Below are 115,981 nucleotides of genomic sequence, written 5' to 3'. Positions count from 1 at the left end.
TTAAAAACTACAGCGTGTAAACGTAATACGGGCGATAAATTAAACCAGGTACAGAATTCATTAGTATTATCATTCATTGAGTGGAGTTTTTGTTTTACCTACTCTTAATTTACACCACATAATTAATTAAAATATAAATTAAAAAAAATAATTAATTAAAATGTAAACGTGGTTGCGATGACAGTCAATGACATTGACAACTGTCACCGAGCGTTTAATGCGAAGTGTGTTTGTATTACATTGCGGGCCGAATTATTTTGTATGGATTAAAATTATTATTATTAGCCGTATTAGCTTTAGACTCTGACTAGTTAGTGTATATTGATGGAAATAAGGTGGAAATTGACAACAATAGACATGCAATGCAACCTCTGTTTTCACTGAGCATTATAAAACGTAAGTATATACATAGAAGTTATTGTTAATACGGATAAGACAGTGGTCTTCACGCAGGATAATAAGAAATATAAAAACTTGTTAAGATCTATATCGTAAATCGTAACCGAAGATTTCTATGGAAATTCGTGAGCTTGCCCGAACAAAAAAGAAACTATACTGAGGAAAATGAATAGTACTAAAAAGCAAGGAAAAGAAGCATAACAATTGTATGATCTATAAGGAAAAAGTCATACAATATGTACGAGTATACAGGTAATTTATTTTATGATAGAATTTACTCGTATCGTGGGCAATACTTTCCACAAAAACAATTATAAAAGCAACATGTAAACACAAAAATTAGAAAATAATACAAGAGAATTTCCAAAAACACGTCTGACGTTGACAGCGTCTTTTTTTAAAGTAATTTTATTATAATCTGGATGTGTCATGGAATCGTCACTTTTACCTTTTGTTTTAATAAATCATCCAATTACAAGGTAAAAGTCAGCAATTGTTAATATACCTAGATGTCTAAAGAGCTCTCAAAAATGACCCCACGAATATTGTGCCACGGAGCTATTCAGTGCGCTAATGGCGGCCAGTCGGAATTAGTCGTAGTACGGAGTATTTAGAATATATGTTAACAAAAAGAATATGCCATACTGTTCCGAAAAAAGTATCCAAGAGTGTCCAAAGTACCTCAATTTTTTTTAAATAAATATGGGGACACTTTACACAGATCAATTTTATTTAGCCCCACAAACCAAACAGGATCGAGTATTATAGAGAGTTCTGTTACTGTCAAAGTAAAAAGTGTAATCACAGTGCATAGACTGCCATTTCTCGACACAAGCTTAAAACTTTTGAACCTCAGTTTTGACAATTTGGGCCATTATGTTAGCTTGACATGTGTTAAAATGTCAAATATTAATATTAGCGCCATCTAGCTGAGCGTACCCCAAAGGTGTAATGCCATCTAGCCCACCGTACCTTTTTCTGTATGGTACTGAGGTACGTTTTTTTCTTAGACCTTATCCGTCTATACGGAGTTACAATATCGTCACTACTTTAAAAAAATCTCGTATCTCACGCTGTTCCTCAAAGTTAAAACGCAGTAAGTCTATATGCATTCCATAGATACTTACTAGAATTTTCTTTTCATTGACAGACGAAGATACAAGTTTTTTTTAAAGTAGTGACGATATGTCTTTGCCCAAACTAAGCAAAGCTTGTACTAATATGGGTGCTAAGCGACGATATACATAATTAATTAGATAAATACATACTTATATGCATAGAAAACATCCATGACTCAGGACAAAATATCTGTGCTCATCACACAAATAAATTCCCTTACCGGGATTCGAACCCGGGACCGCGGCTTAACAGGCAGGGTCACTACCGACTGAGCCAGACCAGTCGTAAACTTGTAATGGTATGTTAATACGCACACGTCTTCTAGCACGGTGTAAATGGGCCCTTAATAAGGTACAGTCACAGAAAATAAACAAAAGAGGGCTTCAAATGACATAATCTTCTTTCTAGTACCATAAGTGTGTCAGATATTTATGATGCATTATTTTTAAGCATTATGCATGTTCTGTACATATTGAATTATTGAATTTTTAATACATCCGAATTTGGAACGAGGATTCGAGACATAAACCGGGGATCTTTCATTACAGTTCCTTAGTTTTTCATGGGGGAAGAAGCGCTGGTAGCCTAGCGGTAAGTACGTGCGACTTTCGTTCCGGAGGTCGCGGGTTCGAACCCCGGCTCGCACCAATGAGTTTTTCGGAATTTGTGTGCGAAATATCATTTGATATTTGCCAGTCGCTTTTCGGTGAAGGAAAACATCGTGAGGAAACCAGACTAATTCAAATAAGGCCTAGTTACCCTTTGGTTTGGAAGGTCAGATGGCAGTCGCTTTCGTAAAACTAGTGCCTACGCTAAATCTTGGGATTAGTTGTCATTGTCACAGCGGACCCCAGGCTCCCATGAGCCGTGGCAAATACCGGGATAACGCAAGGAGGATGATGTTCTTGCCGGTGACTGTAATAGTGGTACAAAATTATAAATCAGAATTGGCTTTAATTTATTTGTATTATTGCCAAGTATTTATAGTAGTTGACGTGATGCTGAACTAGTTTGGCGATGAATTTGACGATGTGGTGACACATCAATTGACGTATTTTTGCCATTATTATTTACTTATTCACGTAGTACCGGATATTGGTTCGTATAATTAAATATCTACGATTTTATTTTATGTGACATTTATTTACCATTAACATTATTTATTTAGAAATTCAATATTAATTACTGTTTTTTTGCTGTGACTTGATCCGCCCAGGGAACGTAGCCAAATGCACAAACGCTCACGATGATATCTGTTTTGTAGCTAGCTATCTTTTCTTGCGTATTTTCTGTCGTCCGGCGTCGACGATTACCATTCGGTTACAGCGGCATCGGCAGACGCATCAATTGGCGTTTTACGTCAAATATCTTTTTTTTTTATTTTTATTATTCATTTATTATTAGGGACTTAAATCATTGACATGATTATGCCAGCCCCATTGTACCTTATTCTAGTGTTTACAAATTGTACTTATTAAAGTAATCAATAGCAAAACTAAATATTTGCTTAGCCTCCTCTGAGGTGGGTACTGCTAAAATGCTCTGAAGCATACCTACCTACATCCAATCTGAGTCATCATTGAGTCTGCTAAGCAACGATTTTCTCTCGCTTTCATTCCGTGCACATTCCGTCAAGATATTTTGCACATCTTCAACAAAACCACAAACTACGCAATTAGGGGATGGTTCTTTTTTCATTATGTAAGCGAATTTTTTTGACGGGATGTGCCCGGCAAAACGACAAGGCCTGGTGGCCGAACCGGGAATCGAACCCGGGTCTTCAGCTAACGCGGTGTCCTGATAATTTGACTTGTTCCCTAGTTATCCCCTAACCACGGGACAACACGCAAGCCAGCCAGCCTATGCTGCCGGTCTTTAATACCGCGGTACCGAGCTTGTCCCGCTCAAACGGTATCTCCGAGCCAAGCGCGGATCCAGCTTCGTGCCCAGGGGGGTCACGTGGTAAAGGCCCAGGCCCCAGAGGGGGGTCACGTGGTCTATTTGTATAGCTAACCTAGGCTCCAGAGGGGGGGGGGTCATGACCCCCATGACCCCCCCCCCCTGGATCCGCGCATGCTCCCAGCTCGGGATCGTAGGACTGAAACATGACCGGCAGTGGTAGGTCTGCGACTGGCACTTACCCCCCCACTCGTGCCATCCACGACAAGGATGGCCGACCACCGCAACCTTACGGGAGCGCGATCCCACACAGCCACAGCCATAGACCCCCAAAATTAGACACCATAATCAATAGTGATTAGGATTAGGAAGCCATATCACTTACCAGAAAGGCGTCGGAAAGCTTTGAGTTCATTGACATTTTCCTATTACCATATAATCGATTACTATCAATCAATAGATAAATATTACGCGCATTTTTAATAATATGACTTAAGCTGATAGTTGTATGTTTTTAAAGCTGCATTACACCTTACACCATTCCGATGACAGTGCGAAAGTGTTAAGAAGCTGACACCACCACCATAATTATGACATATATTATGTATATATATTTGCAACTGACTTTTTCTGTCAGTGATAATATCATCAAGAAATATGTAAAACATATTATTTGTATCAATTATAATATCCAAAATTTTCAATACCTATCACAACTTTTTCCAAAATTTTCTAAGATTTTAATTTTATTTTAATCCTACCTAAATAACTCCGCTTTTGGGTAGGTAGTAAACATTATAATTCGAGACTATTCCTAAAAGAAATAATAAACACAAGTTTATTGGTAGGTATTATCAGAAAGCAAACACCGGCACCGCTTGTGGTTATAATATCATCAACCCTGCCGCTGCGGAGTCGAACCGACTTATTATCAATTGGTGTTAATCTTTGTTAAATAATTAGATTTATTAAACACAATGATTAACCAATTTATATCATGATAAGTTAAATGTTTTTAATGCAAATATGTAACTATGAAATTGACACTATCGCAAAAGTAAAAAAAATGTACAGCAACAAAAACAATCATTGTTTCCTTATTTTATGAAAGGATTTGACTTGCCATTGTAAATTATTAAAATAAAATTATATCCTAGACTTAATGATTAATTCCTTTGATTAACAAATTGGACGGTTAAAAAAGTATTTTCAAAGGAAATTAAAATACCTATAAAATATAGTTTAACAATATACAAAATAGGTACAACATTTCATTAGCTTTTTCCGCAAGTATGGCGATATCACAGCGCTGTTCTTTTTTCTGTCCAAACCTTTATCTAAATTTACTGTAAGTAAATGTTTGGATGAACATATTAATAAAATATACGTAACAGACAAAATTGTTTGAGAGAACTGGAAAATATAACATGTTACTAACACTTTTTCTTGGCAATAAATTGGTAATCATCTCGCACATCTCCGTAACATTTAATTTAAGTTCCTAAATTATTTATCGATTGGATTCAACTTTATCAATTTTGTGTTTTAGGTGTTAAGTTGATCCTCATACTAGAAGCAATATTTAAAAAAGTGTTTTATTGAAAAATTATACCAACATTTACAAATAAACTTTGTAATGTAAAAAAGATAGACGAAGAAATTTTTTTTTTAAGTCTTTTTCTGACATTACAGAATTTTATACAGTGATGCTTGAATTTGGTTTTGTGCAATATTTAGTAGCTGAAGCAAATAATTAAAATACATTTAAAATTAGATATAAGGATATGATATAAATTAATAATAAAAACAATTAAAATGTGTCACAATAACAATATTTACATAAGGGTTTAAAGGCTTGATACACCAGCATTCCACCTCAATTCAGTCTTTGTTCAAAAAACGAGATAAATGTAGCAATACATACTAACGACGTCAATATCGTCAGTTGCTGAAATTAAAACTCAAAATATAAATTAAAAAAAATAACTAAATATCTGGCACAAAATTCATCAGCGAAAAATCTGCATTGTCAATATAGCAGCAAACGAAGTGTTAACAACACACGTCCGGCTATTTATACAAATACGACCCACTCACCGCGTCGCATGCATTCATTTGTTTACCGCCGCGGTGCTCGATCAATCGTACGTTCTATTTTCAAATTGATTTACCAATTGAAATTGATTATCAATTGAAATTGTCAATTGGTTTTAATTAGCGCGGTTAAGGGTTAAGTTTGATAGGATATCTTGGGATTAACATTATGTTAGGTGTGAGTGTTGTGTACTGACAGTTTGTGTTGCAAGTGTGTGAATATTATTGGTGAGTATTTTTTTAATACATAGTACTTGTAATTTTAATTGTTTTACATAAATTAATACTATTTTAAGAAAATTATAGACTTAATATAGCACGGGAAGTTACTTATTTCTTAAGAAAACGTTTTATAGTGCGTGTTGTTCAACCGTGTTTCACGCGTTGATGTTTTTATGCATATTTAAGATTAGATAATAAGGGCACATGTAGTGTACTTGCTTAATTTAGTTGTTTTATACCATTTCATTCTACGTAAATGATATTTTTAAAGCTGTCATATTTATTATTTAGAGGTAATTACATACATAAAAATAATAAACGTTTTCAATTTATTTAATAAGCGTTTACATTTTAAATATCGCGAACTTTCATTGTTTATTTTATCTTAATACAAAAGTGCTTTATTTACAGTACCAGGCACTTTTATCTTCTTTGTGAGTGTTATCTCTGTTTTCTTTAATCTTAATCGAATCAAGTCTTAAGAAAATGAGAAATATTTTTAAATTCTGTTTATGATTTTATGACAAGATTGCATTGTTTTGATAGATTAATATAATCGCACGGTGACTTGGTAATTGATCATTGATCTAAATTATAAAAAAGGTTTGAAAGTGATATATTTCAATACCGGTTAACCTCAAATAAAAAACATATTGAGCCACATGTGTCCCACTGCTGGGCACAGGTCTCCTCTTATGTCTCCATGTTAGCCCACTATGTACCTATTTAGGACTTCACATTCAACTTTATATTTCTTGTGCTATGTAGTGCGAAAAATCTTAAAAAAAAAATCGAACCCGGGGTCGCGGAAAGCCTCGACGGCGTTGGCGAGATGACCTTGACGCTTTTGATGAGAACTGGTGGGAAACGGGTCAGGACCGGGATACGTGGAAAGGGAAGAGGGAGGCCTTTGCCCAGCAGTGGGACACTCTAGGCTCATATAAATAAAAAATAAAATAAATGTAGTGCGAAAAGATTTGCCTTCGTATTGTTACGGAAACGTACGAACGTGTCATGCTATTTCAGTCAGTCTCAGTGCAAGACGCATTGACACTGTTTGAACTAGCATGACAAATACGAACGTTTCCGGAAAAATACGAAGAAAAGCTTTTCGAACTACATGTTTGCCTTCGGCTAGTCTGTGGCCAAGAGTAAGCCCATTTATAATAATAATAATAAAGGAAATAACATCTCGACCAACATCTTAAGAGACTCGCTAGGTGGCTGGATCAAGGGCCAGATGCAGAAGGCGGTGATCTTGGACACAGCGCGGATAGTCCGACGGTTCCTCTCTCTGCAGCCCTAACCACCGGCAGCTTGGGCCCTGCCCCGCTGCTGGCGGCACCCTAGGTTAGGTTTTTTATAATGTGTTTATATATTTTGTATTGTTTTGTATGTGGTTTTGTAATTTACTTTTATAATCATATTATAAAAATACCTAGCCTAAGAAAGAAAATAAATACTGAGTATAATAATGTTTAGGTATATTTATAGGCTTTTTTACAAAGTTTGTATACCTAGTAGTTGATATATTATAATCAAACTTGGTAACATGGCAACAGGTGGGTAACAGTAAAATGATACAAATTCTCATTCTTATCATTTTCTCGTCAAAATATTTGTTAATGGTTCATTTACAGTACGACAGTTAATTTCTTAGTGATAACAATGTATGTTCTGTACTAACACAAGTGCTTTTCACTCAAAAGATTACGATAGTGTTTACGGTCACCCTAGACAAAGTGGCAATCGTTATCGCTGCGTGGCGATCGAAGCAGTCTGGCTCTATGGCGCCACTACAGAAGAGCGATAGAGAGAGCTTACTAAGATTCGCTTAAGAAGTGCACACGATTGTGACACTGGCTAGGCACCAGCTCTCTTTGTAAACAATTTTGAATTTTAACGTTATGAAACTATAGTCAAATTTTGCAGCAGAATTTATTATTTAACACGATAATCTAGAACGGGTCAAGGTTTCGTTATCAGGGTATTATGTATATAATTTCTTTGAATTATACTTTATTTATATTGCAATTAGTAATTAGCCAAAGACAATCTTTGACAAGTTAAGACTTAAAGTCAGACGAATTTATGGTCCAAAAAAGTATCTTTTATTTATACGAGGGGCGTTCAATAAGTAATGATAATGAGTATTATAACATAAGAATGTGAGTATCCTTATATTTTTATAATTAAAAGTAACTCTTTTGTGATTTATTTACATATTTAATTTTTTCAATTATTATTTGTTTGCCCCTTTAAAAATTAAAATCTTAACGATAGTCTAAATACCATGTCAGTAAGCACTTCACTTCATTAAACTTCAGAGTAGCGATTATTTTACAATTTTATTTAAAGGTCGGGTATAAAATATTAATGATCCTTATATTACCTTCAATATTAGGTATGTCACTTGTAGCTTTAAATACACTAACTTGAGCAGCACCCTCGGCAATTTGAGGGTTCGGCCCTGTCGACTGTCATTTTGAAGGCCAAAAATATTATTCTTTGTTTGTTCAAAATGTTTTTATTGTAACTAATCATTTTTTTAATATTAAAATGATTGAATGTTCTTCTTTAATACTAACGTAATTTTGTTTCCAATCTATATTCTCAATTTTCGTGATAATCGGAACATGACCCAAAACAGCACCTAGAGTTTTTTTGGATACCATACCGTTTGAAAATGTATCTATACGAACTTTTTTTATTGATGTTACTAACAAAGGATAAACCCAGCTTTCATTTAAAGTATGATTATTTTTGATATTCATGTCAGAAATGAACTCACGACATGTCAAATATCCATGAAAACATGCTCTTATTTTACTGAAAATGTTCATCCCCCACCTTGTGTCAATTATTTACATATCAAAGAAAAACAAATGAAAGTAGTAAAAATTTGAATTATGCAATTTCACTTTAACGAGTACTGCTACATGGACAAGTTAAGAAAAATTAAATCAAGATACAGGAACATATCCATTCTCATTACTTTTTGGACGTCCCTCGTAGGTTTAATTTTATTCATAGGTTTAGTTTAGTTTTCATGTTATTGTTTTAGGTCTTATTAGTTTATATGGTTTTGTGTTTAATTAGTAATAATAAAGGGAGTATTATCCATAACCATATTTTTTTAATTGTTTATTGTTTATTTTATGTGACATGTGTCTCTTTTAAAACATCTTTAGGAATACTTTTCTTACTTATTGTTAGCCGCCAATACCAAAATCGGAATAACCATAACCCAACCACAAAATTAAAATTTTGAAAAAACCCCCGACCGCGACCTAGTGGACCGATTTTCATGAAACATGGCTAAGAACACTCCCGACTAACACAGCTTTCAAATAAAAAAACTAAATCGAAATCGGTTCATCCGTTCGGGAGCTACAATGCCACAGACAGACACACACACAGACAGACAAACAGACAGACAGACAGACAGACAGACAGACAGACGGACAGACGGACAGACAGACAGACAGACAGACACGTCAAACTTATAACACCCCTTCGTTTTTGCGTCGGGGGTTAAAAAGAATGTATTAATTAGTAATTATAACATGGGGCGAAAGATTATTGCTAAAGAGTGATTTAAAGACTCGAGTTTTCAATATTAATACGCCTCGTGTTACACACAAAGTTTTTCTTCACACGCATCATAAAAAATATGTAAAATATACAAATAAGGGTACCTTTTGTACCTTTTTGCTACGGAATCCGAAAAGTAATACCTGCATGACTGCATGTGTTTTAATACATACTGATAATTATACATAAAAGAATAATGTAAAACATAAAAAATACCGTATTTCTCTTATGTTTTCAGTACTTGAAATTTCTAGTACCGTAACTCTCTAGGGAAAATTTGTTTATATCTTATGATTTGCATGAAGCATAGCAATGTTAGGATAAGATAATATAATATTATGAAACTAACACTCATAAAATTATTATGACATCGAAGTTAGGTCGTAAAACAATGTAGGAAATGATCTGAATATCTTTATCTCAGAAAGTTGACCAATAAAACATACTTCATGGATGTGGCCTCAATTTATTAAGTCGTATCTCTGGCGTTTATTTCTCAAATTCCCGGAATTTCCTCAAAGGAATTTCCGGGGTTGAATGATCCATTACTTTAATATTATAAATGGGAAAGAGTGTGTTGGTTATCCGTCTTTCACAGCAAAACGGAGCGACCAATTGACGTGTATTTTTTAAGTGGAGATAGTTGAAGGGATGGAGAGTGACATAGGCTACTTATCATCATCATCCAACCCCCCACTTCCTTAAAATGGTGGGTGGAAGTTTGTGTGGAGCATTTCGCAATTTTAGAATTTAACACCTCTGGTGTTTCGGGTGTCCATGGGCGGCGGTGATCGCTTACCATCAGGCGACCTGTCTGCTCGTTTGCCTCCTATCCCATAAAAAAAAAAAAAAACTTGAGCCGCGGACAAACGATAGTATTTAATATTTTATAGGACATATTAATATTATAGGACATTCTTACACAGATTGACTGAGGCCCACGGTAAGCTCAAGAAGGCTTGTGTTGTGGGTACTCAGACATCGATATATATAATATATAAATACTTATATACATAGAAAACATCCATGACTCCGGAACAAATATCTCATCACACAAATAAATGCCCTTACCGGGATTCCAACCCGGGACCGCGGCGCAGGAGGCAGGGTCACTACTGACTGCGCCAGACCGGTCGTCAAAATATAATTATACTTTATTCAGTATTTATAATTATACTTTATTTTTACTTGAACTTGACTTTGAAATTTTGGCGTAAATATTTAATCTTCTCAATGATGTGGTATTAAAACTGTTATCCAGTGTAAGTAGTACTTAGACCAAAATGCCTGTACTACTTACCGTAAACGATATTGATTGTATGGAGAAAGCAGATAACGCCCCTAAACGGTTACTGACAGTAACAAAGATTACGTACATTGATCACCATTGGTCCATTGTTTTTATTGTAAAAATGCTGAAATATACTATTTATGAACATCGGTATCAATCAACGTCCGAGTTGCATAGCACTCAGTAAGGGTAGCAAAATAAATAAATACGGGTGATTCCATAAAAATCGGTTAACTTTTGGACAGATTTTGTCAGAGGTGTTTTTTTAATGCTAACGCAAAAGTTGATCACCCATTGGGTAAGTATGACACCACGTACGATACATCCAAAAGGGCCAGCCGATTTTTTTAGTATTTAAGGAGATATTTACAATTTTCTGATATTAGCTTTCTAGGGACTGACAGCCGAGGATAGGAACTGACGCTACGAAGTATGATTTTGAATAAAACCATATATTTGCTGTTTTAAATGACTTTTATTCTTACATTTTAACAGCTACAACAGTCCTGTAAATAGTTCAGTGTAAAAATTCAGTCAAACGTACATTAATTATATTTTAGCCTTATCTTCTTTCGATGTTGAATTTTTCTTTTTTGGTGCCATGTTCTAAAATTAATGTTATATAAATTAGATTTTTTAAATGATTTTGCGTAAATCATAATTATGTCTACCTATTAGAAATATAGTTTAGCCTAAATGCGAAATAAATTGCGTTTTGTTTCCATTTTTATCATACTATCGTCAATCCCTAGCCATAACGTCAGTCCCTAGCCAGTGACATAACCAGGGCCTGACGGTCCGGGGACTGACAAATGCAAACATAATCGCACATAGCTTATTCTCGGATATAAATGCGGAAACCTAAAGCTCACTCTCACAGCAATGCACACATCAGAATAACATACAATTAGGTAACGGGTAAAATAACTTATTTATTTTATAGCAAATAACTTACCTAGGGACTGAAAAATCGACTGGCACAGCACGTGTTTACGCTCCAAGGACGCGAATCGCACCGACGATAAGATGGCCGACGCGGAACGCGTTGTATTTGCGGCTAACTTCATGTTGATACTTTCGAATGATCTAGTGTAAGAGAACGGGTTTCGCTCGAGTGCCGCGTATTTTTAAAATTTCTAAGTGGCTAGGTACTGACGCTAATTACGTATAACAATAACAATATTATAGAATAAAAATGATTATCATACTGCCGTCCTATCACTAGAACCCCTCTAAGCTGCATATTACCAGTTTTCATTTGGATAAATATTCTTAAATAGGAAGGAATTCCCCATCGACTGGTCTTGGAATCATATTTTTATCATTTTTAGTTACCGAGATACAGAGTCGACATACCTCGCTAAGTGCACTATTTTATAACCCTTTTCAATAGTATAAAACCGCAAACCCACATTTGTCTTCTATAACTTATATTAAAGCGCTTAGCAGTTGTTTATCTTCATAGTTTTATCACACGATACATAACTATAACAACGTTACTTGACATAAGCTTCATAAATTCCCATTAAAGCCGTTTAATTGCGTTATTACATTTTATAACATTCACTTTTTTAAATAAAATACTACGCTTAAACACGGCTAAAGTCCTTTAACCGTGTATTTAAAGACTTTCATTGTAATTTCGGTTACAAATACAAATACATCACTAAAACCTAGTTACTGCGCTTTACGGTGAATTTATTACTAAAAAATATAATGCCACACTGAAACAGGACAAACCAGCAAAGCTACGCTAAAACCCCGCTAGTTGTAAAAGTATACCTTCCAAAGTTATTGCGCCAGTCCGACAGTCGGCCGAGCGGCTCGCGCGCAGAAGGTTGTGCGAAGGCTGTAGTGACCGGTGAATGAACATTTTCTCCTTAAAATGTTAAGAAACCGAAGACCAGGTAAGTGTTGAATATCTTTTTTTTAAGGTTTTTTTCAAGCACAACTTGCGTTTTGCTAACGTATTATCACACGTTTGCCGCGACAAGTAAATACCTAACTCATAAGTTATTCGATCAAGAGCCCAGTTAAAACTATTGTGTACAAATAAAGCGTAAACAAAAAAGTCAAGAAATTACATTGTACCATCCTATTGCTATGTAGGCATTGCCATAGCCACTTACATTTTGTAAGCATTGATTTACCTTACAATGTTTAGTACCTATGTAGGTATGGATTACTTGCGCAACATTATATTACCGTCAAGTTGATTTAATAATGCAGTCAAAAATTAAATTAATTAATGTTATTTCTTTTAGGCTTGTTACGAACTTCAGGATACAAACTATAACAGAGATCTGCGAATAAAATGAATACCGAAAAACCGACCACAAGTCATCACACCAGCAGTAAGTTTAATAAATGTAGAACAGAAGGGGATTGCTCAACTCGATCTTTACCAAGGAACATTCTATCGTTGTGTATTGTTTCAAGAATTTTTGAGATTGATACCTCAGAATTCTTTGCCTAACTTAGCCACGTCGAACGTTTCTGCTTTAATTTTCAATGCTGACGAAAATACATCAATTTTAAAACTCCCTTTTACTGGTCCAAGCTAAAACCGTTGCTGACGATCATCGAATTTGGGTTTATCCTTCGTTGTAACAAAATCGAACAACGTTTACTTCTTTAATCATTCGTAAAATGCTTCTCATCTTGATATAAGGAAAGAAGGTTTTTGACTATTCCGTCGCAGACGCATTGAAACTACAAGTGATGACTCGAAAGAAGAAGAACTCTATACCTAGCATGTAAAAATTGTAAAATGACAACATATGTATCATCCAAAATGAAGCTTTATCTTGATTTATCCGCTCCAATTCATACAAACAACAGAGAAACAGACTTAAATTTAACCTAGTTAATACAATTTTAAGCAATGATGCACCTGATTTTACCAGAAATTGTTAACAAAGATCTCTATATTGATTCTAGTTTAAAGAAAAAAAAGATGTATGATATATAAGTATTCTGCTGTACCAATTCATTCAGACCCTTCAAATCCAGAAGTTTTACATACAGAAAAGGAGGACTGACCTGCACATAAGTACATATAACCATTTATCGATGTAGAACCACCGTCGATATAGAGCACTACACTCGTAATATTAATATTAATAATACAACTGTCGAAAACCAAACGCACAAAAAAAGAAAAATAAATTTTAAGAAGAACGGAATCAAGCGGAAAGAGAGAAAATTATTATGTCAAACAATCCTAAATGTATTTTGAATTTTTGAAGTATAAAATAAATAAAGATTGCTATTTTCACTTGCTTGGCGAATAATAAATGAAATCCGTGTTTCTTTTTGTAAGAACTGCCAATGTCAACCGTTTTTAACCTTATATAACTCGGTAACAAAAACATTATTTTAATAGTGTATTATAGTAATAATACGAATAACTTTGAATATCCAAGAGCGACACCTTTCGCCGTGTCGGTATAGCAAATTGATTTGTTGCAATGTAAAAAGCGAATTTTATTGTTTCATATTAATGTTATGTTAGTTTTCACTAATGTTAGAATATTATATTAAGTTTAAATATGTTAATTTGTAACATAACTTATAACGAGGTTTTTTATGCATGCAAATAAATGGTTACAATATCATACAGTTGTCTTTTATTCATTTAACAATTTGAATTGCTCTTGAAACTTAGTGCAGGTACTGCGGGTAAACGGGACATTGCTAAAATGATAAACTCCTTTTAAAAAGAATGACAATGCTAAAACCTAGTAATCGTCGCTGGTTTGTCATATAGCGGGCTTTTAGATTAGGAATGCATACAAATTATTTCGATGTTAGTAGTCATTGCATAGCTTAAAAACGGGTACAGCATTTTTTTAGAGCATATACGATAGTATAAAATTGTTTAGTGTCTTTGCGGTTATTAAGCTATGTTTTTAGATTATTATGCAATGCTCAGTTACGATTACTATAAACACGTAAATTTACTTTGCCGTTATTTAGCCATGTTTTATGTATTATTCAATCCTAAAAAACGGCTAAAGTATACTTAACCGTGTTTTAACAGTAAAATCATACATATTTTAGGAATTATTTGCATAACTTAAACACAAAATGGCGAATTTCTAATAAATTAAACAATATTTAATTAAATTGATTTTAAATAATGTTAGCGTGAATTTAGTTTTAATTTAAGAATAAAAGAAATCTGGACTAAATCGACACATTTCCTAGAGATATGGGTTTTTATGTTTTTTGCCCATATCTCAAAACTATCATTTGTGGGTTAGATGGGTTTTAGTGATAGGACGGCAGCATAAACGTAATTTTCTTCCATAAAACTGTTACGGTGTTTTGCATTGTGTAATATTACATTGGTTTAAACACAAAAAATCTATTGATATCATTAAAACTCATGAATACTGAAGAAACTTAATCTGAAATTTGGAAATGTGACATGGCTAGGGACTGAGTTTTAAGACATTTGATAATTAATTTCTATAATAAATAATGCAGTGATCAACACCAAATTGGATGACCTAATCAAACGGCGTTTATATTAAACTCCTACATTATAAGATACCTAATTTATTTATTATAAATCTATTAAATTGCCCTAAACACAAAGTTAACCGAATTTTATGGAATCACCCATACATTCAAATATTTTAATAATAACGCTTCTTTTCTTTTTACACTCAGAGTCTACAGCGTCGAACTGTACATATACTAAGAGAGGTTTGTACTCTATATATTTTATTCATAAACGTACTAAAGTTATCAAGCCAGTAAAGTTCGTTTGTCCCTTTCCGACGTATTGGTGTGATAGAAAGGGACAAATGAACTTTATCAGCTTGATAACTTTAGTGAACGTTTATGAATAAGAGGGTAAATAAGTCATTAAACCATAATACTGATCTCACATTTAAATAATACATCCTAAATAAAATTTTACAACTAATGTCAATTTTAACTGTCATGCTAAATAATCTGTAAAGTTGAATATCGTTTTTTTATTATTATAAATGGGGTTACTCTTGGCCACAGACTAGCCAAAGGCAAAGACGTGGCCTACGATGGAGTGAGCTCGCCCAGAAGATGAGATCACTCAACTCTGACTCACTCAACGCTATATCCAGATTTTAAAGTCAGGATGAAGGTGTATGCTATACTATTTGCAATATAAACAGTAAGAAGAAAAAGTACAATTGATTAACATAATATAAAATCTAAATTACATCAAGTCAGACTACGAGATTCATCCTGCAACTTGATGGATAATATATAACACAAGACAATACAATGATAATAAGATATTTTAGTCATATAAAATGGATATGAGGTAAATTGTGGCATAAGCGAGAGCCTGGCAACCTGTCACTGCAATACTCTACCTACCTACCCCTTTATGGGATACAGGCGTGATTGTATGTAATATACTATGTATGTCTATGTATGTATAAAATGGATATACGAGTATTTTTGCAGACGCCAAAGATCGACAGCAAAATCTATGGAACAAATTTTAGTTATCTATTCTAACCTTTATAACATTTCTAGAGTCCTTTTTATATATACAAAATAAAAATTAAAAATATTATGTGTATTTGTTTGTCGGTTTTTCTGCCGACCATACATTGCCATGGAATTCGAACGTTGATACAGACGTTTAAATGTATTACACGGGGATTAGTCACTCTTGACTAAACTATCGGTTATTATATAATTACGAGTATGTTAGTATCACGTTAGTTTCCAGTAAAAATACATGCAGTTATATTTATAGCTTTATTTATTAATACATTACTTACATCAGCCGTTTAACCTGTTTTATATAATAAGATTAATTCCATTTCAACCGAATCGCATCAACAGGAAAACTACCGAAATCCATTAACATGCATATTGATATAAACAAACAAAGTAATGGCAAGGCCAAGGCTTTCGCGCCGGTAACGTTGACGTTTGGATTTACTTTACCACACTTTACTGTCGCTGCATTGCTGCGAATTTAGTTTTTAATTAGTTTTATGTTTTAATTTAGTTATGACAAATAGAGGGACTATTTGGCATAACTTTAATTGTCCGAAACGATTTTCGCATAACAGACTTCGCATATATAATCGATTTTCGCCGAATGTTGATTTGGCAGAAAACGTATTTATGTCATAATCTAAAATAATATGAATATTACTTTGTCAGAAAATAAATTCGCATAACTCTTGTTTGATTACGCCGATTGTTTTTATGAATAAAATTAATTCGCATAATTGTATTTGGCACATTTTTTAAAATCAGAATATCCACCCATACTAAATGCCGTCAAGAGAGTCAAGAGAGAGAGAGAGATTTTTACTTAATAAAATTATAAACAAAAACGAGGGATGGAACATGAGAGAGTGTCGGTTATAGATGCAGAATCCCGATGCGGCTGCAGATGACATTCAAACGCATTTTATCCACTAGTGGATAAAGTAATTTGACCTTGAATAGAGGCAAATTTTCTGCTTTAAAATTGATAAAAGTGGGTTAATCTAGTGATGAAGATTTTTTACCACCTGTGGCACTCTGCAAGCAGTGATAAACGCGTTTTTGCGTTGTACTTTCCTCGCTATAGTGAGGGGAAAAGTGTTGTCTTACACACGAGTGCAAATGTAAAACTTGCAAGTTCAGGATTCTATTTTCGAATCACTCGCTTCGCTCGTGGTTTAACTATAGACTCCTGAACATGCGAGTTTTTCAACACACGAGAAGTAAAATACATTTGCACTCTTGCATGCATAACAAATAACTATTACACGATTTCATAATGGACTGTTTGCATTTAAAGACTGGTACGACAAATCTGGCTGCATATATTATGAGTGTACTTAATGTCGTAATTTTTTGTTTCTTCATTTATGTAAATTGTGCATAACTTGTCCTAGTCACGTTTCGACTCACGTTTAGATAGTAACCGATTGGAGGTCGACTTGTAAAGAGTCGTAAATAGTGAATGAACTTATAAACAACATTCGTACGTTCAATTGGATCCATTCACAAATTGAGGCGGTTAAGCTGTGGACACACTAGCGGGTAATAAAGTGAAGCGTTTATTTTTATTCCCATATGAAAATATTTCTATAATACTTCTCGGATATTAATGGAGTCAGTCGTTGCTGTCATAGAGGAATAAGTAAGGGAAGAGTGTTCGTGCGAACAATAAAAACTCCAAACTTTTAACAAGAAGGATTTATTACGTTTGAGGTTAAACACGATAATATGAAAATTTACAAAATATTGCCCCGAGCGGCGTGTGCGCGCTTCCGAGGTGACTCGCTGACTGATCGGCCGCGGGCTCCCGCGGCCGTGAACTGCCCGGTGTCGCTGCGTCCCGCGCTCCTCGCCCCGTGCGTATGCACAGACTTGAACAAGAGTTGTAAACTTCATACATCAGTAAATGCAGGTTATTTGTATAGTCATAGTTAAGTGACATCATCATCATCATCCTCCTTGCGTTATCCCTGCATTTTCCACGGCTCATGGGAACCTGGGGATCGCTTTGACAACTAATCCCAGGATTTGGCGTAGGCACTAGTTTTACGAAAGCGACTGCCATCTGACCTTCCAACTCGAAGGGTAACTAGACCTTATTGGAATTAGTCCGGTTTCCTTCACCTTCATCTAAAAGCGACTGGCAAATATCAAATGACATTTCGCACATAAGTGAAAAACTCATTGGTGCGAGCCGGGGTTCGAACCCGCGACCTCCAGAACGAAAGTCGCACGCAAGGCTACCAGCGCTACAGACATAGTTAAGTGACATCTAGCCACAATCACGCGTCAATCACGCGTCAAATGGCGTGAATTATCAGTACCACTACCAATACTAGGTGGCAACAGTGTCAAGTATATTACAATCAGAAGGAATTGAAAACAGAATACTGATTTATACTATTGTAATATTAGCTAAAAATTAGTGATCATTATACTCTTCGGTCGTCGCGACATCTATTGACAAGTAGCAGTACATACGCAACATTACGCAGCAGCATTTACGCTAGTTGACACGTGATTGACGCGTGATTGTCGCTAGGTGTCACTTAACTATTCCTCTATGTTGCTATGCAGAAATCCATGATAATCAAAATCAAAAGGATTACTTTGCTAATCCGTGTATAGATATGCAAATAAATCAGTGTTTGTTGCATTAATTTCATTTTAAAATACGCAAGTAATTATAATGCTTCAGCACTGATTGACTAAGACGTTATTTATGTAGAGGTATATTCGCGGACTAGCAAAGTAATCTTCTTGATTTTATATTAAATAGCATGTTAAATATAAATGTATTCATATATATGTATTCATAGTGTTGTGTTCCTGTCGGTGAGTAAGGCTGCCAGAGCTCAACGAGGGTGCGGTGTTCTGATGACGGGAGGACTTACGGAACTAACTTGTTCCGTTTATTGTCCTTTGAGTCGTCGGCAACCCGAACCCTCCTTAGAACTTGTACACTCCTTTTTGCTGTGTACTTAACACAGCAAAAGGGAATGTACAAGTTTCTAATGGGGTGGCAACGCGCATGTGACACTGTTTGAGTTGCAGGCGTCCATAGGTTACGGTGACCGCTTTACATCAGGCGGGCCGTATGCTTGTTTGCCACCGACGTAGTATAAAAAAAAATATTAGCGTATTCAATCGAGTAAAAATATAGAATAACCAGAAATAAGTCTTGAAAGGAAACGAAATTAATAGTTATTTGTTATACAAGGGGGCAAAGTTGTATTTTAACGCCGAGTGTGGAATTGAAAAACGAGCAAGTGAGCAAGTGAAAGGATTCTATAGTTGAACCACGAGCGAAGCGAGTGGTTCGAGAATAGAATCCTGAACTTGCGAGTTTTTCAACATACGAGAAGTAAAATACATTTGCACCCGAGTGTAACACAAAACTTTTCCCCTCACTATAGCGAGGAAACTACAACGCAAAATATGCGTTTATCACTGCTTCCAGTAAGTTCCGCAGGTGGTAAATCATCTTTATTACTAGATTCACCTACTTTTAGCAATTTTAAAGCAGTTAATTTGACTTTATTCAAGGTCAAATTACTTTACCCACTAGTGGATAAAATGCGTTTTTACCCGCTGGTATTAAAGGACAAAACTCGTGTTTTCGAGCTAGTGAGGGGAAAAAGTTATTTAGGCATAGCTACACCTCAATGCGTCCGAATAAAGGGCGACTAAATAAATGAACTGAGATAATTCAATTGTACAAATACCGACGGCTATTTAATAATTTTGTATGTAATAAATTACATAGAAATATTTTTCAAAAATAAATAATAAGCGTGGGAGCTTTATTGGATCTAAAATAAATTTCTTTCTACACCATCCGTAGAAATCCTTGTAGATCAAGAGCCCAGGCCCGCCAGACCTTCCTCAAATTCTCAAGGATGAAACTTTGGGACAATGTAGAGTTCACATCGGCGTTTAATGTGTGCATATTTTCTAGTTCGGCCCATCGGCCAATTTTTTGCTATCAAGTGATGAAGGTAAAAAAAAAAGTGCTTACTTTCCTTAAATTCTCAAGGCTGATTTTTATATATGTGTTAGAGCACGTTGTTAGAAATTGGTTATCATCAATGCCAGACCGTTTCCGCCGGCCATAACTTTTACCAGACGCGACAAAGTTGGCAAAAAACGACTCTAACTTACCTCATTTTCTCAAGCCTGATTTTGATATATGATACGCAGGGACCTATAACTAGACCGTTTGTAAGCAGCCAGACCAATCGGATGGACCCAACCATCCGCCAGACCGACTTAAAGTTCCGATATGAGCATTAGTAGAATTGAAATATTCCGGGTCTATAAAAGCTAAAAACTTGAATTTTCTACATTAAGCTACGTGTATATTGTAGGTATACTTGACGTAATAAGCGACTTTCAAAAATTTTACTTCTAAGGAAATAAAAAAATGAAAGTTTATATGTGGTGCAAGATTAATTTTAAGCTATGAATTTTATTTACACTGCGTAAGTACATGTGTATTTTATTATAAATATAACTTTTACCAGACGCGACAAAGTTGGCAAAAAACGACTCTAACTTACCTCATTTTCTCAAGCCTGATTTTGATATATGATACGCAGGGACCTGTAACTAGACCATTTGTAAGCAGCCAGACCAATCGGATGGACCCAACCATCCGCCAGACCGACTTAAAGTTTCGATATGAGCATTAGTAGAATTGAAATATTCCGGGTCTATAAAAGCTAAAAACTTGAATAACGAATTGATTTTTATATTACAAATAACGTAAACAAGGAAAAAACAAATTGGTACAGTGCATTATAAATTAAATATTCAATTCAAAGAAGTAAACAATCAATGTTACAACGGTATATAACTAAACGAATTTCCTTTCTCCTACAAAACATGGTAACATACCTAAGTGACGAACTTTAGAATTACAAGTTTAGGAAGTTTAAACATTTGTACTCAATACGAACATCATCAACCCCGTTATAACCCATGTCGGAGATGCTGAATTTTCAGACACGAATACATTTTTGGCATTCTTCAAATACATGTATGCCGTTATAAAAAGTTTAGAATACTTTACGTGTGTACACAACATATACACTTATACTTTCCACCTCATTTTAACTGAAGTTATATAAATGCTTAAATAACTTTTGTAGTATGCGAAGGATTTGACATTATATGCAACAGACACATAGTGCCTTTATACATAGTGTGAGGTCCCTCGCCCACAAATTAAAAAGGATCGATCTTAAAACTAATTTTAAACCACCTTGTTCGACGACCGAAAAAAAAGTTTAATTTACTTTTCTTCTTTAAATTTATAATAAAATACACATGTACTTACGCAGTGTAAATAAAATTCATAGCTTAAAATTAATCTTGCACCACACCAACCAAACCAAACCAAACTTTCATTTTTTTATTTCCTTAGAAGTAAAATTTTTGAAAGTCGCTTATTACGTCAAGTATACCTACAATATACACGTAGCTTAATGTAGAAAATTCAAGTTTTTAGCTTTTATAGACCCAGAATATTTCAATTCTACTAATGCTCATATTGAAACTTTAAGTCGGTCTGGCGGATGGTTGGGTCCATCCGATTGGTCTGGCTGCTTACAAACGGTCTGGTTACAGGTCCCTGCGTATCATATACCAAAATCAGGCTTGAGAAAATGAGGTAAGTTAGAGTCGTTTTTTGCCAACTTTGTCGCGTCTGGTAAAAGTTATATTTATAATAAAATACACATGTACTTACGCAGTGTAAATAAAATTCATAGCTTAAAATTAATCTTGCACCACATATAAACTTTCATTTTTTTATTTCCTTAGAAGTAAAATTTTTGAAAGTCGCTTATTACGTCAAGTATACAATATACACGTAGCTTAATGTAGAAAATTCAAGTTTTTAGCTTTTATAGACCCGGAATATTTCAACTCTACTAATGCTCATATCGAAACTTTAAGTCGGTCTGGCGGATGGTTGGGTCCATCCGATTGGTCTGGCTGCTTACAAACGGCCTAGTTACAGGTCCCTGCGTATCATATATCAAAATCAGGCTTGAGAAAATGAGGTAAGTTAGAGTCGTTTTTTGCCAACTTTGTCGCGTCTGGTAAAAGTTATGGCCGGCGGAAACGGTCTGGCATTGATGATAACCAATTTCTAACAACGTGCTCTAACACATATATAAAAATCAGCCTTGAGAATTTAAGGAAAGTAAGCACTTTTTTTTTTCACCTTCATCACTTGATAGCAAAAAATTGGCCGATGGGCCGAACTAGAAAATATGTACACATTAACCGCCGATATGAACTCTATATTGTCCCAAAGTTTCATCCTTGAGAATTTGAGGAAGGTCTGGCGGGCCTGGGCTCTGGGTCTATTGGAAATCATTCAAAATAATATGTTATTTTATATTTATATGAGCCTAGAGTGTCCCACTGCTGGGCAAAGGCCTCCCTCTTCGCTTTCCACGTATCCCGGTCCTGACCCGTTTCCCACCAGTTCTCATCAAAAGCGTCAAGGTCATCTCGCCAACGTCGTCGAGGCTTTCCGCGACCCCGGGTTCGATTTGGTGGGACCCAATTGGTTGTCGCTTTAGCCCACATGTCATCCGGCATACGACAAACGTGCCCTGCCCAGTCCCACTTAACCCTTAATTTGGCAGAGACTCTGGTGACATAAATTTTCCGATTTTACTTAATATATTGAATAACAGGTGTTTTTAAAGCGTCCGAAAAATATTTAAAAAAATCTAGATTTATTAGTTTTGAAAAAAAAATATGTCCGCCACAGCGGACTCTGCCGAATATTGGGATAAATTAATATGTCCGCTGAGGCGGACACTGCCAAACATACGGTCATTTAAAATAAACAAGTATTTCTTAACATATATTTATTTTAAAAATTAACAAATATAATAATTTTGTATGAAAATCAAACTGACACATATTTATAGTCAAATATCATTATTTTAACTTTTTTCCGACTTTTTGGCCAGGTTGCACAGGCCGTGATCACGACAGACTGATGTGACAGTGATGTCCCAGCAAAATGTCGTCGAAGATGTAAACAACACAAAACTACCCGAAATTAATTATATCAATGTTCGGGGCAGACAAAGAAATTATAAATTTTGATCTACCCGGTTTTCTTTAATGTTTATTGCCCCTCGCGCGACATGTAACATTCACAATATCCGCGCACTACGTATACCTAAAAGTGCCAAAATTTTAACTGCTTGGTCCAGCACCACACGCTGTTGGATTAAATAAAAAATCTAAGCATAAAAGCAGGCCACCAAAACAAGAAAATCAAAATAATAAACAAAACAATATAATAATTTGTTACAACACGTGTCACCGCAACATTGGCATAGTCCGCCACGGCGGACAAATCGTATTTAGTATATATTTGGCACTGTCCGGTGCGGCGGACAACTTGTTTAGATGATGATTATGAGTATTAGAAATTGAGAAATAAATTGAAAACATAACCACTTGCAACTATTATGTAATATATTTTATTATTTATACAACAGAAATACCCTGTTCTTACAAAAACCAAAAGAAAAACGCATAAATATTTTGCTAAAAACAGTTGACTTCTGTTGCGGTGCCATCTTGACGAGTAACTGTCAAACGAGTGTTGACAGTGGTCAAATAGTATTTTTATACAAAGCATGTATCATAAAAGAGTCTCTTTCCATATGTTAAATTAAATAAAATTCTACCTAAAAAGCGAAATATTTTTTTTTATCACCTGTCCGTCCCACCGGACTTTGCCAAATTAAGGGTTAAGCTTGGCGGCTGTTTCAGCTACGTCAGTTATCCGTGTTTTGGAGCGTAGTACAGTGTTTCTGATGCGATCGGTCAACTTCACGCACAAAATAATATGTTACTTCATTATAAAACCTGTCAAAAATTCTGAAGAGTCTGTCTATATATCTCTTACAATTGCAACCGAGGGTTAATCCCGTATAACTAAGTTTGTAAACTAACCTCCAACGTTTCAAAGAAGTTAATTAAAAAAATGTTGTACACGATTAAGCCATTTGCATTTATAAATAGGTAATATAGGTACAAATGGTTAACATTTAAATCAATATACATATTTTTTCTTAACCAACATAAAAATCTCACAAAAAAAATCATTCATAAAACATTTTCGACAATGTGTACGCAATTTTAACTATAAAACTCCCGTGAGACTCATACATATTTAAAAATATTTTAAGCGGGTTACTCACGTATTAAGTCGATATAGCGTTCGACATGTTTCGGTTCAATTTCGAGAACCTTTCTCAAGAGTAGCGACCCCGCCTTTACATGTCGAGAGCGCGACGCATACTGCGGGCGCTTGCTCGGTGCGCGCGGCTGCTGAGGACGGGCGCAGGGGGGGTCGGCGGCGCGGGCGACGTCACCGTGGCGAGATCGGAGCTACCCACTATGTTACTTTTGTCAAAAGCAGGATTGCACACAACACTTATTACGTCACTTGTTAAGGGTGCGTTTACACTGGGGACCGACGTAGTGCCTAGAACTGTTTTCCAACTAGGTGGCACCGACCAACCACTGTCACGATTGAAATTGGGATGACGACTAATTTCTATAGCTTCCCGTATTTTCCGCTGAACGAAGAACTTTTCTCGCGCCAGTACGGTTACCCTATCAAATCTTACATAGTGCGTCGTGTCCGAATCCAATACGTGTTCTGTCACCGCAGAGCTGTGGCTGTCCCGGCCCTTCATACTACGTATGTGTTCAGAAAGCCTTGTCGAGATGTTCCGGCCGCTCTCTCCAATGTATGACTTCCCACAGGAACACGGGATCCTGTACACCCCGGGAACGTTTAAGGGCTCCTTGTCTTTTGGCGAACGCATCCATTTCCTGAGCTGCGTGTGAGGACGGAAAATCGTCTTGATGCTATATCTTCGGCGTAACAAGTGTCCGATCTTATCCGTCACTCCCTTGATGTACGGCAAGTATAAGGGCAGCCTTTCCACCGCCGGTGGTCGTGGTCGCGCGGATGCATTCGCAATTCGATTACTATGCCTCCAGTTGTAACCGTTACTTTCCAAAACACCCCTAACATGACTCAATTCCCGGTTTACGTGCTGAGGATCACACAAACTCAAGGCGCGGTTGATCAATGTATATATATGTATATAATATTTTTAAAAATGTGTACGCAGCTTAAAGGAAGGGTACCTTACAAGATAGGCAAGTTACCTTGGCTATATTACCTCTATATGCTCATTAGTCGCTAAGGCCCACTTGCACTAAACATTTAACCCGGGGATAGTGGGCTGTCATCTGTCAAATTCCACATAAAATGGTAGGTTAACCCTCCATTTTCATTGGTGCAAGTGGCCCTAAGACATGTAGAAAACGACAGCGAAGGTTGGTCTGTGTTACTAACCTAAATTTGGAGCATTATTTTGTTTACCTAAAAAATTGTTTTTCGTTCTCAATTTTATCATGATTTTTGTTATTATTTTTGTAAGATCCCTGACTTATAGAAAGATAAAAAAATTGTGTCTTGAAAACATACAAGTACTTTGTTTTAAATACATCGTTCCATAACTTAATCGTTAATGACCCTGTTTAGTTGTTTGTTGTACATATTTATATAGAAGAAACGTCATTTGGATCACAAATTGCCAATTGCACCTTAACTCAAGGTTAGTCTGTCAAATTCCATATAAAATGGTTGGTTACCCCCCATTTTCGGTGGTGCATGTGACCCTAAGTGTAAGGTACGAGCGCACGCTCATATTCGGCGTGCAGCGTGACGGAGCGTGATGATGTCGCCGCGAGATAGACTACCCATATTTATGTCATTTATAAGTATAACTATAAAAACCGGCCAAGAGCGTGTCGGGCCACGCTCAGTGTAGGGTTCCGTAGTTTTCCGTATTTTTCTCAAAAACTACTAAACCTATCAAGTTCAAAACAATTTTCCTAGAAAGTCTTTATAAAGTTCTACTTTTGTGATTTTTTTCATATTTTTTAAACATATGGTTCAAAAGTTAGAGGGGGGGGGGGACGCACTTTGCTTTCCTTTAGGAGCGATTATTTCCAAAAATATTAATATTATCAAAAAACGATCTTAGTAAACCCTTATTCATTTTTAAATACCTATCCAACAATATATCACACGTTGGGGTTGGAATGGAAAAAAAAATCCGCCCCCACTTTACATGTAGGGGGGGGTACCCTAATAAAACATTTTTTTCCATTTTTTATTTTTGCACTTTGTTGGCGTGATTGATATACATATTGGTACCAAATTTCAGCTTTCTGGTGCTTACGGTTACTGAGATTATCCGCGGACGGACGGATGGACGGACGGGCGGACGGACGGACGGACGGACGGACGGACGGACGGACGGACGGACGGACGGACGGACGGACGGACGGACGGACGGACGGACGGACGGACGGACGGACGGACAGACGGACGGACGGACGGACGGACAGACAGACATGGCGAAACTATAAGGGTTCCTAGTTGACTACGGAACCCTAAAAATGTTCATTTATGTTGCGTCGAGACACTGTATCGTCACGTCAATTAGTCTATCATATGCTAGCCCTGCAGACTACACGTTCTAACATTATACCCTCGTATCAACCTTTGCTACCAAAAGGTCGTCTATTTTCGCACTGTCAACAAACACATTTCAATCCTAGCAGGGGTTCAATTGGTCTTATCATGTCAACTGATAACGGTAATAGACTCTCATAATTATATACATTGAGATACAATGTTGCAGGATACATATAGATGTATGTAGTAGGGATTGACGGTTCTAACTTCATTATACAGACAGTTCGATCTCGAATTTTTGCATTTTCAACACCTAAATACTAAATAGCCCCTAAAATTATTTGAAAATAATTGATAGTATTCCATCTTACTTAGATCAATAATAATTCACCATAGTTATTAAAAACAAAACAATAAATAAGTACTAATTTTGTACCGTAAAATCTTGCTTCAAAGATATTCATTTGTACTTTTTTAAATCCATAGGTCTAGTGTTGGTAAAATTTAATCGCAAGCTTCATAGCAAATACTACATAAACTATAAATTGTAGTGAGTAGGTATTATTTATTTAAATATCCAAGATAGCAGCTTGAGGGATGATAGCTTGAGGTCAAGTTATCAATTAAGAGGTATTATGACTATTATATACTTTGTGCTAAATTAAAGATTCTGTTGCTGATATCTTGCCAGTGACCAAGTCAGGATAGATAACGCATAACGTAATGTTATTCAATACTGTCGCTGCATAAACACATTATGTATAGAATACGTATATTTATATACAGTCAAGTGTCATTTAAGTCTTTTTACGTATTAAATTTAACCTTAAAAAAAGTGCAAAAATATGTATCGAAAAGATCGTCTCATAAATATGGTAAGTACTACGCTCTTATTACAGACTCATATTTTTACACTTGACTGTAGATATTTTTATATTTTTCTATCGATTGCTATTTAACTTTTTTACCACTGTCACAGTATAATAAATAGTACTATCGTACTGTACGGCCACTCCCGCTCCACACTGAAAGTGCCGCCCACCGCCTCTCGGTTACCTCACAGTTACCGCCCGTCAAAACGCAAACAGTTGACCGGTCATATTTCACTCATACAAGCATAGCGCGCGTTCACCTACACGAGCTTAGACTGTGTGCTAGGAACGCGCCTCTTTCGTATATTTGGTTGCCAGTGTCCGAGGTGTGCCACTGTTATTGTATGCACCTATTTTGATGTTTTCTGTTAACAGTTTTACCTAAACTGTTAACAAATCTATATAAAACACAATGAGCTACAGTATCAAATGGAAAAAGATTTGAAAAAAACTTCTGTATACGAAACTTATAACTATTCGAAAACTTTCTTTCGGAACAAGAATTTTTGGTTGAACACGAAAATAACTCGACAAAAATAAATTTATAATATTTTACGTCGTTCGGTTTACCATTCATAATTATAATTTTAACAGTTCCTGTTTTAGTCCCTGAGAGAATAAGACATAGTCTTCCGAGATTATCGAGTACAGAAATGATTATTTTATATTAATTTAAGCAATATGTGGACATACCAATCCAACCAGCTGGGTTGACAGTGTTAAAAAACTAGCACAATATAGAAAAAACAATATAGTCTGCATGATTATGATGACATTGATGTGCATTGTCAATAGAATAGCATCAAATATAATAAACATTCAACACAGGCAAGACAGAATAACATATCTATTCTAACACAACAGAAAGGAATAAAGCGCCAGGAAATGGCCTCATTTCAGCGTGTTACTGATGACTTCCAGAGCTGATCTTCCGATGAGACCATCAAGTAAGAAAAATTCAGAGTAACAGACAGAAAACATCAAAATAGGTGCATACAATAACAGTGGCACACCTCGGACACTGGCAACCAAATATTAGGGTAGTTTTTGATTTTATTATGATTCTAAAATTATTCTAATTATCGTTGGAACAGCAGCAGTTGATTATGTCGGAATAATATTTCTAGTAGCGTCATTACTTCCTAATTGCTAAATGATAAACACGAATTTATAAATAGAACAGCTAATTTATTTTAATTACGTAACGGTGGTGACTAATATTAGAATTGCGAAGTTAAATACTTACTTACTAATATTACAAATGGGAAAGTGTGTGTGTTTGTTTGTTTGTCCGTCTTTCACGGCAAAACGGAGCGACGAATTGACGTGATTTTTTAAGTGGAGATAGTTGAAGGGATGGAGAGTGACATAGGCTACTTTTTGACTCTTTCTAACGCGATCGAAGCGGGAAAAAGCTAGTATAGTATATTACAATATTTTATTTAAAAAATGCAACATTATAAGTCAGCAACAGTAGAAGAAGACAAACACGAGTATATAAACACAACATTGGAAAAACCATTCAAGTGCATGAATATTTCATGAAAAACTTTTCCAGCCCATCAAGCCAAAGTTTCCAAAACTTCCCGACGGAAAACTTCGAATACGAATCTTCGCAAAAGTCACGTCTTAATATGGAAGTCACAGATAAAATATATTACGAACAAAATGTTTTCTGGGAAACAGGTTACTTTTAGAACTTTAGCAATCATTACCAGGGATTCAGAAGACATGACGCACAAACTAACACGTGTATTCACAAAAGGGGTAAGCAGAGCACACATGGAAAGTTTTAAGTGCCACTCTTTTAAGGGGTTGTTTAATGGCACAAAAGTTAAGGGGCGAAAGGAAACGAAATTGTGATATGGGATCATCCATAAATTACGTCACACGTTAAGGGGGAGGGAGGGGGTCGGCGAAGTGTGACAATGTGTGACATGGGGGTGGGAGGGGTCCTAAAGTTCGTGACGTCACATTTCAAAATCTATCATAATGTAAGGGTTTAACACGAACTTTAAACTGTTACTTTATGAAAACCTCATAAGCATATACCTATACAAAATTACAAATACAGGAAGTTTGTTAACCGGATGAAAAGCCGAAAGTAGGCGATAGTCTAGGCCATTTAGAACATTCTTTAGCTATAAATGTCTTGGACAAAATTTTATTCGTCGTTTTTTTTTAACTTTTCGGTGAATACTCCAAAATTTCAGACTAAATCGATAAGCGTACTCTTGTTACTGTATTAAGTTGTTTTGGTTTTATTTCGTATTGTATAATGTTTTATCGTATACCATAAAATAAATTTGAAATATATGTCTAAAGAAAAACAAACTACAGTGATTTAAAAATTGAATAACATAAAAAAAATGATTGGAGTGATTACTTGGGTCGATAAATAAACTAAAATTTGTCTAAGCTACCATATAGCTTAAAAAATGATCTAAATGGACTAGACTATCACCTATTTTCAGCTTCGCATCCTGTTATAAAAGATACCAATTGTTTTGCAGGGGTTTCAAAGCACACAGGTTATATAAATTTGTCACACACACACAAACACACCAACAGGTGGAAAATATTAACTGCAAAACATCAAACAATTTAGCTTGATTCATTTTTTTAACATCTAAAGAGTTAAACGTTTATTCTACTAGCCATACCCGTGGACATCAAGTTAAAATGACTACGAAATTACTTTGCACTCTTGTAGACAAAATGAAACTTTGTCATTCGTTTTTTGAAGTATCAAGAGAGCCTTTACCTGTTGGTGTGGTAAAGAATAATTTAAGCACACAAATGGAAATAAGATTGATTTTTAACCGCTGTTTTTATTCAATAATTGCTACGTGTAAATATGTGACGTCACACTAGGGAGGGGGGAGTCTAACAAATGTGACCAGCTGTGACAAGGAGGGGGGGAGGGGTCAAAAATCATGATTTTTAGTGTGACGTAATTTATGGATGATCCTAATATTCCGATGAAATTGCTAGCCAGAAGCACCATCAGCATTAGTACTGAAAAATATTTTTCCCCTCACTAGCTCGGAAACACGTGTTTTGTCCTTTAATACCAGCGGGTAAAAACGCATTTTATCCACTAGTGGGTAAAGTAATTTGACCTTGAATAAAGTCAAATTAACTGCTTTTAAATTGATATGAGTAGGTGAATCTAGTAATAAAGATGATTTACCACCTGTGGAACTACTGGAAGCAGTGATAAACGCATTTTTTGCGTTGTAGCTTCCTCGCTATAGTGATCTGTTTTTGACTTTGCTCTGGCATACGGCCTAACACAACTGGTTACTACGCCTACGCGAATCCCAGATGTGGAAGGACAGGAACCTTCCCTGTTGGACCTTCTGCTGACTTCTCATCCGACAGATTACGGTGTATCCGTTGAAGCCCCGCTGGGGTCATCGGATCACTGCTTGATTCGGAGCACGGTTCCGCTCGCGTGCACGCCGCGTCGGCGAGTTGCATGTACACGCCGTGTGTGGCACTATAGGTCAGCAGACTGGGATGGGATGCGGTCCTTCTTTGCATCCTACCCCTGGAGGCAAGTTTGCTTCTCGCCGGATGTTCCCGATGTCGTCGCTGATTCTGTTGCTGACGTGGTGCTGCAGGGAATGGAGCTTTTCATTCCATCTTCTGTAGTCCCTGTTGGTGGTAAATCGCAACCCTGGTTCAGTCGTCTCTGTAAAGAGGCCTCGCGTTGGAAAAACGAGTGCTACCGAGCCTGGGTTAATGCGGCGGCAGTACGGGATGAAAATACCAGCGCACTAAAAAAGGAGTTTAACTTCGCCTCCAGGTCCTTCAAAAGAGTTATCGCCAGAGCAAAGTCGCTGCACATCGGTAGAATTGGCGAGAAATTGGAGCACCTCCTTCGGGCACTCGTGCGTTCTGGTCTCTCGCCAAAGCTATCCAGGGAATTTCTGCACGCCATCTTTTCCACCCCTGCACATGGGAAGTGATTCATGGGCCCACGACGCAAAAGATAAAGCCGACCTTCTGGGCAAACTCTTTGCGTCCAACTCTACTTTGGATGACGGGGGAAACGCGCCGCCGACTATACCGTGGTGCGAGAGCTATATGCCGGATGTCCGGTTCAACCAAAGCTCAGTGCGTAAAGCACTTCGTTCCCTCGACACTCATAGGTCGAGTGGGCCCGATGGAATCCCTGCCATTGTGCTAAAAACTTGTGCTCCTGAGTTGGCTCCGATCTTAACGCGTCTCTTTCGGCTCTCTTACTCTTCCGGCGTAGTCCCGGCTTCTTGGAAGTCAGCTTTGGTGCACCCGATCCCTAAAAAAGGCGACCGCTCAAATCCGTCCAACTATAGGCCAATAGCTATAACTTCCCTCTTCTCGAAGATAATGGAATCCATCATCAACTGCCAGCTCTTACGGTACCTAGAGGATCACCAGCTGTTTAGTGACCAACAATATGGTTTCCGTAGAGGCCGCTCGGCTGGTGATCTTCTAGTTAACCTGACACATCGTTGGGCACAGGAAATCGAGATGAAGGGTGAGGCATTGGCCGTTAGTTTGGACATCGCGAAAGCGTTTGATCGCGTTTGGCATAAAGCACTTCTTTCGAAGTTACCATCCTACGGGCTTCCCGAGAGATTATGTGTTTGGGTGGGTAGCTTCCTGGCAGACAGAAGCATAAAGGTCTTAGTTGACGGTAAATGCTCTGACTCCATGCCTGTGAATGCTGGTGTTCCCCAAGGCTGTGTGCTATCACCTACGCTATTCCTCTTGCATATCAATGACATGCTGCAAACCAGCGGCATTCATTGTTATGCGGATGATAGTACGGTTGATGCTACTTACACCGGCCGCACCAATATCTCTCGGGAAAACGTCATCGAGAGCCGGAACAAACTTGTGTCTGAAATTGAGACTTCCTTGAAAGAAGTCTCTGAATGGGGTCGACTTAACTTAGTCCGATTTAACCCTACCAAGACACAGGTTTGCGCGTTTACCGCAAAAAAGTTAGAGTTTGTCGCATCACCCTTTTTTGAGAGCACTCCCCTCACTGCCACAGCCAGTATAGGAATTCTAGGCGTTGACATTTCGAGTGCAGTCCAGTTTCGCGGTCATTTAGAAGGTAAGGCCAAACTGGCCTCAAAAAAGCTGGGTGTGCTCAATAGATCGAGACAGTATTTCACTCCAGCCCACCGCCTTCAGCTCTATAAGGCGCAGGTTCGCCCACACATGGAGTACTGTTCTCATCTATGGGCAGGGGCACCTCAGTACCAGCTTCTCCCTCTGGACCGCATCCAACGACGAGCGACTCGAATTGTCAACTGCCAGCATATCTCCGATCGGCTTGACCCCTTGGCGCTGCGTAGAGATGTGGCCTCGCTCTGCATTTTCTATCGCATGTATAACGGGGAGTGCTCCGAGGAATTGTTTGGATTAATCCCTACCGCTTCTTTCCGCCATCGCCCTACGCGACAACATTTCCATCGTCATCATCTAGATGGCTGGCAGTCCTCAACTGTGCGTTTCTCCAGAAACTTCCTGCCCCGCACAGCTAAACTGTGGAATGAATTGTCGCCTGCGGTATTTCCGGACCGATACGACCTTCAAATCTTCAAGAAAAGAGCGTACACCCATCTTAAAGGCCGGCAACGCACCTCCAACACCTCTGGTGTTTCGGGTGTCCATGGGCGGCGGTGATCGCTTACCATCAGGCGACCTGTCTGCTCGTTTGCCTCCTATCCCATAAAAAAAAAAAAAAAAAGTTTTGTGTTACACTCGGGTGCAAATGTATTTTACTTCTCGTGTGTTAAAAAACTCGCAAGTTCAGGATTCTATTCTCGAACCACTCGCTTCGCTCGTGGTTCAACTGTAGATTCCTTTCACTAGCTCGTTTTTCAATTCCACACTCGGCGTTAAAATACAACTTTGCCCCCTTGTATTACAAATAACTATTTAACCCCCGACGCAAAAACGACAGGGTGTTATAACTCTAAGAACAAATTAAATTACTTTCATAGAAAATAAAATAATGGCAGCGCCATCTCTCTTCGCTAGCTTGTAATCACCTGAGTTGATTCGGCTAGGAGGTCGAACCATACTTTTCTACCTCAGGGATGGCCAGAGGGCGCCACGAGCCTTCGGAAATGTCATATACTTAGAAATTTCGACCCTTGCTTTCGTGGACCGATAGCCGAGTGGTTCTGGCATTCGCCCGGTAAGCGGAGTACGCTGGTTCGATTCCAGCTCGGAGCACTGGAGGCTTTGGTCACTTTTTCTTTGTATATGACATTTATTTTTTTTTTTTTTTTTTTTTTTTTATTTATTTAACAAATAAGTACATTATATTTTTCACATTTATGTTTCTCGCCAAACTGTCTTGCAGTTTGTTGGCGAGATAGCGCTCATTTTTAACATTTATATATATATATATAGTATACTTAGGTACTTACATATTTATTAGGCACTAATTAACTTAAAACTATTTACATGCAATGCGCAAGCTTATGTTATCATTATTACATGCTAATGCTTCCTGGACTACTCAATTACACTTATACTGTGTAAGAATGTCCTATAATATCTATTTATTTATTTATTTATTTATTTATACTTTAGGTAGGTAGATAAATATCTTAGGGCAATTTCTCCAATAGCGTTTCTTTTAACTTTTTCTTTAATTCTGCTATAGTACATCTATTTTCTTCCCTTAGCAAGCTAATTTCATTATATAACTTTGGTACCAAAAACATATTAGTCCTTTTGCCATAGTAGTTTTTAGCATTCCTTTGAACAACTTTTTTAGCCTTATACTCTTTGTTGTATATTTACTCTGTTTTTTTATTATATATTTATTATTATCATAATAGTTTTCTACTGCTAGTATATATTGCACTTTTTGATGTATAGGCAGTATTTTACATATCTTGTACAATTTGTCATATTCCCCTTTAAGTTTATTCTTAAATTTTTTACTTACCAAATATTTCATAGATCTTAACTGTATTTTTTAATTTCTTCTAAATAAGTATGAAAAGTTCTACCATAAACACTAAGACCATAACTAATAATTGAGTCAACTAACGCGTAATACACAACTAGCATTGTTCTTTTACTAACTAAACTATTTAAATGATATAACTTACTTAGGACTGAACGGAGTTTGGAACAAACTGCAGTAACATGGTTTTTCCAGTTGAAATTGTTATCTACATGCATACCTAGATATTTATAAGTACTAACATATTCTAAAGGTTCACAACTACAACTATGGATATTACCTATTCCATTGTGCAGACATTCGTAACTATGACCTACTATAGCATACTCATTATAATTAACAGTTTTTGCCTTTCGATTGTATGGGGAATATATGTGCATACATTTTGTTTTTGACAAATTTATGATTATGCCGTTATCGTGAGCCCATTTCACTACTCTGTCAAAGTCTCCTTGAATGTTATTATGGGCTACCGAAATATCGATGTCTGAGGCAAGTATGCACATATCGTCCGCATACATAAACACTTTACAGTCGGTCAGGACATTTACCACACTGTTGACAAGCATTACAAAGCCGACAGGGCCGTACACCGAGCCGGTGGGCACCCCGAGCGTGACGTCACACTCCGCGCCCGTGGCGCCGGCGACGCTCGTGCGTATGGTCCTGCCCGCCAGGTAGCTGCGGAACCAGTCGTGGACGGGGCCGGCGATGCCACACTCACTCATGGCTTGAAGTAGCACCTCGTGGTCTAAAGTATCGAATGCCTTTTTATAATCTATAAAAAGTGCCAGAACTTGCTTACCTTCATTCAAACAGCTGTTTATTTCATCTGAGAAGTGTGACAGCGCCGTCGCCGTACTCCGACCTCGCCGGAACCCGTGCTGTGCGTCCGTAAGTACATTGTGTTTCTCCAGAAAACCTGATATTTGTCCAACGATCACTTTTTCCATTATTTTGTTAATAACCGACAGTATTGCTATGGGTCTGTAATTCGTATATTCTAAATGACTTCCATTCTTATATATAGGTCTTATGTAGGATTTTTTCAGGTTTTCTGGATAAACACCTTTAGTCACACACATGTTAACAAATTTAGCCAAAATGGGGCATAATTGTTTTTTAATATATTTAATGTCCTTTATTCTAATTTGGTCTAATCCTGGCGCTTTATTTGCACTTAAATTATTTACAATTTTTTCAATGTCATTCGCGCACACTTTTTGAAACCTAAATGACAAGTCTATTTTATTAACATATGAATTACGATCTAAAAACTTTACATTACAATTGTGCTTTATATTTAATATCTCTTGGGTAAACGTTTCAGAGAATTTACTACATATGTTATAAATATTATCAACTTTTCCCAGATAACGCAAAACTACTTCGTCTACATTTAGTTTGAGACGCCCCAACCAACCGTTAATCGTATTCCAAATTTTTTTATAATCATTTTGACAATTTTTAATTTCCTGTCTTCGATACATATTCTTAGCATTATTTATTTGTTTATTTACAATATTTCTGTATTTGGTGTATTCTAGTCTTTTGCACATATTATTTGGGGACGCCTTCCACACTCTAAACAACTCGTCCCGTTTAGAAATCATAGCAAATAACCTTCTATTTATCCATGGTTGTGTAATCCTTCTTACCTGTCGTTTTTTTTCAATCTTACTCTCACTATAAATTGACTCAAAAACTGTACTTAGTTTATTATATAGCAGCAAGGGACAAGTTATCATAAGTAATTGTGACCATTCATAATTATCTAATTTGCTATTAACGAGCTTATCGTCTAAAACAAGTTGTGTATTTTTTTGCAATGCACTTTTATTAAAATGCTCACGTTCAAGGTCCAAACTTAAGCCGATCATATGGTGATCCGATATACCGCACTCTATCACACTCACGGCCGCAGGCGCTTGTTGCCGTCTCGCTCGCACCCACACATGGTCTATACACGACTCGTCCAGCCGCCCGTCCACGATACCGACCCGCGTTATCTCCGAACTAGGTATGCAGCACTGCAGGCCATATCCACACAAGGTGTTTTTGTAGTTACTAATCGACGAATTCATATTTTCTCTAGATAAGTCCATATTTATGTCTCCAATAATTATCAAATCCTCGCAGCTTGGTACGCGCTGAACACATAATTCCAGTTGTTGTATAAATACATTTTTGTTCGTTTGGGGAGGTCTGTAGATAGCCAGTAAGTTAATTTTTCTTTTATCTAGTTGCACAATTCCATATATTAATTCCATACTTAGGTAATTTACCTCTACTACCGAAAAATTAATTTTATTTTTAACATATATTAATATGCCCCCTCCGCGGCCCGTTTGTCTAGTTTTTGAATAGATGCAATATCCATTTATCCCATAACATGAAATTTCATCTTCCCTTATGTTGACTTCAGATAATATAATAATATCTGGTTGGTTTTGACACTGATCAATTAAAACTAATAATTCATTAAAGTGCTTACGCAGCGACCTTATGTTTAGATGTAATGTGATAATTTGTTTTTTCTTATTGTAAGCTGTACTCCATGTTTGGATGTTCTTGTGGCGTGAAAAGTCCACTTCACCTTCAATATCTAGAAGACTATCTATTTTGTCACGAATGGGAAATCATGTAGTGTGTACACACAGCTATTTGCTTAGTGACTAGGCTGTAATGTTTACGATGTCTTTTTCACACCTTATTTTATATATTTTTGCGTCGTTTTCTTTCCGAGCTAGTATGTTGGAATTCTGAATCCATATGAATCTGCAAATATCTCGAAGTTGCGTTTTTGCCGACCAGAACAACTGACGTTTAAATTTTGGGAGGTCTTCATTGATGTATATGGGTTTTTGACTTCCGTTTGCATAGATGTGGCTGTTAAAGAGTGGGGTCTTTCTAGCTTGTAGCCACTTCTCCCGTGTGGTTCTGCACTTCAGCTTGACGACAACGGGCTGCGGCTTGCCTTCGCCCGCCTTTTCTCGGCCGACCCTCGATGCATATTTTATGTCGTCAGGATTTAAATTAAGTTTTTTCGCTACTTCTTTCACTATTTCGGTTGTATTCTCCCCTGTGTTTTTTTCTAAGCCTATTATTTCCACGTTTTTCTCCTTTTTTTGCTGTTCCAGTTCCATAATCCGCTCTTCTAAAGCTTTATTGCATTTTTCAAGGTAGGTATTCTTTTGTTCGAGAGCTTTCATCTTTTTATCTGTTACTTCTTTATGTTCTATCAGCGTCTGGTATTTTTCAGAGTAAAAGTCCACTGTATCCTTTAGCTCGTCTAACTTTTTTTCGACGTTATAAATCGCATCCAACTTGCTATTTACTTCCTTAATCACCGCTTCCAGTGAGGTTTCTCCTGGTTTGTATTCAATTTTTTCCTTACTTCCGTCCTGCCTGGGTCCTGAAGGACTGCCAGACTCCTTCCGGAAACAATCCTCACATCTGTCCTTCCTCGCGCACCTTTTATGAAAGATACCATCACAAGATTTGCACTTCACTGTATCATCTTTTGTAGAAGACACGAATTGTTTGCACTTTTTGCACTGCACCATTGTTTTTATTCAATATTTCGTAAACGTAAACACACAAGCTACACACGTCCACTCGCTGAGCGCGCGCGCGGGGAATTTAATGTTTAGGGTGTTATAAGTTTGACGTGTCTGTCTGTGTGTGTGTCTGTCTATGGCATCGTAGCTCCCGAAACGATGAACCGATTTAGATTTAGTATTTAATTGTGTGAAAGCTGAGTTAGTCGGGAGTGTTCTTAGCCATGTTTCATGAAAATCGGTCCACTGTCATATGTCGGGGGTTTTTCCAAAATTTCAATTTTGTGGTTAGGTTATTTAAAAATATTTCTCAGTACAGATGGTGCTTTTTTACGAACTAGTGCGAGAAGTGGGTCATTTTTAGGGTTCCGTAGTCAACTAGGAACCCTTATAGTTTCGCCATGTCTGTCTGTCCGTCCGTCCGTCCGTCCGTCCGTCCGTCCGTCCGTCCGTCCGTCCGTCCGTCCGTCCGTCCGTCCGTCCGTCCGTCCGTCCGTCCGTCCGTCCGTCCGTCCGTCCGTCCGTCCGCGGATAATCTCAGTAACCGTAAGCACTAGAAAGCTGAAATTTGGTACCAATATGTATATCAATCACGCCAACAAAGTGAAAAACTAAAAAATGGAAAAAATGTTTTATTAGGGTACCCCCTACATGTAAAGTGGGGGCTGATATTTTTTTCATTCCAACCCCAACGTGTGATATATTGTTGGATAGGTATTTAAAAATTAATAAGGGTTTACTAAGATGGTTTTTTGATAATATTAATATTTTCGGAAATAATCGCTCCTAAAGGAAAAAAAAGTGCGTCCCCCCCCTCTAACTTTTGAACCATATGTTTAAAAAATATGAAAAAAATCACAAAAGTAGAACTTTATAAAGACTTTCTAGGAAAATTGTTTTGAACTTGATAGGTTCAGTAGTTTTTGATAAAAATACGAAAAACTACGGAACCCTACACTGAGCGTGGCCCGACACGCTCTTGGCCGGTTTTTATCAGGTCAAAACTTCGGAGGGCCATCTGTACTGAAACAACGTCGTACGATAGGTACACGTGCAAATAGGAAATTCGTAACTCGTGACGATTTAAAAAACTCCCTTCGGTCGTGTTTCAATTTATCGCCATCGCCACTCGTTTCGAACTGAGCGCCACTTGTATCGTAATGTACTATTTCAAAAATATTTTACGAACTTAAATTGTAGTACTTACCTATGCGTAATTGTAATACTTATGCCTGATTCGGAAATTTTCAAGTGTCACAGTCCTCATCCTAGTTGAAAAATACTACCTATAGCAATTTAATGTTTGAGATAAGTACCCATAACATTACGTATATTTGTGACCATCAGCGTTCCTCTTTCTTTCACGCGCGTTGCCAATACAGATTTTTACTCTTTAACTAAACTTGTTAAGTCACAAATAAATAGGTTACTAAAAAAATATTGCGCCTGTTTTGATAATAATCTTACGAATTTGTATTATAAAATAAACTAGGGTTATCGATTTAGATGAAGTGAGTTCAGTTTTTTTCCTCTGGCAAGTTTTACGCATAACCAGATAGGAAGTGTTTAAAGATAAAATCGCTTTACATTTAGGCAATTAGGTAGGTAACGCTCATGCACAGTCTCAATGCAGATAACTTTTAGTTGCCTGTGTTTATTACGTATTAAATATTTCGGTGTTTTTTTTTTATTGTGGTAAGCCTTTTTTTTCTACAATACTTTTCTAAGGCTATAAACAAATAAGCATGGTGTAGTCTACATTGCAGATGGCAAGAGCGCTTGGGTCGATTGTTTTATAATGACTATATCATCTATGAAATGCCATAATTTGCTTGTTCCCCTTGATCTGAAAAAATCTGAACGCTGATGCTGGGAGGCAAAAAATTTCCTCGGGGAGCTGGGGCATCCCCTGCAGGAGAGGTCTCAACCCCGCTCCGGGTCGTTCTTGGCGCAGAGGTTGTCCATCGCAGTTCAGTTCAGCCAGCTGATCCTATGACTATTTTAAAAAACTTTAATTTAATAATCATGTAGTTAGTGATTAAGATCTTCGACACTTGACTGTGATAATGTTTTAAATAACTAAGTGTTTTTCACGTACGCTAATCATATCGCGAAGGTTTACAGTTCACAGAACTGCTCATCAATTCATGATCGTCATATTGGCCTTAATTCCATTAATTTGGGGTCAGCCCTCGTCCTTTTCTTCCTTCCTGCACGATTTAGTGCAAGATCGGTGTCTGTATTGTAATCTTCCGGCGACTGATGCTTCCAATTTTATGTGGATAAAGCATCCGTCACGCTTCGGCAAGTATATGAGTGTGAGAGTGACAGATGTCTTATCCACGTGGATAAGAGATTACGCAGGGTATCGTTGAACAGTCGACAGCTAGGTGATAGGACATGCTCTTGTCCTGACTTCCTCGGTGTCATTCACAGAACTACAAGTAATAATATTGTTTTTTTTTTTTTCAGGTAAACCATGGAGTTCTCATTCGCCAACGAGACATTGGCGGAGTCGGCGATGGTGAGCCACCTCAAAGGGGTGGGGAGGATGTTCTACCTCATCACGCCACAGGAACACATGTTTGAGAGGAAGGAGGATGTGCCTAACTTCTTTAAACAGGTATGTTTTAGCCAAAGACATATATATGTAACTCCGTATAGACAGCTACAGTCTATGAATAAAACACCTCGTGAACCATAATTATTGGAAAAGGTACGGTGGCCTAGATGGCGTTACACCTTTGGGGGACGCCCGGCTAGATGGCGCTAATATTAATATTTGACATTTTAACACATATCCAGCTAAGAATACGGGCCAAATTGTCAAACCTGAGATTTAAAAGTTTTAAGCCTGTGTCGAGAGATGGCAGTCTATGCCCTGTGATTACATAATTATTTTACTTTGACAGTAACTCTTTATAATACTTGATACTCTTTGGTTTTAGCTAAAGGCATATTTACCTTTATAATACAAATATTATTTTCATCACTCACACTAAATGTGCACGCAGGCGGAGCGGCAGTTATAGAAAAATCGTTCTTCCAAAGAAGTTCAGAAATTTCTAGTTCCGTACTTTAACTTTTTTATACCTAATTATATAGTTTTTCATTGCAAATGTGATTAAAAATAAATGTAGCTTTTTATAGACTAAACACTATAAAATTAATATACCTACCGCATTTTAGCTTTCATGCACCAGCAATATCTTTTAATAATCCAGTGGGCAACATTCCCTAACCCCGAACTCGTGTTTATGAATTTGGCCGGCCAAAATGCCACATGAAACCTGTACCAACTACTTTTATTAAACCATTAGATTGTAAACCTTAGTTAATATTTGACAGGGTCCATTGTTGAACAAACATTTCGATGTAGTTATGGCTCTTTAGGGTTAATATGGGGGAATCTGCAGACCAATATCGTCCAGTAATATTGCATGCTTCATAAAAGTATGATGAGGAAAAGGCTTAGGCTTTTTAAGAGGAAAGAAGCTGAATTTTAAGTTAAAACTATCTAAGTTTGAATACTTATGCAAGACTTGTAAGGAATTTATAGTGTCTTACCCCGAGTAAAAGAGACTACAGATGTAGTAAAAGGGTTTCATTCGTATTTTTCCGGAAACGTTCGTATTTGTCATGCTAGTTCAGTCAATGTCAGTACATCTTGCACTGAGACTGACTGAAACAGCATGACACGTTCGTACGTTTCCGTAACAATACGAAGGCAAAACTTTTCGCAATACATCTGTATCAGGGTGGCTAGCCGAATGGCACAATCGCTCACGAAACGCTCACGAAACGAAGCGCTAGTAGATATCTATCTCTATCGCGCTTGCGTATTGGCGCGACAGAGCCAGCGGCGTATCGCTTTCGTTTGGCGTCGGAGAAATGCCATTCGGCTACGGGGCCAGCTAACTTAACCTTATGTATAATCGCAACCATGTTTAAACTTCATTGCTGCTGAAAAAAACTTACATTCCTACTTACATTAATTCCTGGGTTCGAACCCCGGCTCGTACCACTGAGTTTTTCGGAACTTATGTGCGAAATGTTATTTGATATTTGCCAGTCGCTTTTCGGTGAAGGAAAACATCGTGAGGAAATCGGAATAATATGAACGAAAGTAGCTATTAAATAGAATTTAATTTAATTTTATAGTAGCTATTTAGTAGAATAGGAGTTTAATTAAAATATTTATTACAAGTTGTTAAGTATGTTGCAATACGTCAGCGAACTAGGCTTATTTTGCACACAAGCGAATTTTCTATTTAGGTCACACCGCACTTTCAATGTTGCTCAACACGTCAGTTTCTTGATTGATCGCTCTGAGCCTTCAAAGTTTGAAAAAATAATTGGTTTAGATGGTTTACACTTTGCCATGCTGTTGAAATGCAGAATCCATACTTCATATTATAAATGGGAAAGTGTGTAGGTATGTCTGTTTGTTTGTCCGTCTTTCACGGTAAAACGGAATGACGTGATAGTTGAACGGATGGAAAGTGACATAGGCTACTTTTTGTCTCTTTCTAACGCGAGCGAAGCCGCGGGCAAAAGGTAGTAATATTATAAATGGGAGAGTGTCTAAACTCTAAGTATGTACCTATCTTTGTTTGTCTGTCTTTCACGCCAGAACGGAATGATAAATTGACGTGATTTTAGGTTACTTTTGTTCATTTGTAGCCCACCACTTCCCTAAAATGGGGGTCGGGAGTTTGAAGCATTACGCAATTTAACGCGAGCGAAGCCGAGGGTAAAAGCTAGTATATATATCTTATTTTTACAAATTCCGATCGGACGTAGTGTATGTAAACCGCTCTAACGTATCCAATACGTCAAAAACTCTTAACACTTTCGCTACCAAGAACCCGACTGTCGGGCACACCGCTCGTAGAAGCGTAGCCGATTACATGGGTTTCCCCGTATGTAGCGAAAATGTCGTAGCGCCGCGTAGAGCCCGGTTTCGAAAGTGTTAAGTAGTATGTACAGATGTTAGTGCGAAAAGATTTGCTTTCGTATTGTTACGGAAACGTACGAACGTGTCATGCTATTTCAGTCAGTCTCAGTACAAGATGTACTGACATTGACTAAACTAGCATGACAAGTACGAACGTTACCGAAAAAATACGAAGCACCCTTCTCGCACTACACCTGCAGGTAGATAAGAGACTCACGCGGTGTCTTACGTGGGCGACGGTCGCGCGACCGTCGCGCGACGCGGCTCATCGCATCGTCTACTTCCATATCGATAAGGTTTGATTTCGTACGCGTCACATCGCCGTCGCGCGAACATCGCTCGACCGTCGCCCACGCAAGCCACGGCGTCAGGATTAGAGCAATAATAATTCTGATTATGCTACGTTCTCCAGTAAACCTCATTTGTGAGACGTGTATGTCATACGGAGACTTTCGTGACCTTTTAAGTTCAAAGTTCAACGCCCTAAACTACTTGTTACATCTAACACGTCCCGTATAGATCTTCAACTATCACTAGATAGATAGTGTGTCTTTCGTTATTTTTTCCATTCCCGTAGTGTTATTCATCATTTACAGTGTCGTGCATAGATCTTTAAAACCCTACATAAAAGATGCCCGCCCCCGCCCGGCGCCCCGCGCACCCACGCATACGATATAGCTCTTAAAGCTAGGAACATACTACGCGGACGTCCGTCGTAAAACGACCGCGACCGCGACCTATCAGTGTGCACGGAAAAAACATCCAGAGAGCCAGATTTCGATCGGACGTCCGTGCGCTCAAGGCCACGTCCACGTCCGTCGACCGATAGTTTGCACGGTTATGTGTATTTCCATTATCCAGATTCCCGTCCGCGGTCGATTCACGACGGACGTCCGCGTAGTGTGTTCCTAGCTTTAAGCATTGTTAGGAAGCCTTTAAGGGATATAGCGTGGGTGCGCGGGGCGCCGGGGGCTGGAGGCGGCGCGGGGGAGCGCGGGCGGCAGGGTGAGTGCAGGAACAGAGGGGAGGCCGACAAGTCAAAATACAGGAACAGTGCGAATTTCACGAAAGTTATTTTAGAAAACTATGAAATACTAATTGAATGGTCGTAGAAAAAGTATTATATAAAAATACTCGTGGCGTTTTTGTTAACAATTTTCGGCTTCGCCTCAAATTGTTACTCGCGCCACTCGTCTTTTTAGACCTCACTTAAACGCCAGTTGCATAAAATACTATTCTGAACGCGCGATTTAAACTGCGGTTTATTTGCGTCCTTAAAACACTACTTACTATTTTTCGATAAAAAGGAGAATGGGCACTTTGTCCCATGGATGTACACTGATGAGATATGGCTCGTTTGAAAGGGTTAGCTTAGCTGGGTTATTTTATTTTATGACATGTTGCTATTTTATTTAAGTAGATATAAGTAGGTAATCTTAATTTCGTATGTTTCAACAATTAAGTATTAGGTTAAGTTGATACTAGGTGATTTCGTTATACACATTATAACATATTTTATAGATATTTAAAACTCAGAACTATTTTTTTTTAAGATAAACATAACAGTATAAAATAACTTACTGATTGATTAGTCAGTAATACTAAATATTTTTAAACAATAATTTATGCATTGTACGTATTCTCCCCTTTGCTTGCGAATGATATATAAAGTACCTATTTAATATCATTGTTTATAATATGCCGTGTCAGTATAAAATATTGCAAAGTGTTTATAAATTCGGCTTGCGTCATAGCGTATTATTTTAGAAGCAACAGTGACTTTGTGACTAAAGATGGCTTGATATAATTTACACTATCTAGCGATATGGAATGATCTTCAGTTAAATACATCTTTCATAATATTGTTACATATATGTATATGTTTCATCATCCTCCTTGAGTTATCCCGGCATTTGCCACTGCTCATGGGAGTCTGGGATCTGCTTTGAGAACTAATCCCAAGATTTAGCGTAGGCACTAGTTTTTACAAAAACGATTGTTACATATACTTATGTATATCGCTAGCGAATCTCAAGCCACGCGAAAATGTACTGTTTTAAATAGCCTAAGGAAATGAACGCAACGCTATAACTAGGTCATTTTTAAGAAGATTTGTTAGTGTAGATAGCTGTAATGTTCATACTTACTTACTTACTTACTTACTGCGATGGCTCAGCGACCCGAAGTGGATCTTGGCCTCCGACACTAGATTCCGCCATTCGCTCCTATCCTGTGCAATCTGATGCCACTCAGTCACTTGAAGGTCACGCAGGTCTTTCTGGACCTCGTCGATCCATCGGTACCTGGGCCTTCCGACCGGCCGTTTTTCAGTAGATCGCCACAAGTGAGCTCTTTTGGCCGCACGATCCTCTCCCATCCTCTCCACATGGCCGAGCCATCGCAGACGAGAAGCTTTACTCTCGCCGATGACGTTGGGCTCGCCCACTAGCTCTTCCACCTCCAAGTTCTTCCTGACTCTCCAAGAGCCATCCTCTCGTCTCGTAGGGCCTAAAATCTTTCTGAAGATCGTCGTATTATGAAAGATCGTCGTTTCGTAATAGGGGGAATGTACCTAATGTGTTTTATTTAAATTTAATTTAATATGTATTTCATTGATGAACTATTTCACGTCACTGTATTGTATATTGTATGTTAGATCCTAAGAAATACAAAACTAATTAGCACGTAGGTTTAACTGTAAGTGTTAATTTGATGCAATAAATTGAAATTGAAAAAAAAATCTGTGGATACAAAGTGTTTCGGCACTTTGTATTCACAGCTCTGTGTTGTTGACTGTGCGGTCAACCAATTTGTATCATAAGGCCACTCTAGAACCCTGTCTTATTGCCACCGTACATTATCGGCCATAGAAGTATCTTTTGACACAGTATAATAAAGAGTACTATCGTACAGTATGGCCACTCCCGCTCCCCGCTGAAAGTGCCGCCCACCCCCTCTCAGTTACCTGACAGTTACCGCCTGTCAAAAACGCGAACAATCGACCTGTCATATCTCACTCATACAAGCATGGTACGCGTTCACCTACACGAGCTTAGAATGTGTGCTAGGAACGCGCCTCTTTCATATATTTGATCGCCAGTGTCCGAGGTGTGCTTTTGACGTTGACTGTGAAAAGGTTCTACAGTGGCCTAGGATGGTTGACTGTACGTATTGGTATGTATTTAGATATAGAAGCACTTGTATGGTGATCGTGTTACCGCGGTTTCTCAATGCTGTCGCAATGTGTAATGCTATCCGTTGACACTTAGCACTATTATCAGGGTTGACACGGCAGGCGTGAAATAGAAGCTACATAACATAATATTGTCTAAGAATATACTTTGCAATGTGCTTCTTAGGGTGCTTTTCCACCAGAGATGCGCTAAGTGGATGTATTTAATATCCACCAAGGATTATTTATATAGGATTTACATACTTCATACTAAGTGTTTCGTTTCACATTATCCGATCCGATATCGGATATCGGACCGACATCCTACATCCGATAAACACTTCCGATAGTGTCGGACATAGGTCCGATAAAACGCATTGTTCCAAATCAATGAAGTACGATTTTGTACCAAAAATATTTAAAAAATGTTTTATATTTAATAATTATAAGCACTATATTCCAAATATTATATTTTAAAATTAAAATAACGAGCATAAAAAATACTCAGAGTATCAGGCAAAATAAATAATAATTTTTACATTTAACTATACTACTAAAATATGAAAAAAACTAGTATCCGCAATTCGGACCGATGCATTACAACCTTTTTTTTTTTTCAATGGAAATTGCTGTTTAATAGACGCCATTTTTGTCACGCACACTACTACAAACGTATACCTACATTAAGTATATACGCAGACAAACAAATATTATCGGCCGACAGCTGGGGTCCGGCACGGCATGCCAAAAATGGCCGGAAGCGTCCTGCCGATATCGACAGTTCGATGGTGCCTCGGACAAAAACTGTTGTAGGAGAGTGCTATCGGCATTAAATCCGCAATTTTTGCGTTTTATATCGTTTTTTAGTATTAATGATCTATTAAATACATAAATGAAGACCTGGAAGCGCATACAATTTTACATATTACATCCTTCCTACATCCGATATCGGATCGTATAATGTGAAAACGGCCGAAGAATCGTACCTCGATTTTTTAGCGCCACCTTTTTAAAAACTATCATAACTACACTGATGACGTGTTTAATTATTACTAATTACACTAAGTAATTTCGATAATACAATTCTATTATCCCAAATACCGCCCCAATTAGTGTAATGCCACAGTCATTTAATATTCATCGTTGTATACTAAAATTGTGTCCACCAAAAGAATTCACAAGTAATTTGGAATTATAAAAATGCTTAAGAGGACAGAAACGACCGATTCTGTCCTCTTAATTTTTTATGTTAAATTATTACGGACAAAAGATATTCTCAATTTTTCTCTTTAGATTTTAACAATATTTTTAGAAAAAATAGTTTAGACAATTCACACTGTATGATTCTTTTAAATATATTAGTTACTCTTTTAGTTTCAAGTAAGAACGATTTAAGGTCAGTGTGGGCAAGACCGTCTACCCAGAAAGACCGTCTACTGAATATAACTTTTGTATTTATATATCTATCACACCTCCGAAGGTATACCAGTTTTTCATCCTTAATGCATTGGTCTTCAATAGATATCCCTAGGATGAACACTAGTTAACAAAAAACTTGATTCTTGTTTGAACTCGACCATCGAGTTCAACAAGGTTACGCAAGAAATTAAAATAAAATAGAAGCAGTTGGAATATTTGTGCATTATGTATGTAACGTAGTAATTTAATAATCGTTCTTCCTGTCTAGTACAATTAATGCTCTTAAAACGCGTTCAATTTATTGTTTTATGTCCTGAAATATGTAACTTCGAAATTTTGCCTAGTCGGAAAGACCGACATATAAGAGTAAGGCACCTTTTTTAGGCTTTATGGGAAATAAGTCGAGTTAAGACGGGTGTTGTAGGTTAATTTTAATTATTAGTTTCAGCTTTGCTTTTGTCCGGACCTGAAAAAAGAAGGTTATCAACCTCATTTACGGGACATATGACGGTCTTGCCTTATAAATAGAAAAATGCTGATATGTTGAAAATATCAACGTTGTTTGTTTTAATATCCATCACATTACTCCTTGTTATTACAGAATATAACAATGAACATGATTTTAATAATTATTTCCATATGAAATTACGCGATAACGAGCACTAGACGGTCTTTTCGTACTCAGCGCGTGGGGACGGTCAACCATATATATTTACTTTAATTCACCAAGGTATATAAAACCTGTGTAGAATATAAAATTTGCTAGCCCATAGGACCATGCGGATCATGTCCACTCAAACTTTATTTCAAATAAAGTATGCCGGTCTTGCCCGCACTGACCTTAACACTTTCGAAACCGGGCTCTACGCGGCGCTACGACATTTTCGCTACATACGGGGAAACCCATGTAATCGGCTACGCTTCTACGAGCGGTGTACCCGACAGTCGGGTTCTTGGTAGCGAAAGTGTTAATACTGGACTGACAAAGTCCGTACAAAAAAGCGCCCTGAAATGTACCTTTGACCCTTTAGGCTTTAGGCCTTTCTGTGACCTTTTAGGCTTGAAACTAGATGGCGTTGTTCGCAGCCTGAAGTGGCCAAAATCATAATTTCCCCAAATATTTTTGCGTGTTTTTATTTTTTATAAGAACAATTGACATATTTTTTTATTTTAAAATCATGATATATTATCACGTCAACAGACATTTTGAAAAAAAAAAAAAATATAGGCAATCATCAAAATCATCGGCCAAAAAATCGAAGTACGATTCTTAGTAGGAACTATGTACATCCCATATAAATAATCCTTGGTTTCAATTATATAAAATGTGTGTAAAATGTGTAAATTTTAGTTTAAGTTTGTATTATGATGTAGGTAATTATATAAAAAAAAAAACTTGTACCTACTGATAGACTACTTAAATATGATTATTTATCTTTTATCAAACATAAATTCTGAGCACTATAAACGATGGCGAATGTTGTGGTTGCTATTTCGAGTATACATTAAGATTGTCGGACAATATGTTTCTGATTATACAGTCCCTTTTCGGTGAAGGAAAACATCGTGAGGAAACCGGACTAATTCCAATAAGGCCTAGTTAGTAGTTACCCTTCGGGTTGGAAGGTCGGATGGCAGTCGCTTTCGTAAAAACTAGTGCCTATGCCAAATCTTGGCATTAGTTGTCAAAGCGGACCCCAGGCTCCCGTGAGCCGTGGCAAATGCCGGGATAACGCAAGGAGGATGATGATGTTTCAGATTATACGATGATTCTATTTCAAAGGGGAAAATAGGTCCTACATGTGTACGGAATATCAGTTTTTAGGTCTACTTTTGTCTTAATATTCAGTACGCATTTACAAATTAATTAAAAAGTCTTAAACGTTGAGTTCAGACGGGGCGATGACCCTAATTTTAAAGTGTGTTCATTACTAAGGTTTCGTTCTATCGATTAGGAAAGAGCTGGTCAATAGACCTTGGCTTGTATTTTATATTAGACAATAGAAATGCTTACCGACGACCGGTCTGGCTCAGTCGGTATTGACCCTGCATGCTAAGCCGCGGTCCTGGGTGCGAATACCGGTAAGGGCATTTATTTGTGTGATGAGCACAGATATTTTGTTCCTGAGTCATGGATGTTTTCTATGTATATTAGTATGTATTTATCCATTTAAGTATTTATATCGTCGCTTAGCACCCATAATACAAGCTTTGCTTAGTTTGGGGCTAAGTTGATCTGTGTAAGGTGTCCCCAATATTTATTTATTTATGTATATTTTGTTGTGTCAGCAAACCTAAGAGGATATAATTATCATGCCGATAATGCGCCAAAAAGTATAGTATTTTTTTTGCTAACAGATTCTTATGAAAAGGTGTTTTTGTAATACCGCATTTCGATTACTTAACATAATTAAATATTATTAAAATGAATATGACATGTTTCGGAGTCACATTTTTCATGGGTGTTGTAGAAGTCGACTGTGGGAATTATGGTGTATAGCCGAGAGGCTGGCAACCTGTCACTGCAATAGCATAATTTCGTTTCTTTAAATACATTAATGCCAAGAGTGGCACTGAAACTTGAGTAGTTTCATGTGCTCTGCCTGCCCCTTTATGGGATACGGACGTGATTGTATGTATTTATGTATGTAACTCCTTAGTAAACCATTTTTCTTTTTTTTACAGTCATGGCCGTATTTTCTGATATTCATGGTGCTGGAGCACATAGTGTTAAGACTGGAAGGCAAGCCTGGGATCAGACTGAACGACGGGATCACCAGCATCTCGCACGGATTGCTGCAGGAATGTGGCAGGTATCTCCTCTATTAATTTCTAACCCTACCCCGTCGAACGGCTAGCCGTACCACGTGCGTACCTGTGCCGGATACGGGACTACCAGCTCTAGCTCTAGTAGTAGTTTTATTTCTAGGAAGTATCCGTTTTGTGGGCGCTGAATTTTTTCACATTTTTTCAATCAGTGAATCCAAAATGATTCGGCAGAAATTCGCCAGTCTATCGGTATTAAAGGTTGCACTTCGCAGAGTATGTTGAAGAGCTGCATGAGCTTATTCCACCGTCCCCATTCCACCATCAGACTTTTTGGGTCCATTTAGACGGTACGAGAACTCGCATACGAGTTTTATTACATTGCGGTACTTGATGGCTGTGCAAAATTGTCAAGAGCCCGCAATGTAACCGAGTTCGCACGCCGTCTAAATCGCCTTAGACGCACGGCCGGTTTCCAGCTCGCTCTTCACATCGGCTAGTCTGTGCCCACGACTGCCGTGTCATACCTATGTACTGTAACTTGAGTTACAGGATATACGCATAACAAGTTTAAGTCTTTACCTACCGAGTAAAAAAAAATCCTCGTACGAGCTTTTTGCTTTTTGCTTTAACTCAGTTTTTGCCATATGTAGCGAGTTGTGGCTATCTACCGTAACTACAGTTACAGTAGATAGCCACGACACGCCTTTTACGCATCGAGCTATTTCCGACGAGTAGGCCCATTTACAGTTAAAAAAAAATATTTTTTTGTGTCGAGTAATATAATTGTAAAACATCACAAGCTCATGATAGGGGTGCTGTTTAGTATTCAAGGTCAGGCATTTCGTTGTACACTTAAGTTCAGTGATTGATGCGATTCTTTCAGTTCATTGGTCTAGCGTTCTGCACTCAAGTGGTAATAAATCAGAATTAAAGAGAATTATCGCAGTGATAAATTTAAAATTTAGTATGAAAAGATTTTTTTAAGATTATTCATTTTCACCATTGATGAGGGGTTTACTAACGAATAATGACGGTCAAGTATTTACATAACGTATGTTCTATACATCTTCCTCTTTGCCGGTATGTAAAATTTTGCAAAATTAAGTATCTAATAGTTAACATAATAATAGTTAAAATAATCTACCTACTCTAAGTCATAGTCATAAGTCATAAGTCATTTATTTGCGAAAGATAGGGTATGCATAGGTGTTTGTTTACAATAAAGTGAGCCAATCTACCTTGTCACACAGTGACATGCAAATCTCAGATTGTACCTAGGTCTAGTACTATGCATGCACATAAATAATACCTATCTAAAGCTAGATTATATCTACATAGAAATATTAATATACAAAACAATACAAATTATCGAATATAAATAAATTAATTAATTGAGATGTCACAGATTTAGCGGTTTAGTAGTCTAAATATTCCTTTACAGAGTAGAAAGTCTGTTCATTTAGCCATTCAAATAATCTTCTTTTAAACAAATGTAAAGTAAGGCCTTTGATAGTGTCTGGGAGCTTATTATACAAAAGTATACTCATAGGATAGCAACTTTTCTTATATAAACTTGTGTGTGTTCTCGGACATATGAGTCTGTTAGGGTACCTCGTATTAAAGTTACAGAATTCATAATTTTTTGTATATAAAGTTTGGTTGCATTTTACAAATACACACATTTCAAATATATATAAACAAGGTACTGTAAGCAGATTTAGTTTTTTAAACAATGGTCTGCATGAAGTTAATACGGACACACCACAAATCGCACGTATACATTGTTTTTGAGCTATAAACAATCCAAGGATATTTGAGCCGTTCCCCCATACCGTTATACCATACCTCAGACTAGATGCCACGTAGCCATGATACGCTTGGACGGCTGTTTTTTGGCTTGAAATCTTAGTTAAGCGCCAAAGGGCATACGCAAAACTATTTAATTTCTTACACACACCTTCAATATGATGGTTCCAGTGACACATATCATCAACCACTATTCCAAGAAATTTGACATGATCTGACTCAGTAATTTGTTGATCATCATATGTAACAGTCATTGGTTGTTTTTCTCCATACCCATTCCAAAATTGAGTATATGTGGTTTTGCTAAAATTTACTTGCAAACTGTTTATATTTAGCCAGTCTATTATATTAGAAAGTGCTGTATTAACATCGTTTGTGTGATTGCTTTTGTGTTCACTGGATATGACAACAGACACATCATCAGCAAAAAGAATGCAATGATGATTCGTGCTTAATGGTAGGTCATTGATATATACCAGGAAGAGTAACGGCCCTAAAATACTCCCCTGAGGGACACCAACTGTATGAGTCTTGAAGTCAGATCTATGGCTTACATATTCATTATCTTCATTTATGTTCGAGATCTCCACATATTGTTGTCTGTTTGTGAGATAGCTTTGTAACCAATCCAGTACTTTACCACGTAATCCGTAGGTTTCACATTTGACCAAAAGCAGTTCATGTTGTACTAAATCGAACGCCTTGCTCATGTCGAAAAATATAGCAGTCGTTGAGGCTCGCTTATCTAAAGCCTTTGTAATTTCCATTACCATTTGAAAGGCAGCAAGGCTGGTAGATTTCCCTTTTTGGAACCCATTTTGCTGCTTGGAGAGCACTGTATATTTGCTAAAAAATTTAGATATTCTCTCATACATAGCTTTTTCAACAATCTTTGATAATATTGGTATGAGAGCTATCGGTCTGTAATTATCCAAAGTACCTCTATTGCCTTTCTTATAGATTGGTTTTATCAATGTTGTTTTTAGTTTTTGAGGAAACACTCCCTGAACAAATGACAAATTTATAAGATGGCTGAGAACTGGTGCAATAAAGCAAGAACAGTGTTTAAATATTTGTGTGGATAAATCATCATAACCTACGGAGGCAGTATTTCGAAGTTTATGAATTAATTTATAAACCTCTTGACTATCCGTGGGGAAAAGAAACATACTAGCATCAACACGAGTCATCTTAGCGGGATATCTAACATTTTTTTGCTTTTGGTGAGTTTTTGAGCCTATAAAGTGGTTAATAAATGCGTCTGCGATAAGTTTAGGATCATTGATCGACACATTATTACATGTTATTTTGTCAATGATTTTTCGACCAAGCGAATTATTTGATGTATTTTCTTTAATTACACTCCATGTTGCTTTACACACATTCCTTTCATTCATTATATATTTATTGTTACTTAATTTCTGCGCTGTTTTCAGACATTTTTTGAATGTTTTTTGATAATCGCAGTACTGTTTTTTATACAATTGATTTTTTGTGGTATAATATTTAAAACGAAGTTTACGTTTCGTTTTTGATGCTATTTTTATTCCCTTAGAGAGCCAGGTTATTTTAGAAGATTTCCTTTTTATTTTGATTTTTATTATAGGAAAACATAAATTGTAAAATAAAGTTAAATACTCATGGAATATGTCAAATGCTATGTCAATATCTGATTCATTGTATATTTCATTCCATGTCAATGAGTTCAAACAATTGCAAAATTTATCTATATTTCCATTGCTGAAATCTCGCTTTTTAATAAACCAAAATGAATTACGGTTGATCTCTGGGACATCTGGTATTATTAATAATTGACCAGTATTATGATCCGATATTTCTAGCGAATGAAGCTCACCAATAGCATTAAAATCATTACTTATTATGTGATCAAGACAAGCATTTAGTCTGGTAGGTTGATTAATATGTGACATGTAGTTATAGTTTTGAATTAGTCTATTATATTCTAAGGTTACCTTATTTTGCTTCATTATATCAATATTAAAATCACCTGTTATTATAATTCTTTTTTTTGTTTTACATCTCAATCTTTCCAGTAGTAATTCAAGTTTATTTAGAAATATGAAAGGTGTGGGATTTGGAGTTCTGTAGATGCAAATTATTATCGAGTTATACTTTGGAATTTCTATGCCACAACATTCAAAATGGAGTTCTGTTCGCATTTCTTTTAAGTAATTTATAGGTTGATAATCTAGGTAATCTTTACACATTATACAAACTCCTCCACGTTTTTGTTTTTGCCGCGAATAGAAATCTGCTAAATGATAACCTTTAAGATGTATGTTGGATTCTTCCCCGGATTTTATGAATGTTTCGCTCATACATATCACTTCCACTTCTCTATTTATCTCATATAGATCATATAGAGCTAATTCTAAAGTATCCTTTTTACTTAATAGCCCGGCAACATTTTGGTGCAGTATGATAAATTTACCCTTAATTGGTGATACGAAAAAACTTATTCGTTCCTGGTGCGTTGCTGTCAGCGTTGGATTTCGGCAATACGACGGAGAAGTAATCCAGTATGGTAGTTTTCTTTTTATCCATTGGTGCGCTCGGTGGTGAGTTCGGTGGTGTATTTAATGCGACTCTACCTTTCTTCATACGATGGAAAAAATAAGGTATAGTACCTTTTTTATATATATTTGTGTCAGATTCTATTATTTTAGTATGATTATGTTTAATACTAGCCTTAAATGTCAAAAACTTTTTATCATAATATTGTGAGTCAATTTCCATATTAATTTTACAGGATAAATTATAAAGGTAGTGCTTTGGTAACATATATGTCTGCGAGATATTAATAAACTTACAGTTCTTATGATTTTCACAAATCAGTTTTAGCATGTTATTAAGTGCTTTTTCATTTAAGTGGTCGTTTTGCATAACATTTATTATATAAATATCTAAATAACTGTAAGTTCTAACAAAACAACTTAAGTCCATTAAAAGCTTAGTAGGATTACAGTCTGTTTCCCCGACACAGAGAACTAATTTGTCATCGCACGTGATGTTATTCAGGACCGAAGGAGTGTTCAGTATTTCTTCACATGATGCGCCTGGTTTCAGGAAGGAGTACACCTCGTATTTTTCATATTGTGTATTCAATCTTGATTTTATTATTTCTGAAGATAGATTTTTACATTGATGTCCTCCCAAAATATAGATCCTTTTTGATTTTTTTTTCATTATACGAAGATCGAGATACTTGTATTTCATCCTGTACTGAAACTTGAGATGCTCTTGTTTTTAATATTTCAACCTCTGAGACTGAAGAAGTTTCGATAGAGTGATCAATTTCCGGCTCCATGTACTTGCTACGCAAGCTTGTTTGTGTCGATCGCTCTATTTTATTTTGAGTCTTTACAGGTTTAATGATTTTAGGCGTAGTTTTACATATATCCTTTAGTTGTTGTATTTGTCTTGTGGATTCCGATAGCTGTTTCTTAAGATTTTCATTTTCAATTAAAAGTTTAGTGCTATAATTGTCGGAGAGCTGAAGTCTCTCTTGTAACTGTTCTATTTTACTCTTCAATAACTCAACCTCATCTTTATAATTTACGCTCATATCTGGACAGCTCCTGTTTAAGGTATCATTACGAAGTATAGAGATATCGGTCCCTTCGTCAGATAAAGAGTCAAATGAATTTTGTATAGGAACGTTGTACTTCCTTTTTGTAACGTTATCAACCGAGTAATTTTTATTTCTACTTTTAATACACTAGGTATACCCACTAGAGCAAAGAGACCTAATACCCACTGTAGTAATTAGTGCGCACACTGCGCACCCCCAACCTTTCTAGAGTTTCCGGAGTCCATTAGGTGATGATCGCTTACCAGGCGACCTGTCTACTCGTTTGCATCTTATTTATCTCATTAAAAATATAAAATCATCATCATCTTTCTTACGTTATTCCGGCATTTGCCATGGCTCATGGGAGCCTGGGGTCCGCTTTGACGAATAATCCCAAGATTCGGCGGCACTAGTTTTACGAAAGCGACTGCCATCTGACCTTCCAACCCGAAGAGTAACTAGGCCTTATCGGAATTAGTCCGGTTTACTCACGATGTTTTCTTTCACCGAAAAATGACCTGCAAACATCAAATGACATTTCACTCATAAGTTCAGAAAAACTTATTAGTACGAGCCGGGGTACGAACCCGTGACCTCCGGATCGAAAGTCGCATGCTCTTACTGCTAGGCCACCAGCGCTTTTTTATTAAAAATATAAAATATCTTATAGTTATATTTTATTCTTTTTGTTACCAGAATATTATGGCGAGGCGCAGAATCGTACCTCTACACATGGATATACACCAACTTCAGAATAGTGGAGCTACCCTGGGACAACGTTTGGACCTGGTATGCAGCAGCACTAGGAGTCGACTTCTGTTACTACTGGATGCACAGAGCATGCCACGGTAATTTAATTTTTATAAAACAAACGCATGGATGCTGCTGCACTTTTAATCACTATTATAATAATATTTTATTGAAGTGAAACTTCTAATGCGACTTCCAACTGACAGCGCGTAACACTCAGTCATTGTTACTTTGCGTGGAATGCCGCTCACTCGTTGCGTAACATTTTGTCACAACGCGACTCACTCATTCCATTCGTTCACTTATTCACTCAGCCAGTGACAGAACCACAGAATTATAGTTAAACCTGAATGAGTAGTTAGGTCTAAAAGTGTGTCCACATGAGAGGGCATTGTTTGGGCTGGTGTCCCTCTCGCACTTACTGACAATGTCAACATTATTCAGTGACGTCATCACTCTCAAAAATTGGGGATACCAGTCAATTTTCAAAGTTACTACCAAATCTACTAATACCCAATTGAAGGTATTCTTTAATTATACAAATCTTTGATTTAATGGCATCAAAATAATTACATTATAATTATTTGCCAATTCTTTAAAATATATCGAAACCCTAGTTTGAATATAACACTAAAATAATATATGAAGTTATAAAGTCAGGTAATATACAGATAAAAATACTACTACTATGGCAACCTCATTAACACTGGCCACACGTGCGAGAGGGACACACCAGCCCAAACAATGCCCTCTCATGTGGATCGTTTTCGCTAGTCTGATACGATCACCTTTCTGTCTCAGTGATAAGGTTCAATTTAGTATGGCAAAAAATGTGATTGCGCTGTCCCCTGTAAAGGTCTTTGGACAGAACAGAATGCCAAGAATGGTTTTGAATGGTGGAATGGTTAGTTGAAATGTTTGTGTTTTATATTTAGATCGAGTGCAAAATGAGTTTATGTTTGTTTTTCAATATTGAGCAAATAGTAATGTAAAATATTTAAAACAGTAAAAATATGGACGTAACTAAACGCAAAAACGTGATGGTAAATTAACAAAATGTTTTTGAGGTTATGTTAGAAAGTTTCACTACTTCCGCGCGCACTGTTTTTAGGGTTCCGTAGTCAACTAGGAACCCTTATAGTTTCGCCATGTCTGTCTGTCCGTCCGTCCGTCCGTCCGTCCGTCCGCGGATAATCTCAGTAACCGTTAGCACTAGAAAGCTGAAATTTGGTACCAATATGTATATCAATCACGCCAACAAAGTGCAAAAATAAAAAATGGAAAAAAATGTTTTATTAGGGTACCCCCCCTACATGTAAAGTGGGGGCTGATTTTTTTTTTAATTCCATCCCCAACGTGTGATATATTGTTGGATAGGTATTTAAAAATGAATAAGGGTTTACTAAGATCGCTTTTTGATAATATTAATATTTTCGGAAATAATCGCTCCTAAAGGAAAAAAAAGTGCGTCCCCCCCCTCTTACTTTTGAACCATATGTTTAAAAAATATGAAAAAAATCACAAAAGTAGAACTTTATAAAGTCTTTCTAGGAAAATTGTTTTGAACTTGATAGGTTTAGTAGTTTTTGAGAAAAATACGAGAAACTACGGAACCCTACACTGAGCGTGGCCCGACACGCTCTTGGCCGGTTTTCTTTTATTGCATATTCAGAAATTTTCTTGACGGTAATACTCAAATTATAATCCTTCAAAGTGTAGTAAAAAGAAAAGACCGATGAAATACCAAGAATTTTCCAAGTTTCTATCCTTTGATTTGCCGATTCCCCTGAGTTTCTATCGTCCTTGTAGAAATCCTTTTCCTTACTTAAAAATATTCGTAAGCTGTAAAACTCAGTATAACTAGCGAATATCGACATTATTTTGTGATGCCTATCAAATCGGTTTATCGCATTTTCTCGCAAGACAAAAAATTCCAGATTCAGAGTATTTTCCAATGGTATATTTCCATTACTGCTAATAATGCATGTGAGTGCCGTATTGTTTATAAAAAGACATCAACATGAGTTCCTGATATTTTCCCTGTCTAAAAATAGACTGTATTGCGATTTTAATCAAAAGCGCCTCCCAATAATACTTCCCGAGTCTTTGAAAGTTCCCGCATTCTGATGAATCGAGCCTTTGACAATACAGCACCGAAAATAACATAGGTATTTGTATCCTTAAACGTCGTGTCGCCTCGTGCCGAAAAAAAGAGTGTATTACTTGTTTTTTCTATGTATTATGTTTGAAAGAAATCTTTATTCTCGAAAGACCGATATCCCATACAGGCACCATCTTGAATTTTTTCATTGAAATCGTTCCGACATCCGATATCGGATCGGATAGTGAAAAAACGGAGTTACAATCTTGACAGTATATCTTTTTTTTCAGAGGTCCACATATTATGGGCTCAGCATCAGGTGCACCACACATCTGAAGACTTCAACATGGGAGTCGGCATCAGGCAATCCATACTTCAGGGATGGTGTGGATTTGTAAGTATTGCCTATACACCGTGTCACACGAGGAAACTGAATGTCATATAAACTTTTCTGGATTTCGCTTACTTTCAGAATTATAATCATTTAAAATAAGTGCGAGTTGGACTCGCCCACCGAGGGTTCCGTACAAACTTTCAAACTCCCCAGTTAAAATAATCTCATGTTTTCACATAACTCTAACGACTTGACTAGAAGACAAAAGTATAGGTACTAATGAGCATTATTGTGTATAGCGCCATCTCTCGGTGAATTCGCTAACTAATTTGCGCGACCATAGTATGTTGGTTTTTCAGGGATTATTCTTTATAATGTTAACCGATTTAAACAATTTTTACTTTATTGGAAATAAGATGATTTACGTAACATCTCGTATTAATTTGAAGTACTATATACATCCGCAAAGGTGGGTAAATTAAAAGTAAAAATGTGAAAAGTTTTTTGTGAATTAAAAAAAAAGTTTTCAAGATACAAACAAGATTATATTTTTCCTGTAATATATAGCATAAAACTAATGTTTCCTAAAATTTTCATAATTTTTCGTTGGTAAACTTCGGAGATAAGGGGGGGGGAACGGTATTTTTTTTTTACATTTTCCTTCAAAATTCTTTTTTTTTCCACAACAAAAAAATTATAAAAAATAGTTTATTTACGTTCAGTTTAAGTTCTTTCTAACGATACCCCACTTGACCTAGTAACTTGAAATTTACAGTTTGCCCCCCTTTCATTTTGGCCATTTTCTACAATTAAAATTAATAAATTAAAAAAAATTATACCTTCTATTTGGAGAGGTTCACAATGTTCACAACTATTCCAAATTTCAAGTTGATAGCATTAGTAGTTCTCGAGATATTTAGGAATGTGACAGACTGACAGACAGACGGACAGAGTCGCACCATAAGGGTTCCTGTTGTACCTTTTTGGTACGGAACCCTAAAAATAACAATATTTTTCGGAAGAAAACGCTGTTTTGATGGCGATGATGCCGTTATCGGACAAAATCTAACTATCCTCGTTGATATAATTATATCAAAAAGTATGTAGTGACTCATTGCAAAAAAAAATTTTAGAAAGAAAATGTAAATTTTTATTTTAAGTGTCAATTTTAGGAATAACATTTACTTTTTATGTGAAAATAAATCCATAAAAAGTAATAAAAATTACACAAAAAAATTTTTTCGCAATATTTGCTTGACGTCATATTTTAACATTTTATTTTTATTTTGTCTTCAGAAATGCGTAGTTAAAATCTTTCGGTTTCCTCATGTTACAATTTTACACGAATCAATTTATATGCAATCACACAATATGGATGAAGTCCCATCTACCAGCATCGAGCCGCATTTTAAATAAAATAAAATAAAATAAAAAATAAAATATCATTTATTTCAAACCTTGAGCGCATATTAAAATACAACAAATAACACACGTTATTTGTTGTTTGTGTATGAGAAATCGCTGGTTAGTATGAAGTTATGAACATGCATTACGCATGCTTTCAGTTTCCGATGCGTAGGTAAGCATCTTCATTTCATACCATTTAATTATCAAGAACCACCTTGTATATCACTTTTAGTTAAATTCTCAAAATATTTTTTTTATCATTTTCATACATAATAAATGAATTTATTGGTGTGAGAGACCCTTAAGAATAACATTCAAGTTAGTGTCAAGTGATTGACGGCACATGTCGAAACAAATATCATTAGAAATTGTTAAAGGCAGTCACACACAGTCATGTTCCGTAATTGTATTTATTTTTTTAATAACTCGATAACCGTAGTAACAGTTAGACGCAAGTTTCTTAGAAAAATTAATTGTATTTGATCTAAAGAATCTTCCCTTAAAGTTAACGGAATTCAATAAAAACAGGTTGTATATAAAATGCAGCTAGATACGTCACCTCTATACAGCTGTAGGTATACAGTCATCTGGCGAAACGGACATCCATCTCAGAGCATAATTATAATTATATACACTGTGTTCTCTTTCCTTTCTCACAAACTCATGCCTTGAGTTTAATTATCTCAAGTCTCTCAACAAAGCATACAATTAGTTGTCAAAGTACTCATTACAAACGTAAATTGCCTAATCTATCACACAAACTTGAAGTGAAATTGGAACGCACAATCAAATTTGAGCCATTTTTTAACATAAGGTGTACTCGGGTAATTCCGAACGTCGAAAACCGTCGGAAAATTCCGAAATTCAAATGATAATCATCCGTGATTCCATAGTAATAAGGGTCCCTTTTCGGAATTTGCCGACGGTTTTCGACGTTTGGAATTACCCGAGTACACCTTAACAAAATCCAAGTTTAAACTAAGTTTCTAATGCAATTTATTGTATATGTGAGTTTGTTTAGTAAAACGTCCAACTTTGTCGGTTACCATTAAGGCCAGTTGCATCAACCACAGCTAACAGATAGACCAACGTCACACAAATCGATCAGTGGCCTAGGCTTGTGTCGTTCACGAACTATGAACTGTTAGGAATAAAATCCCATCAATGACCGAAATGAACTGAATCATTCCGTGGTCTGAGAATCGGTCTTTGCTCATTTAGTTCAGTATAGGATCGGCGAGCGCGAGCGGTTTGGATCGAGAACGAATGTGTGACTGCGCCGACCGAGAGCGAGAGCTACTTAGCAGAGCAACAAAAAAAGTAATGTTTTCATATTAAACTTCGGTTACTTACAAGTTGTAAGTAACCGAAGTTTAAGTTACAACCTTTCCGCCTGGAATGTTACTATCTGTGGACTATTCGTATCATTTTGACACTATTCGATCCCATTCGTTCTGATCTTTCAGAGCGCAGTGGTCGCTGGTCTGGCTGAACTAAATGAGCAAAAGACCTAAAAGAGCGAACTAGTTCATGGGAGCGATTGAACGAGATCGGAGCGCTCCGATCAACGAACAAAACGGCACAAGCCTACAGTGGCCTATTTTCACCACCAGTGACATTGACACTGACAATTCTATGTTTAATTCTGATTTGATAAGTAATTTACTCAGCTTCAATAATTTATTTCCTTGTTAAACAGTCAATGAATGGCAAAGTGTCACTGTCGGGTGACAATAGGCTACTAGACTCATATCTAATTTGGCACAATAAATGATTGTCTTCTGTAATATTTGACATAAGAAACCAATATTTAATGATTTTGGGTATTAAATGTGTACGATGACTACGTATTTTTAATTCAAAAATGTGAGTTTTTATTTTGGCCACTGAAAACGCTGTCGGCCGTGTAGTGACGTCATAGAATTCATGTCAAATCAATCACTGACATAATGACCTTTATGCCTCGTACTTAAAGTGTCAGAAAGTGTTGTTTTTGCACTGAATGACTTCATTCACAGAAAAACTATAGATGACATGGCTGATGTTGTTTTTGCCTGGTTACGTTAAAGTATTCTTTAAAAATATTTATTGCGGTTTATAAGTCATAATAAAATATAGTGATATTTTTTTTGGTTAATTGGACAGTAAGTAATAATGTAAGATAAACTTTAAAAACCGGCCAAGAGCGTGTCGGGCCACGCTCAGTGTAGGGTTCCGTAGTTTTCCGTAATTTACTAAAAAACTACTGAACCTATCAAGTTCAAAACAAATTTCCTAGAAAGTCTTTATAAAGTTCTACTTTTGTGATTTTTTTCATATTTTTTAAATATATGGTTCAAAAGTTAGAGGGGGGGGGACGCACTTTTTTTTCCTTTAGGAGCGATTATTTCCGAAAATATTAATATTATTAAAAAACGATCTTAGTAAACCCTTATTCATTTTTAAATACCTATCCAACAATATATCACATGTTGGGGTTGGAATGAGAAAAAAAATCAGCCCACATGTAGGGGGGGTACCCTAATAAAACATTTTTTTCCATTTTTTATTTTTGCACTTTGTTGGCGTGATTGATATACATATCGGTACCAAATTTCAGCTTTCTAGTGCTTACGGTTACTGAGATTATCCGCGGACGGACGGACGGACGGACGGACGGACAGACAGACATGGCGAAACTATAAGGGTTCCTAGTTGACTACGGAACCCTAAAAAAGGGTCAAGTAGCCTATTGTCACTGTGGTGAAGCAGGCCACTGAGATTTATGAGCTTCTCATATGTAGGTATAATAAAGTTTCAAATGAGACTTAATCTCCTAATTCTCGAAATCGTAGGTATTTGCTTAGTAATCTTAAAATATAAAAAAACCGGCCAAGTGCGAGTCGGACTCGCGCACCGAGGGTTCCGTACAAACCTGCAAGGTTTACAAAGTTCGTTCATTACGACAATCGAGTCATAATATATATTTTGTAATGTAACTAAAAATTTAAGGTTTTCGGAATTTTTCCTTTATGTGTGCTATAAAACGTTGCTTCATGCCAAATTTCAAGATTCTAGGTCGACTGGAAGTACCCTTTAGGTTTTGATTCCCTTGCGAGTACTTGCGAGTTTCAAAATATGCAGCTTAAATTGCTGTTTCTTTTGATTGCGTTGACATAGAAGTTTGATTTTGTTACAGCTTAAAGGTATTATAGACCTGAGTATTTGGTATGAATTTCAATTTAATACCTCTACGCGTTTATGAGGAAATGGGTAGTAAGGTTAAAATTATTTAAAAAAAAAATATTATGTGATGTAACTAAAAATTTATGGTTTTCGTAATTTTTCCTTTATCTATGCTATAAGACGTTGCTTCGTACCAAATTTCAAGATTCTGAGTTCACGGGAAGCACCCTGTAGGTTTTGATTCCCTTGCAAGTGTCGAAAATTTGCGGCATAAACGGCGTTATCTTTTGATTGCGTTGGCTTAGAAGTTCACAGCTTCAAGGGACAGTAGACCTGAGTAATTGATATAAATTTCAGCTTCATACCTCCACGCGTTCCTGAGAAAAAGGGTCTTGACAGACGGACGGACGGACAGACGGACAACAAAGTGATCCTATAAGGGTTCCGTTTTTTCCTTTTGAGGTACGGAACCCTAAAAATCATTCTTTATTTCGATATTGACTTTAATTTTTGCGCTTTTATAAACACTACGCAGTTAAAAACATATAAATTAAGTAAAGAAAACGTTTTATCAATTATAGTTATTTGTTATACAAGGGGGCAAAGTTGTATTTTAACGCCGAGTGTGGAATTGAAAAACGAGCAAGTGAAAGGATTCTATAGTTGAACCACGAGCGAAGCGAGTGGTTCGAGAATAGAATCCTGAACTTGCGAGTTTTTTAACACACGAGAAGTAAAATACATTTGCACCCGCGTGCGTAACACAAAACTTTTCCCCTTACTATAGCAGCGAGGAAACTACAACGCAAAAAATGCGTTTATCACTGCTTCCAGTAGTTCCACAGGTGGTAAATCATCTTTATTACTAGATTCACCTACTTTTATCAATTTTAAAGCAGTTAATTTGACTTTATTCTAGGTCAAATTACTTTACCCACTAGTGGATAAAATGCGTTTTTACCCGCTGGTATTAAAGGACAAAACACGTGTTTCCGAGCTAGTGAGGGGAAAAGTATATTAAAAAGTATCTACTTATAAAACTAAAAACTCTCGATATTCTAAGGCTTTTTAATATTTTATATTAAAATTTTTAAATATATTTGTACTAAAAATATTTTAGTATAAGCTTCATTGATTGTTCTAATAAACATTTTAACAATATTGTGAGTAGTTTCAAAATGCAAAGTACTTTTATTTTAAAATAAAGGTAAGGATTATATAGCTTTGGACATAGACATGAATTAAATTGATATGTATCCGACCTGCCAGTGTCAAAAGTGAGGCTGGAGGAGTGAGGTCTCTTAAAACAAAAACATCATTTTCACAATGACATAATATTATAATTTAAGTTAGTTTTTGTTTCTCATATATTATAATTTAATTAAAGTTATCATTATCAATATTCAATCCTATGTAAAACTATATTAAGAATAAAATACATTACATAATGAGATATCATATCCAGATCTAATATTGGACGCATGTTAAACTTTGAGTCGGACTGTAAATAGTTGCTTATATTATTCCATTGTATGATTAGGGTTGAACCTGCTTGTCTCTTAAATCACTTGTATACCATTAAAAGATGTTCGGTTAGAAGACGCCCAATGTCACAACTGACAAGGGTCAACATCTTCAAATAGAATATAATAATAACAAGTAAATGAATATATTTTTCGAATAACCCTTACAAATTGAAGGGGCTGTTCAACAAAGTGGAAGAATATTATTACTCTTCACGAGTGCGAGATGTTACTTGGTTGCTATATCCATACTAATATTATAAATGGGAAAGTGTGTGTGTCTGTCGACGAATTTACGTAATTTTTTTAAGCGGAGATAGTTAAAGGGGTGGAGAGTTTTGAATGATTCACGGTTGTTTCCCGTGCATGTTTTCCGTGATCATGATGCATGCAACTGCGTCGAAATATCGGGAGCTCGACAAAAATCAAAAAGGTAATCACGGTCTATATCCCGGTCAATATAAGTCTAAAGGGGTGGAGAGTGACATAGGCTACTTTTTGTCTCTTTCTAACCCCCCACTTCGCTAAAATGGGGGGTGGAAGATTGTATGTAGCATTCCGCAAATTTTGAATTTAACTTTAGCGAAGCCGCAGGTATTAGCTAGTACTTATATAATGCAGGAAACACTGACGTACTTAATAAAACGAGAACAAATTCCAGATGAAATTAAAAGGGTTCTGACAGTGGACAAAAATGCTCCTTGCACGCTTGGTACCTTTCCCTCTAGGTACCTCAGACAACAGATTATTTATCATAGAAAACATTTTTGAACTAACGAAAAATACCTCTCTCCTCCTCTTCTTCCTCCTACCCTTATCCCACGTCATGTGGGTTCAGTACAACTTGTCTTCCTCTTCCATTCTTTACCTTTCGTCATCTCAACACTCACTTCTTTCTTTCTCATTATTATACCTAGATATTTTTCTGGCACGAACGCCAAGTTGCTAGTACTAGACAAAATAAAAAATATCGATAAATTACCCCTAGTAATAATTCTCTAAAGTCTTGAATAATCGTGTAAGAAATTATGTAAACTAATAAAATAATATGGTTCATTTTATTTTTCAAACATGTGACGTTTGTAAAAAACATTAATGTTATATACAAACAAATTCAACCCTATCCTATATTCCCTAAATAGGGTAGGCAGAGCACATCAAACTACTCAAGATTCAGTGTCACGGCAATGAGTAATGACATAATATTTTATTATTATATAATTATTAATTAATGGCATATTATAATGTAAGTTATCGATGAACATCTATTTAATCATGTAAAAAGTTATCATAGAAGGAAGTCACTAGTGTCACTTCGTTCATGCCAGAAAAATATCTAGGTATACTCATTATCCTCTTTCACACAATCCATCCATCGTTGTTTAGGTTTACCCCTCCCTCTTCATCCATCAACTTTACTGTAAGCTGTCGGGCCGCCGATGGTGAAACACACGTAAAAACTTCAGCTGTACAGTTTATTACAATTGTGTACACAACGCACAATGAAAAGGATAGAATATAATACAAAAAGCAAAGAATATAATAAAAAAACTGTACATTTGTACACATAACAGACTGAAAAATATGTATAAAAAACAAAAGACGCGCGCTGGCAGCGGCATCCGTACCGGCCAGGCTGCCAGCGCAGCACGGAGTTTGGTAGTTCCGTCGCCTACATCAACATTTATCAAAAGACAAATATGCCCTAAAAATTAAAGAAACTATTTTTTGTCAACAGATCTTCTACCTCCCTCTGGCGCTGGCCATCCCTCCAGCCCAATTCGTGATGCACCACCAGTTCAGCTACCTATACATGTTTTGGATCCACACCGAAGCTATCAAGAGCCTTGGGCCTTTGGAGTATGTCCTGAACACACCTAGCCACCATAGAGTACATCATGGTAAGATCATCTTTCTGTTTCTTGCACTGGAAATGAACCAAGCATAATATGAAGTCATATTTTGCCCCCGACGATTTCTTTCACAAGGTCCTGTGAATTAGAACCACTGAACTGATGTATTGGCACCCGTTGAAAAGAAAATTTTTGCTTCAATTTCACGCGAGATAAGTATCTGTTTTATTTTGTAATTGTAAAATAGATCACCATACTTCTGACTAAAGTACATGGATGTCTTAAGTATCCGCAGCATGATTTTGCAGAGTCCACGGTAACTGAATTACTGAACTTAACGAAAACTATGTTTAATTGTTTTCTTAGAATATCTTCTGACAGGAATCCGTAGAATTTTTTGAACCGTGAAAGTGGTCCGTGAGTGCAAAAAGTTGTAGAAACTCTGCTATGAAATATGTCACTATTATTTGCAAAATCAAAACCTATTCAATTTATTTCCATTCTATTGTAGGTAGCAACAAATACTGCTTAGACGTGAACTACGGAGGTGTCCTGATCATCTGGGACAGACTCTTTGGCACCTTTAGGCCTGAAACAGACAAGATCCAGATTGTCTACGGCCTTATCTACAACCAGCCGTCTTTCAATCCCCTGTATTTGCAGGTTAGTTATTGTTGTTATTTTTAAGGACCTTTTGCCGCCTCCAAAATGAAATGTGAGTAGCCTCGTAAGCTACATACACCAGATATAGGATCAGTCCTATGTTTTTCTTCTTCTTACAAATTCTGGGTCGTATCTGCAACGGTTTTGAAGATTTTCAAGGACGAAGGATAAACAAACTTTGCCACCAAGTGAAACACGAAATCAAATTTATTAAATATTTGATTTAAAATCATCATTTATAAATACATTCTACCAGCTAGCTTAAGACTTCAAGTTAAAAGTATGAAATTACTTTCCACTCTTGTGGGTAAAATTCAATTTTGATATCTGTTTTCGAAAAATCAAGAGAGCCTTTAAATACGAGTTGGTGTGGTGTAAATATATTTAAAAATTGTGAACAAAGCACTATCAATAGGGACCTAGTTTATAAAACCTGTCAAACTTACCTATTCCTGTTTGACAGGCGTTCTACACAGGCTACGTGGTGGAGAAGTTCCGGCGACAAGAAACAGCTGGAGATAAGCTCAGGGCGATATTTTGGGGACCGAGCTGGGAGCCAGGGCAGGCGAGGCTGGGGGATGAGGACCAGAAAATAGATGTGAGTATCAAAGTAGTAACGATAAATAAATAGTTATAAAGTTTATTAGTGAGTTTTCGGAACTAATGCCATCTAACTACTCATCTGTGAAATGGCAATTGATATTTTCCATTCGCTTTTCGGTGATTGAAGGCCGAATGGAGTAGATGGAGCCATCGATATCATAACGAAAATATTTTTTTATAGCAGAATCTGTCTTCCATTTTATATAAATTAGATCTGTTTTAACTTCGGTCAAAACACACGTCGTCGACCCAACTAAACTAAATGTTACAGACATTGTTGGGCGTAAAGTAATTTTAAGTTAGAAAAGTACTCCATTATGAAACATGTTTACAAAGCTTGTTTAAACTTAGTGTTCTACTTTAGAAGTACTTAAAAGATCCTAAACAATTTGGCCTACGCAATCCACCTTTGTCAAGATAACTTTAAAGTCATTCAAATCAAATTTTACGGGTCATTTCTTTTGAAAACTGTATAAATTTCCCTCTTTCTTTTGCGTTTAGACTTGGGCGATATTTTAAGATAAAAATATTATATCAGCCGTTCAACAGCTATTTGGGTCTATTACCTTTATATACCTCTATTAATTGTTCCCGAAAAGCTCAGCCGAATTTCACCTTCTTCAACGGAGTTTCGTTCTCATTTTATAAATACGTGTGGGGTTCCTGTCTATGATATTGTCAAATCAAACGCGAACTCCACTATTAATTAAACTATAATCCGGTTATTACCAAAACAGCCATAACCACGCCGTTCGGATCATTCGAATTTACTTTCATGCCTTTTGGTTTAAGGAACGCTTCTAGGCAGATCTTCCAGCGTTTCCTCGACGAGTCAAACTGTAACAAAACAAATTGTAATAGGTATTAAAATTGACTTTATTTTGATTAATTAAATAATCATGACCGTGTTTCTTTCAGATTGAACAAAGAGAGAAATATGACGTGGCACTACCGGCGTGGTGCAACGTTTATCTAGTGCTACATTACGCTGTGGTCTTCTACGGGTTCTTCGAGCTCGCTTCTAGATATATGGTTAGTATTGTTTTTTAAGGAGGAGGCAAACGGGCAAACATATCGACTAATGATAAGCGATCACCACCGCTGATGGAGATCCATTACACCACTAGTATTGTTGATGTCTTGCCGACTTTAAAGATGAAAGTAAGATTTGGCCTTGAAGTGTGTATTGGTATGTTTACACCGTACAGGGTGCATAGAACATAACATAGTATGGATGAGTATTTGTGCATAGCCGACACCACACCTCGGACACTGGCTATCAAATATATAAAAGAGGCGCGTTCCTAGCACACAATCTAAGCTCGTGTAAGTGAACGCGTACTAAGCTTGTATAAGTGAAATATAACAGGTCGAATGTTCGCGTTTTTGACAGGCGGTAATTGTGAGGTAACCGAAACGGAGTGGGCGGCACTTTCAGCCGGGAGCGGGAGTGGCCATACTGTACGATAATACTCTTTATTATACTATGCCAAGTTGCCAACGCCATAGCCAACGCTCATTCATATTGGCGCGCGCGACAGAGCCAGACTGCGTTTCGATATCGGCGTCTAGCGTTAACGGTTGTCATTTCGGCTAGGGCGGTTGTTTAGCTGTTCGCGTCAAGAAGTTTCTGGAGGAAACCACAGTTGAGGATTGACAACCATCCAGTTATTAGCTACTAGCTTTTGCCCGCGGCCCCGCTCGCGTTAAATTCAAAAATTGCGGAACGCGCCATACAAATTTCCTCCCCCCATTTTAGAGAAGTGGGGGGTTAGAAAGAAACAAAAAGTAGCCTATGTCACTCTCCATCCCTTCAACTATCTCCACTTAAAAAACACGTCAATTTATCGTTCAGTTTCGCCGTGAAAGACGGACAAACAAACAGACATACACACTTTCCCATTATTAGTATGGATTTAGGCTTGGTAGATTTGTGAAACCATCGTATCTTATCTTACCCCTGCTTATCCCGTGAACACTGTTCAAATATGGCCGCCAATTGCCTTTTAATAAGGTATCTGAGCTCTAAGTTCTGGTTAGCATAATAATGATTATCAAAGAAAGTTTCATATATTTTTGCTCAGAACATAATTCAGATTTTAAATAGACTACCCTTGTGTAGGAGTTTTTGTGAAAACCTGGTAAAAATAGAAGACCTTTTACGAAAATGCCAAAATTTGCTCAATAATGTTATAAAAACAAAGGGATGCCTTCTTTTGTTACAGCGTATTTCTGGAATTTAATCAAGAGGGTGTACATTTCAGAAATTCTAAAACAACTCATTTTAATTAAAACACGGAAATTGGCTCATATTATTTGATTACATTCAGATGATAACATTGATGACTAAGGCGATGTGAAAACATAAATTAATATTTCCCATAAAAAGATAATAAAGAACTACAAAAACAAACTCACTAGTTAAGTATCTACTACAATTATAAGACCTTATTATTTTTAAATCGGCTTCCTCGCGCATTAAAAATATATCTATAATAAAAATACCATTGGTAAAATCATAAATCAAAGCCATTTGGTGTTAGACCACTAAATTGTAAGCAGACATTACAAAGATCCATGTTTTAAAAGATAGAAATAAATGAGGATGTTCTTTCGTATGCAAAACCAAATATTCTATCAAAAGTTATAATAGATAATCAAACGAACTTACCTGTAAGTGATGTTCGATGACTATTAAACGATGTGATTCGCCCGAGTGATTACACTATACTTTACATGTAGTAGCACGCGAATGTGCTGCCATCGTACACAATTTTAGAGTAACATTTTTAACAAAAAAATATCTCGCCTAAATTGGGGGTATTTCATACACGTTTCTTATAAAAAAAGGCCATCAAATACGTGTGCTATTTCGTGACCAATTGGGTAGAATCTGGAGCTTGACCAGTTCGGGTCAGGGAGGGTTGTAATCACTCGGGCGAATCACATCGTTTAATAGTCATCGAACATCACTTACAGGTAAGTTCGTTTGATTATCTATTAAACTTCTGTGATTCGCCCTTCGTGATTACACTGTACTTTACATGTAGATGTTTAGAGTTACACGAAATAGCAGATTAAATGAAACATGTATGTTTGAAAAATATAAATAAAACAAACGTTTACGTCAGTTTAACTGTAATCAACAGACACTTCAATTATTATTACCATGTAATATTGTACGAGCAAATACTTCGGACGAGTCCGCCAGAACATCTCTATTATAGAACCTAGCGAACGTCAAGGAATTATCTGACCAACCGGCGGTCTTCTTAATCAGTTCTATATTAACCCCGAGCCGGTTGGCTGCTGACGTACTTGCGTGTCTCGTACTATGCGATTTGAAGATCGATGTATCAATACCACTCTCGAGCAAAGTGGTTTTGATCCATCGACTCAAGGTCTGTGAACACACTTTTCTAAATGGTTTTTTAAAACTTGTAAAAAGAAAATCACAATCGCTTGGGCGATTGGTAGATGAGACAACCAAATAACGTTCTAAAGTCCTTGCAGGACAAATTGACTGATTTTCATCGAAATAAGGCAGAATCAGTTTTGGCTGAATGCGATTAACTGCGGATGTCTTAATCTTATCTGTAATGTTAATAATATATTTCTTATTACATTTATGAATATTACTTAGCTTGATTAACGATAATGTTTGCACACGGTGTGCCGTAACTAATGCCAAAATAGTTATTAACTTCCTAGAAAGATGCTCGTAAGAAAGGCTTTCATTTGGATACCAACAACTTAAATGATTAAGAACGATTGAAGGGTCCCAAGTAAAATCATATCGTGGATTTGGAGACCGCAGTTTGTATACTCCCGTCATAAAACGTTTCACAGTTGGATTATTTATAACATTATTATTCAATATTAATGACAAAACTGCTTTCGCAGTATTAATTGATCCAAATTGACAACCTTGATTAAAAAGTAATGTGAAATAATCTAATACTTCTGCTACGCCGACATCAAAAATATCATAACATTTTTCCTTACAAAATATATACCATTTCTTTAAATAACAATTATATTGCTTAAGTGTGGTTTCTGTAAGTGACGCTAGCATGATGTCTGCCGCTTCTGCAGGAGTGCCTTGCCTCATGAACGCCGCCCGGACAACACTCCGGCAACCAGGGTAAGGCTCCTGTGCAGCTAGTGTTCGACACTGTAAGGGGAGGACAATAAATTTGGTTTAGGTGGGAGTTCTATTCGTTCAGAAATCAATAATCTCTCAAAAAGAGGAAACCAGGGTTGTGTAGGCCATAGTGGCACAACAACAATGCCCTCCGCTTTATCTGTTATTATCTTTTGCAACATCCTAAGTATTAGACAAAATGGTGGAAAGGCGTAAAAGAAATACGACGACCAAGATATGGTAAACGCGTCGATATTGTACGCGTCAGGATCACGATGCCACGAAACAAATCTAGTACATTTTTTGTTTATTCGACTCGCAAAGAGGTCAATCTCTGGACTTTTGTTTAAAAAATTACAAATTTTCCGAAAGGCACTGTCGGCTAGCTCCCACTCAATGTCTGCATGTTTCCGGCGTGATTCTGCATCTGCTATATCGTTGTTTTCTGAACGAACGTACGAAGCAAATATATGTATATCGCGTTCCTCGCACCATTGCCATATCTGTCGGCTTAATTCACTCAGATGTGGGAATCGAACACCACCCATGTGATTGATATATGAAATCGCAGTGGTATTGTCTATCCTTAGCAAAATCTCACAATTTTTGTAATCTTTAGCAAATATTTTTAAACCAAAAAACGCGGCAGTTAACTCTAGACAATTAATGTGTTGCCCAAGCTCATGACTGGACCACTGACCACTGGCTGTCATATCTGAGCAACTTGCTCCCCAGCCTGTTAGCGACGCATCAGAAAATATCTCTAATTGATAATTTCCTGTCTTGATCGGATTACTACATGTTTCTATATTATATATCCACCAATCTAGATCATCATCTAAGCTACCCGGAATGCTAATGTATTGATCATAGTCATCATTTTTACTTAAATAAAGAAATTTGATTCTTTCCAATCTCTTAGTATACAACCAGCCGTATGGTACTGCCGGACAAACAGAAACTAATAATCCTATCAAGTGTGCGAAATTACGAAGTTTACATCTTCGAATGGATTTAAAGTATAAAAGTTCGTCTTTAACCCTCTCTCGTTTTTCGCATGGAATATTAATTGTCAAATTTGCAGAATTGAAACTAAACCCAAGAAAATTTGCCGTTCGACTTGGTGTACCTATTGATTTATCAACATTTATTGTAAATCCTAATGATTCTAACAAGTCTTTCGTTACATTAAAGTTATGTAAGCAGTTAGAATACGTGTCACCGAAGAGTAACAAGTCGTCTAAGTAAACGACTGATAAAAAACCTTGATTGCGCAAAAACTGCACAACAGGACGCATTAACTTCGTGAATATGTACGGAGCAATATTTAGGCCGAATGGACATACCAAGAATTCGTATGTTTTATTTTTCCAAAGAAATCGTAAATATTTTCTGTAATCAGGATCAATATTTATCGCAAAATAGGCGTCTTTCAAATCTATTGAACACATGTAAGCGTTTTTTGATAAAAGTCTCATTGCTGTCCTATAATCTTCGAGTTTGAAGTGCGGGGTACATATAAACTTATTCAATGATTTTAAATTTAGAATGAATCTATTTTTTCCATTACTCTTTTTAATAAGAAAAATACTGGACAAGAATTGATCCTGACACGGATCACATTCTTGTATGGCACCAGCACTAATAAGTTTTTTGACTTCCTCGTTCATACTCGTCTCGTGTGCAACCGACTCGGGTTTGTTAACAGGAATATTCGATTGAGATATACAATCCGATATTGGAATACGCACACCACGGACCCAAGACAATACGGTGGGATCCTTGGTAATGCCTAACCATACTTTATAAAAAAATTGAAGTCTACCAGCCTGAGGTTGTGTATCATCAGCATCCGATGCTAGCGGCGCGAGGTCCGGGTGTGCGGCCGCGGCGGCGGCGCTCGGCGGTCGCTCGCGCGGCGGGACGGCGGCGGCGGTCTGCGCCCGCCACGCGTGTAGCTCGTCCTCGCTGGCGTCTGGCGACTCTGGCGAGGCGGCGGCCGCGACGCCGACGACGGTTGCCCCCTCCAGTTTAAAGCCCTCGATGTCGACGGTCCTGCTCCTGCCTGTTGGTGCTTGGGCTTCCATTTAGGCTTTGTGACAGTCGGTCTCAATTCTGCTCCGGTTTTAGTCATTGCTTTTATTGACTTCAGACTTTCTTGTAATTCTTTACCAAAAAGCAAACTATCGCGCTTTAAGTCCTTAATATTATCCTTGATCTCCTTATTTAAACTAGGCACCAAGAAATTACGCCTGCTCTGAGTCTCTGAAAAATGTAAGTGACATAATAGTCTACCTGTATCGCTCAGTGACTTTATGATCCCCTGTTTGTTGTTGTCTAAAGTTGAATCTGTTGTCAAGATATTCGACAATGTATTGGCAACTCCTGTTATAATAGTCGAGAGCAACTTTTGTTTGTCACTTAGAATATTATCCCGTTTTAAAACATTATCATTACACGCCACCTTAATCTCGGGATTGAGTATAGGAGCTTGCGCTAATTTTAAATTTTCTGGTATTTCGTAACGTTTTAAAATATCATTCTTAATATCGTCCTTCATACCATTAACTAGAATGTCGGACCATCTCGTCGAGATATCGTCGTGAATGCAAGGACCAAATGTTTCTTCTTTTACGGGCTCATCGCCCAACAAACATAATAAACCGGGATCAAGCGCGGTCACAATCGGCGTAGATTCTTGTAAACCAATTTGTTCACCGGTCACCTGTGTGGTGGTAGCTGCGGATGTAGGCGCGGGAGCGGGCGCAGCCGGCGTGGTGGTCGCGGCCGCGGGCGCGCACGCCGGCGCGGCGGCGGCGGCGGGTGCGGGAGGGGGCGCGGGGGCCGGCGCGTCCACCGCGCGGGGCCCGGCGGCGCTTCTATTCTGTATGACCACCGATCGCAGCCCGCCAGCAGCAGGCAGCGCACCCCACGTTGAAGCACCGACCTCATCATCGGTTAAGTCGTATACAGTATTGTTGGTCAATGGGGATTTTGTAACAATACGGTCAAATACCCTTCACAATGCTGCTCTAATTTCAGCAACAAAAAATAAGTGTCCATTATCTTTGACCCTTATCTCTAGACATAATGTTTTCAATCAGAGACCAACGCTTATACTGGTCAGACATCATAAGCGGCTCGGTGATCTTTGTGAATTGCCCATTTGGTAGGGTAATAGGTAGTGTTTCTACCGCCTACTTCCTCGATGTTGGATGTTATACTATAACTACGTACGTATCTACATACGTATCTACATATCTATATACCTACGTATAGTACACATATAAGCCGTTGTAATTAACGTAATTAATGTTCTTAGACATAGGCAGTCGTGCTACAGTCTCGCGGACTGTAGTCTAGACTGATAGCATTGACAATTTGCCGCAACCAGGTATTTTACCTATAGTATTCCGGTATAGCCTCACGGACTGATGCTCTAGGAATATATGTGCTTCCCTTTTACACAGCGATCAACCTCTCGGATTGAACTGAAGGTATAAATTAGGGTCGGTAATAGCCTTACAGACTATACTCATTGCACAATGTATCTATTTAATAAAACAAAGCTGGCATGTACATAGGACACATTCTATCAAATGATTAGACGAAGATAACTGAAAATCTTACCTTCATATTGCGAATCCTCTAGCAAGGGATCGGGCTCACCGATATCTTGGTCCGCATACTCATATTCATTATCTGTATATGAGGACGTACTAGGGCTATAACTACGATGACGGCGCCTGCGACGAATCTTCAATCTTTTCCTCTCGAGACTTCGGATTTTTCTTTCCAAGTAATCTTCCTCATCTTCCTCACGATGTTTGCGTTTTCCCATTTTATCCGCAAACACAAAACACTACACTAAACTTAGTAAAAACACAATTATTTCACTAACAAAGGAAAAGTACGTGCACGATGGCCGCCACACAAAACGTGTATGAAATACCCCCAATTTAGGCGAGATATTTTTTTGTTAAAAATGTTACTCTAAAATTGTGTACGATGGCAGCACATTCGCGTGCTACTACATGTAAAGTATAGTGTAATCACGAAGGGCGAATCACAGAAGTTTAATAATATTATAAGCGTAACCAGCGCCGGCCCGTGCACTCGATCAGGGTAGAGCGAGTTTGAGCTTCGGCGCCCTTGGGAAGAAGTTCCACTATGTAGGAAAATAAATCACGAGCGTAGCGAGCGCGAAATTTTTTTTCATAGTAATGCCGTAATTTGAAGATTAACGCAATACAGAATTTATGGATTTCACCATACAGAGTGCGAAAGGGACAAATGGTTGAACTTTTGTAGTCGCACCCTAGTATAGTTACGTGTGAAATAACAAGCAAAATGGAACACTATAGTGGCCAAGTCAGGAAAGCAGATTCGGAATTTGTTCTAACGAGAGAAGAGAGAACTAAAGAGAAGATAATTATAAATAGTAAGCGCGAGCGAAGCGAGCGCGATTTTTTTTCCTATTGACTCAATTAATTATTCCCCGCCAGCGGGGAATCCGTGAACTTCCAAGCTTTTATCGTCTGCAGAGCTGCGGTCTTTGACATATTTTGGGGTATTTTGACTTCACAGGGCGCCTATGTTCCCGACTTTTAGGCCTTAGGGAGGGCGCACACGGGGGCGACAGTCGCTCGACGACTTTTTTGTCTCTGTCGTCACCCCTTGCGACAGTCTCCGAGGTGCGCACACGGGAACGACAGCGACGTAACCACAGACTACTAAAAAGCTATTACCATAGACTAATTCTATTATCTTTGGATATTTCGGACGCAACTTTTTCTTTTTTCATGAAATTGAGAGCCTATCTAAAATAATTTTTTGGTACTTCAGAATGAGTGTTTAAAAGTTTTGATGATTTTACAACCCGGCATCGTTTTTTCTTAATATTGTCGGAATATTCTTTTAAATTCTTGTCATATAAAATCAGTCTTTCCTCTACTTCTTCAATTAAAAGACAGATATCAATGTCGTCTTCAACAATCTGCATTTAAAATTATCATTCTTTTCGAATAACTGGCAACATTGACAACCGACCGACGACTGCTTTGTCGCCGCGCCGTGTGCGCACTTTCATTGAAACCCATAGGGAAGGAGACAGTTGCGTCGCAGGCCTGTCGTCGACCCCTGCGACAAAAAAGTTGCGTCGCAACGTGTGCGCACCTTCATACTAGCCCATAGACCGAGCGACGGAGACAAAACTGTTGCGTCGCCCGTCTGCGCCCTCCCTTATATTTCGCCATCACTATTATTTTTATAATACTAAGAGTTAATTAAGAGATTAACTGCGGACTCGATCGTCACCGTCGGGATGCCCATTTCGGTATTTTGCCACTAAGTGATCTGAGTGCTTTGAAATTCGCTCACCATCTGCTCAAAATTGCGCCTCTCTGAGACGTTTTGCGCCTTTGGCTTTATGAGGTACTCCGCTTTGGACTATCGGGTAGACTCATATTTTTGCATTTTGATAGCTACGTAACTTTGCCGTTCGCCGCACAACAACGTGGTTCGTCAAGGGCTAGAATCCTCCTTTTACGGCGCCCTAGCATCAGCAACCTTATGAATGGCAATGTGGTGCAACTTTCCACTTAATAATCTGAATTACAAATCTAGATTTTCAATAGGTGGATTCATTTCCGACTCCTCTCCCCATTTTGTGATATGTGCGCGCCCACGCAACGTATAATTTTTTGTATGGATTTTTCAGTTTCGATTTTGGCGCCCCCTTACCATGTGGCGCCTAGAGCGGCCGCTCCACTCGCTCTACCCTTAATCCGGCCCTGAGCGTAACAAACTAAAATTGAAGGCCATAAATAAAAAAGTTTCCATCCCGTTAGCTTCATTTCGGCAGGTTTATGAAACGACTTTATTAATATCGGATATTCAAGTGCAAAAAGTCACAAAATATATGAGTTTTCTCAATAAATAACACTTTTTGGCGCCAAAACTTTATTTTTACTTACGCCGTAGGCGCGTTGCGTTGGCCGCAAAATTTGTTTGGATTTTCTCCCTTAACGGAATTTGGTTTTATTAAATAAGTTTAAATATTCTTGAAATAGCTCAAAAGGGTGTTCAAATAAATGTTAAAATAGTGTATAATATAAATCAATGGATCGTATTTCTAGAATTCTTTGAATGAACTTACTTTAGCGAGTTTAAAAATCAAGTCACTTCTTCACGCATGTGGCCATTATGAAGAATCGTTCTCGTGGTCGCCGACTTTCATCTAAAAGTAAAATATACTTCATTGTTTGTTCTCCAATCTCAAAGATGGATATCCTATTAAGTTGAAATCGAGAACCCGTAAAAGAACCACTGGTTCTTTATATTCCTATTAAGTACTATAAAATAGTTACGACATATTAAAAACCTGAGCGAAGTGTTTGTCAGCCGAATATTGAGAACTAATAAAATATTTAGTGCTGAAAATAAACTTTCGTATTATCGATAATAAATCTGTGTGTGGTGACGGGTTCAGAATTTTGCCACCCCCTTTCCTCCCGTGGGGGTCGTAGAAGTTGACTATGAGATATGGGTTCAACTGTAGTGTGCGCTATGTGCTGGCTAACTAACACAGTAATCCATACTAATATTATAAATGGGAAAGTGTGTGTGTCTGTTTGTTTGTCCGTCTTTCACGGCCAAACGGAGCGACGAATGGACGTGATTTTTGAAGTGGAGATAGTTGAAGAGATGGAGAGTGACATAAGCTACTTTTTGTCTCTTTCTAACGCGAGCGAAGCCGCGAGGAAAAGCTAGTAATATCATAATTTCGTTTTCATTCAATCCTTTCAAGTGACCTATTCAACACAATATATTAATCATTAATTACGACAGTATTTTGGTTTTCTTCATCAGTGCTGGAAATCTTCCGAGACTTAACAATACCAAAACTTTTTAGCCGTTTTGAGTTGTAAACTTGTAACTCCATACATCAGTAAATGCGGGTTATTTGAATAGGCATTGTTAAGTGACATCTAGCGACAATCACGCGTTAAATAGCGTAACTCGATACTAGGTGGAAACTGTGTGTCGTCTGCCAAAAATTTTATATTAGAACAGTTTACTTACAACTTATATTACAAGCAGAATGAATTGAAAACAGAATACTGATTAATACTATTGTAATATTAGCTAAAAATTGGTGAGCATTAGACTTTTCGTTCGTCGCGACATCTATTGACAAGTAGCAGTACTGATAATTTACGCTAGCTGACGCGTGATTGACGCGTGATTATCGCTAGATGTCACTTAACTATGCCTATACAAATAACCCGCATTTACTGATGTATGGAGTTAAAACTCTTCCTTACTAATTCCTCGTTAGTTAATAATCGGATCAAACACCAACATGCTTTCATCTCTGAAAGCACATTTAAAACATTTTACCGCAAATGCCTAATAAGTATTATGAACTGTTAATGAAGTCGTCAAACAAGGTTAGGTACCCTTAAGTACTCAAATAGGTAACGATTGTAATTCGCACTGGGCTTCCACCAATTGAACCCAATTTACCAGAAACAAAGACCAATAAAGACAAGACAGCAGACAGCAAACTGACATTACGTCGCTACTTTAAAAAAAACTTGTATCTTCGTCTGTCAATGAAAAGAAAATTGTAGTAAGTATGTATGGAATGCATATAGACTTACTGCGTTTTAACTTTGAGGAACAGCGTGAGATACGAGATTTTTTAAAAGTAGTGACGATTATAATATTATCCTGTAAGGTGGCTGCAGTGTAACTCCATACATACGCAAATTCGAGTTATTTGTAGTGACATCTAGTGCCAACACGCGTCAATCACTCGACAAATAGCGTAAATTATCAGTACCACTACTCAACACTAGGTGTCAACAGTGTCGCGTCTGCCAAAAAATCAATATTAAAACAGTTTACAACTTATATTACAAACAGAAGGAATTAAAACAGAATACTGATTAATACTATTGTAATATTAGCTAAAAATTATTGAGCATTAGACTTTTCGTTCGTCGCGACATCTATTGACAAGTAGCGGTACTGATTATTTACATTATTTGACGCTAGATGTCACTACCATTAACTCGAATTTACTGACATAATGGAGTTACAACTCTTTCCTTGCTTATTCCTCTATGCTCTCAAATTATTAAAAAAAAACCAAATCTTTATTATTTATTTTTCTCAAATTATTATTATTATTTTTTTGTATGTAGTTTTTGGTTGGTGTTTAGACGCCTTCTCCGTTCATCTATAGCTTGCAGTAGCGAAGCGACATCCTGTCCTAATAGTGCTTCCACACTGGCTGTTACCAAATTAGTCACGGACATTTTAAGGAACGTTAATTAACATTAAAACTTAACTTGACTTAATTAACTTTTACTAGAAATTTAAAAAAAATCATAATGATTTTTTTGTTTTCATTTCCTTAAAAAAAATATTTTAATTTATTTTCTAAATAACCATCCCCTATAAGTATTGTTATTAAATAAATAATTAATAAATAAGTAAATAAATATTGGGGACACCTTACACAGATCAACTTAGCCCCAAACTAACCAAAGCTTGTACTATGGGTGCTACTGCTAAGCGACGATATACATACTTAAATAGATAAATACATATAATACATAGAAAACATCCATGACTCAGGAACAAATATTTGTACTCATCACACAAATAAATGCCCTTACCGGGATTCGAACCAAGGACCGCGGCTCAGCAGGCAGGGTCACTACCGACTGAGCCAGACCGGTTGTCAGACAGGGACAGCGTGATGGCATTGACACTCAGACGAAGGATACTATAGACTTGACGCAAGCGTACACCCGTAAGGGACAGATATAGAATAATGGAGCGAATTTAAGAATCACTTTAAAAATGGCTGACAGTTTACCATAAATAACCTACGTAATTTGGGCGGATAATAAGCTTGACAAGTCACGTCCTTATTGTTTGCCACAAACTCGTTTGTGGCAACGGCGGAAAAGTGAAACTATGACAAAGACAAAAAATAACATTTTGCTCTCTGTCACTCTTATTATAATTTGTACTAGCTTTTACCCGCGGCTTCGTCCGCGTAATAAAAGTATTCTTATTGAAACGTTTACAAAAAATAAGATTTTCATTTGGATCCGTAGGTTTCTTTGTAGGTACATCTGTCCGCGATTATTTCGATTAAGGTAAAGCGGGGCAATTCTCGACTGGAGGGCCATTGTAACTGATCTGTTTGCTGTACGGTCCGGTTTTGGCTGACTGTACCTTACACATATTAATATTGTTTTAAAAGAAATTCTTGCAATGATTGTAGAATTGTTACACAGCGACCACAGCGTAGGTGCGAATATGTATGTATTTTACCTATATAAATATTTATACTGGGGAAACTTCATACAACCAACATAGCCAGTATCTCGACGCTATGGTCGGTAGGGTAAAAAGTACTTCCTTGCATTATCGCTTACAATTTTTTCCATTTTGCTTATACTTATTGCAAACGTAAACATATAAAAGGCAAGCAAACAACGATCTTCTTACAGCACATTGAATGTAATAGTTTACGGATGCAGGATACTCGCCGATGCCTACTTACTAATACCTTCCCACTGGGCCACCTGCATTTTACACTGCCTAAATATCGATTGCCGACCGATTATTCCGACCCCAATCCCTATTCTTATCCCCGTCCCTATCTCTATCTTTGTCCCCGTCCCCGTTCCGTCCCTGTCCCCGTCCCTCCCCTATCCCTATCCCCGTCCCCGTCCCCTATTTTTATCCCTATTTCTATCCCTATCCCGATCCCGATCCCGATCCCTATCCCCACCCCTACCCCTACCCCTACCCCTACCCCTATCCTTATCCCAATCCCAATCCCTATCCCTATCCCTATCCATATCCATATCCCTATCCATATCCCTATCCCTATCCCAATCCCTATCCCTATCCCTATCCCTATCCCAATCCCAATCTCAATGCCTATCCCTAACCCTATCCCTATCCCTATCCCTATCCCTATCCCTATCCCAATCCCAATTCCAATCCCTATCCCTATCCCTATCCCTAACCCTATCCCTATCCCAATCCCAATCCCAATGCCTATGCCTATCCCTATCCATATCCATATCCATATCCCTATCCCAATCCCAATCCCAATCCCTATCCCTATCCCTAACCCTATCCCGTTCCTGTCCCTGTCCCTGTCCCTGACCCTGTCCCTGTCCCTGTCCCTGTCCCTGTCCCTGTCCCTGTCCCTGTCCCTGGCCCTGTCCCTGTCCTTGCCCCTGTCAAATTATCATGCTAGGAGGTGAACTTTGAAAAATCCTTTCTTAGTGCTCCTCTAAGGAACTTCCGTGTCAATTTGAAATCTCTTGAACCAGAAGTAAAGATAAAAACTAAAGCTATACTTATGGCTATTTTGGATATTTTAACCCCATTGCACAATAACAGGGAGAAAATTTCTTTTCCACCTCATTAGATTTAAAAATCGTTGTATTTATCGTGATCAGCGACCCGATAAACCATAAAAACGATACCCATATTGTGTTTTTGACTTTACCCCCTTTGCACCCCTTTAGGGGTCAAATTTTCAAAAAACCTGAAACATGTATTTAGTCATATGTCTTTAGGAATCCTCCTGTGAAGTTTCGAATAAAATAGTCAAACTAATCTTGTTTCCCCATACAAACTTTGAACCCCATTTCACCCTTTTAAGAGGAGAATTTTGAAAAATCCTTTCTTAGTGCTCCTCTACGCCATATAAGGAACCTATGTGCCAAATTTGAAATCTCTAGGACCAGCGGTTTCGGCTGTGTGTTGATATGTCAATCAGTCAGTCAATATCTTCTTTTATATATTTAAACCCCATTGCACCACAACAGGGGAGAAGGTATTTCACTTCCGCCTCGTTAGATTTTAAAAAACGTTGTATTTATCGTGATCAGCGACCCGATAAACCATAAAAACGATACCCATATTGATTTTTTGACTTTATCACCCCCTTTTCACCCTTTTAGGGGTTAAATTTTCAAAAAACCTGAAACACGTATTCAGTCATATGTCTTAAGGAATCTTCCTGTGAAGTTTCGAATAAAATAGTCAAACTAATCTTGTTTCCCCATACAAACTTTGAACCCCCATTTGACCTCCTTAGGAGGTGAATTTTGGAAAATCATTTCTTAGTGCTCCTCTACACTATATAAGGAACCTACGTGCCAAATTTGAAATCTCTAGGACCAGCGGTTTCGGCTGTGTGTTGATATGTCAGTCAGTCAGTCAATATCTTCTTTTATATATTTTTTTGATATTTAAACCCCATTGCACCACAAGAGGGGAGAAGGTCTTTCACTTCCGCCTCGTTAGATTTTAAAAACGTTGTATTTATCGTGATCAGCGACCCGATAAACCATAAAAACGATACCCATATTGATTTTTTGACTTTATCACCCCCTTTTCACCCTTTTAGGGGTTAAATTTTCAAAAAACCTGAAACACGTATTCAGTCATATGTCTTAAGGAATCTTCCTGTGAAGTTTCGAATAAAATAGTCAAACTAATCTTGTTTCCCCATACAAACTTTGAACCCCCATTTGACCCCCTTAGGAGATGTATTTTGGAAAATCCTTTCTTAGTGCTCCTCTACACTATATAAGGAACCTACGTGCCAAATTTGAAATCTCTAGGACCAGCGGTTTCGGCTGTGCGTTGATATGTCAGTCAGTCAGTCAGTCAGCTTCTTCTTTTATATATTTAGATGTGACCATCTCGTTCGGTAGTGGTATTATTATTTGGCTGTCTATTCTATAGTATCCTTTGTTTAAACATTGACATTATGCCGTCATTAAATTAGTTCAAAATGTTTCAACAATAAACGTATCATTTGTTACGCCATCTAGTGGCTCAAGTAGCCGAGCGGCACTGATAAAAGCGTTACGTATCGCTAGGTGTCGACTTATACTACTAACGTACTAACAAAGAGGATCGAGTATTAAAGAGAGTTACTGTCAAAGTAAATAATGTAATCACAGTGCATAGACTGCCATCTCTCGACACAGGCTTAAAACTTTTGAACCTCAGTTTTGACAATTTAGCCCATATTCTTATCTTGATATGTTTTTAAATGTCAAATATTAATATTAGCGCCATCTAGCCGAGCGTACCCCAAAGGTGTATCGCCATCTAGCTCACCGTACTTACCTTTTTCTGTCATGGTTTTGCGGTACGTTTTTTTCTTTATCGGTCTATACGAAGTTATATATATTATAGCTCTTTGCTACTAACCATTAATATTTTCATAGTTTATTTTGATTTGATTTTGTATACAAGCGTGTCAAGGGGATTAGCCGTCTATGTATAAGACTCGTCTAAGGTAGTAATTGGAACTACAGTCACGTTGCAAATAGCCCGTCTGAACGTGTTTCAAAGATCACGTTTTATGACAGCCATTGGTATGTAAGAAATATGAAAAAACCTTCCTAAATAGCGGTAGGGAGAGAGAATTCGGTTGTTACGGTAAATGTAAATCATTGTGAATGAACACGTACGTGTAATAATTTTTATCTAAAAAAATAATATATGCTTGCTGAAAATTTCAGTAATTTAGTGGGAAAAAGTTGAAGATTAAATTGAGGTACCAGGTCAGATACCTACCTACTTCTGTACTTTCTAAAAAATATAATGGTTCTTATGATATTAAATCTCTTTACGACAAAAAAAACAATAACCAGAGCTCTTTCGACATCGATTTATGTCTTTACCGCCTCGTTAATACGAGTAGTAACTCGAAACCGACGAGCGTGTATGAGAAATGTTATGAAAGTGTGTGAAGCGAAAGTGGTTTGTCAGGATCGTAGTAAATGGAAATCCGTGATCTCTGCCTACCCCTCTGGGAAACAGGCGTGATTGTATGTATGTATGTATGTGTATGTTAATAGTAACAGGGCGCGATAAAAATTTAGCGAGTACGAATAAATTCTTGACGACCTAAGTGCTCGTTTAACGTCCAAGGGTTCCGTATTCTGAGCCACTACCAAGAGATTTTGCAGTTTTTCTTTCAAGATATTAAAAAAAACTAACGTTTGGTTCACTGTTTTCTTTCTACATTTAATAAATACCATGTTTACCACGCCAACTGGTAATGGCTCTCTTGATACTCGTACTTCAAAAACTCATGAGAAAGATGAATTTTATCCACAAGATTTCACAGTAAATTCATACAAATTTTAACTTGTCCTATTCTGGCTGATAGAATCGACCTGTAAATGACGATTTCGAATCATAAGTATTTATTATAATTAGTATTTTAAAGCAGTTTCCTCGTGTTGGTGTGGTGAAAAATTTTGTGTTTCACTTGGAGGCAAATTTTGTTTAAAAAGCTTCGTGCTTTGAGACCCCGCACCCGTGGTTCAATATTCATTGGCACCTTTTATTTGCTTGGATTTCAATATTAGTAGTAATGTATTCTAAAATGACTAACCCGTGGTAAAAGCTCTATTTTTAGATCCGTTAACTGGGGTAGCGTAAACACTTGAACTGACCTAGATTTTTGTATCTGCGAGAGATCGATTGATTGAGTATTATTTTATGAGGAGAGTAAACAGTACTCTCAGTGGCAATTTGACTGTTGGTTAAGAGTTTTTTGTGGTTTTATGCATGATTAAAGTAATCCAGTTTTCTTAAATCTCAGTGTCTACATATTAATTTATGTTTTCATTTCAATTATTTGTTTTTTATCATGCAGAAACGTCTGCGAGCGATATTAAATACATATTTTTAAATTAAAGGAAAAATGAAAAAATTCACACCTCCGGCAGGACTCGAACCTGCGACCTTTGGCCTTGCCGGGGCACCGGCAATTATTATTATATTATATTATTATAATTATATATATTATATTATTATAATTATTTTTTAGTATTATTTTATAATATTAGGTACTTAGGTATTTCAATATTTATTATTTTTCCTTGCAAATTAATTCAATTAAATATGAATTTTACAACATTGATACTCGTCATTTAAAGCTCAAAGCACCATATTTCTAAAAGATAGACTCTCAAGGATTATCAATTCCTTTCATACAAGTTTTAAAATTACTATTCTTCGTATTGCTTTCTTAATATCTTTTTTTTCCAGGGCATGTCACCACTCTCCGTCCTAATCGCCGTCTGCTACATTATCTGGTCCCTCACTGTCATCGGGATGCTCTTCGACTCCTCAACCTACGCTCCCCTTATGGAAGTCCTCCGCTGTTCCGCCCTGGCCTTCTTCACCAGGAGTCTTTCCATCAGTCCAGGGTACGGGACAGCGCTGCAGGTAGTCTACGTGGCTTCTGCTATGTTCTGGTGCCTTTATACTTTGAAGCTGCTTGAGATTAAGAAGACGAAGAAGGTGGAGTGAAGAGTTGGTAGGCGCTGCACAAAAGTTTATAGATTAATACTTGGGAAAGATTAAATCAGAGAAGATAAGTCACTTTGCAGAGTTTTCAGATCTGAATGGAATATTCTGAAATGTTTTGGACATCATCCTAAAAATGCTGACATTTTCGTCAAATATCAATCAGTGATCCCTTTGTATCAAATGAATTATGTGTTACTTTCGCTACGACATAATCTTCCCTTTCTTATTTGAAACTTCAGCCATTAAATTCAGTTGTAGAGATTTGTTGAGGTTTTGAAAAACCCTGACAAGTCCCTCTGATCTTGCAAAAAGTTGGTAAATTGTTGTGACAATGTGTTCACGTTCAACAACGGTGCCATGAAACTGTGTAAAATATTATGAGAAAAACGGGGTTCAAACGAGGTTCTATTTAATCCTTTGATTCAAACCCAATACTTACGCAGTACAGGTGTCGGTTTTCATGCATGTTTATATCACTCGAAAAGCTGCTTACCTGCATAATCCATCTGGTCATGCCAATCCGGATCAGAGACAATGTCGAATCACAAACTAATGATCATTTTCGTTTGTTCACAATCGTTCAAATCACTGGTTAACAGGCATCCTTCTGGGTGAGCTCACTCCATCGTAGGCCACGTCTTTGCCTTTGGCAAGTGTAAGCCCATTTATAATAATAATTAAGTACCAAATTAGCTGGACTTTGTGTAGCGCATAAGTATCTTTTAATGTTGAATAATAATACCTCTTTAGGTCTACTTTGTATATATTTAGTACCAAAGCCTGCCAGTACTGTGCCTTAAAATATAGTAAATAATTATTAAATTGTTAGAAGTTTTATATTCGTCTACCATGTGAACGATTAGATTTAAGAGATTTTTAAACTTGCATATTTCAATTATAGGCACTAAATTTTTGAGAATAGCTTTATACTTAAGTACTGTTTTATATTTTTTAGATGATTTTTAGTTTTTTATTGGTAAGTAGAATATATTTTTTGTTGATATTGAAATGAGTTATATTATCACATATCCTTTGCTAGGTGCATACCTAGATTTTTCCTCGTCATCGTAGTTGAAATAAATGAAACTGTGGGTTTAGTAAAAGGAATGTATAAAAAAGCAAGTTATATATACTCTCGTTAAAAACTCTAAACTCTTAGATTTTTGAGTCATTCTTGGAAAAAAATCTCATTCCCATGGCCTTCATAGAGAAATAGCGAAAAGGAAAGAGATTGGTGAAGACTCCTTTACTGTTCACTTAATTTGAGACAATACATGTGGTAATTTTATACGAATATTAATATCCTCTGGCCTATTTCGCCACAGTGATATTGACACTGGCAATTCTGTGCCTATTTCTGGGTTGATAAGTAACATTGTTACTCAGCGTCACTATTTCCTTGTTGAACAGGCAATGAACGGCAAAGTGTTACTGTCGGGCGACAATAATGTCACTGTTTCAATTGTCACTGTTGTGAAAGAGGGCACTGGTAATTTTAGAGTTTGTCATTTTATAATATGCACTATTCACTGCCATAACCGTACTGGAACAAAATTCTAAAATGACTGGAACCATTTTGGAATAAGTCCTTCCTCTAAGTTGTCCCTGTCTTGTTGCGTGATACCAAGGTATTATGATTTTGTAACTATCTTTTTGTAAATAAATGATTTTATTTCTTGAAGTAATTTTAAAATAAGTCAATACAATCATAATCATAAAGAATGTAATCAAAGTCGCTTCCCGCTGTCTGCCCTTTATGCCTAAATTTTTAATACTCCACAGGGAATTTTGATGCTGTATGTTTAATATTTACCTAGAGGAAGATGAGAAGAGGAAGGTTTATTATCTACTATAATGCCCGAAGCCGGAGCGGGTCGCTAGTTAGTATAATGTATTGTTTGAATGTTTCCTATTAGATGCAAAGGCTGAGATTGCTTGCAAATTTGGCTGGTTTTAGTGTCACGCGGACCGACCGCGTGGAGCGATTCGCACTGGACTAATATGTGTTAACTTCAGGGAGCGTTTTAAGAGGATACGGTAGCGAAAATGCTAAAATGGAAAGGAGCCCCCCTTTCAACTTGGGAATTTTAGTTAAATATACAAGTGTTATTAACTAGATTTATCAAAAAAAAAATTGTCTATTAAAAACAACTCAGTCAACAGATATTTCAAAAAAATCTTTACAATCGAGGTTCCGCTCTCGACTCTTTCCTCCTTCAAAACTTAATCAATCGAAACGAAATTTGAGAATCTGAATAACAATGAAAAAATCTATGTCGGACCGTTTAGCTTTTTTGGTTAATTGTTACCAATCTTGAATATCACACCTTTTTTTGCGCCACAATTAAAAAGGCCGTTTTTGGAAATTTTTGATTGGCTCTAGAGTCTTTAAAAAGCAGAATATCAAAAAATCAAAACGGTCTGACACAGATAAAAATAATAACAATCTGTGTTGAAAAAATCATTGCTCTATCTTCAAAAACCAGGGAGGAAATAGTCGAGAGCGTTTGTATGAAGAATTGACCGTATCGTTTTAAAGTGGCGCGGACGGGTCAGCGCGGACGACAACATCAACTTCATTCTGTAAATTAGTCGCGCGGATCGCTCCGCGCGGACGGTCCGCGTGACACTAAAACCAGCCTTAGTTCTTAGATAGTTAAATTGTTATTATACTTAGTTTAAGGTAAAATATTGTTCATCATATTTATTTATTTTGCTTTGCTGGAATAAAATATGAGTCAAATAAATGTATTTTATTATTGCTATCCTCTGAAAGAGTATCTTTTAATACTAAATATCTGTATCTACACAAAGTACCTACACCAAGTCTGAATGCTTACCTCAGATAATAAAATTGACTTCTTAAAGTCAAGGAGATACTTAGTTTAATTTGTGCGTGGGATTTAACCGTTTGTATAAAGAAAAAGTTGTGATTTAAATAATTGGCATGTTCCCTAAGGCTCTAAGGTTTACCGCTGTTGGTAAAGCATTAAAAAAGGTATGCAAATCCAGAACTGAAACGTATAAAAAAAATAAAGACGTTTAGGTGGACGATGTTTTTAAATAAAGACCTCAAACAGCATCTGGATGCTGATAAGCAACAATGTGTCAACCCACACGCCAACCATTTTGAGAAAATGGCGTCTAAAGATTTTTTCTCATTTTTTTGTGTTTCTCTTAAAAAAAATTGTTTTTATATAGATTGTTGTGTTTTTCAGCTATAATACGTTCAGTAGTAGTGATTATTGTAGCTTAATTTCAAAACAAACTTCAATTTGACGAAATAATGCCCTTTTCTTTTATTGCGAATTCTTCGACGACGTCAAACTTTTTCAAGACTGTGTTATGATACTTAACCCACTTTTGCTAATTGTTTAAAAATATCCATGAGTCTTAAATAAACATGTTAAAGCACATAAATTGTTGTTGTAAAATACTCTACCTATGCATATTTTTAACTTTATAAGTGTTAAGTAACATATCAGTCATGGTCACTTATGTTATTAGGTATGTAGGAATCAATACATTATTTATTAATCAAACCTTTTAATGATTTTTCTACTCCCGAACTGTTATTCGTCATTTACAGGATTGTGCGTATCGAAAAAACTGAAAACGCAGTGTTTGGTTCTGTAATCATGGCAACGCATTGCATTAACGATACTGCGTGCGTGCGCGGGAAGGCTTTGGGCAGCTGAGCTGACAGTGCAAACCTTTGCAATACAGGAAACAGTGTGAATTTCGCGAGAATTATTAAAAAGAAAACTATTAAAATCTAAGTGCATGGTCGTTGTAAAAGTATTGTATGCAATGATGTTTAACTGACTCCAAAATACTCGTGGAAAGTACGCCACTCATATTTCTTGACCTCCTTTAAACGCCTGTTGAATAAAATACTATAAATTAACTATTAGAGTAATGATCATTTCTAGACACATATTTAAATTATCTGTGCTTTTTCAACAAAAAATCGTTACAAAAACCAAATAATCATCTTTAAAAAAAAATAAACTACTTATCTAAAATATACAAAATATTTTTTTACGCAAAGAAATAGACTAAGTCATTTAAATTATGAATAACTCATGACTTGTACAAGAACAAAACATAAAATATCTTTAACAAAATAATAAACTACCATTCAATAAGTATTCAAAAATCAAACAATATTTTTATGCATACATTAACACGTCTTAATGTAATTAGTTGTAAGGAGGTTGGTTGATGGAAACAACTTGTCTCTTTGAAGTATGATTTAATACTGGAATATGAGCCTTAACCTACGGAATATATAGAGAGTTACATGAATCATAATATACTTAAGCATCTATACACTACATCTCCCACGGAGGAAAAGAGAAAAAAATAGTACAAGTTTTTTTTTTCGAACTTATCAGTAATTCAACAATCATGTATATATTTTTAATCTATAACTAAGTGCATAGGAATGCATATGTTTAGTTAGAGTTGTATGTTTACAATAATGCAGACATCATAGCTCTGATTACTGATATCTAATTACTAATACATTTACGAGTATGTTCTGTATGAACCACAGTAAACAAATTAACAGACAGTAAGTAAGTACATATTATAATATATTAACAATGTACCATGGGTTTCATGGTTTAAAAAGTTTTGTCCTGTTTTTGTGAATTACATCAATTTTACCATTTTTCATTATTTTTACATTGGGTGAGATATCTTTTAATACAACATATGGTCCTGAATATAAGCTTTGGAGTTTATTACCAGTTTCATTTTTTATTAAAATTTGATCGTTAGGTTTATAAATTATTGGGTTTATATAGGAGTCGTACCTGAGTTTACGCTGTAATTTACTTGATAGTAAATTGTCACGTGCCTCCTGCTGTGTAACTTGTAATCGATACTTTAATTCTTTCGGATAATCGTCGTAGTTATACAATGGGTCCATGGATGTAACTAAGTTAGATGGTAAATTACACTGTTTACCGTAGACCAATTCGAAAGGGGTGAACTTTGTTTCAGAATGTATTGATGTGTTGTAAGCGAAACTCCAAAATGGAAGCCATTCGCTCCAAGCTTCGGGGTGATTATCGGTCTGTATGCGTAAAAACGCACCTAAGTGTTTGTGGGAATTTTCTAAAGATCCAATTGATTGGTGATGATAAGCTGTAGAGTTAATTTGATTAATTTTTAATATTTTACATACCTCTTTCATCGTTGCGGAAATAAATTCGGTGCCTCTGTCGGTTGCTATGGTGTTCGGTATGCCATGTTGAAGAATGAAATTGTTTACAAAACATTTGGCAACTGCTGTGGAAGTTTTAGAGACAAGGGGATACGCACAAACATATTTAGATAATTCGCATTGTATCGTAAGAATATATGAATTATTATAACTATCCTTATCTAGAGGGCCCACTATATCTAGAAATATTTTCTCAAACGCGGTATGCGCTGTTGTAGTCACTACCATAGGTTCTTTTATGTGAACCGTATATTTTTGGCGCTGGCATTTTTCACACTTACTTATGAACTGCTTTATATCGCTTTCAAGTCCAGGCCAGTAATAGTACTTTTTGATGTTATTATACATTCTCCTAGCACCCGCGTGGCCACTCGTGGGTAAAAGGTGAAAATCATTGAGTATGACTCTTTTATCGTCTTTGTCGTTTATTCGTTTCACTTTATTCAATATAGTTAGTCGTGGTCCGGACCAGTTTACCATATTTTTTATTTCACTTACTAACTTTTTGACAAATATGTCATTGTTTTCATTTTTAATAAAATAAATCTCATCTACATAAATTTCCTTACAAAAGTCACAAAGCTCTCTCACAAAAGCGGCTCGCGTCAGTTGTGATGGAGATACTTGTTTTATATAAATAGTCTTGTTTTCTTTACTGTAACTTAATGTTTTACTCTCGCGATTTATTAGTTTCTTTCTTTTTAACTTGTCTATACTTTTTATATCTAAAAATCTCAATTCAACGGAATCTTTCGGTTTGTTATGTGTTGCTACAACTCTTGGTTGATCAGACCTGTCGTCAGTAGAAACCATATCAACCCGAGATACCGCATCCATCCTCCTTCTCTGAGCTCTAGTTATCACGTTGATCACCTGTTCATTCATCTCTTTCAACTCTTCTGACGTAATACGTATCCTGGACAACGCGTCTGCAGTCACATTGTCCTTCCCTTTCACATATTCAACCACGTAATCGTACTCCTCCATTGCTAGTCTGAACTTCAATAACCTACTAGAGGGATCCTTCATATTAAATAAGTACACAAGAGGTTTATGATCCGTACAAATTTTAAATTTACGACCATACAAATACGGTCTAAAATGCTTAACTGCCCAAACCACAGCGAGTAATTCCTTCTCCACTGTGGGGTATTGTATTTCCGCTTTATTTAAACTTCTACTGGCGTAAGCTACCGGTAATCCATTTGAATTTGATAAAATTGCACCTATTGAAAATTTGGAAGCATCTGTTTGTACGTGAAATTCATTTTTCTCCGAAAAATCAGGATACTGTAAAACTGGAGGTGTCGTCATGCAATCTTTAAGACTATCGAATGCTTTTTGGCAATTATTATCCCATTGAAACTTTACATTTTTGCGACATAACAAGTTTAAGTAATAAGCTTTTTCAGCAAAATTCGGGATGAATTTTCGGTAATAATTTGCGAAAGCCACGAATCGTTTCACCTCGTCTGTGCTTTTTGGAACTGGATAATTTTTCATAATTTCTATTTTAGATGGATCTGGCAACACTCCGTCACCTGATACGACATGTCCTAAATATAGTAAATCTTTACGCAAAAAGTCGCATTTTTCCGGATTTAATTTTAAATTTACGCTTCTAAGTCTTTCAAATACATCCTGTAAATTTTTGTTGTGTTCATTTAAATTACGGCCAAAAATTATGAGATCATCTAAGTAAACAAAGCATTTTTGATAAGTTAATCCAGCCATGGCCATTGTCATCATCCGAGAGAATGAATTTGGACTGGTTTTACAACCTTGGGGCATTCTGGTCATTTGCCACCTACCTCCACCGAATGCTGTATATTTTCTACTGTCTGGTTCTAATTCAACGTTGTAATATCCCTGATTTAAGTCCAAATGAGTGAAATAAATACTACCGGATAACGAATCTAATATCTCTGTAATGTTGGGAAGGGGAAATTTATCGTCTGTAATACAATTATTAAGTTTACGGTAATCTACTACTAATCGCCATTTTTTGTTTCCATTGTTATCCGATTTTTTAGGAACTAATAATATTGGGCTTGACCACTCGCTTCTGCACGGCTCTATAATACCCTGTTCTAACATGTTATCTAATTGTTTTTGTATTTCTCCTTGTTGCGAGTGCGGTAGCCTATATGGTTTGACATACACAGGTTGTACATCCTTTTTCAAAGTAATTTTATGCTTGTATATATTGGTCGTAGTTAACTTGTCCCCTGGTAAATAAAAAATATCACAGTATTTGGCACACAATTTTTCAATAGAAATTTGTTCCTCTTTATTTAAGTGACTAATTTTCAAATGAGAAAACATATTTTTAACCCGTTCTGCATTTTTGTGCGTTTCGCCAAACATACACACATCGTAGTCACTTGCCCTGTGAATAGTTGGATTTAAATGGTTAATAGTCAAATCAATATCAGTGGTATTAAGCAAACGAATAGGTATCTTGCCATTGTTAGGTTTCACTAACGCACTAGCCATAAACAATCCGGGTTGAATCTCGTTCGCACACACCACACATTCCTCTGCCATATTCGTCCGTATATAACGTATAGTTTCCGACCTAGCCGGTACCGTCAAACGGTTGTCATCCTCTATAAATAGCGGTAGTATTATTTTATAATCTAAGCGGTTCCTTAAAGTCAAAGTGTAATTATAGTAGTCTATAGTAGACGTGTACTTTCTAAAAAAGTCATGTCCTAAGATACCGCCAGCCGTACATGGCAAGGAATTAAAAACATAACACTTTTGATTAAGGCTATGCTCTCCATAATTAAGGTTTAAGTAAACATATCCGATAGGTTGGACTTTGCCACCTAGTCCGCTGACTACTACATTATCGTTATGGATTGGAATATTCTGGTTACGTATATACTTATATTTTATAGCGCATATAGTAGAGCCCGTGTCTATTAAAAATTGCGTAGAGATATCGTTATTGTTACCTATAGATAATTCTACATAACTATGTTTCTTGTTACTATTTATTAAAATGTATTCTTTAGTCACGAAAAAATGTATTCTCGCTATTACTCCTGTTATTGTCCGTCATGACATGTACTTGCTGTTGGTTAGGTATCCCATTGTTTCTAATATTTTTGTTATAATAAAATTGGGACCTACCTCTGTTCTGGTGGTAGGGCCTCGTTGGTCCTCTAGTAGCCGCAGGGTGGAAGCCTCGTCCCGAGCCTCGCTGTCGACTACTGGTCCCGTACCGGCCCGATGGTTGGCCGCGGGTCGATGCAGAGTGTGACCTACCACGGTGTCCTCTAGCGTGTGAGGATAATGGGCCTCTGAAATACCTTGGATTATAATTATGATGACGGGCAATGGTCAACAGTCCTTCACCTGACGTACTCGCACTTGGTGTGGAGCGATCGTAATCAATAGCAGCTTGAACTGCATCTTTTAGTGTAGTAAAATTTCTGGCAGCGATGATAGTACTAAGCCTGCGATTGCGCAGCCCATCCGCAAAGCTCTGAATAGCCTGGCGTTCATTTAAGGGTCGTAGCACCTTATAGTTATCGACATTGTCGCCTGCTTGACACAAAGTAAGATCGACAAACATTTCCGCTAATTGTTTACCATAATCATCAATAGAAAGTTCATTTTGTTTCAAATTCAAAAGTTGTTTTTGCAAACTTGGCACAGATTTTTTCGGTAAAAGTTCATTTTTCATGTCCGAGAGTAACGCTTCAACACTACTATACTGTGGTAGCAACTTAAGTTTAGCTGAAGGCGATAGTCTACTTTTCAAGACGAAGGTTACCAATTTTGTTTTCGACTCACTATCCAAAAGCGATTGATAATATTCAATACCGTCAATTAAATTTTGTATCTCATTAATATCATCTTTCATAACTGGTAATAGACTCAAAGCCGTTTTTAAGTTAAACTTCTCCATTTCGATTGAATTATTGGACCCGTTATTTTCGTTACACAATTCTATAATCTCCGCATACAATTTGTCAAATTGACTACACAAGTACACAATTCTTTTATAGTTATAAGATCATCTTGCGTTATGCTATCTTTTATTTCTTCTAAGCTATCCAAAAAACTAGTATAATCAGAAAGTACAGTTTGTGCCTCAATTAATTTATTTTTAACAACTGGTCCTTCCCTTCTCTTAGGACCGATTTTAATCAAATATTTTCTTATAGCAGTTAATTGTTCAATTAAAGCTAATAACTCTTCTGCCATACTAAAACATTATTAAAATTAGAATATCATTCGCCTTAACAATACCTAAACAACACTAATTATAAATCAATTAAGTCTCATGTTACTCACAGTCCGGTGCGGTATGTACATACGAGTACATTCGGTACAGACGATCATATCGCGCACAACACAACACTTTTCACTGCACTATATTCTGGCTGTATTGTTTTATGAAAATAATGTTTGTTTCTAAATGTTCAAATCTGAATTAAACCTCGTTTTCTGATTTGGGCGCTCGGCGAAAAATTGACCTTCTCAATGCGTGTCCACGTATCTCCTCGCGGATCCACCGTTTGTGGCATTTCCGGTACATGTAGTATGCAGCACCCAAGCAAATGATACCAAAAATGCATACCACCACGACGAGCAGACAATTTGTGGTATTTATACTCTTGACCACCTCAGCGTTGTTGCTGGAGCCCCCGGCAGCATTCTGGGCTATAACGACCTCTTCTTTTGTTTGCGAAGATCCCATCTCGCCGTTATGTGTAAAATGATGTAGTTCGTCCTTGCAACTATGATAATATTCTATTTGACGTTAACACTTTCGCGCGCGACAGTCATGGCGGCGCGCAACGAACTGCGTCGGCAGGATCGCCATGTAAGGAGGTTGGTTGATGGAAACAACTTGTCTCTTTGAAGTATGATTTAATACTGGAATATGAGCCTTAACCTACGGAATATATAGAGAGTTACATGAATCATAATATACTTAAGCATCTATACACTACATAGTAATTATAAAAAAATAGTAGCTTATATTAGATTTTTATATAAACACGTACTTGTAAAAAATGTTTGCAAATTATAATAACGAATATGTATATTCATGACTTAAAATGTTCAATTTCGTACTGAATTTACCATTCATGTGCAAAAATATACTAATGGACTAAGTCATAACTTATTCAAACATGAATTATTATGAACCGTTATATTTTACAATATAGTGTCATGGTACTTACAACAAAAACGAACAATTTATGACCCGAATATAATTTAACAATAATGACTTATGTTTTATAACACGGGTCGTAGCATAAAACAACGAATAAAATATCATTTTGCAATAATCATTCAAGTCTCATAGTGGGTAACTATGTCATTTTTTGCGTTTCGCAAGAATGAGTCAAGTGTAAAAAAATCGTTGAGTCAACCCTCATAACACATTATTGTAATTTAAATATGTCTTCTGCCAATTACTATAATAAGTTAAGGTTCTTAAAACATTAATGCAAAACAGGCAACACACGATAAAGGATTTGTGTTAACCTATTTTTTTACTTTTGGGATAGTGAAAATTTTCAAAATGAAAAGGTCATTTTTGCAAATAGAAGTTTAAAAATCCAGCTACAACATGGCATTAAAATCTCATTTTTTTAGTTTTTGTGGGTTGACACATTATTGCTTATCACCATCCATCTAATGTCGTACAGAGAAGTGTATTACTTGATTATACCTAGATATTTTTCTAGCACGAACGAAGTGACACTAGTGACTTCATTCCGATATTTAATGCATCGATAACTTACACTGTAATATGTCATTAATTATTATAATTATGTCATGAATTATTATAATTTTAGAACAAAACGGGACTTAATCGCGTAAACACTTACATTTATCCCGCCGCCGTGGCCGAGGCCGTGGGCCTCAGTCAATCTGTGTAAAACTGTCCTATAATATTTATATTTATTTATTTATTTATATTTGGCCCGACGTTTCGAACATCACATTATGTTCGTGGTCACGGGTAGACTGGCGAGGAATTGCATCAACATCTTCTAGCCGCGCGAGTTTCTCGAACTACCCGCACTTGTTCTTGATTATTCACTTTTGCGCTAGGGTTGTCACTTTGCCTACACACAACACTCACGACATCAGCCGGTGTGTCCCTCGGTGTTTTTTCACGCTTACATTTGCTAATCACTGGATTCCACGAAGAAGAAAATTCCCTGTCCCTCATTTTGGTTGAAATTTTGATGCTTCCTAATTTCAATCGCTTCACGTACTTTTCTGCTGTAGAACAGACGTTCCGTTGATAGAATTTTGGGACTATGGAGCTCGATCCAGTGGTTTGGTTCCGACTGTAGCAGATGTTCAGCTACCGCAGACTTATTAATTTGGCGGTTTTTGACAGCCGCGATATGCTCTCGCGCTATTGTGCGTTTGGTTTCTCCAATATAGGAACTACCACAGCTGCAATCTATCTTGTACACACCTGGTGTCTGATACGGGATAACATCCTTTGCTGACCTAAGTTGCCCTGACACTTTGGACATCGGTAAGTACACGGTACGTATAGAATACTTCCCTAGTACCGTCCCGACCTTGTCCGTCCCACCTCTGAAACGTCGGGCCAAATATAAATGTAAGTGTTTACGCGATTAAGTCCCGTTTTGTTCTAAAATTATGAGTGCAAATCGTGTTAGTCTAAATCAATATGTCATGAATCATTGCCGTGGCCCTGAATCTTGAGTAGTTTCATGTGCTCTGCCTACCCCTTTTAGGGAATATAGGCTTGAATTTATGTGTATTATAACATTAATGTTTTATACAAAAGTCACATGTTTAAAATAAATGGTCAATAATAATAAAACGAACTATATTTTAATAGTTTACATAATTTCTTACACGGTTATTCCAGATTTTGGAAATGAATACTAGGGGTAATTAATAAACTTATGTAAAGCTATTTATCGATAAAAGGATTGTCTACTAACAACTTGACGTCCGTGCTAGAAAAATATCTAGGTACCTATATTGATGAATGTTGAATTGAATTATTGCCGTTACATTTTTATCAGGCACTTCCAAAAATACCAGTTTCACTGACGCGGCCGAAAGCAGTATTAAAATATGTCAGTAAAAAATATTATACGAATTTTGCTGAAGTGCTTCTTGTAATAAACATGACATGACAGCTGCCACGCCTTTAGCAGTGGGCGTTTTAAGGATTAGGCATGAAATACATCTCCAGGAATACGGACGTCGGAAGGATATTCAAAACAGAATGTATTTCATATTTCTGTATTTTCTGGAACAACATTTTCACGAGTTGGATGTTTTTATACGGCATGTTTTGATTGTCGTTGAAGCTTTCAGTCGAAAAAAGTACGTTTGAGGTTTGCATTTGTTGTTTTTGTTGTATTTTTAGCATTTTTTTAATAGATTTTCAATGGAAGCGTACGTTTTAGTGATTTTTAGAGTTCCGTAGTATATAAGGTTGACGTTATAGTTTCACTATGTGTGCTCCAATATAGAATGTTCAATTAGAATAAATAAAGTTATTTAATAAAATATTTTTTTATTTATTTTTCCCGGCTTCGCTGCCAAGTTTCTTGTTGCCTGTTGTTTCTTGTTCATCTAACAAATAAAAGCAATACCGTAATTGTACCTACTTTTATTGTTCGGTACTTCCAAAAACGTAATCTGTAATATTAACTGAATTTCTAAGTATTTTCCTTATAATGCCTCCAAACATCTGCTCAGTTTACACATTTTTATTTGTTCGCTCGAGGGAATTTCTTAAAATGTGGAAGAACATGAAAATCAACCATTTTGTTACATGTTATTAAAAGAAATAAATTAGATATTAAAAAGTTATAATTGTAAGCTGTAAGTAGTTGGGTAACTTTGAAGGAATGATTATTTAGAAATTCTTCCACCCCCTTTCTTCCCGTGGGTGTCGTAGAAGTCGACTGTGGGATATGGGTTAAATTATGGGAGGTGGGGGTGTGATATGGGTTTTGTTGGCAACCTATCACTGCAATGTCACAATTTGGATTTCTTTCAACCCCTTTTTGCCAAGAAACTAAACTGAAACTTAGTATAGTTCATGTGCTCTGCCTACCCCTTTATGGGATACAGGCGTGATTATATGTATGTATGTATGTATGTATTATTTAAAAATTTAGACATGTCCAACTTAAAGCATTTTCTAAGTTTCTTAGATTTTTATAACAGCTTCTAGATTCTGATAACTGATGAACCAGTCGTTTTGTATTCCAAAATTTCATTTTCATACCCACATATGTTATTAATTTTCTTTTCTCCTCACTACCTCGGAAACACGTGCTTTATCCTTTAATGTCAGCGGGTAAAAATGCATCTTATCCACTAGTGGGTAAATAAAGTAATTTGACCTTGAATGTAGTCAAATTAACTGCTTTAAAAGTAGGTGAATCTAGTAATGAAGTACACACGGGTGCAAATGTATTTTTCCCCTCACTAGCTCGGAAACACGTGTTTTGTCCTTTAATACCAGCGGGTAAAAACGCATTTTATCCACTAGTGGGTAAAGTAATTTGACCTTGAATTAAGTCAAATTAACTGCTTTAAAATTGATAAAAGTAGGTGAATCTAGTAATAAAGATCATTTACCACCTGTGGAACTACTGGAAGCAGTGATAAATGCATTTTTTGCGTTGTAGTTTCCTCGCTATAGTGAGGGGAAAAGTTTTGTGTTACACTCGGGTGCAAATGTATTTTACTTCTCGTGTGTTAAAAAACTCGCAAGTTCAGGATTCTATTCTCGAACCACTCCACAACTTGGAACTTTCAATTCCACACTCGGCGTTAATATATACAACTTTGCCCCCTTGTACCTATAACAAATAACTATTACTTCTCGTGTATTGAAAAACTCGCTAAGTTCAGGATTCTATTCTCGAACCAACTATAGAATACTTTCACTTGATCGTTTTTCAGTTCCACACTCGGCGTTGAAATACAACTTTGCCCCCTTTGTATAACAAATAACTATTTCTAACCACATAATAAACCTCAAAATTAAATTTAATAAACAACCCAAAAAAATGCAAATGATACTGCAGAACCGCTTATTAATATTTTGAGGCAAAAAGGACTGAATTAATGTTTCTAAATATATCATGTTGCCAAAGTTTAATTTAGCTTTGTTGACACAGTGTCTGTGGTTCGTACAAATTAATAAGGGACACTGAACATAAAGGCACGTTTAGAAGGATGCTGATTTAATTCATAAAACATATTCATAAAAGGAATAACGACTACATTAAAAAAACGGCATTCTGTTTCTGTCCGTCAGTTAGATCGTCCAAAAATACTAAACATGTATTTTTTTTACTTTTTCTAATTAATAAAAAAATACAAAGATATAGAGCATCTAAGTTCCGGAGTGGGGGCTTGTGACGTCACTTCTAAGTAAAAATTGTACCTAGGCGTGACGTCACGCGAAACTTCAGCGCACCGTACCGTCGTCATTTTTCGTTTATGAGAAAAAATAAAAAATATGTGTCCAAAATTCTTTTATAATCTAACTGACGGACTAATTCGTTTTTTTTTAGTCGTCTCGCCTAATATACTGTTGTACTCACGTTATTATATCGCTACTACTGTTACACCGTACGACATGATTCGAGTCATTCAAGAGACCCGTCAGCTGACATGACTGCTCACGACGGCTAGACTAGTTTTAAAGACTTTTGAACCCTGGCCTGTGTTCCTTTAAGGTTGGAACTTTTAAATCATAAGCGCTAAAAGCTTCAGCCCAAAAAAGGTTCAAAACCTTAACGACTCAAGCTATCAATGAGCTGCTAAGATTAATTCCCTTACCTATTCATAAAGCCTTGTTCCCATACCTTGTTCAAGTGTTTTGCCCCTTTATTTATTTATTTATTTAATATTTATTGCACAATAGAATAACCTTGCAGTACAAAAAGTCGGACTTAATGCTTTAAAGCATTATCTACCAGTCAGCCTCTAGGCTAAGCAGAGAGACTGTGAGCGGTCGTGCTACAATTTCAACAGTAAAATCAAAACAAAGGAAATAAAAGAAAGCATACTAAATAAACTAAACATAAGTACACATATAATACACAGGCCCCTTTCTGTCATGTTGACTTATGTATTTGTGAGAAAGGGACAGAACAATTTGTAACTAATCAGTGTAATGACTTTTTTTTATGAATAAGGGGGTAATACTTGGTCTTTACAGACAGCTCAAGCTCTAAGAACTCAGGCATTTTAAAAGTTTGAGGCCCCCGAATCTCGAAGGTGTAATTTACCAAGGGTTGACCTCAAACATGAGCTCTATTATTATTACTGGTATTATTGTGAACTAGCTTCTGCCAGCAACTTCTATGTGGAATTAGGGTAAAGTAACTTATTTGTGCTTACCACAAATACCTATCTAAATCATAGAATAAATATAAAAAGATCATACCATCCCATACATTAAAATGCGACCGCCTAAGATGCGCATACACTACACCATACGTATATGGCGCCACAAAAAAATGTCTTGTTGCCATAGATTACTTTTAGATTGGTGTGTGTCAATTTCGAGCCATAAATCTATGTCAAAAGTGACACTTAACGACATTATCTACAAGTATTATGATCTTCTTATATTTAATCTATGCCTAAATACCTCTATATCTGCGGATTTCGGAATATTGTTCTCATGTTTAGTTAAACTTACCTAAAATATGTCATTAAACAATCTCATACATCCGCTAAAATATTCAGTCCCGCGTAATAACATTACACTCAGTAACAACCATAACCAGCAACTTTACGAACCCCTAACGAAGTTCGCTAACTATGTAGTAACTTGGCGCTAACTACGACATTATATTGGGAACTATAATTGTGATACAATATGTCGGGCTTCGTCTATGTGTATACTTAAACTGAATCTTCATGTATGTTTGTATTCCTGTCTCACAGCTAAGTTGATGAATATAAGTATAAGTACACCGTGTTTTATTGAATTCCTTTCGGCATATGTAAGTTAGATCCATTATAGGAAACAGAATGGCAGAGTTAGTTTTTTAATTCGTAACTTTTTTATTATAACAACTCTTAATAAATGATAAAACCAATAAAATACATGTATGGTAAATTTTTTCGCGCATATAAGGCTTACTACACACTGTACTGTATTTTGGTTTATTACCGAACTTCTTTAGTTAAATATTCTATTTAGATACCATTGAATATTTTACCCATGTGGTAACGGGTTAAGAATTTCACCACCCCCTTTATTCCCGTGGGTGTTGTAGAAGTCGACTGTGGGATATGGGTTAAATTGTGGCGTAGGCAAGAGGCTGGCAACCTGTCACTGCAATGTCACAATTTGGATTTCTTTCAACCCCTTTTTGCCAAGAGTGGCATTGAAACAGTAGTTCATGTGCTCTGCCTACCCCTTTATGGGATACAAGCGTGACTATATGTATGTATGTATATAATTTATTGACTCTAAAGAATAATGTAATAATAATAAATAATAAGACGCGAGTTGGTACAGTGGCTTGACAGCCACTGGGCAGAAAGCGGTGTACACCTCTCGACACCCTTGAGTTCTCACACCGGTGTTGCCCTTGAGCCATCTTGGATGTCGCTTTTTGTGGGGGCCCATCTTGTGGGGACGAGTCACCGTCTGCCGGAAATAAAATTGGATACCGTTTTATTAGGCAGGCGTCCGGTTTTTTATCCATAGCCCAGTATTTAGTCCATCACTTTCATCAAAATAGACCAGTTCATTTTAGATTCCATTAACTCTCAAATAGTCCTTACACCCTGGCGGGTGCTGCCTCTGCGTGTGTCCCATGATATGGGCAAGGGCAACATCCGCTCGGTGTACCCCTTACATTTCATTAAAGTGTCGAAAGGGCCTCTACGCGTTGGCTTCGGCCCCGCGCACGCCTCCCAAAGGTCCGGAATACCATTGTTCCGTGATGGGAAAGACATAAATGTAATATTTAATTGATGCAATAATTGTACAGTAGATATAAGATATGTAGAAATTAGTAACAATTGTGACCTGTAATACGTTATTACCAATAAATGATGTCTATGTCTATGTCTATGTCTATGTCTATGTCTATATTTTAGTCTACTGATCAAAAGTTAACATGACGCAAAACCGCGGCTTTTAATACTGAAACAACACAAATCAGCTATTTCGATCTGACGTGAATATTTTAAATAAAGAGCTATTTTATCCAACATAAGCCTGGCCTACACTTTTGTCTGACCGATATTCAGTTAGCTTTACGTAGAAGCCAAATTTATCACGAGGCCTATTTTATTTTAACAAATAGATGTCTTTATTTATGTTATTTTGATACGACCTAACCCACAACTTGCCTTGTCACGCGCGAGTCCAAACATCAAGCGCGACTTCAAGTATGGACTCGCGCGTGACAAGACAAGTTATGCTAGAGAGTCTGTAGACTGGTAGTAGATACTATAGAGTTATACTGATAAGCATGTATTCCAAAAAGAAATAGGCAGATCACACACACACACACACAGACACACACAGGAACTTTTCAAGTTTCAATGCCACCCTTCGAATACCTGTTTATTTACTCGCGCGCGACAGGGCAAGTTATGCTAGAGAGTCTGTAGACTGTTGTAGTAGATACTATAGAGTTATACTGATAAGCATGTATTCCAAAAAGAAATAGGCAGATCACACACACACACACAGGAACTTTTCAAGTTTCAATGCCACCCTTCGAATACCTGTTTATTTACTTTACAGTTCGTCAGAAATGGTGGCAAAACATCGATTTTGTATAATTGTATAATTTTGTTTAATGCAAAATATGCTCATGGAGGATCGTGACTTGGATATTTTATTTCGATTGCAGTTGGGAGAAGTTTATGTAAGGTTTTTGCTCATTGATAAGATCCTCCGACTGCAATGGAAATAAAATATCCAAGTACGGTGACGATCCTAAGTGAGTAGGTATAACCTTTTGCTTTAGCTATTTTGGAACCTGACTAAATTAAATACTTATAATTCAAATTTACATTTGTCAAGTTGTCTGACAAACATATCTAAAGTTTATTTTCATCTTTTCAGTTCGCTTTATAACTGCAGCCGTATTTTTTAACTATTTAAATATTTATTTACAATATTTACATATGACGAGTACGGTCAAATGACCAAAACCTAATCAAACTGTGAAAATAAATAGAATTGCCTTCAAATTCACGAATTTGTTGAAACGCCATTCTCCATTTTCAACATTGACTGAACTCGATTCCATACTGTATACATTGTACACAAAATGGATAACAGCGCATTGTGGAAATATTTAATAACCTGTATAGATGATTTATGCTGCAAGGAGCTTAATGTCGAAGCTTTGTAGTGATGGGAATATACTGACAAACGTCGATTGGTTACAAGCCGAAATTTTAACTATATACCACTCCCGTGAGACTCACAATTATTAAAAAAATATATTTTAAGCGGGTTACGGGGTTACTCACGTATTATGTCGATATAACGCTCGACATGTTTCGATCCATTTTCGACGATCTATTTCAAGAGTAGCGAACCCGCTTCTCTCGTGTCGAGTCGAGAGCGCAACGCATACTGCGGGCGCGGCTGCTGAGGGCGGGCAGAGATGGGTTGGCGATATAATATTATATTTTTTAAACAAGCCGAAATGTCTTAAATCGATGTTATTTAACGTGACTACATCCGTATATTATTTATAATTATATTAAAGATTGAATTAGTCCGTTCTCTATTGGGCATGCTTGTATGGAGAGGTATATATTTTTGAGTACAGCATTGGCGTTTGGTATGGGTATTTACACGTCCTCCTGAGTCAAATAAGACCGGTAGCCACTTTGAACTCCGTGTCCGAAGGGGGGGGGGGGGGGGGTCAAAGTATGGAGCTCCCGGTGCTCAGAAAAAAATTCTGGTCGATTAGTTTGAACTTTTAAGTTAATTTTGGTGACTTATTTATATAACTAGATAATGCTCAATTTATTCCCAGTACTAGTTTTTTAGGGTTCCATAGCAAAATATAGCGCAATATTTAAAATATAATGAATTTTTAGTAGCCACGAAATGTAAACAAACCCTCATATTTCCATATTTTTGTACTAAACTTGTTTAAAAAAAAACTGTTAAAAAGTGCATTTTATGAGTAATCTAAAAACATAAACGTTAAATATAAAATGTATTATATTTGATGCAAAAAAATGAAAATACTGCAACGATCGCCAGCGCAGCATTATACTGCGCCCGGAGTATTGCCCACGATGATGAAGAAAAAGTAAAAAACTAGTATTGGGAATAAATTGAGCATTATCTAGTTACATAAAAATGACACCAAGATTAACCTAAAAGTTCAAACTAATCGGCCAGAATTTTTTTCTGAGCACCGGGAGCTCCATACTTTGACCCCCCCTTCCCCCCTTCGGACACGGAGTTCAAAGTGGCTACCAGTCTTATTTGACTCAGGAGGACGTGTATAATACCCATACCAAACGCCAATGCTGTACTCAAAAATTCATACCTTTTCCCAATAGAGAACGGACTAAATGTGTCTCACGAAGGTTTAACGTCTAGGTATACGATGTTATTAAGCTTAGAATAATATTAAAAAATGAAAAAAAAATCTCTTTGAATGTGAATTGAACTCAACTGCCTCTGGATCAATACTGCAGCGTTATATCAACTGGGCCATCGTCTTATACCAAATAACTTTAATTCTTAATTTCAAACGTTTCTGCTTGTTAAAAAAACATCTAAATATATAAAAGAAGAAACAGACTGACTGACTGACTGACTGACATATCAACGCACAGCTGAATCCGCCGGGCCTAGAGATTACAAATTCGGCACATAGGTACCTTATGAGGTGTAGTGGAGCAGTCAGAAAATATTTTTCAAAATTCACCTCCTAAGGTTAAATTAGTACGCGGGCGAAGCCACGGGAAAAAGCTAGTTTAAGTGTAATTATTACATCGAATCTGCAGGGCTAAGATGGACGGCCGTCTTTCATTTGTCACAATATCTGTCACGTTTTAACAAGTGTGTAAGTGCGAAAGTGACGCATGATGTGACAACGGACAAAAACACGACCATAATACGGTCACTGGTAAATATCCGATGCAACTTGGTTTTCAATGTAGCCGTTTAAGTAGTGTAATATTTTTACGATAGATGTCGCTTAAAGGAGTTCAAAAATTAAGTGTTTTCCAGCTGCTTTCCCATCACTAAGCCCGCTTGCACAGCAGGCATTATCTGAATTGCTGGCGATGTACACGCGCCATCGTGTATAATCCGAAATTATTGTTGAGCTACAACACCGACTAATTATCTTGTATTATAATACTCGTATTATCCACATACACATGCATAAACTCATGCCTTGAATGGCATTCGCGAAGTAATAAAGTAATAATAAAGGTGTTTCCCTTACGCTATGACATGTCATCCTTCAGGAAGCAGGTATTTAGGATTCTCAAAGGTCGGCAAGTCATATGTAAGTGGCTTCTCTGATATTGCCTATGTCCATGGGCGGCGATGACTGTTTCCCATCAGACGGCTTGTCAGCTCGTTTGCTGCCTAGTTTCAGTGCCACTCTTACGCCGTGTCTTGCGTGGGCGACGGTCGCGCGACGTCTCATCGCATCGTCTACTTCCATATCGATAAGGTTTGATTTCGTATGCGTCGCATCGCCGTCGCGCGACCATCGCGCGACCGTCGTCCACGCAAGCCACGGCGTTAGCAATTAAGGGGGTGAAATAAAACGAACTTGCAATATAGTTAAAGTGACCGGATTACACAATTGACGACATACCGCACATTAGGCTTATAAGAAATCCACGGGAGGAAAAGGAGTGATGAAATTCTTAACCCTCCACACAGTACACCACTAGCCGTTATTACAAAAATAAAATCCCAATTTTGTCCCTGCCAAGGTTTCCACTCTTATGGATAAAATGCAACATTATTATTTATTTATTTATTTATTTAAACTTTATTGCACAAATTATCAGTTTTGCTAGCGTGGCAAAAAACTTTTTGGCCAATAAGATATAAAACTTTTGCAATTTCTTACATTGATGGTCCCACAGATGTCTTTATTTCTAATCTTATATCTTGTTTACTATATCGTCGGACCAGTAGCCTTTGGCTAGATTCAAACGTTAAAATACGTCAAACGGCCAGTTGCATCAACCACATTTGACAGACACATCATCGTCACGCAGCAGACGTCTATGGAACTTCCCATACAATAAATTTAACGAACGCTTTAACGGTGACAAACGGTTTGATGCAACCGGCCCTAACTCTGTACTAGTATTATGGGTAGTTACACTTGTTGGTTAACCAAACCAATACAAAAACCAAGTAAATCTCTCACCGAGCAACCGTCTTTAACTTTCTTTTTTGGTCGTGTAATGTTTTAAATTACCCCCAACAAGCTAAATACCTAAAGATACACCCCCTTATTCATAAACATTCACTAAAGTTATCACGCCATTCTATTACACCAATACGTAGGAAAGGGACAAACGTACTTTATCGGCTTGATATCTTTAATAAACGTTTATGAATAAGGGGGACAGACTATAGATACGATACCAATCCGATTTCAGTGTTACAAATGACGTTTATTTCAAAGAACAATGTACGATTCCTTTCCGAACAGACTCAAATCTAATAACATTCCAGTATATTCTTATTTAACTTCATCTCATATTTGCATATAAAACTATTCTTGGCAAGGGTTTTCAATTCTGACAGTTAATTCGGATAAGAGAAATATAATACTCATATTTTAAACTGGGTCGCCAGAACGGTGCCTGCTGGTATCGAATGGCCTAGTTGAAAAAAGAAAGTTGCACGAAATTTTCATACGTTACTCGATATCGAAAACGTCAAGGAAACTGATGATGTTTTAGAATAAACTCGACAGCACAAACGTGACGAATAATGTATGGCACACGTTTACTTTATTTTAAGTTCTATTGTGCAGTGAATTAAGCCTGCGCAACAAATATAACAAAGATAAATACAACACAATCTAGATGTTAAATTGAGAGCCCGCTCAGCATATTGCCACGGCATGCCGAAGCGCTGATCTTCAGTGGGTCCCGGACTAAATAAACTAAGCTAAGAGCTGAACTAAAATAAGTGACAGCACAAATATCACACAGATGCGGAATACCGCCACAGTACAAGTAAATAATGAAGAATTCGTTTGGAGTTTGGAATGCCCAGCGGTAAGAGCGTGCGCCTTTCAATCCGGAGATCGCGGGTCCAAACCCCGGCTCGTACCAATGAGATTTTCGGAACTTATGTGCAAAATGCCATTGGATATTTGCCAGTCGCTTTTCGGTGAAGTAAAACATCGTGAGGAAACCGGACTAATTCCAATAAGGCCTAGTTACCCTTTGGGTTGAAAGGTCAGATGTCAGTCGCTTTCGTAAAACTAGTGCCTACGCCAAATCTTGGGATTAGTTGTCATTGCGGACCCCAGGCTCCCATGAGTCGCGGCAAATACTGGGATAACGCAAGGAGGATCAGTTTGGAGATGCGAATAACTAATTCTACGGACATCACTCGGCTGTTCGGAGTCCCGGCACCCACCATGCTAATCATGCTATGTACTCCAGCTATCCTCCAGTTCATCGCGAAGGCCTCATAGGAAGAAGCTTAAATACTGATTATATGTAATTCACTTGACATTTTAACCATTATTATACGAATAAAAATGAAAAAAAGTTCTATTTGTATTTAATAACCGTTTGGGAGCGCTATTCAATTTCTCCATAGTTTCATTAGCGTTCACGCTTTCGACTAACATATTATTATTGTACCTACAAACTCACGGTAAAGGGTGCCTTTCCACCAGAGATGCGCTATATCCACTAATCAGCTTAGTCGAACCCGTTCCCACTAACACTATGCTTAGTGGACTAATGATATCAGACGCATCCATAGCAACATAGCGGTAGCACATTTCAGGTTGAAAGGCACCCAAAAGTCTATTTCATTGGAGAAAGTGATCAGATCAGCGCCCCTAAGCAGTAATTTATTGAAACTAAAAAACAGTGCGTGGAGTCCCTTGAAGTGAAACTTCTTAACTCCTAACATAATCTCAAAAACATTTTGTCAAATGACCATCACGTTTATGCGTTTAGTTATGTCCATCTTTTTACTGTTTTAAATATTATACATTGCTATCTGCTCAAATTACTTTCATCGCCTTGGCAGCGATCTATTCGCCGGGTTAGCTAGTAAGCTAGTTATTTAGTTAATTATTAGATTTAAGTCTATTGGTTGGGGACTGAAAAGCGGTCTCGCTGAGTCTCATCCATTTTACATTTCCATTTCGTGTTGTGTTGGTAAATAAATATCTTTTTATTTATTTTATTTTATTTTTATTTTAAATTATTGAAAAAACAAACATAAACTTATTTTGCACTCGATCTAAATATAAAACACACAGATTCCATCCAACCATAAAGCAAGCAAGCTTCCATGCATGTATAACGGGGAGTGCTCCGAGGAATTGTTCGGATTAATCCCTACCGCTTCTTTCCGCCATCGCCCTACGCGACAACATTTCCATCGTCATCATCTAGATGGCTGGCAGTCCTCAACTGTGCGTTTCTCCAGAAACTTCCTGCCCCGCACAGCTAAACTGTGGAATGAATTGTCGCCTGCGGTATTTCCGGACCGATACGACCTTCAAATCTTCAAGAAAAGAGCGTACACCCATCTTAAAGGCTGGCAACGCACCTCCAACACCTCTGGTGTTTCGGGTGTCCATGGGCGGCGGTGATCGCTTACCATCAGGCGACCTGTCTGCTCGTTTGCCTCCTATCCCATAAAAAAAAACCATTCCACCATTAAAAACCATTCTGGGCATCTTGTTCTGTCATTGACTGAGTGAATTAAGTGAATGAATGGAATGAGTGCGTCAGAATGTTACGCGCTGAGTGAGCGGCACTTCACGCAAAGTAACAATGACTGAGTGTTACGAGTTGTCAGGTTGGAAGTCGCATTAAAAGCTTCACTTCAAAAAAGATACATTTTCCGTGACAATGTGGATAGCCAATAATGTAATAAAACTCTTGGTAACATCACTAGTATGTTCATTGAGATTGCTTATAGACCAGCCAAAAATAGCTACTTTGTACGCACGCAACCATAACAATGGTTAAGTGTTTACGTAAAAAACTAACACTATCAAAAACACGCATCTAAGGTTAGAAACGATATAAAAATAATATACAGTGCGGGCGAAAAAATACCACACAATAATCTGTACTTACAACTAAAAAGTATTTTTAAATTCTGATTAAATTAATTGTTACCCCTGTTGCCCCGAAACATGATAATAATATGACGTGACATGGCGCTTAAAGAGTTTTTTTTTAATTCGATAGTATAGGCAAACGAGTAGACAGGTCGCCTGATGTTAACCGATCACTGCCGCCCATGAACACCCAAAACACCAGAAGGGTTGGAGGTGCGTTGGCGGCCTTCAATATGGGTGTACGCTCTTTTATTGAAGGGTCCCTTGTCTTCCTCGGTCCGGGAACACAGTTCATTCTACCGATAATGACTTTAAATTGTTATCTAACTAAATTTTCGACCCCTTCTTTAAGAATTTTTCTCATATTTTAGTTAAAAGAGCTGTCATATTACAAAAAAGCACAATTCACAATGGCCATCAAGTTTAATCTCCAACACTCAACAAAAGTTTGATAGATAGCGCCATATTTCAAGCCGTTTTACATTCACGTCGGCACTGACATTTTTCTGCGCTGAGCACCTTTTTATCATGACGTGACAACGGCGCGCCATTCAGCCAGTTTGGCCGAATCCTCGGAAGCTGGAGCACGCGCGCCGGGTGTTTGAAATTCGAACGACGAACGTTCCATTTTTGAACTTGTGTTTGAAAAGTCCGTTGGAAGTTGTAGGAAGATTTTTTTGGTGTTGGTTGATTGTGAAGTGGATGGAAGTGTTGGATTTTAATTACTGAAAAAGTGAGATTGTGTGTCTATTTGTGAGGTAAGTTTTAGATTTTATTAATTAACAATTTACTTAATGTTTCAAACTTTTATCGGACTAAGTTTATCAGGTGTACGTCTCTTTTTTATTGATAAAAATCCAAAAACCATAATTTTATACCGACACGGTAGGGTTTCTAAGATGTAGGTAGTCATTCTAACGTCTTTGATCATTTCTCTGTATTCAATGATTGATAAGATCAGATGATGATTGATATGATTGAGAATATCTTAAATATCAAATATTTATCTCCACTCGTTCCAAACTTCCTTTTTCCGCACTTGTATCGTAATGTAATATTGCAGTACATACGATGCTTTAGTTTCGCACCAGTTCGCAATTTCTTGTCATGTCGAAATTTCAAAGGGCCATAATGTGTATGTCCTAAAAGACGTCGAGCCTAAGTCGTGTCGATTTAAAACAGTTTCCGCACTTGTATTGTATTGCGCTTTTGACAAATACACTTTTACTTGGTTTTATTCAAATAAAAATAAATGTAGTTTAGATTTTATCAGACAAATAATAAGTTGAAAAAGTTAATAAGTCTTTTTGCAAAAATTTCATTTTTGGCACAAGCTTTTATCGCCGACTGTACCTTTCTTTCAACAGTCATCTATTGCTCTCCGAGACGTTTCTAAAAACCCCTTACGCGATGGGGATACGACGTTTCATGACAGAGTTCCTATGACCACCTTTCTGCTCCATCATCAGATAAGCTCCATGATACCATATATTGTATTGTAACGTGATTTACATAAGTCTGCAAAATTCCAGCTCAATCGGAAACCGAGAAGTGGGTCAAATTTAGCTTCTACGTTTTGACCCAAACTAAAATACTAACAAGGCAAGTTGAATAAAAGCTTGTAAAATCACCAAAATGCCGTAAAATGTCACTAGACATCCCAATGTAAGAGCTTCGTTTCGCTTGCTCGTTCAATTAAATAAAAATCAAGTGGTAGGCGATGTTATACGAGACTACCTTTTATTCGAGCACAATGAGATCAAATGGCAATTATTCCGGTCTCCTGTTAGGAGCGGTCCTTTTGTTTGTCCGTCAACGTTCACATAGATCGCATTTTATGCGGAAAGCCATCGTAACATCTCTGAATTTTATTCTATCATTGATTGTTACAGTTATCTCGATTGTATATGTTTTGTTTTACTTTTTCGTCCGTTTCAAATATAGATTTAATTGTTCATTACGATACAAGTGCGGAAAAGAGGAAGTTCGAATTTCGTAGTGTTTTAAATCGACGCGAGTTACAAATTTCCTTTTCAGTACAGATGGTGTTTTTTTTACGCACTAGTGCGAGAAGTGGTTCATTATATGTCAGGTCGAAACTTCGGAGGCTCATCTGTACTGAAAAACGTCGTACGATACACGTGCGAAAAGGAAATTCGTAACTCGTGTCGATTTAAAACACTCCCCTCGGTCGTGTTTTACTTTATCGCCACTCGTTTCGAACTTCCTTTTTTTACGCACTTGTATCGTAATGTACTATTTCGCACGTGTATCCTATGACGTTTTTCAGTACAGATGGCTTTCTGAAGTTTCGATCTGACAGAAATTAAACCACTTTGCAGGAGAACGCACCAGCAGGGTTAGCACATGATAGCCGCGAGAGTATGTCGCCGCGAGATAGACTACCCGTCCTTATGTCATTAATAGAGTTAGAAGAAGAAGCGTGATCTATCTCGCGGCGACATACTTTCGCGGCCATCATGTGCTAGGTGTGGGCAAAAAACACCATCTGTACTGAAAAACTAGTTATTTCTTTTAGAAAAAGCCAATATTGATATCTGAGTGAGCGAAAGATTCCAATATTGGTACTATGTTTTAAACACTATGTTTTAAACACTAACCTCCGACGTTTCAAGGACGGCATTGTCCCCGTGGTCTCGGAGCAGACACATAACTAACATAGTAAATACGCGATTAAGTCCCGTTTGCAATTTTAAATATGTGTAAAAATCGTGAAAGTTTGAATTAATTTATTTATTTAAAAACTATAATTTTAAATACTATCTCAGTGCTACAAAAGGGTTTTCATTCGTTTAACATAAAAACTCTTTATGAAGTCTGTTAACAAGCTTTAGAGAATTTCTCAGTAATGAACCTCCATCAGAGTACTGCCTAGGGTTGCAAATAGAAAAAAAAACATTTTTTTTTCTCAGGATTATTAAAAAAAACATGAAAAAAAACCAAGCAATATGGTTTCTTTTCAGATGAACAAATAATACGACGATAACAGTTTTTCGTGATTTGTAACTTTTCAATAACAATAACGTACATTTTAATTCGATAAACATGCAAACGTTTATTGGGTAATCCCCGATGCGGCGTGGAGCGTGGAGAGGCGGTGGTGTTGCCAACAGTAAATAGCGACAACTATTAACTACAGATTGTGAAACGTTGGTTTTATAAAACCAGAAATTAAAGTTATTAAATTAAATTCTTTTAATAGTTAACGTTAAATCTAAAAAACCGTATAAAAGTACCTATTAACTGTTTTGCAAATTTTGAGATTTTGTCATTTAGAAATAAAACAAACTCCAGAAAAAAACTGTTTTTTTTCACGTTTTTTTTTTCATGTTTTTTATTCGAGCCAGAAAAAAACCGATTTTTGCAACCCTAGTACTGCCGTATTCGAACAAAGCTTCTAATGTGAGTAAGATGTGCAGGCGATATTAAATAAATGACTAATAAAAGTATCAGTAATCGCCGGTTTGGCGGCGGATTCAGAATTTCACAACCCTCTTTCTTCCCGTGGGTGTCGTAGAAGTCGACTGTGGGATACGGGTTAAATTGTGGTGTAAGCGAGAGGCTGGCCACCTGTCACTGCAATGTCACAATTTCATTTTCTTCCAACCCCTTTTTGCCAAGAGTGGCACTTAAACTTGAGTTGTTCATGTGCTCTGCCTACCCCTTTATGAAATACAGGCGTAATTGTATGTATGTATCAGTAATCGTTATTGCCTATCTTCCACGGTTCCAATTAATTTCAAATCTTCTTTTAAATTGATTTTATTAAACTTTTTATTGTTTTTAATTAAGTTCATGATCAGAGTTAATTGAATGACAAAAGTATTTAAATAACAAACTTCGCAACCCTGAAAACTTTTCACTTTCAAAATAAAGTGAAAAATGGTGAGTACAAAATTACCCTTATACAAGAAAATGGTATTTTTTCATAACAAAGTTTCTATTACTATGACAATGCGTAAAGCTTTCATGAAATATTCAGGACTGGAAAATAATTTCGCCTGAGCTGAGAATGTGGATAATTTAATCATTTCATAATGTTTCTCTGCAGCATCCCTGCAGTGTATTATTTGTAGCAAAACCAAATAGGTACAGTCAACGGCAGAAAAAAGTAGACCCCTTTGCATACAAATGTGTACGCAAGGACTCTAAATAAATAAATTAAATATTTGAATGTCTCATGAAAGTTTAACATCTATAATAACCTAACCACAAAATTAAAATTTTGAAAAACCCCCCGACCGCGATATGATACATCGATTTTCATGAAACATGGCTAAGAACACTCCCGACTAACTCAGCTTTCAGACAAAAAAAACTAAATCTAAATCGGTTCATCCGTTCGGGAGCTACGATGCCACAGACAGACACACACACAGACAGACAGACAGACACGTCAAACTTATAACACCCCTTCGTTTTTGCGTCGGGGGTTAAAAAGCAATTCATTTATTTCTATTGTAGGGTAAGCCCGCCTCATTCGGTGACACGCCTAATTCGGTGATACAAGCTTTGAAGCACTATTCCGAAAGACGATTTTTGGTTGTTTCACCGAATTAGGCGTGTCACCGAATGAGGTGAGTTTACCCTATGCTGACTGTATAGGTATACACACTTTCCCCCTTATTCATAAACGGTCACTAAAGTTATCAGGTCGATAAAGTTCATTTGTCCCTTTCCTATGT

At 36.9% G+C, this 115,981-nt stretch overlaps 1 protein-coding gene across 1 annotated transcript; it reads left to right on the top strand.

Moving 5' to 3' along the window:
* Window positions 1–5,546: 5,546 nt before the first annotated feature.
* On the top strand, window positions 5,547–88,865 carry LOC125242620 (alkylglycerol monooxygenase-like). Its single transcript, XM_048151427.1, has 10 exons — window positions 5,547–5,739; window positions 40,559–40,709; window positions 50,320–50,447; window positions 56,498–56,649; window positions 58,943–59,046; window positions 66,820–66,982; window positions 67,446–67,597; window positions 68,061–68,195; window positions 69,119–69,232; window positions 86,469–88,865. Exons 2-10 carry the CDS (start codon window positions 40,566–40,568, stop codon window positions 86,730–86,732), a joined length of 1,356 nt encoding a protein of 451 aa, XP_048007384.1. The 5' UTR covers window positions 5,547–5,739; window positions 40,559–40,565; the 3' UTR covers window positions 86,733–88,865.
* Window positions 88,866–115,981: the final 27,116 nt, after the last annotated feature.

The sequence above is a fragment of the Leguminivora glycinivorella genome, chromosome 3, assembly GCF_023078275.1.
Source record: "Leguminivora glycinivorella isolate SPB_JAAS2020 chromosome 3, LegGlyc_1.1, whole genome shotgun sequence".
In the NCBI taxonomy this organism is placed as follows: domain Eukaryota; kingdom Metazoa; phylum Arthropoda; class Insecta; order Lepidoptera; family Tortricidae; genus Leguminivora; species Leguminivora glycinivorella.
This window is presented reverse-complemented; position numbering and strand designations above follow the sequence as displayed.

What these genes read in the sequence shown, in the direction of transcription:
- LOC125242620 (XM_048151427.1), top strand. Translation starts at nt 40,566, where the DNA reads ATGGAGTTCTCATTCGCCAACGAGACATTGGCGGAGTCGGCGATGGTG. An exon ending in TTGCTGCAGGAATGTGGCAG is followed by an intron (nt 50,448 to 56,497) that starts GTATCTCCTCTA and finishes TTTTGTTACCAG; the next exon opens with AATATTATGGCGAGGCGCAG. An exon ending in GATGCACAGAGCATGCCACG is followed by an intron (nt 56,650 to 58,942) that starts GTAATTTAATTT and finishes CTTTTTTTTCAG; the next exon opens with AGGTCCACATATTATGGGCT.